At 35.2% G+C, this 144,179-nt stretch overlaps 5 protein-coding genes across 6 annotated transcripts; 3 read left to right on the top strand and 2 right to left on the bottom strand.

The window, feature by feature from the left end:
- The first annotated feature begins 3,214 nt into the window (after window positions 1-3,214).
- On the top strand, window positions 3,215-23,735 carry LOC121407566 (mRNA (2'-O-methyladenosine-N(6)-)-methyltransferase-like). Its single transcript, XM_041598705.1, has 16 exons — window positions 3,215-3,312; window positions 7,526-7,799; window positions 8,090-8,280; window positions 8,995-9,146; window positions 9,636-9,790; window positions 10,489-10,636; window positions 11,670-11,753; window positions 12,548-12,647; window positions 13,223-13,385; window positions 13,702-13,877; window positions 15,837-15,923; window positions 16,604-16,788; window positions 18,805-18,898; window positions 20,035-20,135; window positions 21,200-21,274; window positions 21,605-23,735. Exons 2-16 carry the CDS (start codon window positions 7,535-7,537, stop codon window positions 22,779-22,781), a joined length of 3,153 nt encoding a protein of 1,050 aa, XP_041454639.1. The 5' UTR covers window positions 3,215-3,312; window positions 7,526-7,534; the 3' UTR covers window positions 22,782-23,735.
- Window positions 23,736-32,780: 9,045 nt separating this feature from the next.
- LOC121407564 (anoctamin-10-like) lies at window positions 32,781-51,043 on the top strand. The gene is made up of 14 exons (XM_041598702.1): window positions 32,781-32,883; window positions 33,677-33,961; window positions 34,441-34,645; window positions 34,926-35,060; window positions 35,726-35,848; window positions 39,339-39,581; window positions 40,764-41,093; window positions 42,299-42,354; window positions 44,953-45,027; window positions 46,051-46,254; window positions 48,775-48,966; window positions 49,760-49,891; window positions 50,402-50,518; window positions 50,854-51,043. The coding sequence occupies exons 1-14, from the start codon at window positions 32,851-32,853 to the stop codon at window positions 50,965-50,967; spliced, it is 2,244 nt and encodes a 747-aa protein (XP_041454636.1). The 5' UTR covers window positions 32,781-32,850; the 3' UTR covers window positions 50,968-51,043.
- Window positions 51,044-59,426: 8,383 nt separating this feature from the next.
- On the bottom strand, window positions 59,427-84,926 carry LOC121407563 (conserved oligomeric Golgi complex subunit 4-like). Its single transcript, XM_041598701.1, has 18 exons — window positions 84,806-84,926; window positions 77,046-77,128; window positions 75,975-76,089; window positions 75,543-75,593; window positions 73,411-73,537; window positions 71,951-72,144; window positions 71,405-71,561; window positions 70,847-71,015; window positions 70,300-70,396; window positions 69,313-69,474; window positions 68,746-68,831; window positions 66,981-67,197; window positions 64,630-64,803; window positions 62,466-62,642; window positions 61,890-61,991; window positions 61,052-61,180; window positions 60,160-60,251; window positions 59,427-59,660 (listed from the first exon to the last, which is right to left on the bottom strand). The coding sequence occupies exons 1-18, from the start codon at window positions 84,905-84,907 to the stop codon at window positions 59,618-59,620; spliced, it is 2,277 nt and encodes a 758-aa protein (XP_041454635.1). The 5' UTR covers window positions 84,908-84,926; the 3' UTR covers window positions 59,427-59,617.
- A 1,961-nt stretch (window positions 84,927-86,887) lies between these two features.
- LOC121407565 lies at window positions 86,888-89,709 on the top strand. The gene is made up of 3 exons (XM_041598703.1): window positions 86,888-87,152; window positions 87,693-87,746; window positions 89,054-89,709. Exons 2-3 carry the CDS (start codon window positions 87,710-87,712, stop codon window positions 89,482-89,484), a joined length of 468 nt encoding a protein of 155 aa, XP_041454637.1. The 5' UTR covers window positions 86,888-87,152; window positions 87,693-87,709; the 3' UTR covers window positions 89,485-89,709.
- Window positions 89,710-99,211: 9,502 nt separating this feature from the next.
- Window positions 99,212-127,294, bottom strand: LOC121407561 (ankyrin repeat domain-containing protein 12-like). Of its 2 annotated transcripts, none has more exons than XM_041598699.1 (12): window positions 127,037-127,294; window positions 119,053-119,399; window positions 115,569-115,668; window positions 107,293-107,457; window positions 106,661-106,858; window positions 105,151-105,293; window positions 104,488-104,743; window positions 101,921-104,097; window positions 101,352-101,450; window positions 100,641-100,781; window positions 100,096-100,191; window positions 99,212-99,655 (listed from the first exon to the last, which is right to left on the bottom strand). In XM_041598699.1, the coding sequence occupies exons 2-12, from the start codon at window positions 119,080-119,082 to the stop codon at window positions 99,476-99,478; spliced, it is 3,585 nt and encodes a 1,194-aa protein (XP_041454633.1). In that variant the 5' UTR covers window positions 119,083-119,399; window positions 127,037-127,294; the 3' UTR covers window positions 99,212-99,475. The 2 variants fall into 2 exon arrangements, with proteins under 2 accessions (XP_041454633.1, XP_041454634.1); XM_041598700.1 differs by having other exon boundaries at window positions 106,661-106,852.
- Between the last annotated feature and the right edge of the window lie 16,885 nt (window positions 127,295-144,179).

The following is a 144,179-nucleotide window of genomic DNA, read 5'->3' as shown; positions in this document are numbered from 1 at the left end:
AGGAGCAGCCCCTCCCCTCCATGTATCGTCATATGTACTTTTATATTCAAATCTTGAAAGGAACATGATGAATAAAAAAAATCGTATAAAAGGTATGAAATTTATGATAATCCCCGAACAAATAAAATAATTAAATATTTTTTTTAGAAAATTGCATTTTTGGGGAATTCATGTCACGTGACACACTGTAAAAAAATATATTGGTTAAAATTTTAACCAGCACGAGGGTAATTATGTGTCCAATTAATTTTGGGCAGGGTATTTTACTCAATGTGGGAAGCATGCCCAGTGAGGTTACAAAATAAGCAGCAATTGCTTTAGAATGGGTTAAATTTTCATCACACTGGATAAACAAAAATGCCTAAAAGAAATGCTAAATGATTGTTCGTACAAAAGGGCACATCAGCTAACCAGTCGGCTACTAGTTATATATTTAGAGAATATCTTAAAATCTTTATTAAATAACAATTTAGATGTGAAATCACATATATTTTCACGTCCTTCTTATTCTTTTGTTTTGTCTTTTCTTACTAATAAGAAATATCAATCCTTCTTTCGTGTCTTGTGTTTGAAGAAAATGAAACACACCTAACTGTCAAAACGGCTAGTGGCATATATAAAACATTATAGTTCCCGTGTATAATCGGGATTAATTAATATTTTTTTTAGATTCGGGTCATTCATCTTAAGTTTATTAAACATAATGCGTCTCTCCTTTATATATTTTGAACAAAATAAAATATAAAGTTCAATAGTCTCAAATACATTGCACACCTCACAGATGCCTGAAAAGTGCTGTTTACTTTGAAAAATAAAATAGTTTAATTTGCACTTACCTACTGTGATTTGATGGAGGAGGCATTCCTCTTTCCGAGAAAAACCTTTTCTATATGGCCTGCTTAAAAACATTATCATGAATAGCATATAAAAATCTACCATTTCTAGACGCATTCCAATCTCCTTGCCAGACACCTTTATAAAATACCATACGTGAGCAAGTAAGTTCATTTATAGTGTTTGGTAAAACGATGTCGATAAAATTTTCTCCTTTCTTGGCAGTTTTATCGACGATCACAATGTGAGGGAATCCATTCAAAATTAATACAGATATCTTTCAAACTGAGTTTATGAATTTTGAATAAAATTTCATTAACAATAGTGTATTTTATGAAATATAAAATCGTATTGAAAGACATTGCTTTTGATAATGCTCTGTCATTTTATTTTTCTTTTCGTCCTCATAACTCAGTAAACATATGTGGATATTTGGAACAACTTTCCATACAACGTTAAGTCATGTTCAACAAACTCATTTAAAGCCACTATTAAAAGAAAAACCATCGAATCATATGCAACCCCTCTTCAAGTTAATTATACAACTGCCCTTTACTTCATTCGCACCTGCACCTGCATTGCACCCATTTGATCAATGAAGAAAGAAATTTATGTACCATTTTACGAGGCCGCCATCATTTTCAAGCTTAACCGCTCACGGTGGCGGTCTCCTGCATTCGTCTAAACTGTTATTTTCTTTACATTGAATATTGCTTCTTGTTAATATCTATTTTCATTGCCTTACTATTGCTTGATTGTTTTGTAAAACTTAATTGTATCACCTAGATGTTATGTTGCGTATTTATCCTGAGTGCAGAAATAAAATAAACATGCTTTCAGGATCTGTTTATAAGTATAGCTAGCTTGCCTGCTTGCGGATCGTAAGATACTAGATTCAACATCAAAGATTGGTTTATGAGTTACACGATTTAGAACTCTTTTTTATACTCTTATAAGAAGAGTATAAATCTTGCTCCCTTTTCCCCTCTCTTATACATAGTTTCCGTATTTCATCCCCCTTCCCTTGCCTGTTTTCACTATTTGGGAAACCATAGGGGCGGCCATAGCGTCACGACCTCTGAGACAATAAATTATAAGCAACAAAAACCGCCTTTGGCAAATAAAAGTAGTTAGGCGGGGTAAAGTTGAGTCCACTGATTTGAATACTATCAGACAAATAACTAAAACGTCATATTTTCCAAGAGTTTTGATCGGATACAGGGGCAAAATTCGTTTTGAAAATTGTTCTTCTTGGCGGGGATTTTTCGGGAGCGGGGGGGGGGGGGTGGGGTGGTCCAGTAGTATACCTTCAAACATGCCCCGCCCAAGTATTGTATAGGACTACTCATCCATATGGAAATGTGTTTTATAAATTTGTTCAAGAGTGAGGTGCAAAATTTAGACTATATGCTAGAATGCATTTGTTTGTGCATTATACATACTATATGGATTACCTTTTGGGGAATGTCCAAATATTGTGGATAGCACTCGAGCATCCCCGGGGGGCACTTCCATTGACGAGTGGATACCATGCGCGACCATGGGATCTCGAAAAGCACCCTAAACACGTATTTTCCATATTCTGAAGTGCACCCCTTAACAAGTATTGGCATCTCAAACCCTACCCTTAACAAGTATTGGAAACAAAACTATACTCTTGGCAAGTATTCCCGAAATGAACCCCTAAACTAGTACAGCGATACTATGATTGTTATGTCGGGTCCGTCGATCGTTGATTTTACCTTTACACACCGTTTGGTTTAGTACGACCCCACCGGCTTCCACAATACGCGCAAATCGGACTCTAAACACGTGGTGTAATGTTCGGGCAAAAATGACATCCTGTATAAAACATTTTAATTATGTTTTATCATCCCCGAAAATTTGACCCTAAACACGTAGCTTAGCAAAATAGATACCCCTTTTTCACTATTTTTGTGTTTTTGACACCCTTATCACGTTACGTACGTAACGTACCCTATCTTGAAAAAGACATCCTTTTCCCCCTTTTTTTTTGGTCGCGCATGGTATCCACTCGTCAATGTAAGTGGCCCCCTCGGGCGAGCATCCAAAATCCACAGTAGGCCTAACGTTAATTACTGGGTATCATAAAAGAACTTGTCTGATGTTTTATCCGACAAGTCCTGTTTTATCCGACAGTTAATTAGCATAGTAACAGTGCTTCTCAGCCAATCAAAATCAAGGGAAGTTGTCGGCTTTGACTACTTGTCAGATGAAAATGTTGATGAAACGTCCACCCCCCCGGGGGGGGGGGGGGGCTGGTATGTACTTAGTACATGTACTGCAACGAGGAAATAAATTTTGGAAACGAGGTTGCTTATCCAAACTCAGGATCTCCCATCATGCATTGCGTAAGCTTGCCAAAATGGCCGTTTCAGTGAGCGTCACACATCAAATCAACTTTGAATAAAACCTCTGATTTCTCAATGACTCAGAGCTAATTTCATCTTTTTTGAGGTAATTTCTTAATGTTGAACATCTCAAGCATGTTTTGTCATATATTTAAATGATTTTAAGTCTTTTGTCGTTGAATTATCGGTGTTTAAAAAATGCCCAGGTCAATTTGAAGTGTTATTATTTTGCCTTGACGCCGAGCCCCGTCGGCGCAGGGCGTATTTCCCCTCGGCCTCGCTTGACTCCGGGTCAGCTCCTCGGGCTCGGCCAAACGCTGCGGGCCTACGATGAGGATGATCGCGGTCAGCTCGGCGTTCATCATAAAATTTGATTTAGGGCATTAATGGAAAATAAAACCCGGAGCCAGCCCTGGGTATGCTGGGAAGAGAACAAATTAATGTGATGACTGAGTGACGTGAATGAACTTAGCAACTTGTAGGTATGTGACAAAAAAAATGAAAATCCTCAAATCTCAATGAATTTGGTATCATTTGAAAGCCCTTAAAAAGACCTTTCAAATGATACCAAGAACTCAAATTTTCATCAAGAAATTATAAAGTTATTCCAGTTTAAGTCGCGCATATTTATCCAAATTTGTGGTCATTGTCTTAATGTAAAGTCAATGGAGTGCATAACCGATTTTTGTGACCATTTTGTGACCATTTTTAACCCAAGTCTTCAACGGGCTCTAACTTCTTTGTTTTTGAGCCCTTTGAAGTAATTTAGGTATCAATGGAAAGGTGAAAGAAAACTCAATTGATGTGTAATCATTTCACTTGGTAATTTTTCTTCTTATGTGTAAAATAATTTCTTTTAATTAATTCTAATTAATTATGCAAATTACAATTACTCGCCTCTTTTTTTTTTGCCAAATGAAGGTGATAATGAGAGATAATTTGTATATAATTTAGTTGGCATCAAAACAGCATCATGTAGATAATTTCCTAAATAAATTAGTTTAAAGTATTGTTTTTGTAATTTCTAATGTATTTCTTTGTTTTTCTGATATAAATTACAATTAGCTCTTTTTCAACTTTAGTATTGTGTACATGTATGTATGGGGTCTTTTTTTTACAAATGAAAAATATTCCTTTTGTACATGTACTTTGTATGGTATAAAAATACAAGTGTGCTTTTCTGATGTATTTGATTGTTTCACCAATTCTTTATGTATTTTATTGTTTCAACAATTTGTTTATAGATGGATAATGTAGCTTTCATTTTGGAGACCGTGGGCATTCGATTACAATTTTTTTAGGAAGGATGAGCAGCAGAGTCTGAGGGTGTAAAGATGTAGCATTGCATGTAATTCAAGTATCAAGAAGGAAACATAAAAATTAAGCTTTAATATATGCATTTCTTAGATATGTATGATTACAACAAAGGCCATGTTCGAGCACTCCTTTTTTTATGAAAAATAAGTTCATATTCTAGCGTGAAATCACTGCACATAAATAAAGCTCTGAACAGCAACAAAAACAGGCATCAAAGCTCCAACACTCAAAACAAGAGAACAAAAGTGACACAAAAATTTATACAAATCCCATCCCCATTTCAACTTATGAACACAACCCCCCCCCTGCACCCTTCTTGAAAAAAAATAATAATTATAATAAAATAGAAAAAAAATGAATAACATAGAAAAAAAAATAGACAATAGAGCCATGTGGAAGTGAAATATTTCCTCTGAGAGTGAAAAATTAAACAACAAATTTTTTGCATTTTAATCATGGGCGGAAATTGGCCCCAAAGGTAGGGGGACGCTGGCATCGGCGGCGAAAGCCAACAATTTTAGGGGGGACCACCAAATTATTTTGATAATCAAAAAAATACACCAAAGGTTATCAACCAAAAATTATAGGGGGACGCAGAAAACTAAATTTGACAAGCAAAAAAAGAAAAGAAAAAAAAAAAGGTTATCAAAAAAAAAAATTGAGGTGGGGGGGGGGGATCGTCCCCCACCTCAAATTAAGGGCGGGGGGGGTACACTTCCCCCAGCTTTCGCCGCCTATGGATGCCGGCAACTCTGACAAGTTAAAAAAAAAAAGTTTATCCCCAAACTGTTGTAAGGTCATTTTAACCCCAAAAAGTTTGACCAAAAAAGAAAAAAAGAAAAAAAAAAATGTATTATTGTTACATGTCCCCCTATTATTTTGGGTAGGGGGACGTGTCCCCCTGGGATTTCCACCCATGAATTTAATTTTAGAAAAGTCAACATTGATATTCCACTGTCAAAAGCAAATCCAGTTTCCAAATGAAACGATAATCAACCACCTAGACTAGACTCTTGACTTGAGTCACATAACCTTGGGATGATAAAATCTTTCTGTGACAAATGTATGTATTAAAATCAATATCAGAATAATTATCTACGGTATAATGACAGAGATTTCCCAAAAAAGGCACAACATAATCATCAAGTAAGCAATTTACGATCTAGTTCAATCCAGCATGAACGACTCACTATCGACCGCTCCCATCACCCTGCCAACCGCAGGCGCATCGGGCAGCTCGACTGCCGAGAGACCGGCTGTGACAAGGGTAGCATCGCCCTGCCAAACGCAGGCGCATCGGGCAGCTCGACTGCCGAGAGACCGGCTGTGACAAGGGTAGCTGGCATCTCTTATATCTGGACTGCGCAGCGTCAGAATCGCGTAAGTTTGGATTTTTTGATAATTCAGATATATTTCCAGTCAAATTGTATACCTAATCGGATTCTTGTTTTACTTACCATTTTAAAATTTCGAACATTTCCGCGTCCAAAAATTTGATGAACTTTCAAGCTCCGATATCCACACTTTACAGGCGAGTATCCACATTGAAACTTATATGTACAGAAAGAGCACATCTTCAGCTGTCTGTTAAAAGGCACGAGATTGCACCTACTATGTGCGCATGCGCATTAAACCCCATTTTCAATGAGCCGCCCCAGACAGAGGCGATGCCACTCGTAGCAAAACCCGCGCGAAAACCGTGCCACCAAAACCAGCGCTCGCGATGCCCCGTATTCGCACATAGCTACTACTTGGGCCTGCCCTTGCGCCTTGGCAAAGCCATTTCATTTGCCTCAGGACCCTCGCAAAGTACACATAGACCTAGATCTACAGAATTACACATGGCACATTTTCCGAAATTTAATGATTTTCGAACTCAAATTTAGCGCTGCGTTACGTGCGCGTGCAACGTGCACTCACATCACATGGGCGTGTGTGCGCACTGCTTAATCGGACAATCAGGAACATTTTAAATCATAGGTGCTGAAAAGTGAAAAGATATTCTATATACCGGTACCTTCCATTATTATAGAACTCCCGTCATCCAGAAAGAAACATAGGTGAGGCATTATTCAGACAACGGCAGAAAGGAAAATAAAACAGAATAGAAGTCGTAAATATCTCAGATTACTAATCAAACGATCAGAAACATTTTTAAATTGTTTTGAGAGGCTTGCAAGTAAAGTATTTTATATACCTTTCGTCATGAAATCCCTTTCTCAAAAAAGAAATATAAAAGATGTATTATTGAGACAATCTGACATTGGGGGAAAGGAAAACAAAACAGAATAGAAGTTGTAAATATCACAGATTACTAAACAGATAATCAGGAACTTTTTAAAATTGATTTGAGGTGCTAACAAGTAAAAATGTATTTCATATACCTTTTATTATGAAATCCCGTTCTCCAAAAATAAATATGAATTATGTATCATTCAGAAAACGGCGGAAAGGGAAACAAACCAAATAGAAGTCGTAAATGTCTCAGATTACTAATCAGATGATCAGGAACATTTTAAAATTGTTTTGAGGTGCTTCTGCTGCCCCTGCATTTCAAATTCTCATTAAAAACATACAACATACAATTCAAATTGAAAGATACTTGCACAGTATACAAAATGAAAATTGAAAAAATATAAGAATATGTTGTGAGGTTATTTTTTTATCATTTTACATCACAGAGTCCTCTAAGCTAAGCCAGCATGTGCCTTTCAAAGGCTGGGTTCCCAAAGGCCGAAACCATAACTTAGAGAAGAGAGAGATATTTTATACATTAAAAGAATTGGGTGGGTGATAAGGTAATTTCTTCATAATAGTTTCCAGATATATGCATCAATATATTAAAGAGATGATTTGCTGATCACTCAATAATTTTGATCAATGAATATATACCTTTAATATATGAGTAGTCATTTATTTTCTTCTCAGGAAGAAGTAACCTCTATGATTTATACATTGTAACTGAGAAGTGGCCCTTGCTCCTTTCTTACTCTCGCCCCCAGATCAGCATCATGGACATGTCAAAACAAGGGTCCAACAGGCACACCTTGCCACCTGTCAGTGTGAGGCAGCAGTCTATTGGACACCATTTTGCACCTCACTTGTCATCCCCACAGCCTAAAACTCCTGTGCCCCAGAGTCCAGCCGTTGCTCCAGGCAAGGGCAACGGCCAGCAACAGAGTCCGTTTCAGCAGTTTCCCGCACACCATGGGCAACACCAGTCAGCAGGACCTCCACATCCGCATCAGCAGCAGCCACATCAGTCAAACATCTCTGGTAACCATCTTTTATTTGTTTTGCATTTACCTCGAGTGTAAATGTTGAGGTTTTCATTACCTAGATGTTATCAGAATAGTTGCAATGAAAATGATAGTCTACAGTACTCTAAATGTTTCATGAACTTCAATGTGATACACACCACCATGGATACAATGCACTGTAATTCCACTTTTAACGTGTTCATAGCCTTGAAAGTCAAAGACTAGTTGTTTTATTCGTTTATTTATTCATTTATTTTTTTTTTTTTTGCTTTCCTTGTTTTTTCTTATTCATTTCCAAACTTGCAGGTGCCACATCTCCTCCTTCTCAGATGCCCCATAGCCCGGACCCTTCCCATGATCTTCCCATGGAACTACTTCAAAAGGGATGGCGTCGATTCTGGAGCAAACGCGAACAACGCTGGTACTACTTCAACAAGTTTACCAACCAATCCATGTGGGAGATGCCTCCCATTGGAAGCCCAGCTGGAGCCAGTAAGGTATGTTTATTCATACTCGATCTCACTTCTGCTCTTGTACAATACCGAAGTGTGACATCATCAATTTTGACAGAGCATGCTAAAAAAAAAACACGACCCAAATTTGCTGGGAATCGGTCCATGGGGCCCCAAGATATGGCCTCATGAATACATAATTAGCCCCATTGAAGTCAATTTATATGGCCTGGTTCCTAACATTTAGAACCAGGCCAATATTACGTTGACTTCAATAGGGCTAATTATGTATGGAGGTGCCGTGGCCGAGTGGTCTAAGGCACCTGGCTATACATGAAACAGTCCAGGGTTCGATCCCAGCCGTGGCAGTTATGCCCGTAAGCAAGGCATTTAATCTACAATGCTCTTTTATCCTTCTTTCAAATAAATGGAAATGCTATATGTATTATTGGTAACTAGGTGTGAACTTGTTTAAATTTTTTTTTTAATGTATTCATGAGATCATATCTAAGTCCCATAGTGACTGATTCCCACCAAATTTTGGTAGAAAGTGTTTTTCATGCTGCTCTACCAAAATATGGTATCAAGAATGCTGAAATGCAAAAAAAAATTGTGACGTCAGTACTTCGGTACTCTATACTGATCATGTGATGTAGTTGTAGCTCACTCCTCACCTCTCAAGCATACAACCCACCTCTGCATACGATCCATGTTCTCTCACCAAATCACAATATAATCAAAATGCCATGTCCTTTTCAGCATGATCCTTTAGGGATTCAGATCACCGAGGGCAAGGCTCAACATCCCACCCCTCTTCCGGCTGGCTCCCCAGGACTAGCCCCTGTCAGAAGGAAGTCGTCTGTGGATGGTCACCCTCTCAGTCCAACTATGAGAAAGGATATGCTTAAAGGGTACGTGGTCTTTAAAAAGATGTAAAATCAATTGAACTCTATCTTATCCAGGCATCATGACAATCAGAAGAATTCTTAATGGTATGGTGGTGTGCTTAAAATTGTAATGTGAATATCTTGATGTATGAATATCTGATTAGTCTGTAAAGCTCTATTTGGGGATTTCAATCTAAGTACTCCAAAAGTAATGAATATTCCGCTGTTATGTGTATGCGAAGGGCCTTTACACCTAAGTTAATGTCAACTGAATTTGCTCTTTCTAAATGTTTGTCAAAAAACTTTTTTTTTTCTCTTTCAATCTGAATTTGAAGTCTTAATTGTGGGGATATATGTCCACACAGCCACAAATGAATGGCATGATAGCAAACCAAAGATACACTGTAGGTTAGGCACTAGTATGATATTTTGCAATCTTTAGTAATTTTTTGTTTACAAGAGGTATGAAATGCAAATAAATCACTAAGTCCTGAATATTTATTCTATTTGCAGCCTGTTTTGGGATTTTACTTTGGAATCAAATGTCACAATGCAAGAGCGATTTCCCTGTACCATGCCTCCACCACACAATGACATGGAATTGATGAGAAATGTGTTGGTCAGTAAGCTGAGACAACAGTATCAGGAACTCTGCATGGCAAGAGAAGGTAATCATATTGATCTTTCTTCCACTGTGTGTATCTTGATATTTGCAAAGTAAAATGTCAATTAGATATATGATTGAGTGTAGCGTAATGGGTTTGTTGTAATATTCTCGTGGTATTGTTTACTGTGTGGAAACATACCAAATGGTAGTTATTTGAGGTAACTCTTTCTTCAATTATACTTATATTATAAGTAATTGGTTACTAAATATTCATTATTGATTCTTGGTTCTGATGTTGTGTTTGGTTGATTTTATATTCAATTAGACGAAACTTTTCAGATTTATGTAAAGGGAAAGTATGATTCATTTACATGTTCTTATGCTTCTCTGGCCACAAATAGGCATATTCAATGTTTTCATTTGGCTTTAGTACTATGATATTAAATTGATCTCCCATGGTTTGTGATTCTATAACTTGTGTATCATAGAATATATTCTGAAATGTAGTAGAATTAGAATGAACCATGATTTGTTTTCTAATGATCATGCTTACATCCAACCGATTACAATGACTTCAGTAGCTCATAGAACTGTACATTTTCATTGAAAGCAAGTTTGTGAAACCTGGCCCTGACACACTTCACTGAGAAGCCCGCCATAGGTCAATCTTGAGAACACAATGCTAGGAGCAACTATTTTATGAACCTGTCTATATGTTTTCTGATGATATATATTATATATATTTTTTGTTATCTCTAGGTATTAATGCCCCCAGTGAATCGTTCAACCGCTGGTTACTTGAAAGGATGGTTGTGGATAAAGGCAAGGATCCTATGCTACCAAGCCAGTGTCCTGACCCAGTTTCACCTTCTATGATGAGAGAAATCATGAGTGACATTCCAATCAAGTATGTTGGCTAGGGCCCCATCTTGCAAAGAGTTACGATTGATCCAATCAATCGTAACTCTATGGAAATCCATCAGTGTCATAATTTTTTCTACAAGAAATTCGCAAAATGTCCTCTGTAAACAAATGAGAACACACCAAATTGTCAACAAATCAATGAATTCATTAATATACATCATATCTAGAAATTTTTTTGAACAACATGCATTTTATATGTTGACTTTGTTTGCTTTCCAGAGTTATGATTGATCAGATCGATCACAACTCTTTGTAAGACAGGGCCCCATCTTGCAAAGAGTTATGATCGATCCGATCAGTCTTAACTGCATGGAAATGCAGCAATGTCATAAATTTTTTTTGAATAGGAAATTTGTGCAATGTCCGTTGTAAAGAAAGAGAAGCACATTGAATTTATGAGTATACGTCGTATCTATAAAATATTTTGAACAAAAATGAATATTAGATGTTGACGTTGAAGGCTTTCCATAGTTGTGGTTGACTGGATCAATCACAACTCTTTGTCATACAGGGCCCAGAGAGTCTTAGTACCTTTCAGTAAGTAGTGATTAAGATATCTTGTGCCTGGAGAAACAATGTTACCTCTCATAGCAGTACCTGTATCTTTATTTGAATGTTACTCAGTGTCATCTTTTCCATGAATAAATGGTCATATCAATATCTGTACCTTTTCCTGAAGTACGAGTAACGGACTTGTCATTAATTTCGGTATGGGCTTAACAGAACTTGTTCTCCTGCATCTATGGTTTGTATTATTTTTTTTGAGGAAAGATGTGTATATGATGAATGCTAGTGCCCACCACAAGCAAATAGAGCCAGAAAGAATGATGAAAATTGATGGTGAATAATGAGTGATGACATTTCTTTCTCTTTTGAATAAATAATGCAAAGTGATCATTGTAATACTTCATTTGAACAATTTACAAAAATTGTCATGTGTAACAGATTTCTTAATTAGAAGCTATTATTCGGTAATTATGAATATAATTAATTATATTATGCTATATAATTTATAGGTTGTACAGGCCGAATCTTCATTCTACTGCCAGGAAACTTCTTTCCAAGTATGCAGAGGCTGCAAAGAAAATGATACAGTCCAGGTACGATACCCATTTGCATCTAGTTAAAATAGCCTTAGATATTACAAGTAAAACTTTGGCTTGAATAATTTGCTTAACCAGAAAATGTTTTTGTCTTTATTGAATACGGGTATAACATAATTTCAACAGTTTTTTTGTTGTCAGCTTAGAGATTTTCATGCTATAATTGACACTGTAGATGATGAGTCATATTATTACTTGGTCATAAAATTGTCATAAAGTAATTATTGTTTGGTGGAGAAATTAGGTCTCAAATTTAGAAACAGAATCCCCTGGGAAGAGGAGCTCCCGAAATGAAAAAAAAAAGTAGTCCCCGAAAGTTACAAAATTTTGCCTCCTAAATTATTCCCGCAAAAATACTATGGAGCCCCCTCATTTTTTCCCCTATTTTCAAGACCAGTGAAATAGCCATGAATGGTAATTAGCCTTTGTGGCCTTTGAATTATTAGTGCCCTTGTCTGGTATACCTCTGAAATTTTTTAGATTGTCCAGAACAACCAGTGAATTTGAAGTCTTTAAAGGTTTATTACATGAATAAACAGATCGATCTCTTTCCACATTTGTTTATTTATCAGAATTTTTGTGTAGCTTTCTTGAAATACTTGGGGAAATATTTCATGAGGCATCTTGTCGGTAATTTGGACTGAGAACGGTGATGATGTTACATCCTTGCATGTGGTTGGCTGAGCACAAACACAATAGTGAAATTCACTGACAAGACCCTCGATGAAATGCTTCCCTGTTTGTGTTTACAAACCAGTCATGAAAGCTTTATTTCTTTACCTCCTCGCCAGGCCTGCTTCATCAGAAAGCAGAAAGTTGGTGAAGTGGAACGCTGAGGATATCTTCACGTGGCTACGAAAGCAGCCAAACTGCACCATTGACGAGTGCATGGTACATAATCATTTATCAGTGTGAAATCTGTGATTGGTGAAGCATAGTTGCATGGTAATAAAGGGAATGCCATTTGTTGCCTGCTGGATGAACACTTTAAGAAGAGGCAGAACTCATTGAATGAAAATTATCGAAGTATAGGGTAAATGGAAAACTTCAAAAGCAAATGAAAGAAGTAAAAGTAATTACGGTTGTAATGTAGAAACATCAGTAGTAGAAGCAATGGTAGTGATAGTGAAGGTGGAAGTGGTAGCGGTAGTAATAGTGGTAGTCATAGAAGTAGTCACTACTAGTAGTAGTAGTAGTCGTCTTAGTAGTTTTAGTGGTAGTATCAGTAATGGTAGTGGTAGTAGTGTTATCAGGAGTCGTGTTGGATCGGATGGCTATACTTGCAATACTTTATGTAGGTTGCCTTTGAAAGGTCCAAAACCTGTATACAAATCTCTAATTCCGGATTCATGGTCCAACTTGTACAATTAAAATACTTGTATTTTCATGAGTATATTCTGTTATTTGGATATGTGCACCCAATTCTGAATTAAATCAATTTTCATATTTTAATTTTCATTATCCAGAAACGGCTGACTTACCTGAAGGAGCAGTGTGGTCCCCATCTCTGCGAGGTAGCAAGAAGTTCTATTGAGAACATCTGTGCCAAGGTATACACCCTGTCCTGCGATACATGCGCTAAGCTCCAGAAGAAACACTGGGACATCCTTAGGGAACACCATATTGAAGGTCAGCAATGTGTATCAATATACTTGATTTCATATTCATATTCATAAAAGTTGTTTTTTTCATCTCCTTCACATGATTCATCTCGAATTTAAACCTGTATTTTCTTTTGTAATAATATTGATTACCTTTTGATGACTATTCAACAGGAAGAATTGATAATGAAATCAAGCTTCCAATTTACATTGAATTCATTCACCAAGGGACTGAGTGTATTCCATTCTCTTCTGAAGTGTTTGAAGAATTATTGTGTGCACTATTGTGTTTTCCTCTGCCAATCTGAAAATTTAATGAAACTCTATTTCATTTGATGCAATAGAGCCTCCACCGTTCACACGACCGCCATCAGACAGAAAAATGCGTTGTTACAACATACAGATGGCGGTTCAGAGCCCTCGATTGCCAGCTGTAGATGTCCATGAAGAAGGTTCTGTCACGTGTCTGAGATATAAGGGAGAGATGATGAAGATCAATACGCAACATATGATGAAACTAGTAAGTGTCACTCACTTCTCTCTACCTGACATTGCCCAAGGTATTGAGTTGTGTAAGAAATTGTTTATATTTAAAAAATGTGAACCATTGTCTATATTAGTAATCACATTCACTTGACTTCGTACCATCACCAATGTACTTGTCTTCCAGCTTATTGAGGTTTTGTGGATATTGTCCCTTATACACTGAAGCTTTTGCACAACAAATGTACAGGGTATGCAGATGGACAGCCTCCCCCCCCAAAAAAAAGGGTCTATCATGTCAAGTGTTGAATTGCAAGTTATACCTTGGTCACATTTGATCTACGGCGGCCGTACGGCGAGTCAACAACAGCCATTTTATTAATTTCAATTCAAACCACCTATATGTATTGGAACAAAAAAAATGTTGAAACGGCTGTTTTCGACTCGCTGTACAGCCGCCGTAGAGCAAATGTGACCATGGTATTAGTTCAATTTTTTGTCTCACCTGCGAAGCAAAGTGAGACTATAGGCGCCGCTTTTCCGACGGCGGCGGCGGCGTCAACATCAAATCTTAACCTGAGGTTAAGTTTTTGAAATGACATCATAACTTAGAAAGTATATGGACCTAGTTCATGAAACTTGGCCATAAGGTTAATCAAGTATTACTGAACATCCTATTAGAGTTTCATGTCACATGACCAAGGTCAAAGGTCATTTAGGGTCAATGAACTTAGACCATGTTGGAGGAATCAACATCGAAATCTTAACCTGTGGTTAAGTTTTTGAAATGTCATCATAACTTAGAAAATATATGGACCTAGTTCATGAAACTTGGACATAAGGTTAATCAAGTATCACTGAACATCCTGCATGAGTTTCACGTCACATGACCAAGGTCAAAGGTCATTTAGGGTCAATGAACTTTGGCCGAATTGGAGATATCTGTTGAATTCCCATCATAACTTTGAAAATTTATGGATCTGATTCATGAAACTTGGACATAATAGTAATCAAGCATCACTGAAAATTTTGTGCAAGTTTCAGGTCTCATGATTAAGGTCAAAGGTCATTAGGGTCAATGAACTTTGGCCGAATCGGGGGTATCTGTTGAATTACCATCATAACTTTGGAAGTTTATTGGGCTAGTTCATTAAACTTGGACATTAGAGTAATCAAGTATCACTGAACATCCTGTGCACATTTCAGGTCACATGACCAAGGTCAAAGGTCAATGAACTTTGGCCGAATTGGGTGTATCTGTTGAATTACCATCATAACTTTGAAAGTTTATGGATCTGATTCATGAAACTTGTACATAAGAGTAATCAAGTATCACTGAATATCCTGTTTGAGTTTCACGTCACATGATCATGGTCAAAGGTCATGTAAGGTCAATGAACTTTGGCCATGTTGGGGTTTTTTGGTGAATAACCATCATATCTCTGTAAGTTTATTGGTCTAGTTCATAAAAAGTGGACATAAGAGTAACCATGTATCACTGAACATCTTGTGCGAGTTAGAGTAGTATTCAAAGTCAGCACTGCTGCTATATTGAACCGCGTGATGCAGGTGAGACGGCCAGAGGCATTCCACTTGTTTAGTTTTTAGGTACTTTGTAAACTTATTATTCCAGTGTTGTTCTTATTTCTTTCCATGTTCATCCTTTGAATTGATATTTTCTTATCATAAATTCATGAGAGGATTTCATTATTTTTTGTCATTCAACAAATTGTCGGACCCAACAACTTTCCTTGATTTTGATTGGCTGAGAACCACAGGTGTCTGACTGCTGTTTTAGTAACTGTTGAATTTCTGGCAAGTTTATGATGATAAGCTCCCCTGTGACCAGCAAAAAAAATCAAATAATCATTTAATGATGAAATTTAGATCCCTTGATAAAGTAATCTCACATTTGATATATTCAAACAAGATAATCTGAAGTGTTACTGTAATCTATCAACATTCATGTTTTCTCGACATTCTTATTTCTCATCAGGATGCCTTGTACCAGTTCAACTGCCGAGATGACCCCACCCGACACAATTTCTTGCCAAGAGTTTGGTGCTTACTAAGGAGATATCAGGTATATGATTTAATGAATGTAAGATTGATAATATAATATACAGGCTAGTTATAGATAGTTATATACCCATTATTATCCAAATTGTACTGATAAGAGTTAAAATGTATTGGGTGTATTGTTGTTTTTTTTGTGTTTTTTTTTTTTTTGGGGGGGGGGTTAATTGTAAATCTGAAGTAAGGAGGACAGCACCAAATCAGTATCTTTTTAGAAATTAGAATAATACATAATTCATTTTAAATAATTCATTTCACATTTCAGCACATCAGACTACAATGCAGTTTATCCATTTTAATATTAAAATATGACACAAATGACAGTTGAAGACTGTATATCATGTTGGGAAGAATGAGTGGCAGATTTTAATTTGCTGCCTGCTGGGTTCTGTCTAATCACCCTCCCTTTTGTAGTTTTATTTATTCATTCCAATAACAATAATGATATCCCCTTTCAATTTTTGAAGACTGTTTGGTGTAGGAGAGAGTGAAGGCCATGGTTTTCAGTGAGCTTTGCATGCAGGAGTCTTCAAAAGCACTCAATGAACTCTTTAAGAGTCATGATAGATACATGTAACTCAATCTATTTGTAAAAAAAAGTGAATAGGATGGCCCATGTTCTGTCTTTTCATCCTTGTTCTTTCCAATGATGATCCCTGTTCCTGTTTTCTATTTTCATTCTTGAAGACCCTGTTTGGTGTAGGAGAGAATGAAGGCCATAATCTTCAAGGAGCCCTTTCCTCAGGAGTCTTCAAAGCTATCAATGAACACTTTGGAGTCACCTTTGAATGCTTTGCCTCGCCCCTCAATTGTTACTTCAAGCAATACTGTTCAGCTTTCGCCGATACAGACAGCTTCTTTGGATCGAGAGGGTGAGAGTTGTCATTGTGAAGAAAATTCTTTTCATTGTCCACTTTCCTATTATGATGCACCGTCTGGCAGTTGTCACATTATTTCATCTCATACCTTGGTGCAGCCTACTTTTCATTAAAAAAAGTTAATTTAATACCCTATTTTCCGGAATATAAACCGCGGCCGTATATTAATCGGGAGGCTCTAAAAAAAAAAAAATTGGCAAACTGAGTTTAGTAATTATTTAGATGAGCAAATTCTACTGACAGTTTTTGATAGACCAAAAGATATATTACTAATTTTTGTATTTTAAAAAATGGTTACTTTATTCTTTAACTTTATTTTTCAAAGAATATAAATTATTTCTTTGTAGAATAAAGAAAAAAAAGACCATGAAATGGCAGTATTGTATATCAAACTTATAGTCTGAAAAGGGGAAAAGAAAACAAAAATGTTGAGAGAAAGTGAGGGGGAAAAAATGAATAGAGGACATTTTTATTGCCTAATTTCTAACCGATTACGATTACGATCGATTACGATTACATGCCTATTGTAAAGCATTTTCAATGCACTTTTTAGGTGTAAAAAAATAAGTTTTCATTACAAAAAAAACAGGGTTTTTTTTAAGGAAAAGGTGACCATAAAATGCCATTTTTTAATATCAAAATTATGGTATAAAAGGGAAAGTTTTTTTTTTTAATATTGAGAGAAAAACAAAAGAAATAAAGAATAAAGGACATTATTTATTGCCTTTTTACTAACCGATTACGATCGATTACGATTACATGCCTATTAAAGAGCATTTCCCATGCAATTTTAGTTGAAAAAAAAAGTTTTCATCATAAAACAATCAGTTTTTTTTTAAACATTTTTAAATTGATAGTAGTTAAATAAATAATATAAACCAATCTTTACAAAGAAGATTTTTCAAAGAAAACTTCGCAAAATATGCTCCCTATTTTTAGTAACCAACAAATAATTATACATTAAATATTCTATATAATTGTTGGTTCAAATGTAAGTTATACTACCAACAAAACATAGTCAATTTTCCAACGAAATTTTGTTGTTTCTGTGTATAAACCGCACCCAATATTTCAAAATTATAAAGTGGGAAAAAAGGCGCCGTTTATACACCGGAAAATATTGTAGATGTAAAAAAAAATCAGGGAGGGTTCTTGTAAGCGTCAGATGGAAACAGAAATCAAAATCAAACAGAAATAGTAAGATCAATTGGACAGTTTCACAAGCCTGTTGGAGAAATAGTCTAGTGCGTTCCAAATTGTAGTGTCGTCAGAACAATCATCAGTTTGTTTATGATTTGAAACTAATATGGCCTTTATTGCAAAATAATGCTAAATACATTCAAAATTTATATATATGCTGTGTATTATTTTTTTTCTTCAAATTTTTAATCAGTTAGATTTGATATGCCACAATTTTCGAATGTGAAATAAGATTTTTTTTTATGTGTTTGTGTTTGTGTATGTGATTTGTCTGATTCAAAAATTTGAAAACAGTGGATCATACAACAGGGTGCTACATAAGCACTTGCCCAATTGCCCAGGGCAAGTAAAAGTTAGAGTCAGGCAAGTGTTTTGAAGTAAAGACCAAAACTACTTGCCCGAATATGGCCAGCAAAATTCTCACAGGAGAATGACCAAAACTAGGTTCGATATATGATATTGACCTTAAATTGGTCATGTGTGGCAAAATAAAATCACTTTGGAAAAAGAAATGCAATAACAAGGTAGATCAGTTCATGTCAAAAGAGAGAAAAAGGTCAATGGTTTATAAAACTGCAAAACTTTTTTTTCCCAGGATTTTTGGGGGGCAATTGAAACCAATTTTTTGGCAAGTATATTCCAACTATTTATAAATTTACTTTCCCGACTGGGCAAGTGCTTCTAAAAAGCACCCTGTACATCGTGTAACGGTACTGAGCCCTATGCCAGAAATCTTTGTGTTCAACCTTGTGAATCCTGTAATAGAGAATGAGGGGAGATAATATCATTTTACTGTTGTTGTATATGCAGGCCAATCTTGGACTTCTTTCCATTCAGTGGATCATTTGAAGCCAACCCACCATTTGGAGAGGAACTCATGGAAGCTACAATCATTCATTTTGAGGTGAGGATAGTATCTTATTGGCCCAAATTCACAAAGATGGTTTTAAAGACCTCTGGTTGAACCCATGATATATGCAGATTTCTTGTATGTAATTGTGCTTGATTTACCGCTTGTGCTGAAAAGTGCGCAATACTGATGCATGCTTTTGTCACAGTGCGCCAAATTGACACCTGTTGCCATGGTTAAGTACGCTATTTTTTTTCATGAGTCCACTGTTCAGTATCGGCAGTAAATTAAGCATAATTTATCTAGAAAATCTCCATGAACCATGGGTTCAACCACCTGTGTGAATTTGGGCCAATGACTTTCAAAGGATCTAGGAAGATTTGATTTGATGTATTGATGTACTGTGTGCTTTAAAACATGCAACCAGAAGCATATTCTCAAGGTGATATATTCATGAATTTTACTGATTTTGATTTTGAATTTGATTCTGTTCACTTGTGGAACCTTGATGGAGAAATGTTTGAATTTTCACATTCTTTGAAAATCAGATAAGAACTAAGAAGATATTCACAAGGATTTGTTCCGGCATAAGTATAAACAAGGGCAAAGGTCCATTCGCCTGCACAATTGTCAAAATATGTAATATATAATTAGCATTTATAAGATGCAGTAGACTTTGCACTTGCAATACGTAGACAAATATTCATTTAAAACTCTGACTCAGAATGTTGGAAAAATATTGAATTTCAGGCATTTCATGTGACAGCCTAAAAATGCAGCCTTTCTAATCAAATCCCTGAATTGTGTATGTAAAGTGAATGGTGCGTAGACACTGGGTAACATTTTTTTTTGTTCAATCTGAAAATGACTTGCCAAGGTTTTTTCCAAAAAAATCACATATTTCTCTATAAATTTTATGAGATTTTCGGCACACTTATAAGAATATAAGGAACACTATTATGAAAACTTTGTGAAATAAAAAAGTTATGTTAAATCCTCAGTTAAATAGTTAGGTGCGCAGACATGGGATCCCCCTTCAATTTGTTTTTCTATTAGGTTGCATATACCTCCTGGACTAATGCTATTTGTTTGCATTTATGCATTTATAACCGCAGGCTAGAAAACCTTGAATTTAAGTATATTGTTCTTCTCCATTTATGAATCAACATTGTGTATTTATGTGTATGCAGAAATTGTTGGAGAGAACCACAGACCCACTGTCTTTCATTGTCTTCACTCCTGATTGGAGGGATCCAATAACTAATGGACTCAAGATGGCTGAAGCCAGCAGGTAATCCGACGTAACCCATTGACTTTCTGAATCATGTAATTCCTATAGATTTTGTATATGGAAGATCCACTTCTGGTAGGCAATGTGTTAAAAATCAAAGTCACAAAGTATACCCAGTTATGTGATGGTTCAAATTATAAACTCTCACTCTCTCTGTGAGTTATCCATTGTATACTGCCATTGAATTCTTTGTTATTGATATGTTACATATTGAATGGAGAATGCCCAATTTTATGTGATTGTTTGGAAACATGGAGGAATTTAAAAGCAGACACTAACCTGCTGCTGAATGGATATCCATTTAATTGGCTTGGGGGCTGTAATAAAAAATCACAGGAATGTTATGAGATTTGTTGATATCTTGATCATTTTCATTCATCAGCCTTTTTAGCCATTAGCTCCCAGATTGAATATTCTAACATTTGTACACTGTCAAAGTATCTATCATTGACCACATTTTAGAAGAGATGATTAGAAAACATTTAACACTGTATTGGAAGTCAGGACGTTTATGCTCTTCACATTCCAATTGTTTGAAAATTCATGTGTTGATTTAGGAACAGCTTTTTGATATAGCTCAATGATACACTCCAATTCTTCAAGAACATAAAAAGAATAAAGATATCCATGATTAGTGAACATGATTTTCCTGGAAATTAATACATGTATTCTCATCTTGCCTGAGTTTCAGGTCACAGTCAAAGGTCATTTAGGGTCCATGAACTTTGGCCAAGTTGAGGGTATTCTTATCTTGCAGCTCTGCATAAGAAATAGTAATTTTAAAACATGCATTTTTATTATGTCTCGAAACGTTGTTCAAGTATCAAGGTTGGCAGAAACAACCAGTATTACAAAATGTGTCCATGAACTTTGACTGTTGGTAAATAAGGTCAAATCTATGTCCATCTATCTCACGTTTTTTTCCTCAATTCCTTATTTTTTCAATCCTGTAATCCTATTCTTTTCTCTCTTCCTCTATCATTTTTCCTGACTTTTTCTTGTAACAATTATGATAAAAATAATGATAGACAATTCAAGTTTGTGCAATTTGTATCTTTCATCAGATTTAAAAGGAGACAGGAGGTCATCCCAGCCTATGAGCATGAATACCGGAGTGGCAACCAACATGTTGTCCCAGAGTAAGTAATGGCTTCTATATTACCATGTTGTTGATGACATGAACGCAATCATGCTTGTCATTATTCACAAATGGATAGTGCAAAATAAAGAGAACTTAAAATAGTGACATCTGCTTAATCTCCCCAATCTTGTTTTGAAGCAAACCCATGAGAGATTTAGCTTTGTTCCCTTTGCAACATACATGATTATCTTATGACTGAATAAATTGTTTCCAAGTGTTACAAAATACATCATATTGCTTCTTGGTGATATTCATGAGGTTATGCCAACTGCAAGTAAAATATTCTACTTCTAAATCAGAAAAAAAATTTTTGGTAATTTTGATTCAGGTCTAGTGTTAGCTGGCGTGCAGCACATGGAACTATGATGATCTTCCTGCAGAACGATGAGGGTAATCGGCTGTGGCCTCCTACTGACGAAGGAATCCAAGCGGTAATGGATGCAGCCAAACCCAAATCAGCGCCATCTACCCCAATTAGGAAACGTGCATCAGAAGATCAAGAGCTGTCCCCGCCAAGGAAGAAACTACCCCTGGAGAGCGAGTTCAACGGTAATGGCAGTAAGGCTGAATCAAGCTACAGTAATGACAATCACAGTGGTTCTATGTCATCATCATCATCAGATGGAGAATCAAGGAAAGACTCGATGGCGGGTGCGTATGGTGCAGCGCCCTCGTACAGTCCTGCTATGTCAGCAAGAGATGCGACACATGCTAATGACAGAGAGCACAAAAGGAACTCCCCACGTGGAGCAGCAGCTGAGCATTCGTCTACATCCCCTTTTGTTAACACCCTCGAGAAACAGGACGTCGATAACACGAACAAGAGCTGGTTTCACAATGTGAAGCCTGTTGAAACCAGTCATGATACAGGTCAAGATCGAGTAAGCTATGGTAGAAGCAATAGCAATGAGGGTTATGGTGGGTCAGTAATCATGCACACAAGTCCATTAAAGACGGACGGGGTAAGCCCCATGAAGCCTTCCTACAGCACTAGCTCACAAGAGTCTCCCAAATCGGCTGTGAGCCCCGTCAAGAACATGGACAACAGTAAAACCAGCAACCTTGGGGTCATTAACTGGTTTGTGGATACCAAATCAAAGCCAACCCCGATGAAGACCCTGGCAGACTACACTACTGGCAACACAACTGGCAATTGGACCGAGGCAATAAGGCCACTGGAAACTAAACCAGTGTTGACAGGCCCTGTGAAGTTTGAGAGTAAGAGTGGGAACAAGTGGACACCGATCAGCAAGCCCACCCTTGGTAGCCCTGAGAAGGTGGATGAAGGGATCGATGTTTATGAGTGGAAGGATGATGATGAAGATACCCAACCATTGATGACCAGCCCTGTCAGGAAAGGGGCAAAGGCCATTGGTAAGGGTGCTATGAAACTGAAAGCAGTCAAGAGGTTGGACAGTACTCTCACCTCCAACCAAACAACCACCCAGAAGTCTACTGTGGTTGGGGGACGAGTGCTTAGATCAAGGAGGGGAGAATCCAAGTAAAGGTTCATGTAGGCAAGGTGTGCAGCTTCCAGATAGATATGTTTGAAAATGCTCAAGGTCTGTTTTAAACCAGTCCATTTTTTTATATAGCCTTTCATTTCAGTATTTGAAGTAAAATGTCTCCCAATGTTCTTGTTTAATTGAGGTGATACCTGGGAATGTGTCTACCAACAGTTATGATGGACTTGATGCCGCACTTGAATTCCTAGTTGTGTGCAGTTATTGACGCAGTTCCAAATAGCTTTGATCGTGCTCTGGAATGTGTGCCATATACATGTAATGCATACTAGTTGAAGGAATATGCACTTCATGAGTCCAGTCAATCTTAACTATTTGTGAAACACACCCTACTGTAGAATGATGCCTCCCTGTGGTTCAATCAACTACAAATTAGGAATACTTCATTTAGTTACCTAATTGAATAGCTTCATTGATAGTATTTACCAACTGCATTCCCTGTAAATATGCCAGTATTTATGTTAGGGGTAATATGTACTACTCCTCTTTAAATGATACAAAGGTGCTTCGGAATGTGAAGAACAAATGTCTTTTGTTTTTAGTTTTTATGTTTTGTAGCTGTATTCAAGATATGACATTTTTCATATTTGTTTAGATAATATACAGTATGATATAAATGTAAATAGATGAATGCAAATAAGCAACATTGGTTAACTTAATGTATATTTGTGTGAATAATATACAAAATTACTTTCAAGAGATGATTGTAAAAAGTGCAAATACAACTGCATGCCACTTTTGTATTTTCTTGCCAATATTTATATTGTTTATCTCTTCTGTGAAATTTGAAGGTCTATGTTATAAACATTGGATTTGTAATTGTTAAGGTGAGTTTTTATTATTGATTTTATTACATTTTATTCATATCTTAATTTTCACCTTTAGGATTGATAGAGTTTTCCTACTTTTACATTGAATTCACTTGATAGAGAAAAGGCATGTGTTTTGTGAGCATTATTCAATCATGTCAAGTTACAAAATTTTAATTGAGGTAGTGATTGAAATTTTTGGAATAGTTCTAAGGCATTATTCTTTGCCAAAATGCAACAGTTGATAAAAATGCTGCTGGACAGCAAAGGTAAAGAGACTAGTGTTTTAGAGTGGCTATACCATTTGGTTTTATCCAAAAAGAGTTACTTTTCCTAATCCTTATTTCATTTCGTAGTCAGTGCAGTGTATTAGAAATTGTTACTGCATTAAAGCTATAGTGACACCTTTGTGTATGGGGCTTGGCTTTTGCCTTCATGTAAATGCAGATGCAGGGATGTACATGTAAAATAAATTGGAGTAATTTGTTTTACATGTATTTCAAGTGCATAGGCATTTTCAGAGTGCTTGAACACTCGTTTCAATTTCTGTGAAACTGGCAACAAAGTGCAAGTTAAGATGGCTTCTTTGTGGAGCTTGAATTGCATTTTTTCTGCTGATTTACCTTGTTTGAATTCATTCAGATCTGTATATTGGCCTGTATTGCTGTGTTGTTGCACGCACACTCCCAGCTGCAAGTGCCTTTGCAGTTGCCATTATCTACAGTGCAATCCAGCTCATACATTGTGTGCTTTTATACGAGCTACTCACGGGCTGGACACGCAATATTGCGATACCTTAGATTACATGCCTGTTGCAAATTGCTGGATATAGTTGCGTATTAAGAACGGAGTAGCTCTGTACACAAAGGTGTGACCCTGATATTAGAGATATTGATAAACATTCCTAAGAAGGTATTAAATCTTTCAATTTAGTTATGATGCATCTCTTATTGAAAATAAATTCAGTATTTAGCAAACCTATTTGATATTACATGAAAGGCAGTACAAGTTTTTTTCCACAACATTAATTTCTGTTTTAACGTTCTCTCTTTCTTAATTCTGAATTACATCCTCTTAATAATTTCATATGTTTCCAAAGTATAGTTCTGTAGGTATCATGCAATTTTTTGTGTCGGTGCAGGAACACCTTTAGCACCACTCTTCTGCAAACTTCACGGGTGCAGGAATGCCCTTACTCAATGCCCGCAACTTTGGGCGTGTCTGTGTGCATGCAAAGCGCCTATGTGTGGTGCTAAGGGTGTTCCTGCACCAACACGACAAAATGTTGATGCATTGTGGGAAACGTCACCCCTGAAATAGGTAGAACGATTACCTCTTTTGGCGTTTCACAAACCTGGGTCAGGTATTACACAAAGGTTAGCGATTAATCGTTAAATGAAACGACCTGTCCTGATCATTGTTTCATGCTAATGCTCAATAGACTGACGAGGAAGCAATCAGAATCTTTCTTTCGAATTAGCGATTAATTGCTAACCTTTATGTTACGGAGACCTAGTGGGTGTTTCATAAAGCTGTTCGCAATGTGTGAATGACTTAAGGACGACTGGCGAGTTTTTGTTCTCAGTGATATATCCCTGTGTATTTGGTTTAGGAGTAAGTACTTGTTTAGTCATGCATAAAGTCATGCGTAACTTTACGAACAGCATGATGAAACACACATGGCTGTTTTATAATGCTGTTTGCAAGATATGAATGACTTTATCCGCGACTGGTGATCGTGCAAGGACTGCTGATCCTTTTTTGTGCCAATATCCGTATGTAAATGTCTGAGCACCTAAGATCATGTATCAGTTGTGAACAGTAATGGCACTGCAAAGCACCATCTCTCCTTGTGGTGGACAATATCAACACAAGGCGAAGACATCCTGCCTTTCATTGTAACATTGGTGTTCTCGTTTGCGTAGCACCAAGAATGATGCCGCATGGTGGTGCCACAAAAGTGTTCTATTTCAATTTAGTGATAGGCAATTGGAGATGACACATTAAAGTGCTGTGAACAAAAGCTCTATACATACTTGGACATGAGTCCTTTAGCGTCATCATCCAAAGACATCAATCAGTTGTAGTCCTAGTTGAAATGTCCTGCTTTAGAATGGAGAAATTCTTTAATTGTCATCATTGATACAAAATTTAAGAAATTAGTCCTACAATCACCCCTATCATAATTTATCAAATTTAGTTTCTGATTGATTATCACCAATCACAACAAAATTTAGTCAGAATTACCTCTCGTCTACAAAATAATGTAGGAGCGGTAAAAGATCCAAGATTCATTTTTTTTATTGTAAAAAAATATTCTTTATCATGTACAGTTTGACTTCATTTTTGTTCTTAAATTGCATTGATATTTGTACATTATTTTGTAAAAAAAAAAAACGAAATTAACCATATGCCTTGATTTCTTTCTTGTTTGTAAATAGCATGTCAACTGTAAATGAATTTATATGAACTGCAATGTACAGAGTATAATGAGATTTAGATTTTAAGAATTAGATTATGTGAAGAATGTTTTTAATTGTGTAGATGATATGGTAATGTGTATGGTATTATGTGATTCTGTTATTCATGAAATTAATGGAATGTATCTGTCTCTTGCTCTTTGTATTTCTTTGTATATTTGGCCAACTGAAATCATTTTTTTTTTCTTCTTATTCTTAAGTCTTATTTCTTTTTTCATCAGTAGCGGCAATGTGGTACTTCATGAACCGTGGTTTCTTATCTTATTTTGTACTTGGTCTTACATTGTTAAGTTATTGGTTAAGACAGCTTGCACTGCACTGCTTGATTAAGATTACACAGTGCACCCGCTGTTCACACTGCCAAAAATATTTGTCTCATAGCCATATTGCGCATGGTTTTCCATGCTTGCCTTTGTCATTAGCTCATGAGAACATGCTGTGTTCAGTCCATCGTTATCTCCCCAGTAGACACCTATATCATAAGAATCAGGAAATATTGATATGAGAGGAATTGATGACTTTTGGATGAACTCAACTGAATCAAAATGCACAAAATATCATTAAGTTTTAAAAAACTGACTGAATTCATTTTAATTTCAATATGATAAATGTTTTCAATAGACCCTTACCCAAATTATATTGAGCCCCTGGGCCCTGTTGCATAAAAGTTACTATTACTATGGTAACTTTACCATCCAATGGTAACTACCATGGTAATGCTGATGAACAGCCAATCAAAATCAAGGATTCCATGCAAGTTACCATTACATGGCAAAGTTACCATAATGGTTATTTATATGCAATGGGCCCCTGGTGCAATGATTTAAAAACCAGCTGACAAATCATCTTCCAACCTAGCTTATACTGTATTATGTATGTAGGAGTTACCAAAATTTAATTAGATTAATGAGAGCCATAAGATGTATAATATTGTGAATGCCTCTCGCTACAAATTAAGAACTATTTTAGAGATAAACTTCATACTAGCCCCAATACATGGTGGAGTTGCAGTGATCTGATTGAATGTTGGGGGTCACGAGGTCATAAAGGAAAATGAATGTGCAATACTTTTCTGATGCGGCAAAAGTGGTGTCATTTGATTTTGAACGCACAATGTCAAAAATCCATAAGATAATTTAATTTTAAATCATGAAATCATTAAAGTTGGAATTATATTAAATTAAAAATTAGTTGTAATGCAGTCAGGCTAATAGGAATCATGAGGGGTAATAAAAATTTGATCAGTAATCCCTACAGTGTTCAGTTATTTTTTTCTGACATTAAAAAAAGGTTTCTTTTGAGGGGAAAAGGGTTCACTTTGTCTAATCTTTTTTATCTTTCAATTAGAGTTATACTTTGTATTATAATTGTGTGTCAAATTTTTTAAGAAAGGAAAAGGATTCAAGGCTGCATGTAATTTGACAGGCAAAAGATAATTAGTGTGTCGTGCTTCTCCAATATGGCATAGGTTGAAGTACACATTTGCAGTGTCAACGTCCCATGGCTCACTGGCTATGATTCTAGGCTTCTGGTAGATGTCTGAGCGTCGACAGTTTGAACCCTCTTGCTGTAATGTATTTTGTCATAATTGGAAATAATGGTATTTATAAAGTACCGAAGTGATGACATCACAAAAAACTTTTTTAGCATTTCAGCATTTTTGATACCATATTTTGGTAGAGCATGATGAAAAACCCCCACAACCCAAATTTGGAGGGGATCGGTCCATGGGGGCCTTAGGTATGACCTCATGAATACATAATTAGCCCCATTGAAGTTAATGTATTATTGGCCTGGTTCCCAACATTTAGAACCAGACCAATAATACACTGACTTCAATGGGGCTAATAATGTATTCATGAGGTCATATCTAAGTCCCCCAAGGACCGATTCCCAGCAAATTCGGGTTGTGGGGGTATTTCATCATGCTCTACCAAAATATGGTATCAAAAACGCTGATATGCAAAAAGTGAAGATTGAAGACGTCACACTAAGGTACTCTATTATTCCAGAACCATGTCGTGGGACAAGAGGATGCATGTCACACAAGGGAACTATAGTTCACCAATTAGGAAACATCATTGCTTAAGAATGAAGTGGTTAAAACTGGTTGCTTTCTGAAATTAGATTTGCTTAATGCAAGAACTTATCGATTTGCAATGAATAGCTATTAGCTAGCTACCTATTACGTGCAACAGTGTGGTATTACTGTAAGATAAGACAGACATGGAAAATCAGGCAAGAATTAATCTTTGAATGTGATAAGCATTCATCCAGGACTCAAAGAATCTGTTATCTATTTGAAAGTCAAGTTGGTTTGTCACTTTACTTTAAAAATGCTGGCTCTTCTCTCCCTGCCCTAAAAAGCCATAAGACAGTATATCATTTTGCATAAGGTTCAGTTCTGAAAGCAGGATTTTCTTGTTCCTCCTATATTATTCTTTATTTAGTAAATAAATAGAATATTGGAGAAAATTGATATCTCCCTTGTCTGTTTCGTTCCAGTTGATTCCTCTGGCCATTGAGACCATGTAAATATTGCATAATTGCATGAATAAGATATCTATACTCAGAGTGATTCACATATCAAAACATGACACAGAATTAGAGCATTATTGGGACTACATAATCTTTTCAGATTTTCTTTTTTTTTTTTGGGGGGGGAGAAAGCATTTAATTCTCTGATATTCTCTGATGAATTTTCCACCCTCATAAAGAGTCCCCCAATATTCTTATATGGTTACATATTTCATAGAGTGAGTGATTTACTGAAAATCAAATGATGGCTATTCATTACATCTTTGTCAGAAAATGTGTTGGTTGATCTTACGTACAGTAAGTGTTATTGGTGTGAAATTATTAACATAAAAAAAAGACCAGAAAAAAAGTTGCATTTATTCGTTGATTGCAGTGAATTCGTAATCATTTTCTATTGATTAATTCAAACTCGGAGATAAATCAATAGCATTAACTGTGTTAAATCATAACTGTTTATTTTCTTCTTAAAATAGTTTAGCTTGTGTTTCAACATTCCTTATTTAGTTCTAGATAGAACTGGAGACCTGGTAGTGGACTTTGATCCAATATATTTATACTTTAGTAGTCATACTGAACAAACGAATTATATCTTCTCACAGCACAATACGATTGTTGAGTCTATTTTTATTTGTAGCTTTATACATTTATTTTGTTACATTGGTTTCAATTTCGTTTTGCATTAGAATCATAGTACTTATTGGTATATCACAGGCCCTTCACTCTTTCTGTTGAGATACTCAAATAGAAGTCACATATTGGTGATTTGAAGGAGTTTGAAATATGGACCTTTTTTCTAAACTGTAAAAAAAAGATAAAGTAACTTTCCTGATGTCTAAATTCTTAACATAGCAATGAATTGTGATTTGTTGATTTTTTTTTGTATTTATATTGGAAAGTACTTTGATTTTCATGTAGTGTGCATGTATTGGTATATTTCACATTGCTATGTCTGTATTTGGTGGGTTTCAGTTTGCTCAGTGTTGAGCAATCGATATTTCCGACAAGACAATATCTTCAACTGTGGCCATTAATTATGCGATGTTAGACTGCATAAATTTTATGTTGTATTGATAGTACAGAGAAATTAAAAGAATATCATAAGGTTCTCTTACATCAGCTGATTTTGTCTGTCTTTTGTGAATGGTTAACCAAGCATATAAATATATACAAAAGAACACTTATCAGAATTTGCTCATATAGAGAAAGATGTCACATTTGTGATAGATAAATGGAATTTATTGAAAAATCATGTCTGGCAGTTACAAACTGAAATGGATATGAATTACAAATGAAAAGAATCACAAGTTCGTTAATTAATTATATAGCATTGGACATCAAGATGTGACTTTGGAAGTGTACTTGAATTCAGTAAAGCAAAAAAACAAAACAAATCTGAGCTCTATATATTCACTTGTCAGCTTCGTGCACAAAAGTATGCCACCAGGCAAGAGATATAGGGCCTATCAAACAACGCATTCTAAAAAATATAGTTTAGTATATAAAATACAAATACTATATCAAGGCACCCAATAAGGGGCACCTAGACAGTTGACCTTCATAAATTTATCCAAAATGCATTATGAAAATGACCCATTATGTGTAATTTACAGAATTCATAGTGAGTAATGAAAAAATAAAATATGGCCCTACACTATCCTGAGGTAGCATTAAAACTATCAAAATCCTTTGAAAAGACATATATATATATTACCTTGACCATTGATACTATAATTCCTATCATTATATACACAATAAAATGTCACACTATAGACCCTAATTGCTCTTCTATTTCTTGAAACCCCTGAGATTTTGCTTCTGAGTAAATGATATTGCACAAAGAAAAAAAATGTATAGACATTTAAGAAAATATAATATTCTTTTCCCTCTCCCCTAACCCCTTTCCCTAAAGTGATCCATTGCCATTGTTAAAGCACTAATAAATGTACACAATATGATTCTATTTGTACAAAAAATATAGGAATAAAAAGCTGTCTTCTTTCGTATACATGATATTTTGTAGTAAATGTGAGAATTGAACAGTAAAAAAAAGATAATTCAGCCAAAAAGATTATAAACCAAAGCAAAGATTACACCAGTGTCAAATAAAGTTTCAGCAACTTACTTCACAATTACATTGAGTAAATTTAAGACTATTTCCAACATTTAAAGATTAATGAAAGGACATTCTATAGGGACTCTAATGGTAGTATGATTCATGTACAACCATATCACCTGGAATACTATTAGGACTTCTACAACCTGAAAAAATATTACGATGAAAGCAATTACACTTTATTTGGCAAGAACACATGGCGAACTCTTTTCATCAGTATAGTCACTGAAGTCAATATCTATTGCTCAAGAAAGTCGATTTTATTCAAAGTTTTCAAGTTTATACTGAATATGTGTCTTCAATTTTTTTGAAACCTCCATTAAATAGTGAAAGAGCTTAAAGCTTGTGTATATATAGTTTTGGTAAATCCACCAAAATGCACCTATCACTATTCCAGTTCATTGCTAGCTAATATGAATGGATATGCCCTATAACAGTTATGATGTGGAGGATATGAAATGAAAATGTGTTTTACAGGATAAATTTTGCGAATTTACATGGAATTTAACTTGATCGGGTCACCCGATCAAATTTAAATATATATCAAAGCTATACACAGGCTTTAATTATTCTATTACGGTTCCTTTATCTGATTAGTCAAATGTAACGGAGGTGTATCTTATTTGTTGTCGCTGTTGAATGATTCATAGACTCTCTGTGATACTGAATAAGTGAATACTGATTACTTGGATCTGTGGGTGAAAGCAGTTGGAAGCAAGCTGCCCATTGTGGAAATTATTGCATTCCAACATACCCATGTAAATAACCTAGAACAATTGAATGGTTTTTTTCCTGGCCATATCTTCATTTAAATGTGAACTGTTCAAAACACAAAGTGATATCTTTCATGATAAACCATAAATATTATCCTTATTTGTCATGAAATGTTTCCAGGCCTCCAAAGTTGTTTTTATATGTCTACCCATTGCAATAATTCATACTCATTACTTTCAATGAGCATATAGAAAGAGAGGGAGAGATTGGGAAAGGAAATATCTAACCTCCTGTAATGAGAAAAGGGCAGTCAGTATTTATTGAACCGATTCCATTTGCTCCGACGACAATTGCTCCACTATAAATTCAAGACACTATGCATGCCCTCCTCACCCCCTCAGTCTAATAAATTTTAGTCATGTGTCCACAAAGTGATCAAGAAAATATTTGCGATCAAATGCTAATTTCAGATTTAAATTTACAAATGATAGATCAATTTCAACTTAAGCAAACCCAAATTATACTTGTTGATGCGAGAAACTGTCCGTCAATCATTTGGAAACGAAATGCACGACTTTCAATCAATTTTTAAACCTAAACTTGACTTGCAATTGATCACAAGTTTCTTGCAATGCCCCATTAGATGACCGAGAGAATGCAGCTATGCTGTCAATGTAACACCATCCTCTTGCCTATAAAGACAGGCAGTCTTCGGGTTAAAGATTTCTGCAGCTCCTCTTTCATAATCCTCTACCGCAAACAATTTTTCTTCGATGTCTTTCTGTGAAACCAAAACACTATTCCCTTATTATATAATATCACACCTTTAACCCGTCAATTAGGACTTATAATCTCTTTGTTTCTGTTTGTTCGTTCTGTAGCATAATCATAGTGCATACCCCCCCCCCCCCCCTGTCCGCCTTGTCCGCCACGGGTCCACCTACAAATCACCTCACTCCTTAGCTCAGGGTTTAGGAGTTGCATGAAGAACACTACGCGATAAGAGCGATAACAAGTAAATATTTTCTGTTTTACAATATCTACTAAGACTCCGCTGTGGATCGAGTTGAACATCATTAGGGATACCTTTTGGTGAGTAAGAAATCTCTTCTTATCCTTTACAAGAATTCCCAAGAATTAGTAGCCATCAGAATAGTGTGCAGGACCAGCTGATCCAAACTTCCCGTCAAGTGCCCCGCCCACTCCACAAGCGCGCGCACGTTTACCGATATCTGTACAGTATACCTGGAACAAATGAATTTTAATATAAACGCAAACGGATACTCGACCACACATTGATTGTGATGATTCATGCAGGCCGCGCTAGCGCTCTGTGCATTCAATCACCCAATACAATACTCTGCTGCTATATAACGTTAGATGATGTGGAAGCAGGCATGGAGTTGAACACAGATCAAGAAATTGGAAGCGTGAGTTATCTTATTTGATTTATAACACTCCGAGTTCTTCCTAATGTTATGTGGAACTCAACTCAGCCTCGGCCAATTTCAAAATACACCACTGTACTAATCATATGTTGTCATCAGACATACCGAGTCTCATATTAGCCACCCATGGGTTCATACTAACCTCGTACAAAACTACAATGTGTGAGTGCATATTAGCCTACTTTAACATCTCAGGCGTGAAACTTCTGGGTTTTCCTCAAGAGTATGAGTCTTGCTATTCCCTAATCCAGATGGGTGGCTGTGCCCATAGGCCCATCTGGGTTAGCTCTTCCCCTGAATCTCTTTCTCATGTCTGTAGTACAGCTTATCCTGACGTTAATTATTATTTTGTACTTTAGAAATTAGGAAGCTGTGACTGTGAACAAATTTGTTGCTTATTGTGACTCTAGTCTTGGCTATAATCATACACAGGATGAGCATATCTAACAAGAAATGGACAGAATTAGAAATAACCATCTGGAAGAAATCTTATTTTTAGTATGTAACAGAGATGCCAAGTTCAAAGACCAGCTATGCGTGAGATTTTCTGTGAATCTGAGTGAGATCACAGACATTGTGTACAATGTATATGGGGATAGGCTGTGATAGTTGCGTGAGACAGAGATTTGAGGGGATGAACAAGAGTCCAAAATGCTTGAGTCTCACGCACAATGCGTGAGAAAATGGTAGCTCTGATGTAAGTTCACGTACACGATTTCCATAGAGAGTGGGTCATGGAATTGTTGAAATTCCACAAATCTCTATTTTTTTCTAGATGGAGTGTGACGGCGTCAACCCTGTCCAAGACCCGGTTGAAGGACTGTTGGAGGATATCAACATTGAAGAACCATCACATTATGATGACCTTGATAACAAAGCAAGCATTCAAGACATTCCGCTCCATCAGGAAGATCCAAACAGTGCACAGAATGGATCAGCAAGCACTGAAAGTTGCTGTAACCATAGCGAAGATGAAGATGATGATAAAATGCTGTGTATCTTGCAGTTCAGCAAAGGCACTAACATGTCAACAAAGAATTGGCTCTTGTCCTTTCTAAAGGTTAGTTTTACAGAACAGTTATTGTTTTGGTGTTGAGTGAGGAAAAGGCTGCTAAACAGAGCTCAAACACCTAGTCACTAAGGTTAGGAAGATGATACCGATCATGTCAGTCGTAGATTAATGCAGAGTGATGACAAATGCCTCTGTGCAGTTGTCTCAACTTTTTGTGATAAGTCTCTTGATGAAGTCTGAGAAACTGTCAGCTCATCATGCAAATTCATAAACTAACAGAAAGAGCCTCTAAAGCTGTGATGATTTGTACTCGTCTTTAATTCAAAAAGTGTTTTTTTTAGAAATGAATCAATAGTCCTAAGGTTTTGAAGATGCTTTATACTGTCAACTGCTGCCACGGTGTCAGTGAGGTCCTGTAGATCTAGATAACAAAGCAAAAACGTTTTCTGGTTTGACTGGTATTCATTAAGGATCAAAAGTAAATGAGAGAAACCTGGATTATTTTCAATGTTTTATTCCCCTTACAGGCTCCAGAGAAGGAGGGAGGAGGGGAACTCCTAGTCAGCACCATCCAAACCAAGAACAACGGTGATGGAGACATTGTACTCCAGCTTGGAGCAACAAGGGAGAGGCTCCTTGAGGGAGCTGAGAAGATCTGTATCAGGAAGAAATGCAAGGATGGATCCCTGAGGGAGTTCAGTAGGGGACATCGGGATCACTTTGACAGTGGAAGTAAGTCGTGACTTGTCAAAGATACTTGTTTCAAATTTTTTCAGAATAGATGAGGAATAGACTGATCTTTCAGGATAAACAAAATGTATTTGACCAGTCATATGTATGCATGCTTGAATGTCCTGTGGTTACGGGACATAAAATGTAATTTTCCAGTTGCTCTCTTTCTAATCTGCTTTTTTCCCCCCATTTTAACCCATTCCACATTTACTTTCTATGATAAATGTGCTGAACTTTTATGTTATTTTAAATTGTGTTAATGTATTTCATCTTATTGCAGACAAATGTTTCCTGACTACTTGCGAGAAACAGCGTGTAATCTACTACCTCCTTACTAATGTTCGAAGTTCCAAAGAAGAAGACATTCCTGGTACCGAGACCAAAAAAATAACCCTACACCCAGAACAAAGAATAGGTGAGAAACCTCGAATTATAATTCTTTTCTTTCTGTGGCTTATTCAGCATTGCTGTTTCAAATACACCCATGTTACACTTGAAATAATGTATGTTTTACTATACCGGTAGTTGAACTTTTAAGCAGTGCAAAATGTATACAAGTATCATGATTAGTACTTGATGCTCTTGAGGATCATATTGTATAGATAAGCTAGAACGTATTGATTTACAATACCATATGGTTCTTATATGTTTTGATACTTATGTATTTTCTTTAGAAGTGTAGTTAAATGAACGGATGTCTAAATTAACATTATTTATTATCCTTTTGGCTGAGAAGTGGATCATATTAATACTTTTATTAAAGATTGGAGTTATTTTTTTTGCGATGCATTGACATGTAGTCACAACGCTTTTAGTAGTATACATGATGAACAAAGAGAGAAGAGTTTTTACAGATTTTAGAATTACTGGGACATGGAGATGTAAAATTATTTATTTCATGAATGAAAAAAAGATAAGTGATCATGTAGAAACATTACTTTCAGTCATCAATGGTATTGGAATGGGGGAAGGAAAAAAGGCAATTAAATCAAAGGTATATAGTAATTTGAGGTATTCAGAAAGACTGCAGTATGAAATGTCTAATTTTTCAACCTTTTTCAATGACTTTTCATATCTTAGTGCCTAAGATGATGAACAGTGGACTCATTGATGGAATCTATCCCCTACACACCTCATCTGAACTCATATCATTAGAGAATCATTGGTATAATCATTCCAATTACTTCCAAGGCCAACCAATAGGTAAGACTATCATTATTATCATCGCAAGCCCATTGCACAAAGAGTTATGTTTTAAGAAAAAAAAATCAATTAAGTCCGAAAAGTATACTTCTGACTGGTTGAAGTTCAAGTTGTATTAGGTTACATGTCTGCAGGAAACATGTGATCAATTGCAAGTCTTATTTTGGATCCCTAAATCACATTTGCAATTAAATTGTAAATTGATTGATTGCTGATTTGCTTCCTTGCAACAAGGAGTATAATCTGATTCTCTGTACAGATAAATGTGATCTATAATTGATTGCAAATATTTTCTTGCAAGACTCCATGTGTAAAGTGTGCCCACTCTCTGTTTACTGAGTTTCTTCTACACAGTGTGTGTCCCAGCAAGATTAATGTAGTTCTTTAGAATTGGTGGTAATTTTCTTCTTTTTTTTCAATCTGCGTATTTAATCAAGGATTTATCTTATAGAATAAGATGAAGTCCAAATTCCAGAGAATGTTGAATTAAAAGTTAATACACATTTCATAACAACCAAAATTCATACATGACTTGCAGATATTTTTCTGTGATATGATTTATTACAAATCATGTCAGCTGGGTGTATGTACAAATTAAGGGAAGTTATTCCATCAATGCTGATCATTGAAGTGTATTATTGCAGACATCGATGGATCACATTATATTTTAATAATTTTCTAATCTGAGGTGTGCATGATTACCTGCTTTTGATGTCTTCTGCTAGACTAAGGCCGTGTTAATGCTTCCACTTTTCAGGCCAGAATCAGCGTTTCCATACATGATTAGTTCAAAACATGGTTGTGTCTATGCTTACTTTCATTTAAATGACGTTTCAAAACACTGATCGTAAACTCACAAAAAGGTGCGTTTGTAAATGACGTTTGACCAGAATCAGGCAAGTATGAACAGACCACGATCGTAAACGTTTTTGTCTCACCTGCATAGTAGAGTGAGATTATAGGCACCGCTTTTCCGACGACGGCAGCGGCGGCGTCAACATCAAATCTTAACCCGAGGTTAAGTTTTTGAAATGACATCATAACTTAGAAAGTATATGGACCTAGTTCATGAAACTTGGCCATAAGGTTAATCAAGTATTACTGAACATCCTATTAGAGTTTCATGTCACATGACCAAGGTCAAAGGTCATTTAGGGTCAATGAACTTAGACCATGTTGGAGGAATCAACATCAAAATCTTAACCTGAGGTTAAGTTTTTGAAATGTCATCATTACTTAGAAAATATATGGACCTAGTTCATGAAACTTGGACATAAGGTTAATCAAGTATCACTGAACATCCTGCATGAGTTTCACGTCACATGACCAAGGTCAAAGGTCATTTAGGGTCAATGAACTTTGGCCGAATTGGGGGTATCTGTTGAATTCCCATCATAACTTTGAATATTTATGGATCTGATTCATGAAACTTGGACATAATAGTAATCAAACATCACTGAACATTTTGTGCAAGTTTCAGGTCTCATGATTAAGGTCAAAGGTCATTTAGGGTCAATGAACTTTGGCCGAATCGGGGGTATCTTTTGAATTACCATCATAACTTTGAAAGTTTATTGGTCTAGTTCGTTAAACTTGGACATTAGAGTAATCAAGTATCACTGAACATCCTGTGCGCATTTCAGGTCACATGACCAAGGTCAAAGGTCATGTAAGGTCAATGAACTTTGGCCATGTTGGGGTTTTTTGTTGAATAACCATCATATCTCTGTAAGTTTATTGGTCTAGTTCATAAAAAGTGGACATAAGAGTAACCATGTATCACTGAACATCTTGTGCGAGTTAGAGTAGTTTTCAAAGTCAGCACTGCTGCTATATTGAACCGCGTGATGCAGGTGAGACGGCCAGAGGCATTCCACTTGTTTAATTATTTCATTTCCGGTGCTTGCTTCCGGTGAGATGAAAATCTGCGGGCAAATACAGTCGCATTGCTCCATATGATCGCATGTTATCTCTATGTAATAACAACACTTGGAAAAAAAACTTTCATAAAAAGGCACACCCAATTTGACCTCACTTTCATGCTCAATGAAAATTACAATGCGAAGCCAGTTGGAGATCGTGATTTCGCCTCTGAAAAGTTAAGCATAAACAGCACTCCCAGATGCACGTTTATGATCGGCGATTTGAATCGACATTTGAAAACGTTGATTCTGTCCTCGCAATGGAAGCATAAACACACCCTTAATGAGCACAATCCCACACCCTGATGTTGATTTAGTCTCATCCTGTATTCTTAATGATAAGATATCAGTTGGTTCTTTGTCTTAAAGTTGACATGTTTGTATTCTGATGGTATCACATTGAGTTTGTGTATTTGTCTCCATGTTTGCCTTGGGTAAAGATCATTGTTTACAATTTGCAGGTGGATAATGAAACTGTACATTTGCAGTTACATGTACATGTAAGCTTGTTTAAGGTTATGATCTTATATCTTCTTGATAAACTGATGATTGCTTATTCAATAGTGCAATAGTTGTATCAATTACTTTCAGATTAACTTCAGTGAAGGTTTTCATGAAGAGTTTTGTCTGTGATTTTCACTGACTTATTTCCTCTCAGCCAAACAGATGTGAGAATCATCTTTATTTTATTTTTTTTCAATTCAAGATCTACCGTACTTGCCACAAACCTAATGTGAAAGGGGCACACTACATGTAAACAACTCCCATACGTCACTGTACAGTCACATTACCAGCAAAACTGATTGGAGATGAGAAATCTATATAAGATATCATGTTACATAACTCTGTCTGTATGGAGGCATAAAATTCAAGGACTGAAATTCAATATGTGCAATATATTTCAATCCAAGGTTACGTTACTTAAATTATGATGGGTTGTGGTCTCTGAAATTTATTAGTGTATTTTAGAATGTACATGTATGTATGGAAATATATGAACAGGTGAAAAACTATTTTAATTGCTTCATTAAAGTTTGATGTTTGTGTAGTTTTATGCAGGCATCGGGTATTTACAATATCATGCAAATTGAATTTACTGTATAAAGCATTGTTCTACTCTAGGATTTTTCTCCATCTCCATTTACATATTATTGCTTGTGAAGTATGAACACAATTTCAGTTTGTAGAATAACTGTATTCAAATCAATGTATAAAGTAAATTCTGATTTACAATGGGAACATCTGTTTTGAGTCTACAGTACAAACTTCTAAAAATTTTAGCCTTTTACTACTTTGTCAGTGTGGCACTCTGCATGTAAACAAACATTAAATATGTTTTAGAATTATAATTTTTTTTGGAGGGCGTGCAGCCGAATAGAGTACTGCATGTCTTTACCTGAATAGCAAGACCAAGTTGCAAGACTACCTCCAGAGATGGTCCAAATGCATGGTCATGTTTGGCCCAGCATTTGGGATCTCGATCATCACAATGACTGTAAACAGGATCTTTGTGTCTGGACTACAACAAATAACAAATGATTTATTTTTATTTTTTCAATCCTTTATAGAGATGATCAGGGACTACTTTGGAGAGAAGATTGGCATCTACTTCTCCTTTCTTGGATTCTATACCAAGGCTCTGTTTCTCCCCGCTGCCTTTGGACTCATCTACTTTCTCCTGGATACATTTGTCGGCCATCTTCCCCATGGTTATGCTATCTTTGCCATCTTCAATCTTTTCTGGACCACCTTGTTCCTAGAATTCTGGAAGAGGAAGTGCAACGCCAAGGCTTTTCGATGGGGAACCTACGGTAAGAGAAATCTTGCTGATGTGTGTGCTCTGTGTTGATTTTGTAACTAGATTGGAACACACTCTCCCTCGATCCCTCCACTGTTGAAGAGAAGATTGTGCGTTAATCTTAAAGCAAATACGTAGAACTGAATATGCTAAGCCAGATATACCAACCAAACGCATATGACATTTTGATCCAGAGCACCAGGTCCACCAGTAGAAAATACCAGTAACACCATTTAGACCAGTTGAGTTGGGTACACCAGTTAGACCACTGAGACCAGTAACAAACTCCAGTTATCAAGCCAGTTTCAAAATTCCAGTTAAAAACTAACTAGAGACCAGGAATTCAAGACCAATTTAATTTTTGACTGACAGTCCAGTATAATTTTAACTGGAGCAGTTAGACCAGTAAATTGGTGTTCCAATTTCCAGAGTTACCAGTTAAAATTCTACTGGTCGAACTGGTCCAGTTGAACTGGTTCTTCCTTCTGGGTATGTAGCTAATTTATTTTCTTTGAGATTTTTTTGTTATGCAGGATGTTTATAAAGAGCAGTTTTGTAACAGGGGTGACTGTTCTGTCAAAAGTTATTTCAGGTCATTAAATCTTTGTGAAAGTTTTTTTTTTGGGGGGGGGGTTTAAATTACTCTAATTTTGAAAGATCTTTGTTTTTTCAATAGCCACATCATGTAACATGATTTCAAGGTCACACTGTCAAAGTTGATGCAGTAAAAAGTTGTGTAGTGCAAATGATTGCTGCAGGGGCATTCTTCTTGCCTAGGTATTCAAATCTTGCTCGTCAAAATTTTATCCACTCCAGATCCTCTTGGTTTTATTCATACTTTGAAGATTGAAGATTTTACAACATGGCTTTTGTATCTTGAATAGTATGCATCCAAGTTTTTAAAGACGGTTTTTAGAATTCATCACAGTGATGACACGCTATTCTCTTACAGACAGCAAGAACACACTTGTTTAAATAAACGTCAAGTTTGGGTGGTCCTTTTTTAGGACCAACACATGCACTTAAAGGAATGCATGGTGTACTGTGAAACCACTGCATTCTCTTATTTGCCATAGAAACTTTCAACATTATTTTGTGTGTATATCATTTATTGAATGTATATCATTTATTGAATTGTTCATCTAAAATGGACAAAATTTCTTAAAGATATTTTCATTGTTATGTTTGCCTTCAGGTATGGTGAAATTTGAGGAGCCAAGGGCGGAGTACCACGGACCGATCGGCACCAACCCTGTGACCGGACGAAGAGAGCCTCGCTACCCCGAGTCCAAACGTTTCTACAAGAAATACTGTGTTTCAGCCCCAATCATCCTGGTCTTCCTCTGCCTAGCCTTTCTCATGATGTTAGGCTTCTTCTGGTTTGAAGATTACCTCAAGACCAAGGTGGATGTCAACACCACCGTCGGAGGCCTGGTGCTCCTCCTGCCAAGTGTGCTCTATGCTGTGGTTATCATCATCGTCAACTCCTTCTACCGCAAGATTGCAAGCTTTCTCAACGATTGGGGTAGGTTATCTTGAAAATGTCTTGGTTTTGTGGATGTTCCCCCGATATTACATACCTGTATGAGTTTGTGTTTCGAATCCGTGATATCGAATTCAACATTGAATTCATCCCAATTATCGTGCCTTTGGCAAACCAGTATTCTTAAGATTGTATAAAATGAATTTTATTTTGCATGCAATGAAGTAGAGATATAAAGCATTTGTTGTTTGTGTGTCCATATACAAGTCACAAGAATTTTCCAGCCCTAATCGTTAATGTGTCATGGCATGAGTAGTTTTGTAATTGAAATATAATCACCATTGACACCTTGAATACTAATCATTTCTATTAAAGTTTAAAAGAATTGCCCATATGAATAAAAGCTAACAAAATACTTTCTCTGTAAACTTTTACTTTGAAGCTTTTTTTATCAAATCAATCGATGCTTTTAAGCAGAAACTTAAACACATTAAAAGCATTTTTTGCAAGCATGTTTTAACAAATCTTTTTTTAATATGCATTTACAATGTATACAAAGCAAATGACAAAATGACATGAGATTTGATTGCGTGTTTGATATGAATAAACAGTGGTGCTAAAAAGTTGGTGACCCCACCAGAAAATGAACATATTTAAAATTGTTCATGTTGTGCCATGTTTTTGACATCTCTCTGGGCTTACCAAATATTGTAGTGTTGTTGTCTACTTTCTAAGACCACTCTATATGAATGCTTTTTGTTCAACAGAGAATTTCAAAGACCTTTAACAGTCTTTTTGCAGTTTCCTAGCATGTGTTTTGATTGTTATTGTAAACAGCTGTTACCTGTACCAATAATCAATATCAAATGGAACAAAATATTTTGCATGTTCAAATTGCTTTCATGATGCATAATAATGTGAAAAGTTTACTGTTGTCTTTTTCGTACTGAAATAAGATTTGAGTATTATTTTTATTTTAGACTTTAAAAAAGGACCAATGCATAGCTCTATAATACAATATTGAACAGCAAATAATTATCCTTTTTGGATATCACTGAATTGCACAAATTTACTGAAAAAAAACCACCTCTGGAATCTCCTAAAACATTAATACCCTCAGTATTCCTTGCCCCTACCCTCACCCAGCATATATTGTTGCTTTCTAGTACATTTTAAGATTTAAATATTGTATTCACGTGGGTGTGTATTTTGCATGCGATTGTCTTGTTTTTGTGTGTGTATAACAGAAAACCATCGTCTTCAGTCAGCCCATGAAAACAACTTGATTCTTAAACTCGTTGTGGTGAGTGTCTTTTCCCAAAATTTGTCAGATACCTTGACCTTCCATTTATCATTATAATACTGTGTATATATGCAGTCATGTACCAATAATACTGTCAATATGAAACTAGAATCTAATTGTATAAGTATCATCATGATTCCAGATACATAAACTATGATTCACTTTGCATGAAATACCAGTTCAGCTGCTTCGTGCTCCAAATAACTAGGGAGAATAAAAATTGTCACTTGTTCTTTTCTTACACAGCTGCACAAATCACAGTGATAAAATAAGACTATGTTGATGGATGAAATTTTGATATTGTATCAATGACTATTGTAAAACACGAACCATGCAAAGTCTAGTTCGATGTCAGTACATTTCATTCCTGTTTCCGCAAATCATAATATATTTCAATTAATAGGTCGTACAAAATTTGAATTGAGACATTATTTTTCTGAAAATAAAAGATTATATCATTTGTATACTTTACACGAAACAATTTCAGAACAGTTGATTGATAAAAATTGGGGAATGAAGATGAGAGATGGTATTTAAACAAAAGTTATGAGTCTCTGTCATGCTGCACACGGAATCGTTTCATGAAGGTGTATGTACATGTATGTAATTCATGAAAATTTAAACAAATTGTTGAAATGCAGTAAAACCTGTCTATATAGTGACCATCCAAGGGAAACACAAACTGGCCTTTATAGAAAGGTGATTGCTGTAGACAGGTTCTTATACACAACCTGCGTCCATGGAAATCAATTTTAGTGGTCACTATAGGCAGGTGACTGCAATAGACAGGTTCTTATACACACAATCTGCCTCAAGGGAAGCGGCTTTATTGGTCACTATAGGCAGGTGGCTGCTATAGACAGGTTCTTTACACACAATCTGCCTCCATGGCAATCAATTTCAGTGGTCATTATTATAGTCAGGGGCCTGCTATATAGAGGTGGCCATTAACACAGGTTCAACTTAGTTTGCAGGCACAGACCTATGGTTTTAGAGAAATGCATAGTGCATAATGCAGAGTCTGAATTGGTGAGACTAGATTCACTATTAAAGGGGAAGTTCACCCTGAAGAAAACTTTGTTGTAAAAATAGCAGAAAAAATAGTAAAAAACATTGGTGAAGGTTTGAGGAAAATCCGTTAAAGAGTAAGAAAGTTATTGCTGATGTGGTTTGATGAAGAAAGTTATTAGAGCTCAAAGTTTTGGATTTGTGACGTCATAAACGAGCAGCTGCCCATGTGTTATGCAATATAAAATGCATGATTTCAAATTTTGTATGGTTCCTGATGACTTAATTTTGTTTTCTATTTATGATCGGTTGTGAAATGATTTGTCTATTGATATACAAAAGGTATAGTGAAAACCATTTTCAATTTTCTGAGAAAATGACATTTCATCGCTATGTAGGAATGTTGCTGGCATATGACGTCACAAATCAAATAATTGAAATTGTAATAACTTTTTAATTATTTGATGAATTTTTCTCAAACCTTCAGCAATATTTTTTATTTATTTTTTTTTTTATTTTTACAATAAACTTTTTGTCAGGGTGAACTTCCCCTTTAACTTTGGCTGGCTCTATAGACATAGTATTTGGAGTCTAGTCTTCAATCTAGACCTGTTATTGGTTGAAGTGTCAGATATGAGTCTGTGCTTACAAACTGCTACCTTGCTGCTGTCAAACTTCCCTTCATTATCTCGAGCAGTTTTAGGACAATTTTTTTCGAAAGATTGCCTTGTCCTCATAAGGGCTGATATAGGGGAAATTGGGGTTAGTTGGAACATTTTTGACAAAAATTGCTGTAAAATCCAAATAGATTTGATATGAGAAACAATCAATACATCAACTTGAAGCATATGTTTAAGGGCTTTAAATGTACCCCATAAGATTTTTAACTCTATGATGGTTAATGAAAAAATCCACCTTGAACAAGCCCATCGCAAGCATTCCAACTTACCCCATATACAGGTTTAGTTGGAACATGGTATGGGGTAAGTTGGAACACTGCATGGTCAATTAAGAATTATACTAAAACTACTTACAACCGTAATATTACATGGTTTTAGCATATTTGCTTTATTTTTTTCAAGTTCAAAATATTAAAAGTGGATTTGTTGAACTTTATGTTTTCTATTATTCAGCCTCTCACGCAAATTGAACCAAAATAAATCATGGATGAAGACCAAACATGAATTATATTCCACCTCTATTAATTAATAGCTTTTCCTTGTTTTATGATAGTCCTGACAAAAATGGTGCATCAACGATTTTTCATCTCAATTATTTTTGTACTAATGTTATTACATTTCTTATTTCTTGCTCATTTTTTAAATCAATTTTTCTTATACTTTATGTTGAAGGCTTAAGATAATCTGTAATTTGTTGAATGAGTTGGCAGCCATCGTTCCATCAATGCGTGGTCCAAGTTGTTCAAGGATTAATTTTAAGTCTAAATGTAATTAACTTTGTAAGTGTTGTGAGAATATCAACCATGATGTTTGGGTGTTACAATCATTTGAATAATTTATTGTATGTTCTGCAAAAGTTCTACAATTTCTTATTATTTTCTCTTTCATTTTTTCTTTCTGCTTAATACAGTTTGACTTTGCAAATTGTTTCATGTGCCTGTTCTTCATTGCCTTCTACCTTCAAGATATGGTCAAACTACGCAAGGTATGTCACTTTATTATACTATAATCAATCATATGCCATTGGGCACTGGTTTAAATTGTTGGTGAACTGTAATCCTGTAAGAGTTATCTACTTTCTAGATAGATATTAGCCATCTTTGTGAATGAGAGTGGAATTGTATTGAATATATCATAGCATTTCTTTTAAAGGGGAGGTTCACCCTGACAAAAAGTTTGTTGCAAAAATAGCAGATAAAAATCATGAAGATACTGATGAAGGTTTGAGGAAAACCCATGAATGACTACAAAAAGTTATTAGAATTGTAGTTTTATGATTTGTGACGTCATATTCGAGCAGCTTTCCTATATATCATATGGTAGAAAATCAATGAAATGTCATTTTCTCAGAATATATTAGAAATGCTTTTATTGTACCTTCAGTATATCAATACACATAACATTTTACATGATTCTACAAGGAAAGAAGAAAATAAAGTCATCACAAGCCATTAAAAAATGAAATACATACATTTTGTTTTGCATAACATAACTGCTCATTTTTGACGTCACAAATCAAACATTTGAAATTCTAATAACTTTCGTAATATCTAATGGATTCTCCTCAAACCCTTCAACAATATTTTTTTTTTCTCTCTGCTATTTTTACAACAAACTTTTCGTTAGGATGAACTTCCCTTTTTAAGTATAAACTCTATTCATTTGCACCTTTAGTACCGTACTTTGCAGAGTTGATTTCTAAAAACATGTCTATTAGTATTGTACTGATGTGGAAATCACATCTATTATTACTGTTATTGTCGTTGGTTGTCATTTTTATTTGGGGAAGCATTTTCATGAGGTAATCATATTTCATCAACCTTTATTGTTGAAATATTTGTATTAATTACTTTTTATAAGCTGAGGCAAACCTCAGCAAGTTTTAACATTGCAAGTGCTAACATTTCTTATATATGGTACTGTCTCAAGTATTGAGTAATGTTTAGCAATTTTAGGGTGTATTCTAGTACATCTTTTCATAATTCTTTCCTTTCATTGTATCCAACAGTACCTATCAACCCTACTCATCATCCAACAATTCATTGAACAATTCCTTGAGACCGCTCTTCCCTATCTCATCCTGAGGTTCTGGCGGGGAAGAAAGGATGATGATGTTGCCAAGGCTAAGAAAGATGATGATGCTCCTCGGGAGGGTGGAAAGAAAGATGCAGCTCAGCTTGTAGCAGAACAGAGCAAAATGGACCATTATCCAGTGAGTTCAGTTGTTGATGATGATGATGATGACGGTGGTGATGATGGTGATTTTGATGTTGATGATGGTGATGATGATGATGGTGGTGATGATGATGATGATGGTGCTAACTATGATGATGATGGTGATGATGGTGGTGGTGATGATGATGATGATGATGATGATGATGGTGGTGGTGATGATGATGGTGATGATGATGATGATGATGATGATGGTGGTGGTGATGATGATGATGGTGATGATGATGATGGTGGTGATGATGATGATGATGATGGTGGTGATGATGATGGTGGTGATGATGATGATGGTGATGATGATGATGGTGGTGGTGATGATGATGGTGATGGTGATGATGATGGTGGTGGTGATGATGATTATGATGATAACGATGTGATGATGATGATGATGATGATGATGATGATGATGATGATGATGATGGTGATGATGATGATGATGATGATGATGATGATGATGATGATGATGGTGATGATGATGATGATGATGATGATAATGATGTGATGATGATGATGATGATGATGATGATGGTGATGATGATGATGATGATAATGTTCAGCAATACCTTATAGTTTGAAAGTATTTTGCCTTAGTTTGACTACCGGTTTATATATATGTTTATAAAAGCTTTCTGATTTTGCAATTAAGTCAAACATTAAAGTATTGCTTTAATATTTGTGTATTTATATAATCCAAAAATATTTTGCTGAAAAGTTTTATTGCAATTGCATTGTACTCTCCTATTGATTAATTTATTTTGATTTTATTGAATGTTATGTGAAGGTTAAGGTAAGAATATTTTTTATTACTATTCCTTTGAGAGTATTCAGGGACATAGTTAATTCATTTGTTGTGAGCTCTTTGTTTAATATTTCATCAACATTATTTGAATAATTCTACTTCACTTAAAATTATGAACAGTGTTGATTTTTTTTGGACTTTGGACAGGATTACACAAAAATCTTTTTCTGTTAAATGTGTAGGTAAAAGTTGGTCAATAAGAAAGTGTTAACACAGTTATGAGGTGTTCATGCATAGAATTTAGGCATGGTTTAGTACTTGAGGCATAGTTGAGTGTGTTTTAAACCACCCCAATGTTACATTAGCACATTGACAACTGACGATGGTACCAGCCCACAAAGTGATATGTGTGTCATATGATGACTAAAATGCAAAATATTAAGAAAAGCCAAGAAATATGATTAACATTACTTGACACATGAATTAAGATATACGGTATGTGATACAGTATCATAGATTAAATGCTGTGAATCAAATTACCCAATTCTTTATAAAATGTTGCTCAATTCTGCATGCAGCTATGATAGAGTGGAAAACACTGTCCCTTGGATAGGATGTTAACCACAGGCGTTGTGAATAGGAGAATTTCCACCTTTGCCTTACTCACTGCGCTGTAGGGATCTAGTTTTAGGAAATGTGTTTTCAGCAATAGGATGTTGTGGTAATTTCTTAGGATTTTCTGATTTTTATTTGTTTGTCTTGTAATAAAAGGACTTTGGTGTATCATTGAAGGAAGTCAATCTTTTTTATTGGTATTTCCTGTTTTTATGACTTGATTTCCACAACTTCCTACAAATTGTAAAAATCTGATTTTATAACAATCAGTATGATTAATATCACAGTTTTTCCACCTATTATTTTACATACATTTAAATGTAGTTTCATGAATTTAGTAGATTAGGGTAATTTTAAGAGAATTTCTTGATTTGAACACTATGATTTTGACTTGACTTGAACACTATGATTTTTTTTAAATGATATTTCATACTTTTATAATTTTGATTATTATTGTGATTATTTATTTTTTAGAAGGATTTGAATAAGTAGTTATAGGTATAGTTGTACTTTGCAATTTATTTATTTTTCCATTTCAGCATAAATTTAAAGAATTGTGATTGAATATTGATACACCAAAAACTAAAAAGAAAGCATGAGAGTCATTCATGTGTATATTATAATTCTTTGATTTTATCCTCTAGACAATGATTCCATTCCCTTGGATCTATGCCAAAAAGCAATTGCCATGTATTAACTTCTTTGTCCTTGGCGTTCCAAGGGAAATATTTTCTTTCTGTTATAAGTCATATTTTGTATTTCTTTTGCTGAATACATGTAATATGATAATAATAACAATAAAAATCTATTATAGGAAGTACATGGTGTCAATGTTATTTTAAACTTGAGAAATACATGTATAAGATGTGTCACACTCAATATCCTTTTCTGAAAAATAATGTGATAAAAGCAGAATAGTGCAATCTCTGCCTTTTCATGTCAGTTGAATACCGGTAATGTGTTAATTTGGACGTTATAAGAGTAATTTAAGCGAGTTTGAAGAGTAAAATTATCCCCCCCCCCCCCCCCCCCCCCCCGATACATGTAAATCAAGATCTAAAAGCTGGATGTACGTTTTCCACTCCCAGCTCTGAGAACAATCAAACCAATGAACATTTCCTTTCTATGCGTTCAATTTTCTTTCTCCAGGGGACATTTGATGACTACCTTGAGCTGTTCCTGCAGTTTGGCTATGTATTCCTCTTCTCAGCTGTGTTCCCTTTGGCTGCTGTCTTTGCTCTACTCAACAATGTGATCGAGGTCCGCAGTGATGCCTTCAAGCTCAGCAGAGTCTGTCAGAGACCGTTTGGACAGGCCGTAGCAGATATTGGTACATGGCAGGTAAGAGGAGTCAAGTGATTACAGAGGAACAGCATGGGAGATTTATCAAAATGCATACTGAAATCCATGCATCTGGTTTGTTGAATGCAAGTTTTTCATTGAAAATAACATAACATACCAGGGACCCATGGTGAAAAGAGTTGTTTTTAACACTACAGATCAAGCACAAGTTCAAAATATATGCTTCTTATTGATTTGAATTAATAATTTCAAATTCAAGATTGTTTATGTCCTTAGATATGCAAAGCCAAAATGCAGAGATTTCTAGCTTCGTTTGTTCAGTTTTCCTGGTCACAAATTTGTTAAAAATAAGTTATGTTATATTTATTCAGTTGATCAGTTTGCAAAATGGTGTGGGGGATTAAGGTTTAGAGCTTATTTAGAAAAAGTACTGGTAACGTGCAACATTTTCAAATAGATATTCATCACTATTTTAATTGTCACTAACTTTCGCACATGAGTGCTTTTTTTCAGATTTAAAAGTCCTTTCTTTGAAACCTGAAAGTATTTAACTTATTTGTGGTATGACAACCTCATCTGTTGATATCTCTGTCTTATTGATGAACTTAAGTAAACTATTTATGAAACAGAATATAGCTGATATCATCCATACAAAATCTTGTTGATTACAGGTCATTACAAGTGACTACAGATATTTTAATGCAAGTACAATCTTGTTTTTCTTGCTTAAAAAATAGATAAAACTAAAACCATGATGATTTCATATTAATAACTCAGTCTTGCCTGTAGATAACCTTTGAGATAATGAGTCTCCATTTTTTTTTTTTGACAGATCACCTTTGAGATAATGAGTATCATAGCTGTCCTTACCAATGTAGCGTTGATGGCGCTATCACCCGAGATCCAGTCTATGTTTCCTGACATGTCTACCACCAAATACATCCTCCTCTTTGTGATTGTAGAGGTAAGTACATATATAAGATTACAGTTAAGCTTTCTTCTTTTTTTGCCACCATATAAACATATAGTTTATAGCATTTTACTAAGCAGGAAGTCCATAAGCATTTATTACCAATCTGTGAGTAGTTTAAGATATAGAGCAGTGGCCATAAATCCAAGTGAAAAATATTTGATGAGTGACTAATGAATTTTGTGAACATTTGTCATTCTAGAAACTCTCTGAGCTGTTTTCTACATGATATAACATGGTATTTATCATCAACAAAATTAGATATGATCTCTGCATTGAGAAATATGGAATGCTTTGGGAAATTGATTTGTAACTTCTAATCTCTCACTAGATCTTTCCATTGTTATATAAGTTACAGTCAGTTTGATGTATTAAAGCATATCTCTTGATATTACAACCTGCTTTGATATTTAGTTAAAAAAATATCCATGTTTGATGAATTTCTTTTTGAGGAATACTGCTGAAGAAGTTGATATTTTCCCCTCATTTCCTCTCTGCTAACAGCACATCTTTCTAGCCTTCAAGGCAGCCATAGCTATCTTAATTCCTGATCTACCTCAATGGATGGAGGTAGAGCTAGCCAAGGAAGAGTTTGAATCTAGAAAAGCTCTTGCTGAAAGGGTAAGTTTCTTTATTTGTTTACGTTTTTTTTAAGGGGGGCATTCCGAGAGTTGACAAACAAAAGGCTTCAACCAAAATAATATTGTTGATTTTGAGAAAAAAAATTATGTTTGATAATTTTCTCCACCAAGCAACTCTATTCATTTTAAATGTAATAAATCTTTCATTCAGTCAGGAGTCCAAAGTTTAAATTAAATCATATTTCTGCCCACTTTGAATGAGACAATCACCCTGACCACCCCTCCCCTCCGTCCACTTGAGTGTTCAAAAGAGAGCCTGAATGTTATCTTATTGATATCTTTCTGCTCTCATTCTTCTATCCCATGATGCAACAGAAAGCAGCAGAGTTGACCCGCCAGCTATCTTTCAGCATGGAAAAGGAGAACGGAGGTAATATGAAGGCTGCCCTCGCTGAAGCCCAAGCAGCACAAGCCAGTGATGCTCACTGATTGGTCAAATGAAACCTGCTAGATTTGTTTCTTAGATTTCAAAAGCTGAGTTTTATAAGACCTGTATTAACAGAGTTACTAACGCAAGATTGTGCTTTCATGTGTAAAGCATTTCAATGATTTAACATATGTATATTTATTTATATTTTTCATTAATATCAATAAAAGGTGGATGAGTAATTGTGAGTAAGGGTTTTGTTATTTTTTTTAAATAACACAATATTTGTGTTAACCTAGGAAAAGGGATGTTCTTGTAAATTAAAGTATGTGTTTAAGAAACATCCAATACAATCATTTTAATCAGGGCCCAGCTTGTATAACTTTGAGCTTTACCTCATACACATATGAGATTAAGGAGTTAGAATTAATCTCAAAATTATGAATGAACTGGAATAATTGCAAGTATTTATACATTAGGATCTTGTAATATTGGAAAATCTTTATTTTAATCAATCTGAACTCGAATACAATATCGGAAGTGTTTTCTCACTAAAGTATTAACTCTTGTACTTCATCTCTTGATTGTTATGCAACTCTTTATATTATTATTAATATACTCAACTATGTCAAATTGAACTGCAAGACCCCTATTACACTGCTCAATAGAAGTACCAAGTTGTCTGCATGTCTCCTATACTCAGTGGCCTGTATTCTGAAGTCAGGTTTAACTTGGACCATGGTCTATCTCTTTGCTAAAATTATGGGAAGCCAAACATTTCAAAATTTTGTTTACCTTGAATGCTCCACATGTTTACTGTGCTCTTTACTAATTCTTTAAAGGTGAAGACAACTGTCATACTTATCCTTCCCAGGCAGTCAATAATGTTTTGGGAGTCAAATGAGCTGATACATTGAACCTCTACTGTTAGAGATTTATGTGACAACTGGCTTTTCATAGTTAAACCAGAGTTTAAATTAAACCTGAATTCAGAATATGGGCCAGTATGTTTATCATACACAAAGTATCATAGGTCATTGTCTCTTTTTAGTGATTGCCAGATTATTAATAACACACGCCAGCATTTGTTTCATAGAATATTGATATTTCCTTCTGATGAACATATGAGGGCGATAGTATTTCATATCCTACAGTGCTTTCATTCAATATATCCTTTATCTTGCCAAGGATCACATTTTGTTTACATGTTTTGTTCTATGCATATCATTTACACAACATTGTAAATTCAGGAAACAATGAATTGTCAAATGTTACTTTTACTCATATTCTTGAATGCAATACTTTTCAAACTTTATTTATATTGAATTTGTTTTCTTCCACTATTCATGTTTTTCAGCATTATGAGTTTCTAATTTACATTCTCTTTGCATCGAACCTTTGAATGACCCACTAATTTGCTTGGAGAGAAAGAGTTCTGTTATTGCATTAACCCTGACATTGTTTTTGTTAAAGGTTCACACTGCATTGTTTTATGACTTTTCCTTTTGAGTCTCCTGCAAACTTTTGGACCAAATTCACAACAACCGGGTATGCTGATCCCAAATTATGCAAATATGTAAGTTCAGACCAAAAGTTGCTAAAAAATTGATTTCATGTACAAATCTGTTGCAAATTTGGTTTATAGCCATAAATCAAAACTGTAACATTATTTTTACTTATAACTCATTAGAATCAATTAATCTCATGTTATTTATTATCAGGAAAATGTTGCCAACAGTTTTCATCAAAAAAACAAGTAAAGAAACAAATAACATTGATTACTCTCGATAGACAGGGCTATACTATTGCCTAATATTATACTTATATTATTATTACCTATTGAAAACTTAATGCTTATGTAGCTGTACGTAGCATATCATTTCAAAGTCAATTCCACCAAAAATGTCCAACCTGTAATAGATTGTTGATACACATTCTGTAAAGACTAAAAAAGCCGTCAAGTATTGGTGTGTGATTACTTACCTACTTAAAATGCATTCAGGTGTGTATATCTACGAGATCGGGATTTACATGCATTCATACTAAATTATAAACTTCGCAATATTTTGTATTACAAATTTTCAGTTATATTTACATCTCAATATATATTATTTGTTTCTGGGTAATCCATGTTTCTCATTATGCAACTCTGTTTATATCTATGTCATTATGATACAATTCAGTCTGATCGTATCATATATCTTTTACAACAGGCAAATTTATCTGATCCAAATATATGTGTTAATAATTGAGATGTGATATGGTATGAAAGATGATCTATATTTTTGCTGATGATAGATGACAAAAATACCATCAAAATTGAAGTATTGTAAAATCCCTCAAATGTTGCATGTTTGTAATTTGCACAGATGCTGTAATTTTCATTAAATCGTTCTTTACTGTTATTATATTCTTGATAATGAATGATTAGTATGAGCATCTCTCATGGACAAAATGAACACCATTTTGTATGGGGATGGTAGAGATCTATTTTTTCCATCTTATAACCATTAATTTTCACAAAAATACATAATAATAATATTCCGCATTTATATAGCGCCTAATACATCGGAACGACGTCTCTAAGCGCTTTACAGACATATGTACAGTAAGCGTGTATTACAAATGTTAAGTTGGTAGTATCCCCCTCTCTTTTAAAAAAAAATTGTAATTGGGTACCCTAAGATAACTAAGAACCATCTTTTTGACAATCTTTGTTTTTATTTTGCAATGTGTTTTAATTATAAACTATGAGAATGGTTTGGGCCTTTATCACTTTATTCCTGAATATTTTTTTAACTTATCTTGGGGCCTTATTAATAGTCACAATTGATTTTATATATCCTTCCAGTGCCTGGCAAATTTGATAGATGTGTGAAGGACCGACCAGACCACTTTGGTTTACACAAATAGATAATTTCAACACTTGCAATTCTTAGTAATAACATTATACATATATGTATGAAATTCTACCAGAAAATTAATTTTGTACAAAAACTTGAAGGAAATTATAGACTGAATGAAATTATAGAAGGAAATTAGAGGCTTAGTTCATTATACAGGCTCAGTAGGCTGCAACGTGCTGAAAGAGGTGTATATCGTAATATTTATGTTCAAATGATATTTATTAGTTTATTTATAGTTGCGATTGTAACAGCAGAGGCTTGACAGAAACGGAGAGGTTGCATTCTGGTCTGCTAGTTCGTAAAGCAAAAAGAGGCCCATTACTCTCATTAATGTTAATAATTTTTACAAGGGGGCCTCGTGATCATATTTCATGTGTTTGAATGCTCTCGGTACCAGTATATCATATAAAGCTATGTTTGAATGTATTGAAATATACCGGTTTAATATTGTATTAAGAAAAAGTATTTGAATTTCAGGAAGCACAGGCATACACTACAGTGAGACCTGTGCCAGATTTTTAAAATATTTTTCTATGGGAATTTTTCATGATACCAAAAAAAAGAGACCATCTAGAGCACCTGATAATGTAAATGTAAAGCCAGATTTATAATCATTAATAAATGTATGTTTGCATTCAATCATTTCTGGCTTGTAAGGTGTGAAATTGCACATATTGTTTTCAACAGTAACAGTAATAAATTTTATGTATGTCTCTTTCTCTACTTCATTGAACACGCTTTAAAGTTAACATTTTTGTCTCACCTGGGAAGCAGAGTGAGACTATAGGCGCCGCTTTTCCGACGGTGGCGGCGTCAACATCAAATCTTAACCTGAGGTTAAGTTTTTGAAATGACATCATAACTTAGAAAATATATGGACCTAGTTCATGAAACTTGGCCATAAGGTTAATCAAGTATTACTGAACATCCTATTAGAGTTTCATGTCACATGACCAAGGTCAAAGGTCATTTAGGGTCAATGAACTTAGACCATGTTGGAGGAATCAACATCGAAATCTTAACCTGAGGTTAAGTTTTTGAAATGTCATCATAACTTAGAAAATATATAGACCTAGTTCATGAAACTTGGACATAAGGTTAATCAAGTATCACTGAACATCCAGTGGAGGTGCCGTGGCCGAGTGGTCTAAGGCGCCTGGCTGTACATGTAAAGTCCGGGGTTCGATCCCCGGCCACGGCACCTATGCCCGTGAGCAAGGCATTTAATCTACAATGCTCTTTTATCCTGCTTTCAAATAAATGGAAATGCTGTATGCATTGTTGGTACTAGGTGTGCACTTGTTTTAAAAAAAAAAAAAAAAAAAAAAAAAAAAAAAATCCTGCATGAGTTTCATGTCACATGACCAAGGTCAAAGGTCATTTAGGGTCAATGAACTTTGGCCGAATTGGGGATATCTGTTGAATTCCCATCATAACTTTGAAAGTTTATGGATCTGCTTCATGAAACTTGGACATAATAGTAATCAAGCATCACTGAATATTTTGTGCAAGTTTCAGGTCTCATGATTAAGGTCAAAGGTCATTTAGGGTCAATGAACTTTGGCCGAATCGGGGGTATCTGTTGAATTACCATCATAACTTTGAAAGTTTATTAGTCTAGTTCATTAAACTTGGACATATGAGTAATCAAATATCACTGAACATCCTGTGCGCGTTTCAGGTCACATGACCAAGGTCAAAGGTCAATGAACTTTGGCCGAATTGGGTGTATCTGTTGAATTACCATCATAACTTTGAAAGTTTATTAGTCTAGTTCATGAAACTTGTACATAAGAGTAATCAAGTATCACTGAACATCCTGTGCGAGTTTCAGGTCACATGATCAAGGTCAAAGGTCATGTAAGGTCAATGAACTTTGGCTATGTTGGGGTTTTTTGTTGAATAACCATCATATCTCTGTAAGTTTATTGGTCTCGTTCATAAAAAGTGGACATAAGAGTAACCATGTATCACTGAACATCTTGTGTGAGTTAGAGTAGTATTCAAAGTCAGCACTGCTGCTATATTGAACCGCGCGATGCAGGTGAGACGGCCAGTGGCATTCCACTTGTTTACTTTCTACATTGTATTTTCTTTTAGTTAGTGCCTTATCTTTATTCATACTTGTCTAAACATATTCTTGTAATTATTAGAATAATTTCAAATTTAGAAAGATTTTAAAATGTGTATGGTATTATTTGTAGGACTGGCATAATGATAAAATAGAATATTAAAGGACAAGCCCACCCCAACAAAAAGTTGATTTGAATAAAAAGAGAAAAATCCATCAAGTATAACACTCAAAACTTCATCAAAATCATATGTAAAATAAGAAAGTTATGACATTTTAAACTTTCGCTTATTTTTCACAAAACGGTGATATGCACAACTAAGTGTCATGCAAATTAGTCAGTCAATGATGTCCATCACTCACTATTTTGTTTTTTTTATTGTTTGAATTATACAATATCTAATTTTTTACAGATTTGACAATAAGGACCTTGCTGACTGAACCATATATTCTTAAACAAGGCTGATTCCACAGGTTCAGGGAGGAATTAATCATTGAGTCACTTGACAATGAGAAAATTAGAATATTTCGTGTAATAAAATACAAAAGAAATAGTGAGTGGATGACATCACCAGTCTCCTCATTTGCATACTGACCAGGATGTGCATAATAACTGTTTTGTGAAATTAAGCGAAACTTTAAAATGTCATAACTTTCTTATCTTTTCTTATAAATTTTCAGCATTATTTTTGTTGGATTTTTCTCTTTTTATTCAAATTAACTCTTTGTTAAGGTGGACTTGTCCTTTAAAAAAAACAATAACGATGTGCTGGGTTATTAAAATATTAACAGTATGTATTCATTAACCCATGAATATAACAAAATTTATTTTCTTTAGATCTTTATTGGAATAAATACAAAGAAAGATAATATATTCAGCTTGGATATTTTTGTGTCATGTCAGTGTGTCCCCCTCCCCGAGCTCTCTCAACATTACTCCTTTTCAACACTTTGAAGGATGCACATAACTATGACTTGTACATGTATAAAGTTCTATTCCATTTAATATGTACAAAAGAAATACCACATATACATAAAACAATATTTCATTTGAATTCATACATGATACACATAAGTTTGGAGTGAATATAGATTAAAATGTGGATGTTATGGAATGCCAAAGTTTTTATCCATCTGTCCCATAATTCATGACCAACATTCACAAATAATAGAATTATCTAAACAAACTGAAAAATATATGACATTTTTTGTGCCAGTGTGATGGACCGACATGGGCTGTGTGCAAGTGAGTTGAGATTGTGTTAAATCTATAGATGTGGATTGAGAATCTATCCTCAAGAGAGGAAAACGACAATTTGTAATATTCCATGTGTAGGCAGATATCATGAATCAAGGCCAACTTCAAAAATTTGTAGCAGTTAGTTTGAGAGCAGTTCTATTAAGTAAATCTGTGGAGCATTCATCAAAAGGCTCTGTTTACTGGTCTACAAAATGGTTAAATGCTTTAAAATTATCAAGGCAATTTCTAAGCTAAGTAAGAATGGGGGAAAATCAGGGTTTGGACTGGACATTCATAAGGTCGACTTTTAAATGTCTTGATGAAATTATTTTATTTTGCCAGCTTAATTGTCTAAATCAGAGAAGGCTAGGCCTAATTTCAAATCCACTTCCAAGAAAACCTTAAACTTAGCTATCGTGCCTTCACCTTCCCCATAAATACAAGTTTTCCTACTAAACATGTCTTGATTTAAATCTAAAACTCTCTGGTGCTATTTTTTCAGAAAAGTATACACAAGCCTTTATGGAGAAACCTAATGATGTTTATTCTTGATAAGTGAAGTAACTCTTCAAGGAACCTAGAATGTTTGATTATTGAGAAGTGAGATAAAATACATCAGACCCCTTCTTAATACAGTCAGTAGGATAAAATAGACTGAGTGAATCTCTGATAATAAAAAAAAACATGTTATCAAGATACCTTACATCATATTCTACAGCCTTCTTCCCATTTGCCAAAAAAGAACTGTTTTTACAAATCTAAGATCCTTCCTTACAACAAAATGTTTGTAACACGGTTCCTTTTTTATGAAGCTAGTTTCCATTTATATTGTACAAATATAAATTATATTGTTGCAATAAGCTTAAAACAGGCATTGCCAGAGGATGTTATGTTTATCAAAGATTATTCATTATACAAATAATGAATGTTTATGAGTGCATTTGACAGAATACTTCATGAGGTTAATGATGAAATTATCCATTCAACTCTCAATGGATCATGCATTTCATCTTTCACCAAATGAAGTATTCTGTCCATTGCACGAATAAAAGAACATCAATTTTTGTTTTATATGACACCTAAAAGAGAATCCTCGTCATTTGACATTTATAAATTTGAATGCAAAAGTGCATTCAGTGTGAGCGCAGTCTGTTGATTCTCTCATACATACAACACGCGCACTGTAATTTTATATGTACCACCAGTGGTCTCGACGAGTGCAATGGACATAATCATATGGATCCAAAATTACATGATAATGACGTAATTGTAAAATGGTCTGAATGATCGACACAAACAACCAATGAAATGGCAAGGATCTATCTAGGTGTCATATATAATTGATAATTCATAAATCTCCATTCTTATGGATTATCTGTTCATATATTTTTATCTCTTTTTGCATCTTCCTGATAAAAAAGCTAGGCATATATTTTTAATAAATAAGTTATGCAATAATATTATAAAATGAATTGTACAAACTAACCGGCTTCTATGTTCTTAAATAATATCACAGATTGTCAAAGCTAAACAAGCCAATGCGCAGTCAGCTCATGATCAACTACTCTCAAATGACCTTTCCCATTTTGATTAGGATGAGCGCTAACACTTAAATATTGCAGATTTTGTGTAAGCTTTCCTGGCAAAGTATTCAAATGCTACAAAAGAAAGGTATGACACAGACCAGGGCCCCGTAACACAAAGGTTGGTGATTAATCGCTAATTTGAAAGAACACTTCTGATTGGTTCGTAGTCGGTCTACTGAGCAAAATGCGCATGCAACGATGATCTTGATAGGCCATTTCATTTATCGATTTATTGGTAACCTATGTATTATGGGGCCCAGGTGACGAGAATAATATGTCTGGGATCAAATTTGGAAAAGTTTCATTGTATTGTCCGCTTTTGGCACATTGATTAATGTTTGAGCTACAGTCAAATACCAATGAAATTTTAATTACTTTACGGCGTGGATGTGATGAAAAGAATTTGAAGACCCCTTCACTGGTTTATCTCGAATGACCTTTCACTGTTCATGAAAGGCTTATTATGGAATATTGGCAGAGTGGTGCCATGCACATCCATGCTCTAGTTGACAGTACTGCCAAACGGCAACCATAAGGATGTAAAGTGTCTCTCTGTCCATGAAATCAATGGAAGGAAATGCTTGGGATACTTGACCAATTGAAAACATTTCCCCTAACAGTACTCTGATAATTGGAACATAACCCTCTCTAAATAAAAAGTCTTATTTAGACTGTTGGCTGTTGGAACTGTCTCTTAACATGATTTCCTGATACAAAAACATGATATTCCATTTGAACCAACATAGTAATTAATTTGCACTATCGCTACTCAAACATTCATTATTCTTCCATATCGCAGTGCAGCTAATGGCAAATGGATATTGACACTCCGGGTAATTAATACTCTGAAGTCTTGTAGACGAAAAATATATTTTTACCATCCTTTTATAAAGTAATATGGCATTCAGCTCATAGTTTTAACCTCTTGATATCTTCAGATCGGAAGTCTAACCTGGAGTAAGTAAAAAAAAAATACATCATGATTAAATATCATTACAAATGCACTTTATATGTATCAATCACAAAAAATGCAGTGTATGCATTTATTACATATTGTACTTTATATTACTGAGTTACGGTACAAAATAAACCCAAAACTTGATTTATCATAACATCTAATAAAAAATCCCAATATATTCAGTTTATAAAATAGTACTTTACTTCTACTATTTAGATGAATATACAAGCACTGTCTGTCTAGAAATAATATAGTCAGATGTGTAAAATTATTATCATTACTATTACCCTGGCTTCAGCTAGACCAAAACTACAAAATATGGAATTTAGAAAGTATTCACCAACAAAATTTTAACCACAGCCATGTTTCAATTATTGGTGTGTTTATACCTGTACATCAATACTGCAGTTGAGCAATAAGTAATAGTTTTTATTGTAAATTGTATGGTCATGGAGAGAGGAAAGAGAAAAATGTGTCATGACACCAAACTGACCTTAAAGAAAGCACTTGTCTGACCTCTGCAGGGGTCAACCTCCAGGTCAAAGGTCCTGAGTTTGATCCCCAGTAATCCAGAATCTCAGTCACCTATTACAGAAAAGAAAATGTCATAACTACTAGCGTTCACAATAATGATACTATTGTGCTTAACACTTACTTTATCAGAAGACTCTAACCACCCTACAGTAAATGCGGCATACTTCAATTTCAAACAATCAAATCTGTATGATGGTGGGCCCCAAGTCTGCGCACCTAACAATTTGAGTTAAGATTTAACATGAATTTCTTCTTATTTTACGAAATCTTTCAGTTAATAATGTTCCTTATATTATTATAAGTAAGTGTACCAAATTTCTCATTAAAAAATGAAAGAAAATGTAGGGTTTTCTTGAAAAAACCTCGGGCTGTCATTTTCAGATTGAAAAAAAAATGGTACCCCATGTCTGCGCACTCATTCACTTTGCACACGATTCGGGGATTTTGTTGAGAAAGGCAGTATTTTGAGGCCGTCACACCAAATGCCCTAAATTCATTATTTTTCCATCATTTTGAGTCGGATTTTTTAATGAATACCTGTCTTTGTATTGCATGTGTAAAGTTCGTGCTCGTTGCGTATCTTCTTTTACTAGAATCGCGCAGATACGCGGGTGCGCAGACTTGGGAGATCGCGCAGACATGGGGGACCTGACCATACTAGCAGAGTTCATTGCAATCTAATAGTTATTTAGATACACTCTGTAACATCACAGCATTGCCTGATGTCACAACAATGCATTATTTACACCTTGGATCAACGTGTGACACTACAATCCAAAAGATGTGACTGGGTCTACTACTCTGTTAGCACTGACGTTTCTGTCCGACCAGAATTAAGAAGCACTACTTACCCTATCTAGGTTCAAGATGGTAGCCATCTGTGTCAGCCGGGCAAACTTGTCTCTTATCGTCCACTGGGTGACCGAGGTCAGGTAACCCACCAGTGACCTCAACTCCTTGTCAAACTGAAGACCACCAAGCTGTAAGAAGGTAAACAGATTGGTCAAATGCCAGAGAAGCCAGTGGATAGTGAGGTAGAGAGAGAGAGAGAGAGAGAGAGTGAGAAAGAGACAGAAAGACAAACAGAAAGGGTGAGCGAGAGAGTAACAGAAAGAAACAGAGCAATAAACATTCAAAACTAGCAAATCAATGATGTGGAGCTCATCCGGCATCTCGCAAAGAAATTTAACACAAATTTTAATTTCAGTCCAGTTTACACTGTAGTGAATTTTATTGATGACATAAATTGAGGAAACAGAATTAAAATTTATGAATTAATGACAGAGAAGAAGCATTGTTATGAATAAATTTTGTACAAATAAGCATGAATAATTTTCTAGTCAAAATTTCTTAATTCTGTGTAGAACCCTGGTGAACCTCATGTAGCTCTCAGATGGAACAACAAAACTTCAAAATTGGTTAACAAATAAATAAGAAGCATTTTTTGTGAGTTTTGGGTGGATGAGCTAACAAAAAAATGTGCAAATAGACAAGGAATGCCTCATTGCTTGGTAATTAGGGCTTACAGTACATTTAACAAAAGACCTAATATGATTGCTTTAATTCTTTTCTCTAAATTATGAGAAAATGAAGATAATGGATAAAAACTTATTGGATGTAAATCTGGTTCAAATCAGGCTGTGACTAAGCAATAATGAATGATGGTTGATAAATGTTTGTAATACTTACCCTGTTAAAGACTGATTTAAGAACAGCTTTCTCAAGCTGCACAGTGACTTCATTTGTCAAGAGGCTGACCAAGGCATCATAGTTACTGGATGTTAGAAGATCCTGAATGGGAAATAGGGCAAGTATTGAGGAGATTTAAACTAGTGATATTAGTGTATGTAATCTAGTGAAAAGGTGGCTATCAGAATTTGACTTTGAATTTTGAAAATATCTTTGACAACATATTTTGAGAAAAGATACAAAAATGAAAATATCTCTCATAAAGAACTGTAAAAATATCAAGACTAATTCTCTACTTATTAACCTTGTGGACTATTTTTTTCCTCATAGACTCAAGTGTCACCATGTTAGATGAAGAAAGTTCAGATGATATTTATTCATTCATCTTACTATCTGTTCATATGTCACAGTGAGCATTACACTTATGCATTATAAATCATCAATTCGGACAGTAAACATGATATTGTTACAAACACCTTAAAATGTACGGCTTGTAAGGTTAGGGTCTCTTTTATGTCAAAATAATTGGCTTTTACGTTAAAATAGAGCTAAGAAAGCATAAGATTAAAGACTTACTTTGAATTCATTAAGCAGCTGTTCAAGGTTCATGATGAAATCCTGTACAAAAGGATCATTGGCTTCGTAGTTTGAGAATTCTTCTTCACTAATGTTATGACTCGTTGATAGGAAGACATCTACCATAGGTTTGATTCTTGGCTTGATGGCACTGGTATTGAGTTGACTTAGACCATACTAAAATAAAGAAAGAAAAGAATTAAAGAACTCTTCTTCACTGATGTTATGGCTCAATGATAGGAAGACAACAACAAATGTACCATCTGATTTGATAGCACTGGTATTGAGTTGACTTAGACCATACTGAATTTAGAAGTGAGAATGGCAGAAAATGAGATTCTGTGTAATTATAATTCTTCAAAATATGTAGCCTTAACTCTTTAAAACCATCCAAGAGCACACAGATGAAAAGTGGAAGGCAGAAAATAATTTTATAGATTCCCAAACAATTTTCACTATTTCGTCTAAGTATATTCAGGTATTTTCTTCATCTGTATATGTTATAATCAACATGTTATAAAATGAACAATCACAATTAAGCATTAGATAAAGAAAATAAGAAAGCAATTTGGGATTGATGAGCTCATTTTTTTTTCGAACTGAATTGCTGACAAATTTTAATTCCCGGCAACCGTTGCATGAAAGATGTCATTGACCAAAATAGTAATAGTTGGTCGAAAGTGCTCCTTAGCCAATTTTAACTGGGAAAATTGTCAAATCAGGGCTCTGTAACACAAAGGTTTGCAATCAATCGCTAAATACCAATGACCAATCAAGATCATCGTTGCATGCGCACTCTGTTCAAAATACTGACTGGGAGCCAATCAGTGCGGTTCTTTCATATTTGCAATCCATCGCAAATATTTGTATTACAGAGCCCTGGAACCTGTTTCATAAAACTTGTAACAATAACAAATTTGCAATAACAGTTAAAAGCTACCATAATCCTTTCCCTTGATTGACTGATGGTAAATTTGTAATAGAAATTTTGTATTTGTTATCATAACAGGTCTTTATGAAACAGAATAGTGTATACTGTTTCATAAAACTTGTTATAATAACAAAATTGAAATAACAGTTACAAGCTACCATAATCCTTTCATTTGATTGGCTGACTGTATATTTGTTAAAGAAATTTTATATTTGTTATCATTAAAAGGTCTTTATGAAACCGAACAGTGGAGCCCGTTTCATAAAACTTGTTATAATAACAAATTTGCAATAACAGTTTAACCCTAAAAAGACTGGGGGGGGCTGAATCAGCCCCCCCCCCTCGACATTTTTTGCGATAAATCTGCCGCGCAAATTTTTTTGACCGCGTCGCTCGCTGACTTTTTACTTTCAAGTCTCGCGCAACTTTTGAGACCAAAATTGTGACCCCCGGGTACGCGGTTCGGAAATTACACAACATTTCGTAAGTGCATGCAGACCCAAAATTACTCAAAAACGTGAATTTGTGTACAAATCCAATGCAAATAGTGTTTTTAGCCAAAATTCATAAATGTATCATTATTTTTCCTTTTACTGCTTAAAATCAATTAATTTTATATTTTTTATGGTCAAAATAAAGTCCCCAACAATTTCCATTGAAAAAACAATAAAAAACAAAAAGTCGAAAAACAAAGAAATACATAAGAAATTTAGAAAACAATAGAATACATAAGAAAATAAATGTGATGTTGAAATTTTTTAAAAATAAATTTGATCAGATGCCTATCTAGAGTATGTGAAACAAAAATTAGCATTTCAGGGGCATTATTTTATTAATTACAGCAAACTTATGATTTTACGCATAAATTAGCATAATTAATGAAACATGAGATTTTTTGCAGAATTTGATGTTATAGTTTTGTAGATAATGCCATGGGTAACGCGTGTGCCAATTTTCGTCGCGATCACGCGATCGACGGCCGAGATCATAAGGGGGGCTGAATCAGCCCCCCCCCCAGTCTTCTTAGGCATCGAAATAGCCCAGTCTATTTAGGGTTAAAGCTCCTGAATTCATTCAAATCTGGCTGATAGTAAACTTGTTACAGAAATTGTGCGTTTGTTGTTATGACAAGTCTTTATGAAATGGAACCCTGATATTTTTCAGACAATTTTTCCTAAATGAAAATAGTTTGCAAAATTTCAGAATAGTATGCCATCACAACAATTGACTCACCTCAAGAACATCTTTAAATTTGTGTGTATGTGTTGTGAGTTCATTAAGGCACATATCCAGCTTATCTTTGCTCATTCCACCATTCTGGTTGACTAGACTTGCACATTCCTCTACCAGACTCTTCTTGAGTGTCTGTGTGTACTCTATACTTACTTCTACATTGTTCAGGGTAGTCTAGAGAGAAATACAAATGAACTATGATTTTTAAAATGCTGCTATTATCGTAAATAAAAGATTTTAATTAATTTCTAATATGTTTTCCCAATGATAAAAATCATTCTCCCAATTATACTCATGTATTAAATCACCATCATTACCATCACCAACAACATAATCATTAAAATTATCACCATCCTCTCAGTCGTCCCTGTCATAGCCATCATCAACATAATCATTGTTCTCATCATTAATATAAGGCTTTCATTCTCAAATTCAATAAGACATAGGTGGTGTTCCAAGAAAATATTTGCAATCAATCGCAAATATTCTGTTGCAATTTTACAATTGATTGATCACTTTCAGCTACAGCAAATCAGATTACACTCCTTGTTTTTAATGGAGGCAAATCACACTACACTCCTTGTTTCATGGAGTAGATTAGCAATCAATTGCATGGCATATGCTTGATTTCGGGAACGATTGACACAATTGACAAAAGCTTCTTGCAACATCCCAATAGTCTAAAAACACAAATCAATTCCTTCATTAAGAAAAGAGGGAGAGATGGGATTGCTTTCATTCCCTGACTGATCACATGACCAATGTTCATTACATTCCTTCTTGTTTACAAATTAATCAAGACCCAATTAATTTCTTGTACATTTCCCATCTCCTGTAATCTACAAACCTCCTGTAATCAACAACCCTCATGTAATATACACACATCCTGTAACCATTGTTCTGTTTAATTCTTGTGTACATTTCACAGAAGCATGTTCTGTGTAATGTACATTGCAATCTACAACCTGTCAATCAAACTGTTATGGGGTGATTTTTCTGCTTTCTGAAATAGGGTCAAGTTCATTGACTCTGAAAAGTCTATTCTCATTATCTTGAATTTATTTTGATGCTCACTGATCTCATTTTAAGGAAATAAATTATTGTAACAAGTGGAACAACTCTGCTAGTCTCACCTGCATTATGTATGATTTAACATAAACCCAATTTTGAAAAGAACTAAGATGAATAATATTTCGAAAAGAGAGGGAAAACATAATCATGTAATACATTTATAGGTTTGTTAAGCAAGAAATGTATTATTCATTTTATTTGTATCTTATAATTATCTCAGACAAACTTCATTTCATTTGATTTGATTCAGTATTTTTTATCAAAAATAACCTTGACCCGGTAACCTGAAATATTGAATTAAATATCTTGATATTAATACCAAATGTCAAAGTTCTAATGACCTTTGGTAACCTGAACCACACGTGAGGTGGCCAGATGATAATGACACTTGTTTCTTCATGTCATGGAATAGGAACAAAATTAGTTATGAAATTTCAAAAAAAAGTTTTGGATTTGCAGGCAAGACAAAACTCATTTCAATTCATTTTGAACGAAATAGAGCAAATATAGCATACTTATCTCAAGCTATGTATGCACTGTGCACTTACATCTTTAATTCAAATCTATAAGACAAAGATGTGTGATGTCACTTGTGAACAACTCTACAACTCTCCCTATTACTTTAGTATATATTCCACTTTAATTGCCTCTTTTATCACATTTATCAGTAGATCATGTGTTCTTTAAATATGAGGGAAAGTAATACAGATTTTCAAAGAATAAGTCATGAAGAAAGAGTTTGTATCACCATAAGAAAAGCAAAAAGAGACATTTTGAGGGTATTTTATAGTCCATCAAAGGGAAAATTGTTCACATGTGACATCACACATCATTATCTCATTGCCAATGGGAGGATCTCCATAGCATAAGTGATGCAATATTCAAATGCTCATAACTTTCTCATTATTTGTCTGATTTTTCTCAAACTTTATTTGTTCTTTAATATTCTTTGATTTTTCTGTTACGATACAAGCCTACTTCTTCCAAAGGTTTCATTCCCCTTTAAGAATGCAGCCGACTAACATAATTCATGTCATACGACAAAAGGCTGGAAGTTATAGTATGCTGCAGAGTATTGTGTTGTGCAATTTTTTTTCATATGTTGATGTGGTGACTTGATCATCACATGACTAGTCACATGTCCTAATTGCTTTACTTAATGCAGAGCACATAATTATAAATCAATTTAATCCAGTTCAGATGCAGCAAACAAATCCAATCAAATTGAATTAAATTAAATCAAATAAAATCAAAATGAATTAACAATCTTTCATCCTCACCAGAAATTCTAGTTTTGCAGCATTTGTATCTGAGGCTGACGTAGGAAGCCGGCCCTGCTGGAGCATACTGTACGCCTGACCGACGTCAAATGACCCAGATGGGAAGCCCGCCCTCAACTTGCCATATAAAACATCTCGATAGTCACTCTCCAGTAACGTACTAGTGTGGTTCAACATTGCACACGCACAGTCCACACTCCCACTGGATACAGCTCTCCTAAAGAATGCAAAGAAATAAACATGAATGACGAGGTGGTGATGTAGTCAACTTGTTGTCATAGTGAAAAAAGATGATTATATACACATGAAATATCTGAATCGGTTAAAGGTCAACGATCGCATCATCTTCAAAATCCTTCTCCTTGTATTCCATGCAATCAACGGTTCTGCTCCACAATACAATATTAATCTAATTAACAAATTCACTCCTGTCACATCTTTAGTTCATCCAACTCTGTTTCCCTAGTTGTTCCTAAATCTGTTAAGACACGGGGGGCACAGGCTTTTGATCACGCTAGCCCTGTACACTGGAATTAATCCGTGATTGCACTTCCATTGACACATTCAAACACTACCTTTATAAGACGTGTCTATTCAATGCTTCCTACTCTTAATTGTTCCTTAATTTATCAATGTATTTGTACTTTTATCTCTTTTTTCTTTCACTGCACCTTGGGCAATCTGCAGAGTGGATTTGGCGCATTACAAGTCCTATCTATTACTAATATATACAAATATTCTGATCAAATATCCAGAAAAATATTCACAAATAAGAGGCATGGTCAGGTGATATAAATAAATAAAAATAAATGATTAATCAAGTGAATAGGTTCGTCAATTTACTTAAAAATTTTGCATCAATAAATCAATCAATCAAACATACACATGAATATTAATGGAAGAGAAAGTTAGATAGATTAGATAATAGATAATATAGATAAAAATATGAGTTTTCTCGGTCCACAATCATTTTCACTGGTCCAAAGCTATGGAATTGTTTAGATTCTGATATGAAGAGTTGCCCTACATTGTCTAGGTTTAAGAAGATGTACATAAATAATCTAATTAATTCTTATACTCCCTGATTTTACTTCTATTTTTAATTTTTGAATAACTTTATTGCTTTATGTTTGTTTATTTGCTTGTTTGTTTATGATCAGTCATATGTTATCTTTATATGTTGGGGACAAGCCTTTGATAGGCCCCAGGCCTTTGTTTGTCCCTCCACTTTTTAATATTCTGTTAATGTTCCGTACTTTGTTTATCCTTTTGTTTTTGTACCAAGTAAGTCTATGTATTGTATTATTCATTGTTCTTTGAATCACTTTGTGCAATTTTGATGTAATTTTTATTGAATTGTGGAAATAAAATGAATTGAATTGAATTGAGATGGATGGATGGATGGATGGATAGATAGATAGTAGGATGGATGAATGAATGGATCAATAGATACAAAGAAAAACAGACTGCCACTTCAATGTAATTTCCATTATAAGAGATATTGCTCAATAGATGATATAAGATGTATGTTATGATCTGTTTAATGCCTGTTTATGACTTAGAGTCTCATGTAAATACCGAGTTGCGTACGGTATGAAAGACTTGACTGCATTGGTCAGAGTTGCCATGAGGATGCGCACTACTGCGTATCTATCAATAAGATCACATGTTGCATATCATGTACGTGTCGGCATTTAAGTGCGACTAAGTCATACTTAAATCTTTGTGAAACACCCCCTGGTCCTGGGCATCAATGGAAACTCACCTTGTACACTTCTTGAGAATGAAGAAGATATCATCCACCATACTTGATGTATGCGTACCTGGCTCTATTATATCCATATTCACTGCCTGTTCAATGAAAGAGACATGGGAAACATGTAAACAAAGCTGACATAATGTAGCTAAACTGCACTAGATTCTTGACCAGACAAAGCTGAAATGAATATCTCTATAGAGCAAGACTTTTAACATATAACATTATATCAAAATTTCATCAGATCATATTATCTCAACTATACAAACAAGAAACTGGTTTGAAGATATGAATTATTGCGCAAACTAAATTTTCAAGTATTTAGTGACCTTTGTGACCCTAAACCTTTGACCATTTGATCATGTGACCTCAAATTCTGAACATACTGTGCTAACCTTCACAGCCTGATTATCAAGTAATAACAGCTATTATATATGTCCTTAGTTTTAACTCTACAATCACTGGCCAAACCCTTCATAACGATAAATGACAAGACAATCCAGAAAACCACAAATGGCTCTAATTGTCCAGAATTAAAAAAGTAGATCAAGCAACATCTAATAAGCTCCTGCTCACCTTCATAACCGTTTCTCTCATGAAGTATTCCTCCATGACGATGTAGCTACCTATGATCTCCTGCATTCGTCTACTGAGGGTGCAGTCACGTAGCATACGTTCTAGGCAAGATAGTCTCTCTTCCTTGACGGGGCCATCCTCGTCACAAACCTCTATGTCACTCTACAAATCAAAATAACACAAAGAGTGCATATTGTTATGACATATTCTGTTGGCTTCCACCATAACTGTACTAGGCCAGTGACATTCTTCCAACTGATTAGCTGACAGGGAATTTTTAAGCGAAAAATACTGACAAGATGCTTGACATGTTATTGTATCATAATTTAGAGTGATCTGATAACTTTTTACAACATGAGATGCATATGTTATAAAAGCATATCAGTGATATTATGAATGTATGTTGAACTTAGATTTTTGTAAAGTATTATATACCTGTATATTAATTTGTTATTGTAAAGCGCATTGAAATGTTAATGTAATGCGCTATATAAATGTAACTTTTATTATTTATATAAGATTGTTCTAAAAATCCAGAGTATCAAGAGAATGATCATACAATTCAAATATACATGAAAGGTGTAAGTGACCGGAATTGCCTGGTGGGTTTTCCCTCATAGAAGGCTGTATTATATAAGAGTACCATAGAGTCATCTCATGAATGGCACTTTTCAGTCATAGATACCTTGCTCATATAATTCAATTTTAGACATTCCTATTCTTGTTACCTCACCTATTGAACCACACAGAGTTCTGTGATGCCGTGCATATAAAAGCTTGATTTATTCAAGCTTCCAGAAAATTACCTACACCCTTTTAAAGGGAAATCCACCTTGAAATTCAAAGTCAGTGAAAATTGACCAAACCTATTAATAGCTGATAATGGCATTTCTCTCTAATTTGTAAGAAACATGCATAAATAGTTTGACCAATACATTGTATATCCACTAGAGTGGCCAAAAAAAAAGAAAAGAAAGTAAGACTCACTGTAACTCTCCTCCTGATAAATCTAAGGTAGAGTTCTGTCCGTGCATTCAGTAAGGTACACTCTGCAAGTAACACATCAAGATCTCTAGGGTCTAACCTGTTCATCAGATTAAGAGATAAATAAAGATATTCAGTACATTGTAAAGAAGTTATGAAAAATTGATAAAATGCTTTCTTGTGACAATGTAAATACAAAGAGAGGAGGGGGAAAAAGTTATATACATTGCACAAGTCAATTCATTACAATAATTAAAGTAATTCTAACTCTAATTTCTTAATGAATGACATTTGTTAATTATTATATATTTGTATCTTACAGGTAATTGAGTGAAAATTATCTTATTTCTTGTAAAAAAAAAAAAAGAGTAGTTCAATGTACTACAATATTTACAGATGTAGCGATGTGAGATGCACTTAACAAATACTAATTCAAAACAAAATCATAATATCTTTAGACTAGCTAAAAACTCATTGCTAAACACTTGGAATAAATACAATATTGCCTTTGCATATTCAGAAACCAGTCACAGCTTATGATAAAACTCACTTGTCATGGACATTAGAAGACTTGTAGGTTGTCCTGTTGAAGCTTTGTTGAACCTGCTGCGACTTCCTACTAAACTCTCTCTGTTCTACAAACTTATTGATAATCTTCTGGGCTTGCTTATCACATTCCTTCTGAAGAGACTCTATCAATGTTAATAATTTGCCAGGACCTAATATGGAATTAAACAAAATGTAATTGAGATATTGTAAATACAAAGATTTAATGGCTGTATTCCCACCTATTTGCAGTTATACTTGATGCCTCTTTTATTGCCAGCCAAGAAATATATATCACACATCAATGATGATTCAAAATATTTTGCGACAATTTAATCAAACTAATATCACGCTACAATGTGAGCTGGAATACTATTATCATAGCAATAATTATCTGAATTTGTTTTGAATAATGCGAATCTTGAAAAGTTGGTAATTTGTTGATTTTTCAGGGAATTTGAACATAAACTTTGAAGCAACTTTGAACTTAACTTTGAAACTTTGAAATGATTGACAAGACTATTGGCTCCAGATTGGTAAATAAAATCTATATCCTACTCACCGTAATATGTTTCCACAAGTGGTTGATGGACTTCAATGATCTTGCCGACGTCTTCAAAGAGGTTTGTCAGAGCATCTGCATACAATACACCAGCTCTTCTATCAGAGCTATCAACACTGGACGCTATTTCAAGGTGTTCCCTTGCATTACTCACAATCTGTGGGGAAAACAAGCAGGAAGGTATATTTCACTGTCTATTGAATATGCAGGATTTATGAAACCAAAGATGTCATTAATGAAAGGGCATATTGATAGGCTGGTGCTAAATTTATATCTTGAAGTATTTTCCAAAACAATAAAGCATCAGGATATACATGAGCATGTTTGTTGCACATCATATTATGTGAAAAATTCAGAGAAGTTTTGTCAAACAGAAAAAAATTTGATGACTGAGAAAGCAAAGGGTGATTCCATCCCTCTTTCCTCTTTGCTTTCCCACTCCCCTCCTCCTCAATTACAACAAAGGACTTACAAATTTTAATGCACCATTTTTATGATTTCAACCTTTGAGAACAATTTGCTTGCTGAAATTGATAATGCCTTTACCTGAGCCTGTAAATAAGTAGAAAACTTGGTCAGGCCTTCTTCATGAAGATTCAGCAAAGGAAAGATCTTGAAGAAGCGTTCTACAGAAGGTCTGTCGGAGGAACTGATGGCTTGGTCTAGCTTCTTCCTGACCAATGCCTTCAGGTTCTGTTCTCCTTCATGAAGTACCTTGAGGGATGCATCGATGCTGCTTCCTGTAAAGAAGTAGTGAACGTATTTCATGTAACAGTTGATAAATCCTTGAGGATTTCCAGTTGAGTTCAAGGTTGTCTACAACGTATATGATTCATCAGACTGCATCACATACACATGACACATGAAATGATAAATGCATGGTAAACTGCTATGTGCAGCACCAGTTACAATCTAGACCCCATAACACAAAGCTGAGCAATTAATCGTAAAACGAATTTAGATGATTGATTCTATTGACCATTACATACAATCACTTGTGAAAATCAATTGTACAATCAGTTGTACATTTTTGTGTGACAGGACCCTGAATGTAAATAATATCCATCTTCAGCTTGTGTACAGAAAGATGGCTGCATGGCAATCATTCATCCAGATCATGTCAGAAGTCATTGTTGGTTCCAGCAGTTTTACCAACATTAATTGTTAACCTAAAAACAGTTAAAAGTCAACTTTCATGGAGAGTTTTACCTTTGTTCAGATACTGTCAAATACTCCACGGTAGAATCAAGGTGTTTTTTTGAGACAATAGTCATAATGTAATGTTATCCATATTCTCCACATTGGATCATATGGTAAAGTCAATATCTAACTATCCCTAGTCTGACACTGTTTGAATGTGATGGGACAAATACAGGCAAATAATGCGATGGGACAACACTGACTGAGCTCTAAAGATGCCAGCCACATCATAAATACATGTACTTCCAATGCTTTCCACCGAGTCTATGAAGGGTCAAGACTCAAGACAGACTGACATTTATCTGGGCCCATCTTATAATTGATCAAGTATATGGAAATCCATCATTGTCATGATTTTTCCTCAAAAAAACTGCAAAATGTCCTTTGCAAACAATGAGCACACCAAATTACAAAGGCAATAATGAATGTAAGAGTATACAACATATCTTGGAAACATTTTGAACATGGGATTTTTAATTGTTGGCATTGCTTGATTTCCATGGTTGTGGTTGATCAGATAAATCGTATGTCTGTGTAAGATGGTGTCCTGGGGCCTGTCTTATAAAGAAGTACAAATGATCCCATTAATCGTAACTCTATGGAAATCCATCAGTGTCATAACTTTTTTCTACACGAAATTTGCACAATGTCTTTCGTAAACAAAGAGAAGCACAGTAAATTTATAAATGCATGAATATACATCGTAGTTTAAAATGATTTTGAACAAACATGCAAAATAGATGCTGACGTTGTGATTGATTGGATCAATCACAACATTTTGTAAGACGGGGCCCTGATCGCCTTACCTTCCCTTGCATCTGGTAATGCCTGTTTGAGGACCTTCTCATCTAGGGTGAGATAGCGATGGATGTGACCAGCTGCCTTTTCATAGTCCTCGGATTGCAAAGCTGTCTGAACTCCATCAGTACAAAACTATGGTGGTTGCAAAAGTGATATTAAACAAATTACATAATGCAGCATGGGCCAGAGAATTGGTGAAAATAGAGTCTATGGCTGTGATGTCAATATGTGTCTCAGTCATTATACAGTGCGTCCCACAAAAAACGAAACCGAGATTTATCAATGATTTGTCAGAACTTAATCACAAATACAATAGACAAATGACGGACCATTTTAAAGCTTAGAATCTCCTCTTTCATCTGAAATTACTTAAATCATTTCTCATTCACGCATTAGTGAGCAAAAACAATTTGAAAAGGGGATTACAAAAAGTCACCTGGCGGGCCGTATCTGGGTTCTAAAAAGAAAACCACATTTTTAAAAAGTTCAATATCTGCTCTTTAATTTGATACCTCAATTACAGAAAATGGTCAAGGAATAACAAAGTTCTGGTTATTTGAAATAAGGCTTGAATTTCAATAATTTCATAAAATGAAGAGGTTTTACAGGCTAGCTTTCAAAGTCACTCGACGCTCCGTTTTGTTGACGATCAGCCATGCATTAACTCCTTTGTTACCGTGCGATAGGTTCTGCAGGAAACTGGTGAAAACACGTTTATTTAATGAAATTATGGAAATACAAGCATTGTTTCGAGGGATCATAACTTTTTTACTTCTTGACCATTTTTTGTGATTAAGGTATCAAATGAAAGAGCAGATATTGAACTTTTTAGTCATGTGACTTTCTTTTTTAAATTTAGATACCCCCCGCCAAATGAGTTTTTGGCATCCTTTCTTTGAATTGTTTTTGGTCACTCATGCCTGAATGAGGAATAATCTAAGTAGTACCAGATGAAAGAGGAGATTCTAGGCTTTACGTTGGTAGGTCATATGTCTATTTTATTTATGATTAATTCATGATAAATCATCACTAAATCTCGGTTTCGTTTTTTCTGGGCTGCACTGTATATAATTGTAATATATATCACATTTTATAGCATGATGTTCTTTATATATCTAAGTTAGAGAGGACTACAATCTTCAAGCCCCACTTTTCAGCAGTCTCCTTCATTCCCAACCTGTTATATAAACTGCATGTTGTACTTTAAAAACTCATTGCTTAATTAATCTCAATGCTTTACATCGTTTTTAAATGCATATTATGTTACCTGGAATGTATTTGTTTGTTGGATATAGAAATAAATTAGATGAAATGAATAACATATCAATAAGCATATTGACACTTTATACAGACTTCTTTAACAAAGATTGTTCTTGACATTTTCTAAAGTTTGTAAGGTGATTGACAGGCAAACAATAAAGAAACAAACAATAATGCAATATGGAATCAAAATATCACAGTCTATTTATTTGTTAAGATAAAAGAATTATCGTCACGTGTATCCTTAAAATACAATGCATTTACCGGTAGTCAACTGCATTTTTTTTTTACAAGTCTTGCAATAAACATAATTGTAAAATAATTCAAGTGACAATTCTGACATAGACCTGGTCCCCAAAATAAAATAAGACATTAATTTACAAAGATGTCAAACTGGTCTATTCATAGAGATGTAGACCAAATATATATAGACTGTAATCTCAGCAAAATTGAATAGGACAAACACATCCAAGATTTTATGTTTGTTCTTTGAAATGCTTTATAATCATTTTAATTGTGCTCCTTCAAAACCAAAATGTCAACAGGATCAAAAAGGGAAAGAAAAAAGAAGAGAGCAAATAGAAAAGATCTTGAAAAAAATCCTTTCATATTCATCACATCTGCATATAAATTCTGAGCATTTTAATGTACCAGGGGGGTGTTTCACAAAGATTTAAGTATGATTTAGAGTCGCACTTAAATGCCTAGTTGCGTGCGGTATAAAAGACATCACCGCATTGGTCAGATCATGGCAAATGGATGCACACTTCTGCATATTGATCAATAAGATTGCGCATTGCATATCATGTACACGTCAGCATGTAAGTGCGACTTAAGTCATACTTAAATCTTTGTGAAACACCCCCAGGATACTTACCTTTAAATCTAAGATATCATTGACTCTCTGAATGGCACTTTGAACTCGACTCTGTGATACAGGTTTAAAGGGAGAAATTTTTTAAAAGACAATCATTTTTAATCTAAAAACATTACTCTTTAGTCATTAATTTTTAATAAAAGTTCAACTGTCATGATGCTAAGATCAGTGAATAGCTAACCCCATGAAAAGCATTCACAGAAAAAATTAATTAAAACTAAATAATTAAATACGTTTGCAAGATTTACTCTTGAATAGCAATAAATAATCATTTGATTTGTCATAAGGAAGATGATTGTATCATGTGAAAGTGAATATGGAACTTGTAATATCACATTAGTGAGAACAGTACACCATTCACAGTACTGGCTCTACTGAAAATTATTTTTTTCATAAAAAAGAAGGTTGAGCTATAAATGTGTCTGAACATACCTTGGCTAGATCAAGCTGTCTGACTTTACTGCTAACATTCTCTGCTAGCTCTGAAGTGCAGCCTATCATTCCACTAAGCTTTTTGGCATCCAATGACACATGCTGTAAGTTGGGACTAGGAACAAACAACAAAAAAACAATTGGTAAAAAAAAATCTTGTTCATTTAATGAATAAATGAACATTATACTAGAAAAAAATAATTAAATAAAAAAAAATTGTGTCCAAGTTGTACAAATTAACAATAAAGCAATATTGACTGGCCTCGGGGCGATACGACATATATCGCCCAAACTAGATTTATATCGCCCGAGTCGTAGACGAGGGTGATATCAATTTAGTGAGGGCGATATATGTCCTTTCGCCCCCAGGCCAGTCAATATTGCTATTATTAACCAAATCAGACATCTAGAGCCAAATCGTTAAAATTTAGATATTTTAAATTTTTAGAATGAGAATCTAGTTTCTCATGTTGAGCAGACTGGGCTTCTGAACTTTACCATTGTGACGTAATTGAAATGACGCGTCCCTGGCCTAGGGACGCAGTATCCAGCGTTGTCTCAACTTCATTACCATTATGACGTATAGCACTGCGCGGTTCAAGGACGCGTACAAAACGCGTAGAATACCCGGATGTTAGAGCTGCCTTTTATTGCCCGCCACATTTCCACGCATTTTCTCATTTACTTTCTTGAGCGGGCAATAAATTGGGCCCGTGGATAAACAATTGGAATTTTATTGACCGGCCATTCGATCCCAGTGTTAAGCAGGCAACAATGTTTCAAAGTTGCCCTGCTCAGATGTCTGATACGGTTAATAATATACTTTTGACAAAGTTTTGAGGATATAATTGGTCAACATTTTTATAAATGCCAGTACATGTCAGTAAATGCCAGTATACAAAAAGACCCTTCTTCTACACTTTGGTAACCTCCTATTCTCCACTGGCTTTCTCTAAAATGTTGTAGATATTGTTGCTGACAAGTAAGTCTAATCAAGTCTAATCATCTAATCAAGTCTAATCTAATCTAATAGTACCAAGTCTAATCAAGCCTTGACTGATATATACGTACCCCATTCTATGCAAGGAGTTCATTTTAGCCTCAAGATGGCCATGGTGATCCAGTAACATATCAATCTCATCTGTAACTGATTGCTGAAAGAGTAATTGATACAAAATCGAATTAGCACAATTACTGGCATTTTACATAATTACTCTGAGGTTATACACAATGGTCACGGCGGGTATAAGTATGCTTTTGTATGTATATATACAGTTTATGTACAAATGTATAAATATGTAAGATAATATGAAGACAATAAATGTTGAGATGAATTTTCAAAATGTATGTGTTGGTATACATAGGCCCTATATAAATTACAGGTAATATGTATTTATCAATGGGTGTATGGTTGAGTGTGCTTTTGCGCGTACATGTATGTATGTCTGTATATGACATTATCACCCGTATCAGACATCTGAGCTGGTCATTTACAAATCCGTATTGCCCAAGATTCATAAATATCGGGAAGGGATAGGTATATTATTTGTATTTTCCTCGGTCTGAATGCGCATACTTACTTTGCATGCAGAGACGACGCAAAATACACCTTTGTATTTTCCCTGGTCTCACATCCGGGCATTTGAGGATGCGTATAAAGAGATACGCTTCATAGGATCTGCGCGCCAACAATATACGTCATAATAAAGACATCACTGGATCCAAGCGCTTGCAAGTACGTCATAATGGTACAGTGCAGAGCCTAGACCCTTATATTAACAAGACACAATATAACTATTTTAAAAAGAAATATCACCATTATCACGATTTTTGCTCTAGAAATTTGGATGATAATAAAAATATTGACTGGCTTTTCTTTCGGGGAACATCAAATATATTGCCCTTAAAAGACCCATATTGCCCTCGTCTAAAGACTCGGGCCAATATGATTCTTTTGCTGGCAATATATTTGATGTTTCCCTCAAGGCCAGTCAATATTATATAAATATATCGAGATGAATTTTATAAATGCATGCATGTGTTGGTGTACATTGCATAAATGTACTGTGTATGTAATGTGTATTAATATTCTTTGTGTAACAAATTTGTGTTAATGAAATAAAATGTAATATAAATATTTTTATGTTATTTTAATTGTAAGAAATATTTTTATAACTTTGCAACATTAAATTGAACCTAATTGAATTGGAAACCGGAAGTGTTTTCAGAGTGGGGAGAGCTCAATGGAAGTGGAGGAATGGGACAGAGCAGGTTTTTTACATTTCACAGGTCTGCTCAACCTTTTTGAATGTGGGAGAAACTATACCATGTATTCCTGGAATGTCTGTACCAGGAGATACGAATACCTTGATAGAAGACCTCATTATTATTAATTCAAGGTCAAGTGAAACACCCCCACAATAGAAATTTGTGGCTGTAAACCCTTTTTGACCAATGGGTGAAGAGTACGCTATTGCATAATTTATGCAAAATAAGATGCTATGGTAACTTTCTTCCAACCAGCATTATTGAACAGGGAAGTCACCCTGAGTTGTGTTCCTCCTCAGGAGTGTTGAGCCGTAAGCATCCAGATCCAGATTCTTCCTGCATTCTCTAACATCATGCCAGGATCTAAATGGAGTAACAAGCTTGGTGATCCCTTGACAGATGTTTCCTGCTGGAGAAATCCTATCGATTTCTTCAGTTCACAAATGCTGAATGAAAGTATGCTCTATGAAAGGCTCTAACAGTGCAATTTACTGTAATTGCCTCTTCCATGCATCAAGAGTTTAAAGGCATTACAAGCTTGTCGCCAACCAATAAAAGAAAAAAAAGTGTGGAGATGCCAGGGTAGCATTACATGGAGGCATTAACAAAAGCTACTCAATCCATTAATATTCACCACTCTGTATCCAAAGGTTCACAATAGGAAGTGAAGGTCTTTTGCTCATGTGAACACTACGAACAGAAACAAAAATTATAGAATCAATCTAAGATGTAGAAAGGCTAAATTGTTGTTTTTAGACATTATCATATCTGCATCTTCCTTGCTCCCCCCCCCATTCCATATTTAGTCTTTCTTTAATTGGTATTGTTTTTGTTAGTGTTTTCTTTATATCTCTGATTTTTTGTTAATGTATATTGTGCATTGCCTGTATTTCGTTATAATGTATTTAATGATTTCAATAATACTATCTTACAAATGTGGAAAAATTAATTTCATGTTTGGGATGTATTGAATGGGTGCTGCTTGCGATTTAACTTGGTATGAATTATAAGAGAACATTGGAGAACTAGGCCAATTTCCTCGAGGACTGAATACTGACACTGGTCAACCACCTAGAGGAGAGATGAAGCTTTGAGGTCATGTAGAAATCAACAAGAGCCTGTTTGGACATTACTGCAAATATAACCATGGTTATCCAAGAGTCGGGAGGTGTGGATTCTGGGGATGGTGGAGAGAGCCAGTAACCACATTATCTTCTACCTTGTCAACCACTCTCATCGAGCACCATGTTGCAAGGGGACCACAATATACATAGATGGATGGAGGTACTACTCATCATTCAATGACTGTGGTTACCACCACTTCACCATGAAGCATAAGAGGTCTTTCAAGCAGGTGTACCAAGATACAGCAACTGGTGAGCAGACCATGGTGCAAACTAACACCATCAAAGGACTTGGAAACTTGCTACTAAGGATCTTCACACTATACATCTATAAACGGCACAAGCATCAGCAACTTCAAGGGGCATCTCAGCAAGGTCATTTGGAAGAACAGGGTCATTATAAGTAGAGTGAACAAGGTGGATGCTATTGTAGTGATGAGCACTTTTATATAATTTCCTTATTCGCTATCCATATGGTTACGTAAATATTCCCTTTTGGCAAGCCATACCACTTCTGCCTCTTGTACACACTCCAGTGGAAGCCTTGAGGTGAAGTACAAAAGCCACTGATTGATTCATGGTCACCCAAACAGAAGGAGGATCAGGTGATCGGGGAAAACAAGACAGTGAACCCCTTCCTTGGACCCACCGGCCACTGGAGAACCAAGCACTACAAGTCTGCCAGATAATGATTCAACTGTACCTGCTGAACACTGCCCTTCATCTTCATATCATCAACCTCATCTGGCTCCGCTAAAGCTTTTCTGACCATCCCAGAGATGCCATTATGTTCTTAAATGAAATGACAATACGCTTCTCCCCCACCCCTCACTCAAAATCAAAATCTACTGGGAGCACTGCATCAAAAGCAAAGGCAAGAAAATCAGCCGAAGAGCATAACAAGTGGTATTCTCTGCTATTCACATAGATTCAAACTACTGGAGTTGGGAAAGCAAGTAAATGCAGTCGCTACCATCATACACAAAGACAGACTTCCAACATAATAATAGCAATTGAATTAGAGAGGTGCAATATTGATTCAATGATTAGACATAGATCTACAGAACCTCTAAATGCACGATTCTCACTTTTTTAACACTAAAACATTAAGATTAGATTACTTAGTCTATTCTGAGATGTTATCATTGACACAGATTTTATAAAATCAAAATTATTTAAACTTTCATCCTCTCACATTATTTGTATGATTCTGCACTTTTTTTCATGTTTTTAAGGTGAGACCATCTCAGATAAAATCGGTCAGAATACAATGCTTGATTTTGTATATCACAAGTGGTCTTTTAAAATTTTTTTGTGAGATACACAACTGCATGACACACAGTGGCAAATTGCATAGAACGGATAGCGGGGCGTTCAACACAAGTGGGCGTGTACATTTTTCTTATTATATGACGTCATCCAGCCACTGCCGAGATCCAATTTATGAATGAAAATATAGTAAGCATGTGCATTGCAATCCTTCCATTGCCCCACACAGTATTCCACTAAAACAAGTGTGCAATTCTCTATCACCTTGTACCAAAATTGACCTAGAATTTCACTTCCCTATATTTTATATGAATTGTGAAAGGTATTCTTGGAGGATCTATTTTCTCACCAATACCGCACAGGTAAGCGAATTTCGATTACTTCTTGCTTTTCCGTCAAAATCTTACAAATTAGCGTCGATATGGCATCGTGTTCATTGGAGTTTGGAGAGTCTACCGCAACATGCACAAAGTCTGACACCCTGCGGAAGGTTATCGTAGAACTTGGTTTACCCGAAGACCAAGTTCAGAATTTTTTTTTTTTTTAATTTATTTATTGGGGGGGGGGCTGCATGAGTGTGTTATTACGTTTGTGTTTTTGATAATTGTTGATATATATGTTACCAGGTGGCCCCTTTTATAAGTCTTGCTTCTCCGGGGTCACCTTACCATCATTGTAATTTCCCTTCATTGTTGTCAATTTGTTTGTATTGTTTTTGTATTTGATGGTTAAACAATAAATTGAATTGAATTGAAAGTCAATTGATTTCAGGGTTTCGGAGCGTCACAAGAATATGCATAAAATTGCCAAATTACGATTATTTTCAATTGATACTACTAAAGCGATCTGATCATAAACCAAGACTATTTTCTGCATAGACAATGTGACCGGATATCGTTATCGCTATCGATACTTTTGCACATAGTCCAAAGGAATTATTTTGGCGACCACGTAGCCATGACGTGATCTGCGCGATTGACCAATCAGTGGTTTCCGATTCGCTGAGCAGAGACAATCTATCCATTGTACAGTCTATGGACAATTTGCCACTGTGTGACAAGTTTAACTTTAAAAACATTTTATTGACATTACCACTGCCATTGTAGCCTACTGCAGTTAAATTGGACAAATAGACTAACCATGCTAACAGTTATAGTGTAACCTGTCCACAACTTAACATGTCAAGATTTTCTGCAATATTTTTTGTTCTAAAATTCTTTTCACAAAATGAAATTAACATCACTGTTTGTAGCTATGTGCGAATACGGGGCATCGCGAGCGCTGGTTTTGGTGGCACGGTTTTCGCGCGGGTTTTGCTGTGAGTGGCATCGCCTCTGTCTGGGAGGCTCATTGAAAATGGGGTTTAATGCGCATGCGCACATAGTAGGTGCAATCTCGTGCCTTTTAACAGACAGCTGAAGATGTGCTCTTTCTGTACATATAAGTTTCAATGTGGAAACTCGCCTGTAAAGTGTGGATATCGGAGCTTGAAAGTTCATCAAATTTTTGGACGCGTAAATGTTCGAAAATTTTTTATGGTAAGTAAAACAAGAATCCGATTAGGTATACAATTTGACTGGAAATATATTTGAATTATCAAAAAATCCAAACTTACGCGATTCTGACGTTGCGCAGTCCAGATATAAGAGATGCCAGCTACCCTTGTCACAGCCGGTCTCTCGGCAGTCGAGCTGCCCGATGCGCCTGCGGTTGGCAGGGCGATGCTACCCTTGTCACAGCCGGTCTCTCGGCAGTCGAGCTGCCCGATGCGCCTGCGGTTGGCAGGGTGATGGGAGCGGTCGATAGTGAGTCGTTCATGCTGGATTGAACTAGATCGTAAATTGCTTACTTGATGATTATGTTGTGCCTTTTTTGGGAAATCTCTGTCATTATACCGTAGATAATTATTCTGATATTGATTTTAATACATACATTTGTCACAGAAAGATTTTATCATCCCAAGGTTATGTGACTCAAGTCAAAGAGTCTAGGTGGTTGATTATCGTTTCATTTGGAAACTGGATTTGCTTTTGACAGTGGAATATCAATGTTGACTTTTCTAAAATTAAATTCATGGGTGGAAATCCCAGGGGGACACGTCCCCCTACCCAAAATAATAGGGGGACATGTAACAATAATACATTTTTTTTTTCTTTTTTTCTTTTTTGGTCAAACTTTTTCGGGTTAAAATGAACAGTTTGGGGATAAACTTTTTTTTTTAACTTGTCAGTTGCCAGCATCCATAGGCGGCGAAAGCTGGGGGAAGTGTACCCCCCCTTAATTTGAGGTGGGGGACGATCCCCCTCACCTCAATTTTTTTTTTTTGATAACCTTTTTTTTTTCTTTTCTTTTTTTTTTGCTTGTCAAATTTAGTTTTCTGCGTCCCCCTATAATTTTTAGTTGATAACCTTTGGTGTATTTTTTTGATTATCAAAATAATTTGGTGGTCCCCCCTAAAATTGTTGGCTTTCGCCGCCGATGCCAGCGTCCCCCTACCTTTGGGGCCAATTTCCGCCCATGATTAAAATGCAAAAAATTTGTTGTTTAATTTTTCACTCTCAGAGGAAATATTTCACTTCCACATGGCTCTATTGTCTATTTTTTTTTTCTATGTTATTCATTTTTTTTTATTTTATTATAATTATTTTTAGGGGGGGGGGGTTGTGTTCATAAGTTGAAATGGGATTTGTATAAGTTTTTGTGTCACTTTTGTTCTCTTTTTTTGAGTGTTGGAGCTTTGATGCCTGTTTTTGTTGCTGTTCAGAGCTTTATTTATGTGCAGTGATTTCACGCTAGAATATGAACTTATTTTTCATTAAAAAAGGAGTGCTCGAACATGGCCTTTGTTGTAATCATACATATCTAAGAAATGCATATATCAAAGCTTAATTTTTATGTTTCCTTCTTGATACTTGAATTACATGCAATGCTACATCTTTACACCCTCAGACTCTGCTGCTCATCCTTCCTAAAAAAAATTGGAATCGAATGCCCACGGTCTCCAAAATGAAAGCTACATTATCCATCTATAAACAAATTGTTGAAACAATAAAATACATAAAGAATTGGTGAAACAATCAAATACATCAGAAAAGCACACTTGTATTTTTATACCATACAAAGTACATGTACAAAAGGAATGATATTTTTCATTTGTAAAAAAAAAAAGACCCCATACATACATGTACACAATACTAAAGTTGAAAAAGAGCTAATTGTAATTTATATCAGAAAAACAAAGAAATACATTAGAAATTACAAAAACAATACTTTAAACAAATTCATTTAGGAAATTATCTACATGATGCTGTGTTGATGCCAACTAAATTATATACAAATTATCTCTCATTATCACCTTCATTTGGCAAAAAAAGAGGCGAGTAATTGTAATTTGCATAATTAATTAGAATTAATTAAAAGAAATTATTTTACACATAATAAGAAGAAAAATTACCAAGTGAAATGATTACACATCAATTGAGTTTTCTTTCACCTTTCCATTGATACCTAAATTACTTCAAAGGGCTCAAAAACAAAGAAGTTAGAGCCCGTTGAAGACTTGGGTTCAAAATGGTCACAAAAATCGGTTATGCACTCCATTGACTTTACATTAAGACAATGACCACAAATTTGGATAAATATGCGCGACTTAAACTGGAATAACTTTATAATTTCTTGATGAAAATTTGAGTTCTTGGTATCATTTGAAAGGTCTTTTTAAGGGCTTTCAAAGGATACCAAATTCATTGAGATTTGAGGATTTTCATTTTTTTTGTCACATACCTACTGTTTGTTGAATATATTTGTCTACTTTTAATGGCATGCCCTTTTAATTGCAATGTTAATATGTTTAATTTCGCCATCTACAAAAATGACATGTATCTTATTTGTAATTTCTTTTAAATGTATCGCCGTTTTGCGGCATCAAATCGACAGCACCCGCCTCTCATTAAAATCACAGGCAAAACGCCCGGACTCCGCAGCATGCAGCAGCAGCATGCCGCGGCACCAGCGGCGGAGCTACTTCCCAGACCCCGGCCAGGGAATGTTGGCCGATGCGTTGGCGAAATCAAAAAACCTAAAACTCGCATTTGAAGTTCCATACAATAACTTGAAGACACACAAACATTTTATTAAATTCACACTTCTCACAGTCATGACAGTTCTCACCTCTTCCTTTGAGAGTTTCACCAGAGCAGTTTGGATTTCACTTATTTCTGTCAAATTTTCGACTGATCCTCCAACTCTTTCAGAGGACGTGGCGGCCGCCATCTTGGGATGAAAAGCGCACTCAGCGATGATGATCCAGCGCGGGATCGAGAGAGACCTTGTTGGGATGGGCCCAATTTAGTACTATATGGTTGGGCCATCCTGTTCGTATTTTCGAGGTTTTTTTTTCTTTCTTGACTTTGTTTTTGTTTTGTTAATGTTTTTAATATTCTATTCCTATGTGCGACCCCTTTATATGTGAAAAACTAATTCTGGGGGTGCCACGCCGCCTTTTTAGGGCTTATCTATTTATTGTACGGTATGTTTTTGGAAATATACCAGTCAATATTACATTTCAGAAGATGACAAAAAAATAATAATATTGGTTGGTACTCTGCAGTCTCCACTTTAAGATGATACCAAAAGAAAAAAATATAAATAATATTATTCCGAAGTTTAATTTTACAGATATATCCAATGGTGTAGCTTTTATACGAAGTGAGGTGACATGAGGGGGGAAGTGCAAGGATAGTGAAAAGTAAATAAAAAAAATTAAATGTGAAAAGAAGAAAAGTGAGTGGTAAGTGGAGAGTAAATATAAGGGGGTTAAATATGGTATAACAGTTAAAAGTGCTAATTGCAAAGCGAAAAAGCGAGAGTAAATTATGAAAAGTTGAAAAAAGTGCAGTGTGTAAAGCGAAAATGAAGACTGAGGTAGAAAACAAAGAGTGACCGTTTGAAGAAGAAAAAAAAGGAAAAGGGGGAAAGAGGGGATTTAAAAGGGTAAAAAGGTTTCAAAGAAAAATTAAGTGAAGAGTGACAAATGTCTAGCGAAAACATGTAAACAGCAAAAAACAAAATGAAAAAGCAAAACAAAATTATCAATAAAAATAAATAAGAAAAAACTATTTAAAAATGATAAACGGAAGAAGATAAAAAAAATAACAACAAGGGTTTTTTTAAGCTCGGACAAGGAAGATTAAAGCGCAAAGAAGCGAAGGAAATGATACTATCTCAAATGTAAAGATTAATAATAAAGTGAAAAGTGATAAAAGCAAATTAATAAAAGTGAAGCCGTAAAAGTGTAAAAGTAAAAAGAATATTACAAATAAAAAGTGTTAGGTGACAGGAAAGTGTGAGGTACAACTCAAATGAGCAGAAATGTACAAAATTATATTACAACAGTAAATAGCAAAGGCAAAATTAAAAAAAACGTGTATTTAATGAAAAGCAAAAAGTAAAGCGTGAAAAAGTAAAAGTTAAGTGTGAAACGTATATAAAGTGAAAAGTCACAATTAAGTGAAGGGTGAGTGCAACATGAAAATTGAAAAAAAATGAAAGAATAAAGAGTGGGGAGTTAAAAGTTGAAAGGAAAAGAATGAAAATGGTAAAGAGGAAAATAAAGTGTGAACATTAAATACTAAAAAAAGTGTAAGATTCAAAGGGAATTGCGAGAAACAAAAATGAAGGTAAAAAGCGAGTAGTGAAAATCCAAAGGAAGCAAAAAAGGTATAATTGAAAACTAAAAAAAAACTAAATAAAAAGTGACATACGGTACTGTATACGAAAGATGAAGAGTTAAAAGGAAAAGGGGAGAGAAAAGGGGAAAGGAAAGTGGAAAAGTGAAAAATTATATTAAAAATAAAACTGAAAAGTGAAAAAGTACAAGTAAAAATCGTAAAAACATGCGAACAGTGAAAAGTTAAAGTTTAAAAGTGAAATTTAGAATATGAAATGTAAACAGTGAAAAGTACAAATTCAGTGGAAGAATTTACAACTGAAAGATAACAGTTACAAGTGAATATCTAAAGGCAAATATTCTGCTATTATACCCTTTATCGTCAATCGCATATACTTTTTTCCCTTTTCCTCTCCTGCACAACAGATCTCGTCAGTTTATGGTTTTTTTATGTCATGGGTTGTTTGCTCTGTGCCATCTAACCTCAACCTTTTCTATTGAAACTCCAGCCTACGCATGCACGGATCGATGAATAAATACAACTCCAGTATACTTTTGAAGTTATCAGAATAGGTATGCAATACACCTCTGTGCAGTCTTGTATACGTCTCTGCACTCTCTGAAATCAATATGCTGTCAGCCATTCAGCTGATAGGCCTATCTTACAGAAGCAATTCGATGATGTTTTCATGGTTATGATGAGGTGAAACATTATATAAACCAGGAGGTTATTTTAAACAAGGGAAACTTGTGAACCCGTCTACCAGACAGAACTGCAAACACTTCACCAGGACTTGGTTCAATCAAAAGTTATTTTTTTATTCAGTGTTCCAGTATAGTGAATTAAGGGTAAGTATAAATATATCCTGCACTTGATTCTCTACTCTTTTGTAAAGATATAGAGTCTGTAATTTTTCTGCTCTTATATACTATATATTCTTAAGTAGTAAACTATCAATAACATTTTCTCTCCCCAAACACATAGGGGTACACCCCTCCCAACTTAGTTCTTCCAAGGGCATAATAATACACCTTCCATACAAGAGACATGTTGATTACATGCGAGTTGATATGCTGTTTTGGTGTGTGCGTGGGGGGGGGGGAGAGAGGCAATGAAACATTTCCGATATATATAGTTTTCATTAATTAGATTGTTGATTCTTCCCACGTTTTTTCTTTCTTACTCATGTATGTTTTAATACCACCTTTTACTGTAAACTACAGAGTTGAAGCTTTCATTGCCGTACGCAGCGAGTGGGGTCCTGACCCCCCCCCACAAAAAAAAAAAAAAAAGAGAGAACATTTTCAGGGGGCAAAATGATTGTTTTATTACATTTTCGATATATTTTCAATGAGTTTGAATTTCTTTTATTTCCTTTTTTGATAAAGATCCCGAAACAATCACGATGACGACGAACATTTCAACAGAAGCTATGATGACAAGTAAGAATGATTTTCATTAGTTTAGTGGTACTTTTCGAGTATAAGCTTTTGATATGATTCATTACACATATAGGCCCATTTCCCAAGTTATGGAGGTCGTAATTACTAAGATACAATTCATACCACCATTTACCTGTTTGTTAAAAGTATGTAATGAGGATTGACAAGTAATGAAGTTCACGGATGTGTCGTGCCTGCCGGAAAACCAAATTACAGTTATCTCCAAAATAATGCCGAAGTTTTATGGGAATAGGAAATATAAATGCTGTAGAACTATTCAACTTGACTTTTGGGTTTCCTTTGTTATCGAAGCATTTTGACGAGCAAATATAAAGAGGCCACATATTTTGGTTCCCCTCCCCTCCCTGAATAAAGAAGGAAAGGGGGGACGGGGGTGTAATAACAATGAAGTGTTCTATTATACGTGCTTTATTCTGACAGAATAGCACTCTGCTAATACCAAAGCTGCATCTTCTATATTTTATTAACGATCATGAAGAATGATTATGCAATGGTAGCTCCAAACATATTCATAAAATATTAAAGGGATGTCCGGGTTGAAAGTATGATTAGCTTAATAAATAGAGTAGAAGTCACTAAGCAAAATGCCGATAATTTCATCAAAAATCGGATAACAAATAACAAAGCTAATGAATTTTAAAGTTAAGCAATATTTTGTGAAAACAGTAGTCATGAATATTCATTAGGTGGGCTGATGTCACATCTCCACTTGTTCTTTAGTATCTTATTATGAAATTATGTTTATTCTTTTTTTTCCTCCAAGAACTAGAAAAATTGGACTGACAGTTGATTTAGTGCATTATATATTTATTGCTGCAACTTATTTCATTATAAGTATGAAATAATGAAAAAAATATGATTTTATGTAATGTCATAAGAAAATGGAAAGTGGAGATGTGACATCATCAGCCCACCTTATGAATATTCATGACGACTGTTTACACAAAATATTGCTAAACTTAAAACTTCAATAACTTTATTATCTGTTATCCGATTTTGATAAGATTTTCGGCTTTTTGCTCAGTGAATTCTACTCGATGTATTAGGATATAAATATTTTCAGCCCGGACCATCCCTTGAATGTCTTGACAACAGAGATTTATTTATAAATGAAAACTATAAGTAAAATTATTTCCCCGGCTTTTTTTCCTTTTGTAGACCTAAATTATATTTTATTAATATTGTTTTACACTTAATCAAGGATGTTTTATAAAATTACATTTCTTTTGTATAGGCATATTCCAAATGATTCCTATTATTCTTTTCATAATTTGTTTGAAATACAGCACTGACGACAATGGAAGCTGAAGGCGAAGTCATCTTCAATTTCACAGGCCTTTGGATCTCGATCGGAGTTCTTGGATTCTTCGTCGTCGTCGTCGTCCTCTACGGCCTTATCATCGCTGCGTCTGGTAAATTAAAACTCCCGCAGAGAGCCGAAGACAAGGAGCCACTCTCCCCGGACCATCGCGACAACGACGTCGAAAACGGTAACAAGAAAACATCACTGAGAACCACAGCGGGGGCAAAGGGCAGCCAAGAAGCGGAGAACGCAATGGTTGCCGATGAGCCACCATCGTATGACAAAGCAGTGCTTGGTGCATCGTCGGGCCAGGAGGCAGCAACAAACACGGACAATAGAAAGCTTGTTGATGGCACAGACGTCACGGTAGAAGTTTACGAACAGAAAGTTGATACTGCCGACGAAATGGCATAAGGGTTTATTCTAACAACTGAAACTGAAATAAATTAGGCCGATTTGCAAATCAATTAATTAATCGTTGAAGCGATCAGATAATCATACTGAACAGAGTCATATAATGATAATTCAAGAAAAAAAAAATCATATTTTGTTATGATACACCTCCATTTATAGATGAGGACAACGTATTTAGCATCATCGGAGATGTCGTAGTCTCTAAAGATATTGCATAATCATTATCACGTGCAAGTCAAAATAATTCTAGTTTGTTTTGGGAGTTCTTGGGAGTTCTGTTTTCAATTAATACTGCTGCTATGTCATATGCACAGGTGACATAGTAACGATGTACATATATTATAAAGGGCTGCCACGTGACATTGGGCCTATATGTCATTAAAACTTGCAATTATGATAATGTCACGTCATTATGGTAACTATCAGGGCTCAGCAATCAGATTAGGGGTTTCCCAAATTATCACAATAATTTTTTATGAATTGGGTCCTGAACTTAATCATATTATATATATATATTGTATGTATGTATGTGAAATTAAATCATAACTTAGGTAAGTTTATTGTAAAGTAATTAAATGTAATTAAAAGTAAGTGACAGTAATTGAAGTCAATTATATTTTTTTCAATTACAATTACGATTACTTTTCCTTTCAAAATTTCAAATACAATTACTAACAAAATGTAATCAATTACATAATTGATCACTTACCTTGTAATCGAGCCCAACCTGATTCCATGTGATTTTATTAAACATTTTATACAAAAGGGCCAGTTTTCATGAAACTGTGCATTTGGTGAGGAATGGCTTAGAAACGGCTTGAACAAGAAGACCCAAATGAAGTAGATGTCCATTTTCTTTCATTTGGAACAATAGAAATGTATCAAAGTACAATGGCTTTTTCAATTATGGTGGACAAAAGTTATTTTGACAGGACACATTTAATCTGCATTATATGGTTGAATTATACAGACATTCAAGCTAGCTCTCCATATTCATCCAGTCCATAAAATATTAAGCCAAAAAAAAAAGATTAAGCATCAATAAGTTGTTTGGATGTCTTTTGAAATCAAGTATAGCAAATATATTAGTTAAAGTGAGTATGTAAATAATAGTTTAGTTTCTATAAAGAATACAAGATGATATTAAAAATTATACTTATAATGAAATTGCATGTTCTAGAGGATTGTGATGTATAATTTGATTATAGTCTGTCATTTACAAAATTCATTCTTATATTACATTTGTTTTATATTTTTCTATATAAAAGTCAAATATTTTATTTTTGAGAGCTCTAAAAAAGGGGGAGTTCCACCCAAGATGACATTATGCATTACCTAGAGTTATTCCTTGGTTTAACTTCCAGGGGTACATAAGTTAACATTTTTATGAAAAATTATGTAAATAAGAAAAATTAAAGTTAATGTTATTATGACATCTTATTTTTATGCATAAATAATTGCTTCCATGGTTTCATTAAAGGTCAGATTTGCTGATCAAACATTGTTTTATTAATTTCCCTTAGTTCCGTTTGATTTTATTTGAATTTTCACTGTTTCATTGATCAATCTCATTCATTTGTTGTTCTTGGCATGGCCATTATAAGATTTGTATTTCCAATTTACACTCTTTTCAATATAAATATCACTCATTTGTTGCTCTTGATTTGGCCATTATAAGATTTGAATGTCCAATTTCCACTCTTTTCTCCTACCCATACCTCCTTCTACCCCCCATCTATTCTTTCTCTCTCCCTCTCTCCCACCCCTCTTTCTCTTTCCCCTTCTCACCCATCATCTTTTTGCCCCATCTCTGCCATCCAACTCATCCACCCCTCCCTCAGACCATCTCGTTTTCTTCTCCCTTCTTTCTAATCTCGAGGCGATTAACCCCCCCAAAAAAAAAAATAAATAAATAAAAAAGACAGACACACACAAATAAAAGCAGAAAGAATTATATCACTTTTTTCTACATTTTATTCATGAGAAAAATTTCCAACAAGAAACTTGTTATCAACTTTGCTGCCGCCATAGAGTGTCCACTGTCAATCACATTAATTAAGATGAGAATACAGTGGGTTTTACAAGTCAACTTGTTATACACATCAAATATAACCACTGATTTTTTTGTTAATTGATTGTTGATAATTGACTACATCTGCACACAAAGGCACAAATGGGTGCAAAGAACTAGTACACATATTGAAGTAACAAAGATTAGGACTATGAATAGGGTCAATCCATTTTTGTCTTCATGTATGTAGCCAAGAGAATTCTGAGTTCATGTGAACATATGTGTTTATACTAGAGTGGCATAAAATAATCCATTTAATTAACAGATGACAACTGTGTACAATGTGAGCTGAAATTCCGATTGATATGAGATATCGCATGATGTTGTAGTTTAATAGCTTGAAATGAATACCCTCCTGTGTTTAGTATTTGATACACTTTGTAATTTGTAACTGTGTAAAATCAAAGAAAATAAATTAAATAATCATTGGTTGTTTACTCTGTATTCAAAGCTGATGACCAAAAATCTGTACTTTAAACTAGTCTTAATAATTATCAAATTGAACCTATATGTTATAATTTATCATGAGGGATGGTATAGTTGCACGACTGAACTATTAATAGCATGTTAATGGTATCTTTGAAATTTATTTTCAGTTGAAATCTTGATCTATCATTCTTTATACATAAAGATACTTTATATATTTAGGGGTATGTACTACTACTGATCAAAGTTTGTTTAAATAATGGTATCTTTGAAATTCATTTTCAGTTACAATCCTAATCTGTGCTGTTACCCCCTCCCTATCTATTATTTTCTTTAATTCTTTAACTTCAAATCAAGACTCAGAACAAAAAGCAATATCAAACAATACAGACAAAATACTAGTGGAACACGGAGGACAATCATTCACTCATAAACTTTAAAATTTAACATCAAATAGTGTCAAACTCAGTAACAAGGTGAAAACTAACAACAAACTTTCAAATTTTGTTTTTGCAGAAGAGAAAATTCAACATGTTAATGAACGCATACCAAAAGGTGATTGCTGAAGCAAAACACAGAACATTGATGAACCGGTATTAAAACTAATTTTAAACGCAGTGAACAAATGGTAATTTTGAGTCAGCCAAAAATGAAAAGGGTAATCTAATTAACTAATTAACATTTCAAACATTACTGAAATAATGCCAACTTTTGTTTTTAGAAATTAAAGTGAGTTATCTTATCCAAGCCATTCAAACTGCCAACTTGACAAATTGATCCAAACTCGTGTGTAAATCAACAACGCTTCAAATTCCAATGCAAATTTTAATTTGAAATAATGATGTAATATTTCAAATCTCAAATAATTGGTATATTTACAGTCTGAAATGGACAGTCTAGCATTTTTATGGCCATCTTGCTACCTGATTTCTGAATGCCTTTCATATATAAAAAGGTGAGACCATCTGGTCATTACATTCCATGAGCACTATAAAACCCTATCATTATGGAAAATTTTGATTTGTGATCAAGATGAAAAAAAGAGGGATTTCATCTTTCACTATGTTGAATATATTGTTAGATAACCTTCATAAAACATTCTTACTAGATATTAGGAATGGTTACCATGGCTATAGAACAGTAAATGGTGCAGCCTCTAACATGGATGTTCACAAAGTTGACTCGCAATGCAGCTAAATGACTACATTAATCTTACGGAAAGGTGAAAGTTATAGACACTGACCACTCTATTAATGTTTAGCATTGTCTATACTGATGTATAACACTGGTTTAGGATTTAATACACATTGCATTTGACCTCAAAGGACTAACTTCATGATAAGATTGAACTTCTGTAGTTTACGCATGAGCTACGATAGTTGATGCCATACACAAGTCGGCAATATTATATGAAATGTCAAGCCGAGAGGATACCCTCACTTAACTGATCACTGAATACACGACAGACAGTACAATATAGAAACACAAGATATCACATTAGCATAGATGCTCTCCATTCTCCTCCTCTCTCCAACAAATCAGAGAGGACTCTTTGATTGAGCCACAGGCCAATAAGGTATACCCGGACTGCTCATCACACCGGAGAGAATTTTTCATAGTGACGAAAAAAATAAAGATATGTACAGCTTCAGTTCCGTTATGTACAGGAGATAATATATTTACAACGCTGGCTTTGTACTGACAGAATGACGGTTGACCTCACTCTCAGGAGTACAAACCAAAATCAATAAACTTCAAAATGGAAACGTTTAGCCATGGCTGCGTCAAAGAGGCTACTTTTGATGCATCCATGCGCTAATGGCCCCAATCCCTCCCAGTCTTCATTTCTTAACACTTACTTACAATGAGCCACCACGGCCTCAGAACCCGTTCAAAACTGCAAGGAGCTCTAGAACTAGAAGCAGTGCTCTCAGAGTCGACCACACAGAGAAAAGTAAAAGTCAAAACTTGTACATTGATAAGAATTAAAAATTAAGACCAGATAATTACTGCGTATCTGACAGGTCCTGTGCGGAACTTCTGTCTTCATGTGTGCATAATACAAATTTGAATTGCATAAAGCAGTTTAATCCAAGCGGGGTAGGATCTTTTGGTAGTTTCATAATCAAACATTTTAGACATAGCCAGCATATATGTTGTAATCGACGTAACATTACCACTCAAGAGAGACAAACAGGTTTTGTCCATGTGTGGTCGGAGTAACTATTGTTCAATAGACCAACGATACAGTTACCTATAAAACTCTGACCTCTGTTGGTCCTTGACTCCCGTAATACTAATACAACATTCTATCACTTTTCTTATAGAATCTCATGACACTTGTGAATATTTCCACACTATTAGTAAAAACTGATGCAGATATTGCATTAAAGGGCATGTTGTATGGCGATAAACAAATGAATATATCTCAAACAATGCCCCCAAAATATACAAGAGTTGTATCATTACAAACATACCTTATTTTTTTTAAATCTAAAGTCAGCTGCTTGATATTCTTAACCATATTCATGAATAAAAATGCACTAATGGGACTGAGCAGAAAATATTACACTTAAAATAAATGTATGAAGAATGATATAGGGAGGGATCGGGAAACAGATATAGCCTCTCATTCATCAACTGACAATAAATTTAGATGTGACAATGTTTGTAGACATCCAACACAATGGTCTTTCACAAAACTGTCATAAGTCTATCTTCTTGGAAATCCTAAAGAAAAGCGTGTTTTAGAGTATTGACCTTACAAGGAAAATGGATTACAATTTGATGAAAAGCAATGGAAATCCCTGTAAAATACTTCTTAGGTATCAGTTATTTATTCTGTACCATCCAATTAGATTGATCACAAAACATTACATTTCTTTGACAGATTCTGCACATTTCGGTCCAGTATTAGGAGATAATCATTTTACCAGATGAGGAAAGAAAAAAAACCCCAACATAACAATTATACATTGATTGGTCGTATAAATTCATTCCACTCAATTTGACTGACATCACTAGATAGATTGGGACGTTGTGGTTAAGACCTTGTCTTTCAATCTGAGGGACTCGGGTTCAATTCCCAGCCATGGTGTGTTTTCCTTCATCAAGAAACTTACCCACAATGTGCTGCACTCAACCCAGGTGAAGTAAATGGGTACTGGCAGGAAGTAATTACTCAAAAGCTGTGAGCACCAGGATCGGTAAATATAGGAGTAATATAGGAGTGAGCACCTCACAAGGTGGATATATGCGCTTTATATATCCTATATTATTACAATTACATGTTATAGGTATTAAATTCTCCACGAAAGATAACACTTCGCCATCTTTTACATTTACACGCAATTCAATGGCATATAAAGAACTCATGACAGGTTTGTGAAGCTAGTCTATAATTGTCAACCTCAAAACATTTGGCTTTAACATTACCTACAGTCAGTGATTTAAGTACAACAGGAACGTGCAACATAAAACTAAACAATCAAAATTTACAATTGATTACAATTTCTGTACATGGACTGCCATAGACTAATGATATAATTCATTGTACAGTTGATTGTATCTTTTTATGTTACAGGGCCCTGGTACTTCAAAAGGGAACAAGTCCCTCAGGCTCAAACTACCCCTAAAGGTATAGAAATAAAATAGTTGTCATGATGGAAGAGGCCAAACAATTTGCTCAAACAGAACAATTTTGAATAATGGGTCTCTGACAGCGCCAGGTTCAAATGATGTCAATCCAGTTATTTTGCTGCATGAAGTCCCGTAACCAACGTTCTCGCCAGGTTCACTTTGACGCTTGTCGGCGCGAAGCGACGAAAGCCGCGCAGCGGCCTCGGTGCGTGCGAAGCACGCACGGGGGGAGGGTTCGGGAGGGGGGTGTCCCCCCTCCCGCGCGAAGCGCGGTAGCAATCGAAAATATCAATATCGACGAGCTTAAATTGCTGATAAATGCATTACATTTTATGTCTATTTAGTGCTTCTCCGGTCACGCAGCCGTAGCGGTTACGTGAATTGCGATTGAAGCTGAAAGGCAAACTACTGATGATGGAAACTAATTTTATACTTACAGTTACAGATTTATTCACATCGATGACATCGATAAATCTATTCCATATATTTTCTAATGTCTTGATCGTTACGTTCTTAGAAAGTGCGATTAATTTTGTGAATGCTTGTTGCTTCAAGATTATGTCAATGACCGACTGATCTACGGACCGCATGCGTAGCCCTTTGACTTGAGCTTGCGCCGCGCCACGCCCTTACTAAATCCAAATAAAGCCTCGCAAGAAACCTTCCGAGGCTTCCAAATAATGGGCATCGGTATTCATGAGACGGGGTTCCTAAATTATATAATTTGCATGTTTGTTTTGTTTTCAGATACTCACTGAAACCATGGACCTATTAGGTCCACGCTGAAACTATAACTCTCAAAAGACTTCTGTTGATTATGCTTATACTAATAATATCCAATCAAGATTCGTTTATCACTGTCAATTATTGCTATGTTGATTTGTATTGTTCTATACTCACCTATAAATAATGAAACTGCCCATCACGAGCGAGAGAAATATTTTTAGTCATTCATAATACTTTAATATTATGACTTTGTTCTTATTAAGATTTAAAATGTTTTGAAAGTAAAGCTTCATTGACAGGAAATCAGATTTCTATTTTAGATAATGCACTGTGTATGCCTACAAAATGCGTGTGTGAAAGAGAGAAGGGGGGGGGGGGGGGTTGTAGCTAGTATGGTCGAAGGGAGAGAGCGAAAGGGGAGGGGTCGTGGCGTACCTGGACAATAACCAGGGGATGTTAAGATCGTACGTGTGTGTGTGTGGGATTGGTGAAGAAGTCAATATTCGAAGCGAATGCATATTTAGAGACATGTCTATACTACTACTGGTAATGACGGCTGAATAACTTTCTTTACATTTATATTTTGGCGATGAATTTTGAAAATATTTTCTTGCACCATGAGTGAGAAGATCGAGGTACGTGATTCAATAAATTGCATCAATTTTTAAGTTAACAGAAATTCACGAACAGATTATTAAAAATGAAAAAAAAAAGAGTCAGAAAGATCTAATTCTTAATTTAATAGCCCATCCAGCGTAAACAACGAAGGATATTTGAGGTCACGAAACCAGCTGATTGGCATTCAAACAACAGGTTAACAGGTCACGCACATGGCACACATGCTATGGGCGGGAATTCGGGGAAACCGTTTTCAAGCACGATGATTGGCTCAACCCCGAATGTGAATACGAAGTAGATCACGTGCCATCGGCTTTGGGGCTTCTCGTTGACATTCCAACTCATTTCATAAGTAATTAGGCTAACGAAATTGTAAAGATAACTCTATATATATAAAACACAATTCCGAGCTGAAACATATTGAGACATATAAGTGAAATTGAAAAATTCATCCAACGATATTCAAATTACACTAGCAACTCATGTGGGCGTGAACAAATGAAATACATGTCCTCTAAACGTTCATACATATTAACTTCAATAATTCGTACTTGAAATGCAGGGACCGCGGAAAGGTCTTGAAAGTGGGGCGGGGGGGCTGACCATGCAAAAACACTATTAGGTGGTTCATTTTATGTCTTTGTACACGGTTTTGGAAAAAAGAGGTGGGGTGGCTGAGTCCCACCCAGCCCCCCCCCCTGTTTCCACGGCCCCTGAAATGAATATCTGTGAATGAATTGTCAATTTCACTTTCTTGTATAGTTCTATCAAAATCTATTGAATCACGTACCCCTTTCCAATCGCCATAAAGATTATGCAGCCACAATTACGTACAGAAGACACATCCATAAATGATTTTTAATTTCATTCGCTCCGAACATTGACTTCTTTTCGCCGCCACCCCCCACCCCCCACAAAGTCACAAACATCCCATCATTTTCATGTACATTACCAACGACCACCTCCCATTATTCTCTTTCTCCTTTACACAAATTAATTTCAAATAATTTATTCTAAATCGTAATTGTTAAGCAATTGTATGCATTCACTGTGATGACTACAAACATTTCTCAGGACCTAACCGGTGCGTTCATTATTTAAATTGGCAGGCAAAGAGAAATAAAGAACAATACAAATGAAAATACACTGTAGGTATAACTCACATTAAAAAATGAGTCGTAATATACTAAAAAGTGTGAATAATATGTATAAAGATTATTACTTATGAAAATTATAACAGATTCAATGAATATCTCGAAGTAAAAAAAAACATTCAAATTAAATCAGTTTTGGATCCCATCTAATTTTGGAAGACTCGGATCAAACATTTTGATGCCATGTGCAATATGTGGCCGTGGCGAGCGCGAATGCAGTGCTAGTGACACAGAACTTGGTAGACACACCGTCGCGAAACTAATCAAAACTTTCATAACATCGATGCAGAGATCAAGACATTGGAAATTAGGGAGTAAAATCGGAATATAAATGTGAATAAATCATTTTGCTGTAAGTAAATGAGTTGGACATTATATCAATCCATTTCGATGGCTTTGTCATTGTTAACGTGATCTTTTAATAATTTTTCTCAATTCGCTCTACTTCAGTTCATCAGAAATGCATTCATGTGCCGGTAGGCGTTGCGGTAAATGAGGCCTGGGACGAGATGAAACTAAATTTCGATAGAATTTTTATATTATTTTTGACACACTTTACTTTTGACAAAATAGTGACAATATCAACTGAAATTCAAGACATCTGAATGACATTGCCCAACCCAGTAACAAACGGTACCTCTCTCTCCTCACTTTATTTTTGAGCGTATTTAGTATCATTTCACAGACGTAAATAATGTGAGCAACGCGATATACGCAAATGCGAGGTAAACATCTTGGGCCTCGAGTCGAGGTCGTATCGTAGGTCCATGCTCTGAGTGAGTCAAAGAAATCCCGGGAAGAAATCGTGGACGAAATAATCGACAAGTTTATTTTATGATCTGAAAAGCAAATTGTTTTTTTTTTTAAAATATATTCAGTTTTTTGTGTAGATCTAGGCCTGTTTTACAGTTGTCGGCCACGGTTGTCGGGGAAGTTCACGGTTGTCGGATTTGCTCTGAAAATTTTCAGGGTTGTCGGCGGCCGACAAGCGTGACGCGTGGTAGCGAGAACGTTGCCCGTAACAAGTATTAGTTTTGGTGGATACTATGCAACCACACAATCTTTGAATCAATGTATGCTCGTTATGGTGACCCATGAGATATTAGGTTTATAATGAAATGTCCACATTGGTTTACTGTGTTGTCAAGCTGGAAAGAAAAGATGGCAGTAGACCTCAACGGTGAACCATCCTCTCGTTACAAGTGGCTGGTGACATTGTTGGGCCCACCCATGATCCTATATTGAGAAAAGTAATTCTAGTGATGCGATACGATAAAGCCTGCTTGGGATCGGCAGCCCTGGATACCTCGAACATGCCCATAGACCATTAATGGTTTTGGGTGAAGCGATTGGGACGTCACGCAGGCAACAGGTCAAAGTCTCTGTTGACTTCCACGATGGGTACATGGCTTGAGTGGACCTGAGGAGGGCTCTTGGAATCCCATTGCTTGAGTTCTTGAAGCTTGAGTTCCCATTCTAGTTTCTGAATGGCGTAGAGTGAAGCTGCCTCATGCTGATGACGCTGTAAAAGCTCCTCCTGTTTGGGAGACAATTGGAAAAAAAAATTGTGAACAAAAATTACTCAGTGCAAACACACAAAAAATTAGCAAGATGTATTCACTAAAAATTGTTGATCACTGACTAAATACCTATACACATAAGGAAATTAAAAATGGTAAATATAACTATTATGAACTATTTAACTCTATAAAAAAAACAACTATTTAAAATTGTATATTTATTATATATAAGGACTAACAAGTAAGGAAGATATTCCCAGGAACAAAAAGAAATTATTATTCTCCAATGATGGTGTAAATATCGTCCTTATGATCATTAAAGTACCCTGAAAGGGCCAGACTTTTTTTTTCGTACATATCAACTAATAGCACCACAAAATAAATAGAGCTGAGACCACAAAATTGCTGCACTAATTCATGCAGAGTCTTAACTGTACTAAAATATTATGGTATTTACCTTGAGTTTCTCATATTTTTCATCCACGTCTTGTAACCAAGAGATAAACTGACGTCCATTGAACCTCTGCCTGATATTGCCCTTCTCCTCCAGAGGCTATAAGAAATTGAAAAGAAAAAAAGTGAAAATATGTAAATGATAATAGCTATTCCCTTGTATCCTCCCCTTCTACAATGAAATGTCAGTACAAAATTATCATTCAGTAAATGCAGTTTGGATATCCTCTGACCTCATCAAATTTTCCACATCATATCATATTTCTGCTTTCATTTGGCCATCTGAAGATTTTCCAACAAATTCAACTATTTACTGAAACAAAACTTCCCAAGTTTACTGGATCCTTTCAGAAGTTGTAACGACCCCACACCTTAATAACTAAGCAGTTTGTCATGAAGATTGTTGGTAATGACAAGTCGCCACTAAAAAACAAAGTCCTTTGGGTTTGATAGACACTACCAGTCAACTTGTTCGTGCTGAAAACTCTCATTAACTACCATACTGAGGGAAACAATTCATGAAGGTGAATGAAAGTGAATGAGTCTTACCAGAGGATCAGGCATGTTGTATATCTCCATGTCCTTGAGAACTGTACACACACTGAATGGGATGGTCTGGTTGACAAGCGCCCTCGCAGCTCGTCCATGGACTCTCACAATGTCCTGCTCTGCAGCCAACATCAGCTTCTCCTGATGACAGGGAAGGAATAAAAGTATAATTCAATGTACGTGATTTTAGTTACAATAATTCCTCAATGCATTACATTGTAAATGCTTTAGTCCAAGACTTTTGGTGATTGAGCTTTTGGGAAAATGACACCAAAATTGTGGAACAATCTGCCTCATAATACAAGATCAATAACAAATTTCAACAGAGTCAAATCTGTGTTAAAAACATGCCTTTTTAAGAATCCCAATAGAAAACGATTCTTCTACATGCATAGAGACTATTTATATGGTATCATGCATCTTTAAGAACTGCTTATTATTATTATCATTCAAATTCTGTTGAAGTGGAAATGAAAAATAACCATCAATCAATCAATAATCATAATGGAGGCTACCAAGACTTTCAAAGATATGTGATTTAAAACCGGTTCAAAATTCTTTTTTAAAAATTGTAAACAGTGAGATTTTCAAAGGATTCAAGCTTAACATAGTGCACAATTTCTTTTAGAAGATTGTTCTTTCTTCATATAGGCCTACTCAGGATGAGAATAATCAACATTTAACTAATATTTTAGAGGATTTAAGACTTACCCTTTCTATGTAATGTCTAAGACGAAGTTCATGTCGAATCTTCTCCTGCTCAGAGAACTGACTCAACAGTCCATTTGTCAGGTTAACTGGTGCAGACATCTGAAAAGTGGAAAGAGAATTATGAAACCACAATCTCTACATGTTTGACGGAATCTATTCGGTGAAATGTGGAATACTTCCTTAAAATAATCATTATTTTCAACCAAATTCTTAACCAACAGAGACTAAGTTTTGATACATCTTATATGACACGATTGTCTCACTCTTCTAATTTATATCAATAAGAAAACTGGATGTGTCGTTCATTCTCCAAGGCACTGGAAATGTACTTAATAGACAAATCAATTCTGGCAAAGTATGACTGATATCAAATTTTAAAATTAAAAAATGATTCATGTATTAAACATTGAACAATGTACTGTAACATGTCAATTAAACAAAAAAAATTTCCAAGTGATCTAAAATTTGCACTTTCTTCAAATATTCATGATCGCTATCTTCATGTAATTAAATGTTCTCAACTGCGAATTTCATGATTAGATAATATACACTAAATCGCAAAAACTCACCCTTGGAATGACTTGACCGATCTTGTTATCCGGGTCAGACTGCAGGAGGTAGTTCTTCCTGAACATGAGGTATTCTTTGTATCCATTAGGTGGTTTGGGTTGCACAGATGCCATCAGGGTCTTCTGCCTCTCTGCCACCTGCTGTCTGATATTGAGGAATGCCTCAATGGAGTTCGTCTTCTCCTGGGGTGCTGCAGGAACATTATTGGCCTCTTCCATCTGTTGGTTCTGCCGGTGACGGGCCAACTTGCGTTTCCTTGGATGGGATTCCATGTTTGCCTCTGTGTTGTTGTTGGTTGAATTTGCATTGGTGTTTGATGCAGCAGCTGCTGCTGCTGCTTCCACCTGGTTGCGCCGGCTCCGTGTCATTGGCTGCGAAAAGGTTGGCTTTTCCTTTTCTTCCTTCTTTTCCTCATTGCCATTACTGTCACTGCTAGTGGTCAATGCCGAGTTCGATCTCAAAGTCCTTGTTACTTTTGCAGGTTGTTTTTCCTCAGTTGAGGTGGTAGAGGATGTTGAGCTATCACTGTTCTTTTCACTCTTCTCAACTTTATCTGTGGATTTTTCATTACCCTTCGGGGAGCCCGATCTCCCTGAACCATTGACTGATGAGGTTACATCAGGGCTTCCTCTAGCCGGAGAGCGCCTGCGCTCTGCTTCCTTGTTCACGGGACTCTTACGAGCATTGCCATTTTCCCCATTTGACCCACTAGTCCTTTCATTCGCATTGCCCGATGATTTGGTATCATTCTTATGATTTCCATTATTTGAACCTGAGGCACTTGTGGACGACACAGATGAAGTACTAGATGATGTATTATCTTTGGATTTATGAGACGCATCACTGCTAATCCTTAATAATAATGATTTGATTTCTCCTGCATTATCACCAGATGATGGAGGTGAAACAATGTAGTATTCCCTAGCTACAGCTGAGAATTGTGATTTCCTGTCTGGGGACTTCCTAGATGATTGTTCTTGTGTCTCCTCAGTAATTTGCGGTGATGAAACTTTCTCATGAGTTTTATTAGAGTCTTCTTTGACCTGATCTGAAGCAGACTGGGTGGATGTTGTAGCCTCCTCCGAAGTATCCATTTTTTCTTCTTTCCTAGAACTGTGGCTATGATGCCGGTGATGCCTTTTATGGCTCTTTTGCGAACGGTCACGATGTTTTTTCGTCTTCTCCTTCCCATGGTGCTTGGTTTCATGTGATGAGTCTGATTCGCTCCTCTCTCTTGAATCGGGAATGCTTTGTGAGGGAGATTCCCTCCTAGATTCTGTCCTTTGATCACTATCAGGTTCTGAACGTTCACTCTCGTGCCCTGAGGACTGTTTACCTGGACTATGAATCCCTGAAGTTTGCACACAATTTGACGACACAGACTCCTGTTGCACAGACAATGAATCACACACGGTCGGTGACTCTGAATGTTTTGAAGATACTGTATGTGCACTTTGTACAGGTGAGGATCTCGTGGGAGAAAACTTATTTCTACTTGAAACAGGCTCTGGTCTTGTAATGGTAGTTTCCATAGTTCTCACTTCATTCTCATTTGCATTAAAATCATACGGGGACACCACTGCTGCGCTATCAGTACCCGACTGCCCATCTGTCTGAGGACTTGGAGCGCTGCACGATACCCTCGAGTTTTCACTCCTGAGTGAAGACACAACTTTCCCTGATGGTCCATTCTCATTGATTTTGCTCTTAAAGTTCCATGAGGGTATGCCACCATTGACTGTAGTACTATCAGCTTTACTTCCGTCTTTGTTATCCCCTGCCATATTGGAATCATCCGATATGTACAGGTTCGTCTCACTAACACAACTATCTGAGTCCTCTTTCACCTCTGTCAACGTCACTCTTGTGACAGGTAAAGAGTCTATAGTTCTCTCTATGGGAGCCACAGAGGTGGTTATGGACGGACTTGGTTGCCTTCGTTCCTCCTCGACACATTCCAACTTGGAGGCTGTAGACGTTAAATGCGGATCAAAGAGATCACTCTCCGAAGTGGTGGTCGATGACACGGAATTGGGTGCGGCGATGTCCCGCACTTTGGGTATTGTTCTTGTTATTTCCATCACATTGGCACCCTTGCCAGATTTGTCAGGTGATGCCCAATGGATGGTGATCTTTTGCTCACTGCTCCCGCTGTCCTGGGTGAATTCATAGGGATCTGTAGCAGAGTAAAATAGGAAAAACATGCCAATAGATGAATATCTAAAGAGTGAACACATGACAACATCAAACAATATTATCAACAACTGTTTTCTTCAGTACTCCATTAAGAACAAAGATAAAGTCATCTCTTTATCAGTTTATTTTCGTACAGATTGCAATAAACTGTATTGTTCAGTAGTAATGAACCTTCACACATACTAAGACATCATACTTTTGTCAGATACTGTGCTCGATGGGTAAGCAAATTCCTAGATAAAACAAAGGTGAAAACAACTATATAAATAGTATATGTTTGGGAGGGAGGGTTAATTCCAAGTTCTGTAAATCTTTCTCAGAAGGCTGCAAGAGATAACACAATTCTTTAGGTTACTACAATAGACCTCACCTTCAGGTAGTTCTGTACCAGCCTTCACCACCTTGTTGTTGAGATTGCCATGAACACTAATGGGATGAGGCGAGGCCATACTCTCTGGAGATGACGGTGATCTTATGACCTGATCCGAGCTGTCGCTACTTGACGCTATGATCTCTAACCTCATGAGGGAGTGGATCTCTGTAGAGCAGGCGATGTCCAGAGGGCGTTTCCCTCTCTTGTTCATCTGGAGCGGGTTGGCACCGTGCTTCAGGAGAAGTTTAACAACCTTGAAAAGAACAGCAAAGAGAAGTAATATGGTGTTCAATGTATTTTGAAAGATTATTAAACAAGTTATAATCGAGAATATAATCCTTTGCATCATGTTCACTTGTCGGTACAAATTTTGGTAAAATTTTCAAACTTCAATTTTTACAGTCTAAACATTTAATTACTTCCTCATTATCCGGATAAAGAGCAATTCTTCTTCAGAACAACAGAATGTCATAGGTATCGTAAGTTTTTCATGATTTTTGCATCACATTCAAAATATCCACCATACTTTAGCAATGCAAGACATTAAGACAAACTTTATTTTGGCAAATCAGACTGCAGGCCTCAGCAAATAACAGGAGTTTGCTAGTTTTCGAAGCTACAAGATAAAGAGTCCTGGGCATGACCATGTAGTATCCTTACCTTGACATGACCATTAACAGCTGCATCGTGAAGAGGGGTATCATCCTCAAGTCCCATGGTGTTGACCGAAGCACCCGCTTTGATGAGTACCTTGGCCACATCATAGTAACCGTGATTGCACGCTTCATGGAGTGGAGTCCAACCTACAGGATGGAGAGAACACAGTACTGTCAATCTCACATCACACATCAAAAGAGAAACCTGGGCCCTGTCTTACAGAGTCTCGATTAAACACAAACTGAAATTGCAATCGATCTGAATTTGTGTAATTAGGAAATTAGAGATTTCGTTATCACAAACCATATGTTAGATGAGGGCCCATCTACAAGGTGTTTCCTTGATCACAATCATGAGACCATAATATTTCTCGGTAATCAAAATGAGGCTGTCCATCCATTAACCCTATCTAGGCCGGGGTATTTTGGGAGTTCATATGGCCGGGGGGGGGGCCTCCCAGGCCCCCCCTTAAGATCTCGGCCGTCGACCGCGCGATCGCGCCGAAAATCGGCACGCGGGTTGCCTGGGACATAATCTACAAGATTGTATAGTAAGATTTTTCATGCGAATTGCTATTAAGTGATTATGCTAATTTATGCGTAATTAGTATGCGAAATCATTCTTTTTCCTCTAACTCCTTAAATAAAGCTCCAAATGTACTAATTTTTGGTATAGAAACTCTTTGTGGTGTTCTTAGCAAGTGTACATGAAAAAAATTGCGATATCAAATCATTTTCTTATGTATTATATTGTTTTTTGCAATTTCTTATGTATTTCTTTGTTTTTTGACCTTTTGTTTTTCATTGTTTTTTTCTATGAAATTTGTTGGGGACTCTTCTGTGATCATAAAAAGCATAAAATAAATACATTTAGACCAGCAAAACTAAAAATAATCATGCATTTATGAATTTTGGTTGAAAACACAATTTGCATTGACTTTGTACACAAAATCACGTTTTTGAGCAATTTTTGGTCTGACATGCACTTACATAATGTTGCGTAATTTCGGAACCACGTACCCGGGTGACGCAAAATTGGTCTCAAAAGTTGCGCAAGACTTGAAAGTAAAAAGTCAGCGAGCGGCGCGGTCAAAAAATTTTGCGCGGCGAAAATATCGCGCGATTCGTTGAGGGGGGGGCCTCCGAGGCCCCCCCCCCCGGCCTAGATAGGGTTAATTTACCTCAATACGCACCTGCTGACCAGCAAAGTCCTATTGACTTCAGTTTCTGGTGCCTGGTAAGAAGTCTTGATAGATTAATGAGAGCTTCTTTAACAATCAGGTTTTTGTTCCATATTTTTTTCTTATTTCAAATTCATATGATGAATATTTCACTGTTATTAATATCATTATCATCATTCTAACTGGTGCCAGTTGCATAAAAGAAAAACTCTTTCAACTTTTTTTTCTGCCAGTGTTTCAATGTGTAATTATTGTCAGTGGCATAATATTTTTTTATTAGAGCGAAAATTTTATGCAACAGGCCCCTGGAAATGACACTGAATTCTTATTTACCAGCAAAGTCTTGGACGTTGACTTCAGCTCCTTGTTTGATGAGATTATGGGCCATCTGAGCATCACCCTTGATGGCAGCCATATGAAGAGCAGTCTCACCTCTCTCATTGCGCTTGTTCACCTTGTTCTTCACCCCACCTGAGCTGTTTGGTGTGGCTGGGTTATGAGCGGTCTTTGACTGAGGTGTTTGCACTGGTACCGAAGAAGTAAATGGAAAAAAAGGTAAACCTTCATAAAAACAATTTTTTTTTCTCTCTTGTTCAATTAATACCTGTTTTTTATACTTCATTATAACATTTTTGGAAGATAATCTCTTCTGAATACCATTTTATCAATATCACAGTAATTTAACAATTCATGAAATTACCCGCATTTGAAAATTATATTGTAGTCATTGATCGATTTTGATGATGGATCTGGTTAAAGATACATGCAGAACATGAAATACACATACATCAAAAAACCCATCATCAATCCACCATTTCATGTAATATGCTTCTCTTATAAATGGTAGACATCTATGAAAAGTAGTCCCTTCACCAATCAGATTGCAAGATTTCAGTAGCCTATAACAGAAACTTTATAATTGTAATTTGTGAGAATCAACCACCGAGAAAAAAAAAATAACCAACCTGGATTACTGTTTTCATTTTCATTGGCTGTCATCTGCATCAGGAGAGCAAGCTGCTGCCGTTCTGATAGAGGGATGGTTCTACCGGGTGTACCTAGGAGGGTGGGACTACCAGGTTGGGAACCAGGCTTCTTACGCTTAGGAGCAGGCTTACTCGCCTTCTTGTCTGAAAGATACAAGATGAAAACGATGTGGTTGATATTACTGGGTGAGGTTCAACATTAGAAGTATAAGTTGAAAGTGCCATTGCAAAACTATAACAAGTAACTATTGTTGGGGGAGGGATACTTCTGTATTGTTATTAGTTGAAAGCATGATATTGAAATAATCAGGGCCTATTTCATAAATAGTTGATATCATAGCAACTCTTGCTGGAATGTCAACTGCCATGATAACAGTAAATATTCTGCTTTCGGTTTGGCTTCTCCAATGAAATTTGAAATTTTAGCAAGAGTTGCTATCACAGCGACTTTTTCATGAAATGGGGCCCACACGTCAACCCGATGTTAATCAACGTTGGGAATCGAGAAAGGTGGAAAAACTGAGTGATAAGTGTTCAAATGCTCTGATACAGAAATAATTTTTTTTATCACTGTCTCCTGTTCAAGCCATCCACAAACAATTGCACAGAGATGGTGCTTGATCAAGTGAGCTTATAATAGCTAGTCTAGCTCCCTCTCTTGACAACAAACATATATTTCGGGAATTCTGTGAAGGGAACATTCAGCAAATTCCCAAAAATACTGTCACATCCATCAAAGTAATCAATACATTCATTGTGGAATACAATATAATTTTTCTTTTTCAAAGATGTAAAATATACATAAACCAGCTCAAATGTAGGTTGCTGCACATAAATTCAAATGTATCCTGCTAGATGTACAATGTAGGCTTACTAATTACAAACTTCATATACTGAAAGCCTGTGTACATATAATACTCTACATGCTATAGACACAAATTCATTTTCCTGTTTTCTCTAAAATATTGGTCACAACCATGATCTGCTTTAAATCGAATTCAGGTCCATGTACAGGGACAAAGCATCATGTAAGACGATAACAAATGAATAAGTTCAAGTCTGTACAATTCATCACCAGTTTATATTCTTTTATAATGTATATATGGAAGCCAACAATTTTTGTTTTCCAAGAACCAGTAATGTATGGAGGTTACTTTTAATTTTAAAACAATCTCTGCAGCAATAAGTGCACAGGATATAAGATTGTAGAGGCACCATTAACAACGATAACAACATGCAGATTATTACACAACAGAGTCGAAAGTATTGGAATCAATACTGCTTCCAAATTATTTTTCCAAATGGTAAAAACTGACAACATACAATTTCAACCTGTCTACAGTATGAATAATTGAAACAGCATTATGTAGGCCTGTACATAGATTTAAAAAAAGATAATTAGTTTTTCAATTTCCTATCCTAAATCAATCACTGGTAACTTCTTTGCATGAGACATATGACACTGACATATGATATTATACCCTTGGAGGGCATGTTACTTCTGTTGGATTAGTACAGGATTTTAAAAACTTTATTTTTAACCCAGCCAAGTAACAGGGGTCCGATAAATAGATGTACATTGTAGGTCACTCATGTATTATAACTAGCTATGGCTTCATTTGTGAGATCAACTCATGACGTACAACGCAAATGAACTACTACATACTCAAGTTTGATAACCTGAAATGTAAAAAAATATCCCCACTGCATAAATACATTACTGGAAATCAAATTTAATGTACATGTATATAGGCCTACACTGCATTAGATGTTGTGAGCCTACTAATACCCTTTTCATAAACCTATCCTCCAATTAGCCGCCTAAGAGTAATGCGGATAATTCAATAAAAATTGCGTTCATAAACTCCGAAAATAAGCCGCATTATTTTTACGAGCGCCCGTCCTGAAAAAGGCAGATAATCGCCATGACAACTGGACACGCCCCCTCCGATGCGGTTGTGTTGGAAAAGGGTGACCTTGTGACCGCACCATGGCAATTATCCGCATTATTTGGAAATGCGTTCATAAACTCAAAATCTTATCCCGATGCCGCTATTATGCGGATAATAGCAGCATCAGAGTAATGCGGATAACTCTTGTCCTCCTCCAATTTTACGACCAAATTATGCTGCTATTAGCCGCCTAATTCATTTTAATTGGGTTTATGAAAGGGGTATTAATTAATAATCACATCAAGCATGTTAAAATAAGATCTTTTGTAATCAACATATGCCTTTCAAATTAACAATGAAATAACAGAAAATTAGAAATTACCCTTTGCAAGAACTAGAAGTAAAATGAATATCCTTTTTCTAACTTTGGCTCAGAGGGGAGTTTTATGAAAGTTGTCGGCACCGACTAAGAGGTCGGTTCTGACAGTTTCAATGAAATCCTTGGTTCACTACTAAAACAAATCTTTCAAAGTACATTGTATGAGACTTTAGAATCATTATATTTCAACTAAAGTTCCTCAGATACTATTCATCTAAAAAGTTAACAAATCACTCTTCTTATATTGTTGATTCTGTTCTCAGCAATATTCCTGCAAAATGATAGAAAATGCGAGGAATAGAATGCATTCAAGACATTCATGCATGTGATCAAATCAATTGCATAATTTAATTTACAATGCAACCTGGGAATGCAACATGATGCACAAATATACACATAATGTAATTACAGCATGATTTTATTACATATTATCAAACACATATGTTGATTTATACAAAAGATTGTCAAAGCAACAACGACTAACCAAATTAAAACAAATATCTTATGTCACCATAGATTTTAATCGAACGTTTTGTCGCCAAAACATGTACATGTATCTCGTTTAAAACAATGCCTGCCCATGCACACAACTCGAGGAGCATGAAGCACACACGTACATGTACACGTATAAGTGCCAGAAGGGTGTTTTGCAATGCTTTCCCTTTATAACGGACTACCTATTATAATACTTGTATAGTTCTGAGCAGATAATAGTCAATGTGACTACGTGCAAATCATATTGTAAGGGGTCAGCAGGGGCAAAAACAGGAAATAAATTCACCTGTTTTAAAAGCCTAAATTTCCTCTGCCTTCAGCAAGAAGATGAGTCACTTTCACCCTTAACACATAAAATAGGCAAAGCTCTATCATGAATGAACATGAAGGCAGTCTTCCACATTTCTAATGATGATATACACATGTTTCACAATAAAACAAAAATATCCAAGTTTATTTGAATAAGAACAATGACATGTATTTGAAAAAAAAATTATCTACAACTTTCTGAGAAAATTGCATTTGATCAATATTTGTATATGGAAATGGCTTGCATGCTGTAGTATGATAAAAACAAAGACATTGAAAATTCATTACTTTGTATTAAGAAACTCCGCCAAACTTTCATTTTTTTCTGCTTAATAGGCCTACACATACTGTACATGTACAGTGAGATTCCCCTATACATACGTACATGTAACTTCCCTAACTCTTTCACTGTAAAATTGTATTATTCAGGCATGATATTCCCCTTTAAAAAAAATCTGAAAAATAGCCAAGGGTCGCTAAGTCACAGACGAAGTCTGAGGCCGACCGCCCTGGTTGGGGTCACAAGCTCTTGCATAGTCAAGAAATCAAAAGTAATTTTTAAAGGTGAGTTTGCATGATAGTTTCATCATTTGACTTAAAAAAGCAGTAAAAAACAAACAGCATGAGAATGTTCTTGGGCAAAGGATTTCACTCAAAAAAAAAAAAAAATCGGAATTCTGATTTGAATTGGGAGAATATCATGCCTGTGTTATTTTGGAGCCGGCGTGTTGGAGCGACGTAAAATTAAAAAAAAGGGGGGGAGGAGGAGGCATCAGAATCAAGACACGATCCCCTAACATAAACTTAGAACATAAAATGAAATCACACACTTTTCTATAATAAACTGCAAACGGCCTTTTTCAATAAAATAAAATAAAATAGTGCATCACTTTTTAGAATGTGTTAAATAATAATCTTTACATGTAATTTGACCAATCCTAAAAAAAAAAAAAAAATTTTACATAACTCGCATGACATTTGTGAAAGCAAAACTGGGACTTCTACAGACTGGCTTGTGCTCAAATTTTGCATGACAGATTGCGAATCTCAATTTTTCAGATGGCAAACAACAAAGTATACAGTATGTAAAGCTAATTCTATTTCTGTCTTAAATCAATATGACAGGAAATGAGTTATGCCTCAGTCTACAAAAAAGAAATGAAACGTACAGTACCAGATGCTATAAAGAGACTCAAAACTTGCATGTTCGTGCACAAATGAAGATGCAATAAGGTAAAGAATAATCACTTAAGGGGCCCATAGCATGAAAAAAAATTGTTCATTGCCTTTATGATGCCTCAACGTAAAATCTTACATTGTGTTTCAAAGTTAACTCATTATTGAGTTGGATTATTCTGAATTGTTCTTCACATGCAAGACCCAAGGCATTTAATTAAATGAGGATTCCATTTCCAATAGAATGTACCCCCCCCCCCATTACTCAATGGCAGGATTTATATCCCAAACATATTGCAGGCCTAGGCCTACATGTATATTTAAATTTTCATTTATTTATTTATGCTTCAGGTCATCTTTAATTTGGACACATATACATGTAGCCTTTGATCGAATATTGGGCATTTTCCCTTAAATGAACACAGGTCCATTTTAATGTCTAACTTTGTTTTGGGAGTTTCTATAAAATTTCCATTTGGCTCCCCACATTCCCAGCAAAAATATGTGAAAATAATGAATATAAATTATTTCACTGATTATTTTGGGATTCTTTACTACGGAAGACAAGGAGGCTTTGGCCACTTCTATTACAACTATAGAAAAATACACTTTTCATCAAGCTATATTTCACTCAGTAGACATTATCCCATTGCACAATTTACATAGCCTTCAACACTGAAGTCTGTGCAGGGTTTCATCAGAAAAATTGTTTTGAAAGCGAATTGAGAAAAAAAATTCATCAACTGGAGATATTTTTAAATGTGATGGTACCCACTCCTTTACAGGATTAGTCATACCATGGACCTACTACAAAATGGTCAGTAATGACCAGTATTGCGTAATTCTCTCTTTCTCCATAGGCCTGTATGTAAATCTTCATGCATGATGATGTACTCAATAAATGTCACAATGGCCTACTGCAGGTGGTTTCAAACTGCCTCGATCACAAGAATCCCTGTTAAATTACAAGAACTTTTTCAGGCTAAACAATACCTGTCGATTATTCCCATATTCACACCGCCCCGACACATACCCATCGGGATACATGTAAGTTCCTGAAATTGGAACATGCGCACTATGGTCTGATAAGCAAGCAAGGTGCAAGATTCAAAATCACTACTAAGCTCAGCAGCCACCCAAGACACCTTCGCCTAACTACACACTAGGCTAAAAGTTCCAGTAATTTGCTTTCACGCTGCCAAAATATCTACAACCTTGGAAAATCCCAGCAAAAGTTCTCGTAATTTTGACAAGTACCTCCTGTTTAGCAGGTATTTTCTTTCGGGGAGAGAACGCGTAATTTGCTTTCCTGGTATTTTCTGATCGTGATAGATCAGGGCACATTTCCCGATCAGAAAATACCTGGAACTGACAAACTTTGAGGCGGTCTGAAACCACCTAATGACTACCATGTATTTTGTAAACAGGAGTGAGATACATGTAGATGAATAGAACAAGTAATTAGTACCAGTCATCAGCAAATTTTCCTTTTAGTTATAACAGACCCTGTTACCCCTAACAGGTTGCCCTTAAAATGAAAGAAATAGACCCCCCCCACAAAAAAAAAAAAAAAAGATAGCCCCTAAAAAATAGAAATTATTTCTAACCCTGTTAGAAATATATTTTTAACAGGGTAGTTATACCTTGCTGCCCCTCCCCCATATTTTTCCCAATCAACTTCTAAAATTGCAATTGATCGAGAGGATGAACCAAAATTAAATTATTTTTATCAAATGTCATAACATGTACAAACAGACTAGTTTAGGCCTATAGCCACAACAGGTCGAGGTGTAGTTTAGGTCAGGTCCATCCCAGGAAAATGTTGATTTGAAGAAAAATCAAACTAGCACAACGCTGAAAATTTTCATCAAAATCGGATATACAGTATTAAGTTTTGCTCATTTTTCACAAAACAGTGATATGCACATAAAGTGACTGAGTCACATGCAAATGAGAGAGTTGATAATGTCCCTCACTATTTGTTTTGTTTTTATTGTTTGAATTTACAATATTACATATTTCATTTGACAATAAGGACCAACTTGACTGAACCATATAGTATTAAACAATGCTAATTCCACATGTTCTGGGAGGAATTAATTGTTGTTTCACTTGACAATGAGGAAAAATTATACTATTTCATGAAATTGTGAAATAAAACTAAATTTTAAAATGTATTAACATTCTTATTTTATATCAAATTTTGCTGAAATTTCAGTGTTATACTTGATAGATTTTCTCTTTTTATTACAATCAACTTTTTCTTAGGGTAGACTTATTCTTTGATGAACAATTTGTGTTATTTTCTTTAATACTCAACTTTATTCATTTCTAACCTTTTTGACAATGCAGAATAATCTAGCACAACACTGCAGGCTAGGCGGCTGGCCTTTAATAAAATACACCATCACTGTAATGTTCATTCCCTTTAAAAGGGTGCATAGCAAATATATCCACGCACTTTAACCTTCCTGTGCATTATGGGTAGCCAATATCCGGTGTAGCCAGGCATTAATATCCTGTCAACAACTAGCCAGGGAATTCAGCAGAGAAATATTACAGCCAAAAAGGTCATTTCTCTGATCACATTTTAGATTCAGCAGCTCTTACATTAAAAAATGAATAATCATAATTATGGTGATGTATCATGGCGTTCAGATACATGAAGGCTATGACACATGTACAGGACTATTCTTTCTTTTACACATTCCTTGAATTTGCCAATTACATGTATCTCCCTTTATCAAAACATGATCATTCATATGAATACCAGTATATAAAATTATTGAATGTAAATATCTTTCCAACAACAAACTTAAATGTACTGGTACTCTATACTCAATCATGCAGAATTAACAATATACTGTAAATGTAGTAACATGATTTTATCAAATTCAGCTTCCATTCAGTGAGATACTTGTTAAAGCCTACTGGTAGTACACTTTCTCCATATTATTCCGTGTTTTTTTTTTGGTCATGTGTTCAAGAAAGATGACTGAAAGTCATGTAAAAAATGAAGGCTAGAAATATAATACAAGGAGTCTACCCAAGTAAAATATCTTGGGAGTTGGGATCATAAAAATCAGTTTGACTTCATGAAATTTGACTTACAGAAGAAGTCAAGAATATTTTCAAAGTCTGGACTAAAAAAATTGCTTTGACTGAACTATCTGATGTTAATGGAAATATGCAGACTCAGCGGTATGTGCATACATGTAGATATGTGCCTAATTTAAACCAACAATAAAATTGTTATATTTGAAAAAATAAGATATTTGTATTTTATGGGTATTTTAACAAGCCTTAGAATAAAGTACATGTACACTGAAAAAGTTGATACTTATCCCAGTTCCATCTTTGTTTTAATACCATTCCTTCTTTTTACATGTATACAATAGGCTACATGCATGTTAATTCCTTCACAATACTTCTGATTGTAAATGACTCACTGTTTACATACATCAAGCTGAGACAAGTATGACATCATTGCAGTTTATAACATGAGCGAATCATGCCATTTTTACGTTTTTAGCGAACACTTTTGGAGGACCACACATTGCACTCCACGCGTAATCTCCATGAGCATAATTACAGAGGACACTAATTAACGTCTCATGAGTCACGTAAAAGTACATGATCACATGTTCAGCCCATTAGAAAATTGCCTATGCTCGACTACATGCAATGACATCTCATACAGAAGAAATTGGTACTGTCCTATATACATGTACAAGTTGCACAACTTCTATTCTGGGTGTTTTGTATACAAAATTATGAAGATAGGCCTACATTTTAGTTGATTACTCCCATAAATAATTTCATTTACAGTAAAAGGCATACTGTACATATATTCTTGTGTACATAATAATAGGCAAACAAGTCATGGGTATTGTACATTCATATTGAAATCCACCACTCAATCGAGGTTCTGAAAATTATAGAGAATTTTAATTCTTTCTCTTGAAGTTCAAAATAAAACCAAAGAATATATTTTTTTGTCTTACCTTCCTCTCCATTGACACTAGTGTTGAAGAGTCTTCTTTTGAGAGACGTCTTGCTCTCAGGTTTGGCTGACTGCGGCATTTTTAATGGCGGTTGTTTTTCCTATGACACAAAATGAATAGAACATCACATCATTACAACTTGCTTTGTAAATTTTGAGGGGAACTCTCTCTTTATAATCACTACATTTATTTGCCGCTTTCCACAAAGCAGTATTGGTATTACCACTGAAACTGAACACAGAAGCTACATTGTACATTTATGGTCTGGTACTATTAGAATTACTATTTGATGAAGAAAATAAAGTGTTTTACAACCTTGCTACATGAACATGTCATAGTGATGATTAAAAAAACACTACTGTAAATAATATGACCAAGTTTGCCCCCCCCAAAAAAAAACAGAAAAAAGAGGGGGGGGGGGGGAATGCTCAGACAGGCAGAATGCCTCTGGCATTCTCACCTGCATTGCGAAATTCAATATTAAGCAGTAGTATTGATTTTGTGAGTTGCGTGACAATGCAATATCAAACATTTTGTCTTTACTTTTGCTTTTTGAGCTTCAACTATAAAATTATATCAAACTATGTCAAATATTCATTCATACATGTGGAGGCAAACAAAAAAAAAAAACAAGTTCTTGGCAACAAAGATAGTACAGAATAAGAAAATTAATGGATGGATTTGATCAAACTTAAAAAATATTCTACTTTAGGTGTAAACATCAACATTTAATGTACCTACTTGACCTGAGATGACCTTTTAGCTGAGTTTGTAATACATGTACATTCATAATATTTGTGATATCAAGTATTCATCTCACATCAGAATTTAAAAAACAATCCAACCCAAATAAAATGTTGTTTTTAGATTAAAAAGAAATATCTGACAAGTAGACAGGTAACAATTTGTACATTGGACAAATTATAAGTTCTGATTTTTTTTTTTAAATTGTAAAAAGTGGTAGTTTACAAGACCCAATGACCATGGTCAGGGAGACCAAATCACCCACATTGGTGATGACATAGTGATGTATATGTAAGTCAAGGGCTACTCTTCCATTTAATAATGAAAAAATAATTAATGATGGACTTTAAATTTTCCAGTTTCATATGAAATGAACAAAATTCTAGTAGTATTGTCCCCAACCCTCATGAAAGACCTAACGAGAAGCAAAGGGTGATAAATGCTTGATGTACATGTAGGTCATATTTAATGCTCCTCTTCCATAACTTCCTATTTATTATTCCACTCCAGTAAAATGGTAAACATATTACATAGTTAAAAGGGAAATGGTAAGAGGAAACTTGCTGGTTGAGGCTTTTCCTTCGTGTGAATAACAAATAACAGATGGTTTTGTTTTCACTTTTAAAGGGAGAAGTTTGAACAAATTAGATGCGTAAAACAGGTCTGATCGCAGCCCCAAATTCTTTGATAGGATACCCAAATTTCTAAAAATTTCAATTCCAATTTGCTACCCCTCCTACCCGCGGACCATAATAATAATGTCTCTGATAGACCTAGGCAATATGGCGAACCCGACTCTCAAATTTTGCTGAAAATTTAGAGTTATAGGCCTATGGGTCAGTGAAACTGAAAGTTTGAAATAACTTTGAAGTTTATAAACATAATGGATACATGAAGCACTGAGGAAAAGATGCAACCATAAAAACCGAAATAAGATACTTTGTAAAGTACATTCAGTACACATGATATCACTACCACCTCTCATCTTGTGCACAATATTCTTTTACACTAATGTAAAATGAATGCACAATATTATTTTACACTGGTGTAAAATGAATAAATAAAAAAATGGAAAGAATTTCTGATTTTCAAGTGGTATTTCACTTCTTTAATAAATTACAGTCCAACCAAGTCCACCCAAAGAAAAATGTTGATCTGAATCAATAGAGAAAGATCAAACATGCATAAAATCCGCATATTCCATTGTTTGTGCCATGGTACAATTGAAATCACTATAATGAATTTGGGCCATTAGGTCAACAGTATACATGGTAATATCGTATACGTAAAATGGGTTCAAAGAACCAAACATAAGACCACCAAAGTATTCTATTTGTAAAATATATATGTAGACCTACATGTACATGTATGAAATGATTCTCGTCAATAATCAGTATTTTGCTGAACAATATGTAAAACAAGCTAAAAATGCTGTTGGGTTGACTGGTCTTCTTCCAAGCAATATACACATCATCATTATGTGCTATTATCAATGTCGGTGGTTTGTAATTCAGGTTTTAAATCATTTCACAGAATTCCAATTTCCATAACATAAACTGCCACCGTTTGTCAAAACTTCAGTTTTGTATTTTATTTTGTACAAAGTTAACTATGATTTCCATGCAAAATTACTGATTATTGCCATTGCTCAAATTCAGCTTTAAACATGAGGGGGAAAAGGTTAGTGCTCATCAATAAACAGTCAATTAGCCAATATGAAAAATATTCATGATGCAACATTTTAACTTCAGACCATTCACATTTAATATGGCATTACTGATTTAGGTTGTAACTAAATGTGAGCAGGCTTGCAAAGTTATCTATTCATCAGAAATGACAATCAATCAATGGCACAACCAACACTAATGAGCTTTTCCATGAAAGACGGAGGATAGCAAACAGCTTGGCTTATTATCTCAATAATCATCAATGAGAATACTTGATGCTACATGTATGTACATGTATATGGGGTGATGCAATGAGCAGGTGTGGCATAGATCCAATGAGTAATTACTACAAGCGAGCAAGATGAGATTTTCTGGAAAGATCACATGACAATATCAATTCTACTCAACATCTTGTAACCTTTGAACTTGAGGGGGAAAAAGAAGCTAACATTGAGAATTTTCAGAAAGCACTTTGACTTTCCACAGAAAAAACACAAATGTACCATCTCCAATAAGATCAGGGAAGAAATTACATGGGGGCTGGGCCGAATTAGCCCCTTATACCGTTTTTAGTAGATCGTGATATTTTTGTCCGCACCAGGCCTTACATGTAGTTTCACTCAGCCTGATTTTACACATTGAATGAAAAGCCAAATTTACATTAAAAAAAACTATTGGAAACAGCTTTATATTTTTACCTAAATCAACACAATTTTCAAAATCCTGTAACTTTTAATTTCTTTTTTTTAAAGTTTTTGATTAAAGTTTGAGTTTTTGTGGATGCACCATTTTCATTAATGAATAATGACTTTATCCTAAGGATATCCCTTCAAATATATAGGCCTACATTATAAAACAATAAAATAAATTTCTTTAAAAAGATATCAAAAGAACGCCTCAGTGAGTACACGTAAATCTGTAAATCATATTTTAATAGATAAAAATAAACAATTTAAGTTAAAAAATAAGTGCAAAATATCTGTAAATTTTATTTAAACTAATTTAAATATGAACAATGATAGCTGAATGAGAACGTGAATATTTAACAATGATAAGTGGAAACATTATCTTACCTTTTTATGAGGAGACGCTTTCTCCGCCATGCTGTCTTCCAATCCCGACACTGCATTTAAATCCACAGTGTGGTAGCGAGTCAGTTTGAAGCCGGAACGAACCGTGGTGTCAAGACAACGGCTGAAGAGCCTCCCTACCCGGTGATAGCTAGCTGGTTAGCTAGCGAGCTGCCAGCCCTCTAGCTATCGCGCTCCCACAGAATCACCCGAATAGTTCAGGAAGGCAATGGCTCCTCAGTCGTTAAACAAGATTTAATTCCAGATTGGTATCCAAGTATTAAAGATGAAGATAAGTGTAATCCAACGAGTTTGATGGCAGTTCTTGTCACTGGTTCATTTGAAGATCACTGAAAATTAAAGGTGAAAATGAATAGAACATTATTGAAAGGGTGCATGATAATGTCTGTTGTTCATCCTGAGAGTAAAAAAAACAAAACATGGGGACCCAGAAGTCCTCAAGTTTATAATTGAGTTAAAGATAAATTCCAGTTGTGATAACGATCTCAAAATGACTTTTTACAGAATCTAATATAATGACCACCCAAGTGTCTGTTTGTATGAATAAAAAATATGTGCCAAAGGATTCTGGAAGAAATTTTGTAATTGCTGAGAAATAAGCAAAATAAGCGCGGATTCGGTCACTTCCGTCTGGTCTTTATCCCAGCAATAATAATACACTGTCCCACGTGTGCCTATCTGTGTTGGTGATCTTCAGTGTGAACATTTTTCAGCGTAGATTTCAAGATTTTACAAAGTTCAGTTTATGTTACTGTACCAGATCTAGATCCTCGATGATATACAGTACTGACAATTACGCCTGGTTTTACAGACTTTCTCATGAAATCAGTGTTTACTGCAACTACTGGCATTTCTCTTTAAAAGTAAATTAACAAAGATAATTAGTGAAATCTCTAATATGTAGTGTATACAAGCACGTAGGCCTATATGCACTTGCATTGCAGTATGCATTATCAAATAATTCAGAGAATTCAATACAGAGGAATATCATAATTTTTCATAAACAGAATAGGCCTAAATATTCAATTCTGATCATGTTCCCACTCCCAGGAATTCACTTTTTCTCTTTTTTTTCAGTCTCTCCTAGCCAAATATTTCTTATCACACTTGCATTGCTACAAAAAAATCCTAGTGCATGAATTTAAAAAATATTTCATCAATCGGATATTGCAGATATTACATGTTAAAGTAAACACATTGTAGTCCTTCATCAATACCGTCTCAGCAAATAAAAGAAAATAGTTATTCTTTTAAGAAACATGTCAGATAATAGAATCAACAATTCCACCAATGTAGTCAATTGCTATGTACATCTGCCCTCCACTTTTCCATTTTGGAATACATGTAATTGCAATCATGCTTTCTTATTGTAATGATAGTGCAAATAAATTTTATGAAGCAGTTTTTATTTATTGGAGAAAAAAAGGTGGTAGGCCACATGTAACATCAGAATTTTGAAGGTTTTATGACCTACAGGTATGGTTAACAGCAGGAAAATGGTAAATAACGGCAATAATAAACAGTGACATCACACCACGGGACTTGGCAAAGAGCCAAAACGTGGTTTATTATGCCAATGTGTAGGTGAGTACTAGTAATTTGAGAAAACTGTCAGAATTCATGAGTTGTTGGGGGTCAGGCTAATATATACAGTTGTTCAGTTGTTTTGGTTCAAAATTGTCCCAGCTATAAATCAGATACACCTGCAATAGCTGGAGGCCCATAAGTGAATATACATGTACAATGTATGCACCATGCTCAATGGGGTTGACCTGTGAGTGACCTTCTGCAAGGGACGGTCTCAACATATCAGTTATCAACTATCCCAATAGAATGGACACTAATCAAATATCATTGGGGTTAATTGGTAGGACTTTATGGTCATGTAAAATATGAGGATATCCCTAAACTGATTATAGCTTGATCAAAATTATAGTCAGCTTTCTTGGTCCACTGAACTTTGCACACCTCCATATTCTAATACACAACCAATGGAGAAGAGGCAAACCAAGGAGCTTGGGCAAACATTGCTGAAAAATGGCCTGTATTTAATAAATACAGGACCTTGTAGTAGAAGCGACAAGTAAATGTATCGTATGATTAATTCATATAGAATAAAGGCCTATATGTGGTCATGTAGGCCTATAGATTTTTGTCTTTTGAAGAGAACAATCCTATGCAGAGCAAAATGATAACCTACAAAAACATGTTGTTCAAACCGGCACTGTCCAGCCATGTATTTTGCATTAATTTATTGCTTTATCTTCCTTCAAAATATAGGGCCTATTTCCTGCAGCCAGCTTTTCCTGGGGGGGCCACTTCCATTCACGAGTGGATACCATGCGCGACCATGGGGTCTCGAAAAGCACCCTAAACACGTAATTTCCATATTCTGAAAATGCACCCCTTAACAAGTATTGGCGTGTGAAACCCTACCCTTAACAAGTATTGGAAACAAAACGATACTCTTGGCAAATATTCCCTGAAATGAACCCCTAAACAAGTACAGGAATGTTTTATTGTTACGGGTCCTTTGATTGTCGGCTTTACCTTTTTAGTTTAGTACGACCCCACCTTCTACACCTCGTGCAAATAGGACTCTAAACACGTAGTGTTGGGGCAAAAAGGACATCCTTTATAAAACATTTTAATTTTGTTTTATCATCCCCGCAAATTCGACCCTAAACACGTAATTTTCCTAGCGAAATAGATACCCTTTTTTCCTTATTTTTGTGTTTTTGACACCCTTTTCACGTTACGTACGTAACGTGCCCTATCGTGAAAAGGACATCCTTTTTACGTGTTTTTTTGGTCGCGCATGGTATCCACTCGTCAATGTAAGTGGCCCCCCGGGCAGCTTTTCCATTAGAAATGTAACGTGTTGTGAGTACATGCATGTTACAATGGGCTTACAGCTTACTTTCTAAAGATATCTTCAGTATTTCTTTCTTATTTTGCATATTCATGTATTTACAATGTTTGATCCTTCAGCGATGACAATATATTTCAGAGGCAAAAATAATATCAATGCTAGAGTGGATGATAAAACAAATTTACTAACAAAATAACATGAGTACTTGGTAAATAAATATATATATATATATATATATACATATACATAGTGTGGATTATTTCAGAACTATCAAACACAATATCTACATGTATCACCATCATGCAGACAACTTGAGATGGATTCACGAAGCGTTTAATGGGATCCTGTTGCAGATTTAAGACTTTTTGTATTGCGTAAGCCTATACCCCCAATGGTGCGAATAAGAACAAATGCCAAAATCAATGAACAGACATGAACATTGATAGAGTGATGGAAGAAAAAAACAAACAGAGCTCCAGAATTTTGTTGCTCTGCTGTGGTCCTTTATTTGTTTTTCCCTCCCACACATCCCCTCTCTCCTAATCAGGCAATGATTAGGAGGACCATAGACCAACACATTCTGAACAACCATGTAGATAATCAGCTTTTCTTATGAGCATACACAATTAATCAGATCCCCATGCACATAAATGTACTGTACATGGATTTTACAATAAGCGGTTTATTTTCCTTTGTTTCAATGCCAATTCCTAACAACATCACCAACTCGTCTACTATCATTTGGTCAACCATAAGTTCGTTTAATAAGGCCACGGTCTAATTGCCATTTCGTCCACTAACCATTTCATCTAATTACCAGTTGGTCCAATAGCCATTAGGTCCATGCCATTTGGTCTAATTAGACTAGTGTTAGATTTAATTAGTGTTAATAGTGCAAAATGAATGAAAATTAAATGAACATTAATTACACCAAATGGTAATGAGACAAAAGTGGCATAGACTGGTGATGAAGCGATGATTGGACCAAATGGTTATTGGACCATCTTAGATGAAATGTTGATGGACAGAATGGCATTAGACTAAAATTAAGGCAGACCATGTGGTGAGTGGAAGAGTTGGCAGTGGACAAAGCATAGACAGAGTAAATTTGATAATAATAATTTTAGAAATTCTAATTTAGAAAATTAGAATTTTATCAGAAATGATAAAATAAATTTTATCATTTCTGCTTTGCTTGAATAATAGACCTTTGTGATTTTCTGTACACAATTCAAATGAATAATCCTTCGAAATAAAAAATAAAATCCTCACTGCCTATCAATGATTATTTCCAATATAAAAAAAACTAACATAATAATACTAAAAAAAAGATAGATCAAAATGACCATTCTCTTGATTTAAATATGTGTCTGACCGATAAGATTTGACAAAGTCAACCAAATTCCTGGCAGATAATTTGGTGATTTTGACAATTATTCTCGGTCAGACACATATTAACCAAGTCCAAGAGATTGGTCATTTTGACCAATGGATTATCTCCCAAGTGATTCAGAAATTACTTGTGTGATGTTGACTTACTTTACACTGAAATTATCATTCCCTTATGTAGGTCTTTTTTTTTAATCTGAAACAAACCCTATAGATACAACAAAACACAAGCATATGTAGCATACTTGTAAAAGTAGTCACTTTTCATATTACTACTGTTCATATGTAACATTAAACACAAGAGCTAAATTTCACAACATAACTGCATCCATGTTTGTACTTTTTTGGTAAACCATATTATGAGTTTTGTAATTAAAAAGAGAAGTTATTCCTAAAAACAGACAGATGCATGGAACAGTACATCATGTCAAAATATTGAGTATCATGCACACTGATAATTAAAAAAAAAGGACGAGGTGTGATATTTCATAGAGTTGCAAATTGGTATTGATTTACAAACAACTTTGCCAAAATAAACATTAAATTTCCATCAGAATTGCCTCACTCTGCACATAGTTTTCCAAAACTGTTATATACTGGTATGTCATATATTTAACATGCATGCTTTTAGTTAGCACTAAGGGGGGGGGGGGTAAATTTAATTCCCATGTTAAGCCCCTAACTGTAGTTACATAGTAGTATGAATACAGTGCATCATGTGACTTGTATCCTCTTCTATTATACTGCCATAATATCACATGTAGACAAAGGCAATCAATAGAATAGGACATACATGTAGATAGGTTATGTAACTGCTATTCAAACTTCATCTCCTGTAGGGACATAAAAGAATTGTATGCCCCTATAGAAATTGAACTATGGGGAAGAATTAATGAGAGTACTTGTGGTGGATGGAATGACGTGGAAGATTTCACAATAACACTATGGATGATCACAATATGGTCTATACCCTAATGATGACTCAAGATGAGAGCGATGATACTGAATTTATATGTATCTAGCACTGAAAAATATTTAAAACATAATGTGCACATGATGACATTATATTAATAAATCAAATTTTCTTGGACTGAAATCCACTGCCCAAAAATAATTTATTTCAGTTGATTTCACAGACTTCAGTTTCAATGCTAATGTAATAACAAAAATATATAACAAAAGTAATGATACTAAGTACAGCTACAATAGTAACTAAAAAAATAACAGCAACATGGTGATAATACATGTAGGGTATAATCATTAATTATGATAAACAAATAATACAACTTATTCAATAAAAATGGTTCTCAATTTCACTTCTGTAGTAAATTTTGAATAGATGCACTATTATCTATGATAGATTATTATGTATTTAGTAATTATATGAAAAGACAGAACGAATAGCATTTGATTATTATTACTTTTTTCTTGTTTTTTTTACATAAATTCTGTCCACCCCCCCCCCCTCCCCTATCTCTCTTTCTCCAGCTCCAAGAAATATCACAAAAAAATTAGAAAGGAGAGTACCGTTTTCCTTCTCTCCTGCAATACCTTGACAGAATGAAGAAAACAAAATCAGATTAACAATTTTCTTCTTTTCTTTTTTATCTGTCGGTGGAAGTAGTGCAAAATGGTTCTTTCCTGTGGCTCCAAGATGAATCATTCCCTGTACAGCATGTGTATGTGAGCTTGGAGTATTTTGAAACTAGACTTCCTGATTCAATCATCGAGAATTGGCTTAATCATACACCAACCTCTCATCACATCGCAAAGATGGAATCATTCTTTTCTTAAATATTAAATATTGTTTATAAGTTTGCACAACTTTTGATTTATTACAAAAATATTTTAACTACTGCACATGGATCATACAATGTTGTCCTAAAATGATTTAGATATGATCAATCATACAAAAAATAATGTGCAACGAAGTAGAATCAATTATAAAAGTAAAAAAAAAAAAAAATCATGATACCCTGTAAAGTCTGGGTAATAACTAGGAACATTAAATCCTATCCCACATGCCCCACACCCCTAAAAATGGAATAGGGAACAAATTTGTTATTCTTTAATTTCAAATATTTATTTGCAGATGAATTTGTTGTAAGGCTGCAGAATTCAAAATGTTATAAAAATATTTTACCTGATCTTAGAATATATCTATATTAACCTCATAAATTTTACTACATATAGGCCTATTAAACATTGAGATTTTTGCTTTAACTCTTATCTATGACAAAGATTAAAGCTGGTGTTTTCTAATCTATCAAACGAAAACAAAACATGGAAGCTGAAACTACAGTTTGCACATATCCTATTTCAGCCCACAAATTGCAGTTTCAAATGATCTTGATATGAAAATAATGATAAAATGTAAGCATATCTACATGTATGCTATTTATATTCATTGCTCTACAGACAAGATCAGGAAAGACTTGACCGATAGAATAAATCTTAGTAATTTCAGTCAATATAACAATTTAAAAAAATGAGCAAGCACATTAATCAATAGAAAAAAAAACTTAGGCATGTACATGATAATTAGGATAATTCTAAAGTATCCTAAAAAGTGTAATAGAATAGTGTGCATATGAAATACAACAACACTCGTTACATATAAAACCTTGATAAAAGCTTCATTTAGATGTAGGCCTACAGTACTCTGAAATATGAAATCTGCCATCACTTTAATATATATTTTTTTTTAACAAACAAGTACACACCTAGTAACCAATAATGCATATAGCATTTCCATTTATTTGAAAACAAGATAAAAGAGTATTGTAGATTAAATGCTTTGCTCATGGGCATAAGTGCCGCGGCCGGGGCTCGAACCCCGGACTTTTCACGTATAGCCAGGCGCCTTAGACCACTCGGCCACGGCACCTCTATGGATAATTCTCCTGGTAATCTTTATCCATTTCCCAAGATCCTCAATAATTCATGTTAGTTAATTCATGTACATGTATGTAAGGAAACATTTCTTTATTCATTAATTTTGAATAAGAAATGAATCCATTGTGTTCATCAAACTGGGCATCTTGAATGAATAATAATAAAATATGTTGCTTCAAATTTAAATTCACTGGACATAAGGCATGCAGATACGAGTCAAGTATTTTTTGTAATATACAGAAAAATAATATCAATAGTTCCAGCATTAAAATGCATACAAAAAACAAGAAATTGGAACGCATTTTACGAATGATTAAAACATTTAACGCCATGAACTACATGTATGTTACAGTACCAGTGATCAGGGCAAATGTTCCAAACATAGGAAAGAGATCTGTCAATAAAATTCACATTATATTCACATAATTTTGAAAAATGCTTAAATTTAAACTAAAAACATTATGTAATAAATATGTAACATTGTTTCCAGTTGGCATGGTTGGTAAATTACACATTTTGAATTATTTAAAGAGATAAATCATTTAGAAAAAAAAATACTAGAATTAAAATTTATAAGTGAATTAATTCAATCTGAATAATAACAAACAAACAAACACATGTAAACAAATCATAATTCAACATCAGATAAATAAATAAACATTATTTCCACCCACACATGCCACTGAGCAGCATGGCACGGAAAAAATACAAAAATTTACAATTAAATTCAAAGCTCAAATAATGAAAGGCGAATTTCATCATGTGTGTGGCACAACAACGATAATCTATTACTGTGATTATAATTCTTACCTTTGGAAAACATTCTGGTTTGGGCTGCAATGAAATATTTACTCCCCCAGATCCTGATCTGCACATCACACCACATTTGAAATGAAATGCAAGGAGAGCCAGGGATGGTTGCTACCAATGCACTCAATGCATACAGAGAGAGCTCTAGCCTGAGAGCATGCATCACACACTCACACACAGAACACACACACACTCCATGCAAGAGTACTGAGTCATGGCAGTGTGCTCATATTGCATAGTCCTTCCTTCTTCTTTCTATCGTTCGTTCGTTCGTTCAATCAAGCTTGAGGGCCTCGCTCTTTTTTCCTGACTTGCTAATAATAATCCTCACAACATGTGACCGTTCTAATGCCTGTGTATTCAGAATACTCCCTGTACCAGGCTACCTTGCTTCGCTACACACAGTCAATGCTTTGCATTGACCCGATTGACAGAGAAGGGATAGAGAGAATAAAAGAAAGAAGAAGAAGAGAATGGGGGAAAATCCATCACCCATGCAACTCCTGGGGAGTAGCTCTATTATCATGACATACAGTAGAAAAGAGTGTGTCTGAATTTGGAATCCTGTGTGTACAGTGTGGGGGTGTGTTTGTTTGAAAGATATGGAGAGGGAGGGAAGAGATACAGAGAGAAAAGATGGGGAGAATGAGACAGAAAAAGCTTTTGTTGTTGACAAACCACAATCTTTTGTTCGCTCAGATAAAAGACCCAGGGGGACTTCGGACTTTGCAGATAAGATCAATTGTCATCAAAATCTAAATGAGATAGGGTATGCTTTCAGTTAAATGCTGTTGGGAATGTATTGTTCTGTAAAAAGAGGGAAGATGCTTTATGATCAGACTTTGAAAAAATAGTGTTTTGTTGCTGATGACAACTATTAAATTGGAAATCTCTTGATTTTATTGTATTTTGTCTGGGGAAAATATTAGACATATCAAGAATTCAGATGGGAAGAATAATTGCTCTTCAAATATGTTCACACAAATTTACCATATGTTACATTTCATAACTACAATGATCATATCCATGTAATTCATAATAAGATAGTTGTACTACATGTAGGTCCATTGTAAAATACGTGGAGGCTTACTGCATGAAAATATCTTACTTTTACTATGAAAACAAGGAAATTCAGACGAACTAAGTTTACAGATATACATGTAGTCATAGGCCTATCCATATGCGTATGTAGAGTGAATAGACTTTTTTCGTGCACTTTTGAAAAAAATAGCAATTAACTTTCAGTTTCATATTGACAATTACAGAATCCAAACAGTTCAAGATCAATTTTACGTAAAATGATTGTCATTTCCCAATACACATGAGCAATGAAATATAAAAATTAAGGACCCGAACTTCATTAAAAAGTTGAGTATGAAGATAATGATGAACGCAACTAAGTTTGGAACTAAAATCGTAACAAAAGCCTGATCAGACCCTAAAATGTAAAGCGGAAACTTTCCATATTCCTACCAAGGTCAGTCATGATAAGAATACAAGGGGACTATTAACACAAATTTGTCTTTAGTTTGGGGAAATAAAAACATTCACTTTCAAGATAATTTTTTTTAATTCATCATAAAAACATGTTGGCACTACACCGTAAATCAGATGTGTGAAAAATGCAATCAAATTTTAAAAAATGGGTTCCCTATAAATACTTTTGTCTGATCTCTCTATTGCGAAGACCCACTTTTCACTTACGTTCAAGTATGGTATGGGAAGAAAATTTCAGGATAAGATCTTTGTTTAGGCCTACAGCAAAAAATATTCAATTACTCTAATCAGATAAGTGTTCAGCGCACACATCTTCTTCAAAAGCATGCAGCGTGCATACAGAACAGGCAAATTTCAGTTGTTTACAAGTAAAATTTACGGAAAATGTATTGTAAATTAATGAGTTTGATTTGTGGAATTGGAAACGCTTATACCTTGGTTTTTGAAAAGTATTAAACCATTGGGCCTATAGCATAATATTTTCAAAACTCTCGTGAAAAACAGATCTCAATAATTAGCTCTCTCAAGAAAATATTCGTTCATAATTCAGTCTTTACCAGATATACATCCTCGCTTTACATTTTGAAAGGGATATCGGATAATCGATATTACATATTGTGAAATGGGGCCATAAATTTCTATTTTTAGATTTGAAAGTGAATGAGGGTGAGCTTATACCTTGGATATGATGCAAAGAACATAGGTGCCCATATAGGAAATATATGAAATTATACGCCTATTTATACATGCGTACAAATTCCTTATCTTTACATAGCCTACATTTATTAAATAGGCCTATTTATCTGAAGAGTAATATAGTATTTTCTAAAGATCACAGACTTCATTTCTACTTCTACTGAATAACAAATGCCTTCATGATTGCAAATAACATTGCAACAACACAGGTACAACAGCCATTAGGAAAAACACCACTTTGCACGTACATCATACAGAATGTGCATACACCATACCGAATTCACATCACATCACACGTACACTACCAAGTACCAGTACTGTGTAGAATGCAGTGTGGTGAATTTGCTTATTTAGCTTTAGGGCATGCTGTAACCTCCTTTATGCCTTGGCCTCAGTGAATAATAAATCCTCCTTGTGCCCCCCTACTGGCAAGAGGCCATGTGTGCTCAACATGGAATGCGGATATCTGGAAAAGCGCTGCATGAAGAGGTTATCATGCTAGACAGGGCCAAGGCATCAAGTTTTTTTTTTTCCTTCTCCCTTTTTTTTCTCCCTGTTTTATTCAGCCAAGTATGGGATTTAAAGGGAATCAAGATAAAAGGGAATCCAGACATAGGGGAATCCAGATATAGCTGTGCTTCTTCAAATCATTCCTAGACCTGTAGGAATGACCAGTGAAATGACAATGTTCAGAATAGAAAAATGTACAATCCTTTTTCCAAACATGGTGACATGATGCCCAAAATATTATAAATTGTTCTCCCATTTGGGTCCCCTATCAACCCTTCCCATGACAACAATCATCCAATATCTTTAAAGATTGTTCATATTTGTGAACAGTTTTCAATTATTTCTTGTCTTGTTTCGCACTCCTGTCTTGTCTTATCTTCCAGGTTATGTAGACCAACGTTTATATTTATACCAATCCTTTTGTGTAGGCCAAGGTAGCATAAATAAGTAATATAGGCCAACTCAAAGCTTTCATGTTTATTTAGTTGCGTACACACCCTAAATGTCAGCTAATTATTTTTTGTTTGCCTTCAGTTTGAAATGTGTAGCCCAACCATCCAATTTAATGCACTATGTGATGCTTGGGAGAAATTAATATATCTTCCATCGTAATAACTCATGAATTATGAAAAATTCATCTTTAGCATTATTATTCTATCAAAATGGAAACCAATCTATGCATCTGCCTCTGAGCCCTGAAAGCTCTTCAGTTTTCCCCTCTAATGTTATTATGACATTTTATGGAATTTTAGAAACTATGAATTTACATGTACATATATTTTTCCTTTCTAACTACATGCTGCTTTCTTTGAAAAAAGTATTAAAAGCAGGAAATTCTTAATGAAGTGGGTCTAATTAGGCCTTTACCATGACAAATATAAAATTGTTTATCCGCATTAAAGAGTGTACAAAACTTCATAGGTTTCCCACATAAAGTAAAATCTAAAGCCCTAACGTCCCTGCCCTAATGTATGCATGTGGTCAGTGCAGAGGAATATTTTCTTTTTTTGGGGGGGGGCAACAAGAGATGTCTCCTTTCTCTCTCTCTCTAAAGATATGATCCTCTGCACGGATGCTCATGAATGTATGACATAAGCCTAGATTGGTTGAAATTGATAAATCAAAGATTGTATCAAATTCAGTGCTGTAAATTATATAGGCCTATAGGTAGAGGTACTTGTGTTTTGAGGATATTAGTCTATTGCTGACAAGAGTGCAATGTGCTACTTTTCCTATGTGGGACAATTAAACTCAGCAACCACCCCCCCCCCCTTGTATTGGGTAGAGTTGTGATCAATTAATATTAATTCTAGGGTCCTTCTAAAATGGATTAAAAAAGGGAATACGATCTTCTGTACCTAAAGTTTGCATTTCGGAGAAAAAAATGATACCTTTGTTTATAGTAAACACTTCAATGGATGTATTAAACATACAGTTTGTGGCTACAGTACTCTAGAATACAACATTCTAGCTCGGCCCAATGTCTGAGAACATTTCAGAAAGGGCACATCTCATAATGAAACCCAATGCTATAATGAAATGCTGTGTTGTATTTTAAAACAAAATCTTTTTGCAATCTCAAATGCTGAAAACTGACATGATAGGCTTCTAAAGAAAATATTTTGGTTGAAATGTTTTAATATTTCCCTTCAACCAAATCTAAACTATATCTCAAAACAAAATCAAAGCCATATAGCCACATCAGACAGCATTATCCAAAGACGACGATGACGACGATTGCTGCTGCTGCCGCCGCCGCCACCACCACCTGGATTTATTTTTTGCCTTGGATACAAAGCACCGCTATTATTACTTCTGCTTTAGCTCGAGCTACCAGTTTTTCAATTCATACCGGGTATGCATACACCTCATCTGGGTCTAGTGCAGCACAGTATGGCTGAAGGAAAACATGACATGGCTAGGATTCAAACCTATGACCCTCTGTTTGAAAGACGAGAGTCAGAACCACTAGACCATGATGCGCCCAGACTATAATTAAAGTAGATCCTCATTCCTCACCAGAGATGCAACATTTTCATGTCCACCTCACACTGAGGTGAACCATGTTCGTTAGGTTCCTTAGTACGAAAACGTAATGATTAACAAACCTTATTTCGTTTTCGGACTAACGAACCTTCGAAATATCGAACCTTCGGACTAACGCCACAAATGTTCGGATTAACGAACCCTTTTACGTTTTCAGATTAATGAACATCGAGGTATAGGCAGTTTAAGAGTTTCGGAATTACGAACCTTCAGAATTACGAAGTGTAACTGTTTTTAGTACCACCTGTATTTCATATTTGAAGGAATACCAGTATTTCTTAGTGATAGGAAGTACAAAATATTATGTTGCATAAGGGACTACACACTGTCCCAATAATATTGATTGAAATCATAAGTTAAAGGGATACTCTAGGCTGAAAAAAATATGATTTGATCAAATCAAGAAAAAACAGAGAAACAAAACACTGAAAATTTGATCAGAATAGGACAAGGAATAACAAAGTTATGGCTTTTGAAAGATTTGTATTATTCTGATGAAACATTTCTAGGCATGTTTTCATGAATATTCAATGAGCAAACTGATGTCATATCCCCACTTGATCTATTTCATCATATGAAATTAGGTTTATTCATTTTTTCCCTTCATGAACCATAAATATTGGAATAACTTATTAAGTGCATTAGATATTCATTGCTGCAACTTCTTTCATTACATGCTGGTAGACATATCATTCACACATGTATGAAAAAATGAAACAATTATGATTTCATGTAACAACATATTAAGAAAAAGGGAAGTGGGGATTTGACATCAACACATCTAATGAATATTCATAACGTGCATATATCTGTTTTCACAATATATTGCTAATCTTTAACATTCTATTACTTCATTATTTGTTATCAGATTTTGATGAAATTTTTAGCATTTTGCTCTGTGAATTTTGCTCAATTTATTTAGATATAAATATTTTCCGCCTGGAGCATTCCTTTAAAATAAACCAAATCTTTAGTAGGAGTCAGGTGTTCATTTCTTGTACTTTTTATTGGCATATTACCAATAATTTCTTTACCAAGCATATAGGCCTATAATAATTTGTCACACAGATAAAATAGTGTGAAAATTCACATACACGCTTTAGGTTTTCAATTTAATAGGCTTATATTAATTTTTTTGTCAAAGTCATCAAAACGGAGTTCTGGACTCGCTTTGGGAAGGGGGGGGGGGTGGGAGTGGTTCCATGACGTTTGTTCTGGCGACCTCCAAAACTTATACCCTTTTCATAAACCCATCCTCCAATTAGCCGCCTAAGAGTAATGCGGATAATTCAATAAAAATTGCGTTCACAAACTCCGAAAATAAGCTGCATTATTTTTACGAGCACCCGTCCTGAAAAAGGCGGATAATCGTCATGACAACTGGACACGCCCCCTCCGATGCGGTTGTGTTGGAAAAGGGTGACCTTGTGACCGCACCATGGCAATTATCCGCATTATTTGGAAATGCGTTCATAAACTCAAAATCTTGTCCCGATGCTGCTATTATGCGGATAATAGCAGCATCAAAATAATGCGGATAACTCTGGTCCTCCTCCAATTTTACGACCAAATTATGCTGCTATTAGCCGCATAATTGGGTTTATGAAAGGGGTATAAATAAAACCTAAATACTTATCTCTGCAATATTTTGGTCCAAAACTCTCATTACAATCCTAACTCTTACTCTATAAATGTCCCAGGAGCAAATGTCATATCAACCTGTAGGCCTACATGTACATGCATGTTTGCATTGCCTTCTCCAAGGAAAAACAAATGTAAGAAAGGTCCAAGCCATTTTTCATGTGAAATGCTTGTAGGTAACCTACATGTACAAGCATGTAGCCTGTAGGTCTAAATGCACTTTAATGGCCATATTATCATTAACAATAACATCAAGTATAATTTCAGTTTATATATCAACAAAATTACATTTCACATGTCCTTTCATGTGCATCATTAATGTAAACATATTGATTACGGTATCAATATTCCAATTACAAAATTTCTATGATATAAATGCACTTGATTCAATTCCGTTTACTCCTCTTGCCGTGGGTGTGGCTTTTAACAAACATCATGATCTGTTAGTGCTTTTATTTTGTTGCTTCATAAATTTGAATGAATGAAATTGATGAAATTTGATCATCGGTATAAATTCAAGGATCTCAAAACAAAATGAATTATACATTGAACATTACTTCGCGAGTGAGCCCATTAAATGATTTTTTTATATTAGTTCACAGAATGCTTGAGTGGTTGCTTTAAAAACTTGCCATATGGAGCTAACTACACTTTGAGGACTATGAACAACTGCCTTCGCTCCATGCAGTCATATAACATGTCAGGGATCACCTTTAACACAAGCACAGTATGGCTTCATATCAAGGGATCAACTTAGCAAGTTTTGTTTTGCACCTCATTTCATTTCATCCATTGATGTAATTATAAATTTGTCCTATTCCAAGTCTGAAAACAACAAAAACAAATTGTCATCAAAATTTGTGTACAAAAAAGGAAATACAAGCAGAGCATATGTGCTTGAAAAGAAACAGAAATTGTTAACAGTCCTACATTACTAGAACATGTTTGGTCATGGAAGTTCTATAAGAGATTTATTCCTTTCTTTGTCATTTCTTCATTAAAAAAAAATATGTATGATGTCTATATACCCTTTATATCTCAGGGGCAGCTAAAATAAGACCTGTTCTTCCACAATAATTTGTGTATATTATGTTTAGTGCAGTATATTATATATTTACTTCATGCATTTTGTTATGTTATATTTATGTCTTTTTACTGTTGTGAATGAAATAAACTGAAATGAATTGAAGACAACAGTTTGCAGCCTGATGAAAGGTTTTGGCTTACAACTTGCCAACCACACCCCCTTTGACATGGCCAAAACACACTACACTAGTAATGTGAAGACGACTATGGATGGGCTCCTAATGGTGTCCTTCCACAAGTCATCATCATTTGGCTTAGCCCACACTAAAATGGCGGTTATAACTCCTCTTTGCCAGAGTAAACACCAAACATGGTGTTCACAAGGTTATTATTTTGTGCTGGAATCAGAAGGGGAGCTGGGGCCCCGTTGCGGAAAGAGTTGCGATCAAACACAAGTAAAAAAATCTTGTGCAACTTGATTTACAGCCAATAAAACACCCGTATGCAGAACTTGCGCTTGATATTTTGACCTGCGTTTAAACGCAACTGTTTCTGCAACAGGCCCCAGATGTCCTAGGAGACAAAACACCTGAAACATCAATATGATCAATCTTGTGATTGTAAATAACATCCTCAAAAGACATTTGAAGTGATGTGAAAATGCAATACCTAATTGTTAATGCCTACCTATCCAAATCATTTTTTTCTCATAAATTTCTAATAAGACAGAAGAAAGCATAAGCCTACTTGGGGATTGATTCATGGAAGTTCTATAAATTTTATATGCCTAAGATGGCATTTCTTTTTATTGCATTGAATTCAAATTCAATGCAATAAACTCTATCGGGAATGGGAGCAATATTATGAATATACAAAAATATCAATGCAAATTTGTAACCATATGTTCATCAACATAAAAGATGCAGCAATTCAGGCTACAATGGCATTTCGCTCAACTCGTCTTGCATGTGGAGAGGGTTTTGAACATATGGAACAGAACAAACAGGCTTCTTGTATGTAGTAGAAGCATGTTGCAGGCTGTGAGATAAGCCTGATCTAACAAATGATGGGCCATGTGTAAACTGTAGAGGATGAACATAAGGGAGAAGATTGCCATGCCTGGACGGTAATTAATCCATCCTGTGTAGACTGTAGAGCAGATTGAATCATCCATTCACTTCCAGTCCAGTTTATATTCATTTCATAATCACAAACCAAGGATATAAACTTGTTAAAAAGGGCTATAAACAGACACTGGTTGTGGATTACTTCAATAAAGCACAGGAATTAAAAAAAATGGTCCATGCTTGCCTATGTAGATTGATATTCGATAATGCATGTTGAAACTGTTGCAAGTCAAAATTCAAATGATAACTTGCCTATGCTTACAACCCCAATACCTCAAAGCAAATGAAAAATAAATGTGATATCGTTAACCTTATTCTGAACCACAAGGGAAATGGATGGCTAAATATTTTGAAGGATTATAAAGAAAGTAATTTTCTTTGTTTCTGTTAAGGAATATCCTATTCTTGACTCAAATCCTAATCCTGTCTACAGATTAAAAAAAAAAGTGTGTCATCTTGATATTTCACAAGCGATGTTTTATTATCCCATGCAAATAATAACAAGAAAACCTGGTGCAAACGGGTATTTCTTACTAATAAAGACAAGAGATTTGCTGACCATTGACCATAACAACTCAATGCCATCTCCAAAGAAACGCATATACTGACCACAGATTATATCCATTCACTACCTCTACTCTTCACAGCTTGAAGAAAAGATCAGACTTTTTATCATCTAAGCTTTTAATCCCTTCACATCCTCACCATTAAGGGATTATACACTACTATAAAATTTCCTTTCATCAACAACACATCAACAAACAAAGACTATGATCAGATAGCCAGCCAGACTAATGGCCATAACATCAAAACACATTGAACTTCTGAAGCAGGAAACCCGATAAGCCCCCCTGGCTTCTCAGAATCAAGTAATTCACACATGGGATGTTAGCAGAATAACAAGCCTTTCTTTCTTTTCTTTTTGTCCACTGTAAGTTTGCTCAGTCATCTTATCCAACTGCAAGTCCAGCATCATCACATTTCTTTGTATTTAATACAATAGTCTACTCTGTAATATGAGTATTACCACATAACCCCATTTTCAGACAAGAGTTCTAATACACTGTATGGATGTGCATCAGAATGTTATTTTTTTCTACTTTGATAATTTAACAAATCTATACTGATGAAATGTTGCATTTTTTCCCATGTAATTTGGGAGATTCACAGTATGTTGTGCCACTTATTGGTTGTATCGGACAGGCCTGAGTTCGCAATGCCTCATAGGAAAAAGTCGACATTTCTCGCGCACACTAGTGCATGCATGTGATTATGCTGTGCTGGTTTGCATAAAATTATGCTGTTTACCCAGGTCTAGGAGGTGGGAAAGAAATTTGCCGCATATTTCTTTGCGAATTTTTGACCATTTTCGGTGAATTCTTCCTCCACTTTTGCCACATGGTTTTCATTTTTGAAGCATCACAGTCACTGACAGTAAACGAGCACTGTGTGCTGCCTGCACCTGTGCACGATGTCGACCCCAAAGTTATACCCTTTTCATAAACCTATCCTCCAATTAGCCGCCTAAGAGTAATGCGGATAATTCAATAAAAATTGCGTTCATAAACTCCGAAAATAAGCCGCATTATTTTTACGAGCGCCCGTCCTGAAAAAGGCGGATAATCGCCATGACAACTGGACACGCCCCCTCTGATGCGGTTGTGTTGGAAAAGGGTGACCTTGTGACCGCACCATGGCAATTATCCGTATTATTTGGAAATGCGTTCATAAACTAAAAATCTTATCCCGATGCTGCTATTATGCGGATAATAGCAGCATCAGAGTAATGCGGATAACTCTTGTCCTCCAATTTTACGACCAAATTATGCTGCTATTAGCCGCCTAATTCATTTTAATTGGGTTTATGAAAGGGGTATTAGAGATTGGCTGGTCTGCTAACAATCGGTCATTCATGATTTCTAATTAAAAAAAATATATTTATGTCATGAAAATTGCATTGTACAAATGACTGCTTTAATACACACAATCATAATGAAACTGAAAGTGATCTGATCTTGAAGTAGAAATCAGGGTAAGCTAAGTTAATATTAGATGCATCCTAACAATTGTCAATCATATCGATGTTGCAATCCTGGCAACATTTTATTCTTACCAACTTCCCGTTCAAACACATTCCCAGTATCTCCTCTCTGTAGAGAGGAGCCACAAATGTAACCCCCCCCCCCCCGGCCCCCTTCTCCACCCTTTTCCTTTTGAATAATGAATCAGGTAGAGAGAAAACAAAAGAAAGGATAATGACTGGATATATCTAAATTGAATTTTGAATTACACCCCATACATGTAGATCAAACACTGGACCTGCCTATTGACAAACAAAATAAAATAAATATAGGCATATAGGCCTACAGAATTTTGTTTTTAATGATTTCTTTTTACAAAATAAAAAGAGGAACTGAGGACACTTTTATCTATAAATAAATGAAATCAGGCTTTTAATTTTGGTGTTTTAATTCAACTTTGCAAATGTTCATTTATCTCCAACTCTGTACTATCCAACTGTACAGGGGTTGACATGTAGGCATATCAGCAATGAAAGGCAAAATCTGATTGCCAATTTTGAATATTCAGATAGCAATCAGAAAACAAACCCTTGAAACAATGGTGGAATAAGGCAGAGCTTCATTTTACTCTGAGCACAGCGTGGGAGAGAATTAATGTTGATAAAATCAAGTAATTCTAATGAGAACGATACAACAGATACAAAATGTGTACCGTTATGAAACAGGCGCGGAATTTGCCTCTTGACCCTGTAATAACACACCACAAAACCTGCCATCATTATAGAAACGTCAGGAACAAAAGGGCATTTCCTCACTATACTGAGTATTTACTCAGAATTCATTGTTAATGTATTGATGAATTGATTAGTTTGCAACAATACATGTACAGGGTCTGCTTAAGTGAGTTCCCTTTGTGAGATACTGTTCACACTGCTACAACAATATGCACAAACAATGCACCCAACAACCAGCTACATGTACATGTATATCCAGAGCAATTACTTTCCAATTTAAAATTGCAAATCATCATCAATTGTAGAAGGGTAGACATAGTACATGTTATGGGCCTAGAGACCTATAACATGCTTTTTTTATCGAATTGCATGTGTGGCAGTGTGGACACCTTTAAATGTGCTTTTATAATTATACTGACACAAATCAAATCAATATTTTTGCACAGTATTCAATCATTTGTGGTGAGCAAGGATATACAAATTAATTTAAAGCCCAATGATCAACATAATCACAGACCCCCCCCCAAAAAAAGAGACTTCTAGCAGTATATCATCCAAACAATGGTGCACAAAGAATATGGCAATTTTCTTCTTTTTTCTTTATGAAATTATTTAAAAATCCATTCCGATTGGTGAAATTGAAACTTGTTCCCATGTTGTTTTAGCAAACATATGGGTATATAGGGGGGAAATGTGATTACTATATTTCATAGCTTTTATATCCACGTAGGCCTATTATACTAGTTCATTATTGAATTCTGAGAGCAAGGTCTGCCTCAAAATTCTTGAATGCACCATGGGGCCATGTCACAAATCACATGAGCACATGACTCAAATACATTAGGAGTCTTGAAATAACTTCAACGAAGGAGGAATTTGACTTATGGTGCACAAAACAATGGACTTTCAGAATTCCATAATGTTTGACTATGGCAGAATGATCCAGTGCAGGGCCATTCTTACTCACCTGTGTGACCGAAATGATGACAAACCTTGACTTTAATTAGTTATAAATCTAAAAACCTTAAAAATCTATAACTAATCATGATAACTCGAAAATTCACAGGAATTTCAAAATGATATTAAACTTTCAAAATCATGTTTCTGTGCAAGGTCACACATGTGACCCACTTCTTTTGACCTCTAACCTTGAACCTGCATATTGGAGACAACAAAAATATTTCCAAAAAATAGCTGACTAAACATGTCAATTCTATATAACCTTTGAACTATTAAATCTCTCAAAAATTTTATATTTATAAATAATCAAAGTCAAGATTTGTAATTTAATTTCAGTCACACACGTGACCATGTAAAACTACTACCAGCAACACCTAGCAAAGTGATCTGACAAAAACTATGAAGGTTAACAATGGTTTGGTATGGAAATGATATGTCCTAAATGTACATTGAACTACTGCTAAAGGCAATAATATAGAGTCTACATGTACATGTATGATGTAGGCCTTAATACAACAACAGACAATTTAAGCCTAAGGCAAAATGTAATTTGCTAAAATATCAATATTAACAACAAAGTATAATTTTAGATAGCCCCCATAAACTGCCATTGGATTTGATATAAAAATTTATGATTGGTTATCTATTGTTCCCATATTGTAGCAGTTACATTTGCACAGAATAGCATGTTGGTTTTAACTTTTTTTGTAGTGTCAATGAATATAAAATTGACATAAAGTAATTCGGACTGAAAGTTACCAAGATTGCCATTTCCTCCAACTCCTGGGACCCAAAAGGTTTTTGATGGACAGCAAATATAAAAGAACACTTTTGACTGGATTCTGATCAGTGTTCCAAACAAAATGTTCATGTAATATTGATCTTGATTGGCCATTTTATGATTGATCATAAATATGTAAGGTGCTATGATCATGCAAAAACTTCAATACACTTAGGCCTGCGATTTGTGATTATTGGCGATAGGTCAAACTTGACTATTTTCACAAGGTACTTCTGTAGCAAAATGAGAAGCAACAGCAACTTTCTTTTTTTCTTTTCTGTTCATACGCCCATATTCTTTCATTTCGATAATGCATCTTCTTTTTAAAATATAATTTCCAATTTATTCTGGTAAGAATGTAGGTCTACTATCATATTGTGGATTTGTTAAATTAAAAAAAACTTTTTCTTTTCAACTCCTTTTGATTGTAGTGATTTCTGAAACAAATTATAAGGAACAACAACTCTTTTTTTTCCTTCATTTCAACAAAATCTTTTTTTACAATTATTTCGATCTCCATTTTATGCTGATAACAATATACAATGTAGGCCTAGTTTCACATTGAAGATATGATATTTAGAAGCTACTTTCCCCCATTTGAACATTGATGAAATGACATATATTTCCATGAAATGAAATACATGCATCCGGCTTTGATTAAAATCAAATATAAAGTAAAAACATAAGCATGTGGTTTCATGTACTCTTTCATTATATTATGTATGTAGACACTGTTGAGATGGTCCCTAACAGTTACACAGGATACAGCCAGCTCTGGTAAACAGGAAAGCAGTGGAAAGGCTGTAGGTTCCATTATAGTCCCTGCTGCTTTATGCACACACATTCAACACACATGCTGGGTTTCTAGTCAATAGGCTTTTTATAGTACAGTGTTCAATGTACAGTCCATACTAGTCTACAGAATTCTGTAATGGGTGTGCTTGCATTATTGACCTTTGCACAGCCATTGTAAATTTGATATATCTCTGAATAAATTGGGATTCAATATCCTGTATTTATTACAAAACAAGTTATAAATCCTGCAACAAGAATGGAACAATAGTGTAAAAAATATGTGGGAACAGAATCAATATGCTTAGGCACTTATTTCATCTAGTATTATCAAGGAGATATCGCCTTGGTATTATGGTATTCACTCATAAATATGTGACCATACAATGTAGAATCTTCATGACGTTTGCCCTTATAGATCAAAACCCCCCTTTTTTTTAGGAAGTGGAAAATCTTTTATCAAACAAAATTTTTTATTTACAGGTAACTCGAATAAGTCAAATCTCTTGGGACCAGAGATATCAGTTTGACTTAGACAAAATTTGACTTAGAAGAGGTGTAGGCCTATATTTTAATTCAATAAATCTGGTCTAAAATTTGCTTCAACTTGAGTGATTATTTGACAATGGATGGTCAACTTAGGCAGAGTTACCTGTATAAGTTGGATGGAAGGCTTTAATACTCAGGAAATGGTTTACTATTGTATCATTTCAATCTTCACAGAATAGAAATAAGCACACTCAGTAAGGCCCTATTGGCCTGGGCCTGTAGACACAATTTTCACCTTCATGCTCGCCTGATAGACATTTTTTAAGAACTATGATTTAGATCACTGATATATTCCTTCAAAATTTACGCTTAAAACCAAAAGAACAAAGATATACAACAGCAAATACTTCAACTTTCAGATAATCAGCCTTCATTATCAGTTACAAAATAGGAACATTTATGCTACAAGTATACTAAATCAAGTTGTGGTAACAACGGCCTTTCATACATTGATTGCTGGCTCCTAACAATTTGCAGGTATATTAACAAACAAAAATATTATGTAATATTGGACATTATCCTATGAACTACATATAACAGAAAAATTGCATTTACAAAACTATGAAAAGATTCTTTGTTTTTATAATTATTTTGAAGTTAGGCATCAACATGTAGGCATATTCATTCATTTTCAATCAATTAAAAAAGCTCTGAATGTATATCTCAATTGCAATTTTAATACTTGGGTGTAATGGATAATACAGGTGTTAGTGTTAATGTCATGGTGTTATTACCATGGAACTCAGAATGCAAAGATGGACCAAATCATACCCTATAGGCGGTTTCAAACCGCCTCGATCACAAGAATCCCCGTTAAATTACGAGAACTTTTTAAGGCTAAAAAATACCCGTTAATTATTCCTGCATTCACACCGCCCCGAAACACATCCTTCGGGATAAGTTCCCGAAGTTACGAGCATGCGCAGTGTGGTCTGATAAGCAGGCAAGGCGGGAGATTCAAAATCACTTGCCCAGCAGCCACCCACGCCGCCGCGCCCAACGACACGCTGGGATAAAAGTTCCCGTAATTTGCTTTCACATCGCCTAAATACCTGCGACCTTGGAAAAATCCCCACGAAAGTTCTCGTAATTTCGCCAAGTACCTACTATTTAGCGGGTATTTTCTTTCGGGGAGATTACGCGTAGTTTGCTTTCACATTACCAAAATACCTGGTATTTTCTGATCGGGGTAAATTTCCCGATCAGAGAATACCTGGAACTGGCGAACTTCGAGGCGGTCTGAAACCACCTATTGACTCGTGTGAGCATTCCTGCAGATTGTTCACAGGTCTACTAATCCAGACAAAGATTATGATTTTCATTATTCTATTTCATCTCAAGAAGAAAACTGCTATCCCTGCTTCCCCTGTTCCATCATCATCAATCAAAATCCTTGTAAACAGCTGACCAATACTACTGACAAGGCTTTCAGGTCTTGGGTTTAGATTCAATATATTTCATTTGGATGACAATTCATCCCATAAACCTGCCAATATCTCAAAATCAAATAAAATCAGAGCCTCTACCCCCCATACCCAGGTGTGAAATGCTGAGAAATCCCCAGGAGTGATACAGCATTATTAATCAAATATTCTTCACTCTGTGCCAGGCTGCGAGCATGTTACACAGGTGTGTGAACAAAAGCTTGCTATGTTCACACTTGCAATTTCAAATGTTCCAAAACATAGATAGTCACTGATTTTAAACATTACCCTTTCATAATGATAGAGGATAGAGGCTGACACAATTTGTTGCCACACTTAGGTCATCCATGCTCAAGATTTTAATCATAATAAAGTTCAGGATTGTCAATTAACACTACAGGTAGGTTCCTAAATCACATGTACTATCCCTGTGTTGGTTACTAGTATATCAAAATGATTTATTACAGAAATATACAGTAATAGTTAAATTATACAAGATTAGTGTTGGATGTCTAGACCTATTCATGATGCTGCTGCTGCACAAAAGGATACATATTAAAATGCCATGTTACACAAAATGAACAGACTTTTGAAAACAACTCAAGGAAGAATAAATAATTTATTTAATTCATAATTTATCTAATTCATGTCTATCCATGGGTATAACATGAAACTATGAATTAGGCCATATGATACGAATGTGTAGATGTATACATTACTTAAATTGTAAGCCTTCATCAAAGATAATATGAAAATTAGAACTACATCAATTACCAAATAACTATTTCACAGGTGTCATCAATTTAGTTTAAACAAAAAATTTGTCTTGACTTTATTGATACCATATCTAAAATAATGTTTGTAATCATGTTTCGCATGAACATAAAATCACCTGCGGTTTGAATGAGGCCTTCTTTCTAATCCACCATCAAGACAGGCTGTTGCCTCAAAGCATGAGTCATTTTACCAGAGTGTGTGCATTTCAGGCAGAAAAGGCACACAAATGCATTTTCATTATGCTGATCACAGCTTGTTTGTCAGGAGTTATACCTGTCACAGAAGCACTGCTAGTCTCTTAACAAACACTCAACAACAAAAAACTTGAGAAAAACAGCAATTATTGATGTGAATTATTAGTATTATGGTGAATATTTTTCTGGATTAAAAAAAATATCGATGAGTGTGTTTATTTTCAGTCCGATCCTGCAGATCTTAGCTTGCAACTATCATCGCATCTGTTTTCATGCACAAAGTATTTCATAACTTTCTGTTATTGATTTTTCAGCTGAGCACAGAGGTCAAACAGAAATATTAACTGTTATTGGAAGAGGAGATTGAA

This window comes from Lytechinus variegatus, chromosome 2, assembly GCF_018143015.1.
Source record: "Lytechinus variegatus isolate NC3 chromosome 2, Lvar_3.0, whole genome shotgun sequence".
NCBI lineage: Eukaryota > Metazoa > Echinodermata > Echinoidea > Temnopleuroida > Toxopneustidae > Lytechinus > Lytechinus variegatus.
The sequence above is the reverse complement of the archived record's forward strand: the minus strand, read 5'-3'. Positions and strand labels throughout refer to the sequence as shown.

What these genes read in the sequence shown, in the direction of transcription:
- LOC121407565 (XM_041598703.1), top strand. Translation starts at nt 87,710, where the DNA reads ATGACGACGAACATTTCAACAGAAGCTATGATGACAA. An exon ending in AACAGAAGCTATGATGACAA is followed by an intron (nt 87,747 to 89,053) that starts GTAAGAATGATT and finishes TTTGAAATACAG; the next exon opens with CACTGACGACAATGGAAGCT.
- LOC121407561 (XM_041598699.1), bottom strand. Translation starts at nt 119,082, where the DNA reads ATGGCGGAGAAAGCGTCTCCTCATAAAAAG. An exon ending in TGGTACAGAACTACCTGAAG is followed by an intron (nt 104,098 to 104,487) that starts GTGAGGTCTATT and finishes ACTCTGCTACAG; the next exon opens with ATCCCTATGAATTCACCCAG. An exon ending in AAAAATATGAGAAACTCAAG is followed by an intron (nt 99,656 to 100,095) that starts GTAAATACCATA and finishes TCTCCCAAACAG; the next exon opens with GAGGAGCTTTTACAGCGTCA.
- LOC121407566 (XM_041598705.1), top strand. Translation starts at nt 7,535, where the DNA reads ATGGACATGTCAAAACAAGGGTCCAACAGGCACACCTTGCCACCTGTC. An exon ending in AGCTTCTTTGGATCGAGAGG is followed by an intron (nt 16,789 to 18,804) that starts GTGAGAGTTGTC and finishes TTGTATATGCAG; the next exon opens with GCCAATCTTGGACTTCTTTC. An exon ending in AAGATGGCTGAAGCCAGCAG is followed by an intron (nt 20,136 to 21,199) that starts GTAATCCGACGT and finishes ATCTTTCATCAG; the next exon opens with ATTTAAAAGGAGACAGGAGG.
- LOC121407564 (XM_041598702.1), top strand. Translation starts at nt 32,851, where the DNA reads ATGGAGTTGAACACAGATCAAGAAATTGGAAGC. An exon ending in ACACCCAGAACAAAGAATAG is followed by an intron (nt 35,061 to 35,725) that starts GTGAGAAACCTC and finishes TTCATATCTTAG; the next exon opens with TGCCTAAGATGATGAACAGT. An exon ending in CTTCCAAGGCCAACCAATAG is followed by an intron (nt 35,849 to 39,338) that starts GTAAGACTATCA and finishes AATCCTTTATAG; the next exon opens with AGATGATCAGGGACTACTTT.
- LOC121407563 (XM_041598701.1), bottom strand. Translation starts at nt 84,907, where the DNA reads ATGGCGGCCGCCACGTCCTCTGAAAGAGTTGGAGGATCAGTCGAAAAT. An exon ending in TCTTCTAATGTCCATGACAA is followed by an intron (nt 70,397 to 70,846) that starts GTGAGTTTTATC and finishes TCTGATGAACAG; the next exon opens with GTTAGACCCTAGAGATCTTG. An exon ending in TGAGAGAAACGGTTATGAAG is followed by an intron (nt 68,832 to 69,312) that starts GTGAGCAGGAGC and finishes TTCATTGAACAG; the next exon opens with GCAGTGAATATGGATATAAT.